Source organism: Ranitomeya imitator, chromosome 2 (genome assembly GCF_032444005.1).
Source record: "Ranitomeya imitator isolate aRanImi1 chromosome 2, aRanImi1.pri, whole genome shotgun sequence".
Taxonomy (NCBI): Eukaryota; Metazoa; Chordata; class Amphibia; order Anura; family Dendrobatidae; genus Ranitomeya; species Ranitomeya imitator.
The window spans coordinates 59,402,279-59,540,700 of record NC_091283.1 but is presented as its reverse complement, the minus strand read 5'-3'; the positions used below and the strand labels follow the sequence as shown (position 1 = coordinate 59,540,700).

At 47.8% G+C, this 138,422-nt stretch overlaps 1 protein-coding gene across 1 annotated transcript; it reads left to right on the top strand.

Moving 5' to 3' along the window:
- The first annotated feature begins 50,776 nt into the window (after positions 1-50,776).
- LOC138667185 (vomeronasal type-2 receptor 26-like) lies at positions 50,777-137,505 on the top strand. Its single transcript, XM_069755480.1, has 3 exons — positions 50,777-50,827; positions 136,219-136,345; positions 136,436-137,505. Exons 2-3 carry the CDS (start codon positions 136,270-136,272, stop codon positions 137,296-137,298), a joined length of 939 nt encoding a protein of 312 aa, XP_069611581.1. The 5' UTR covers positions 50,777-50,827; positions 136,219-136,269; the 3' UTR covers positions 137,299-137,505.
- The last annotated feature ends 917 nt before the right edge of the window (positions 137,506-138,422 follow it).

Sequence of the window (138,422 nt, the reverse complement as noted above, 5' to 3'; positions counted from 1 at the left end):
CTATGATTTTAATTAAAGGTGTGATATTTATTATATTTGAATAAATTCTCTGATTTGGTTGCCATTTACTGTAGCAGGATATTGGTGTATTCTTTTGCGGTCAGTTCCTTGGCTTATCAGATCTACCGTCTCACTGGGCATTTTTTTCCGCGAATCTAATACTATTAGCTATAGGGCCTACTAGGGCTACAATCATGATATTGGTATGGTCAAACCTTGTAGGGGTGCCTAACCTTTTTAGCCCACAGACCCAAAGATTCCCCCCTCCTCCTTTAACCCATAAACGACACCAAAGCCATTGTTGGATAAATTTGGCCACAGCAGCCTTTATTAAACAAACAAATTAACATTACATAAATAACCATGAATAAATAAATAAATCAGGGGTGGGTCCTTGAAGCTTGAAATCTGGCGATTAAAGAAACCGCAACAAACAGTGGACGAACCAACCGTAACTTACTCCCAGCCGTTACCCCCTGGCTCGGGAGCACCAAATCACCCCGAAGGGTGCCATCGTCCACTGAACCCCTGAGGATCAAGCCACCGCTGGGCCAAATCCCCCCAAAATCACCAGACCAAATAACCACCACAATAGCCAACTGAGGAATCCATATACCATGGACCTCCCAGCGCGATTTAGCACCAACTTCAAGGACCCCTCCCAACTGCCACAACGAGGGTCTCTTGACCCCTCAAAGACCCGAGATCCCACCACACCGAATTGCCATGGCCCTCTCAATACCTTGCTGTAAACCGAGTGCCCATAAATCAATACCCACGGCGTTCAGGTGCACACTGTCACCTAACAAAAATTCCTCACCCCCGTCCTCCAGCTCCACATGCCGCACCGCTACTCCCCCATTCCGCTGAACAAAGCCAGACACCGCTTGATTAAGTTTGATCCGAGCCTTATTAATTTTAACAAACGATCTCGCATGGCGCCAACACCTGCGCGGCACGATATCCGACCAAACTACCGTTATACCGCTATAAGCCGGCCACAAACGTAACAGGTCATGTTTAATGTCCCTTACCAACTCCCGGAAAGGACGAACGCTCAGATTGTTGCCACCCGCGTGGAGCACCAGAATGTCTGGAGGCCTGTCAAGCTGGCCACTGTTGTGCACCTCCTGGCTGACCCTGCTCCACTCCATGCCCCGGAAACCTAACCAACGAACGACCGCCACGTCCCGATGGAACCCGAGCTGCCGTCCGTCTCGCCGCATATCGGCCTGTTGAGCGCCCCAATGGACATAAGAATGTCCCAATATCCAGACCAAGAGGGGTTTTGCACCTACAACAAAAGAGAAAACTTAACATTGAACACCGCACAACAACACTCTAAACCCCGTAACGACCCCCCGCCCCTCAGGGGCGAATGTAACTCTTGTAACAGTTAGACTCCCATCTCCCAATTCTCTGCACCACCTCGGGCAATAAACCACCCGAAGCGGCCTCAGTCGCTGCCCCGGTTCGAAAGGAATGCGAGGCAAACCGAGATGTCCAAACCCATCAGCGCTAAGCCCTGTCTAAAAACCGCTACGAACTGAAATTTTGACAGAAATGACCCATCAGCATGGCACAACAAAGGACCAGACCTCTCCGGTTCGAAACTGAGGAACCCCTGCAAGCAACAAATGGGGCACATCAAAGAATTAACCACTGCCCCCAGCACCACCCTTCGACCCCTCCCCTGCTGATCCGTTTTTGACCGCCGAATCCAGAATTCCAAACGGCCATTAGCTAATACCACATCCTTAGCCAGCAAACCACCACGTCTGCACCTGCTCGGAGCCACCAGCTCCCCGATCCGTAACGCCCCGAAAAAAGCTAAGGAAAAAGCCAAGCAGAAAAGAGCAATTTCAAAATCCGAAACACAAACTTCCGGCAGCCGCTCCCCCAATGATTCCAACATCTGAAAAGAAACCAAGCATCTGCGGTCCCCCTCTCCGCTCTGTCGACCAAACCCCTTAAACGCCGGCCGGACCAAAAACACTTTAGTCAAATCCCTAAGCCCTCTAAGTTTAAAGCCAAAAGCCAAACCTGCACAAATACGCCCCGCCTTCGCGGCGGACCAGCCCTCCCTAGCCCTGTTACTCAGCCACAACAATAAGGCGCCCACCTGATCTTCCGCAGAACCTCCACCTTGGCAGGATTCCAACCACCCTACCCATGCTCCCCATACTGACTGATAAGCGGCCCAAGTGCTGGGAGCCAAGGAAACCCGTATCAATTGGTCTGCTGCCCTGAGACCACGCTCCAGAGTTCCGGTGGGCAATCCAGACCCCGTTCCTCCGCCGTCGGAGCCAGCAAACAAAATCGATCCCACTGCAAACGAGACAATGAGTCAGCAATGGAATTCTGAACCCCAGGAACGTGAGTGGCGGTAACGTACGCATTCAAAGACAGGCAGGACAACACTAGCTGCCGCAAAACCCGAATCACCGGAGGTGAAGACACTGATAGGCTGTTGATAGCACACACCACGCCCATATTGTCGCAATTAAATCGGATTCTCCTATTACGAAACTCAGACTTCCACAAGTGCACCGCCACCAAAATGGGAAAGATCTCCAGCAACGTCACATTTTTTACCAAGCCGTTCGTAAACCATTCCGCCGGCCACCTCCTAGCGCACCATTGTCCTCTGAAGTAGGCCCCAAAACCTACCCTGCCCGAAGCGTCCGTAAACAAATCCAACTCTGTGTTAACCACAACATCCTCCATTAGCAAAGACCTACCATTGTAATCGGTCAAAAATCGATCCCAAACCTCCAAATCGGCCCTGTGCTCAGCTGTTAGCCGTACAAAATGAAGCGGCTCACGAACCCCGCTCGTGGCGGCAGCTAGTCTACAGGAGAAAACCCTCCCCATCGGAATGATGCGGCACGCAAAATTCAATTTACCAAGCAGTGACTGAACCTCACATAACTGCAACTTCTTCACACGCCTCGCCCTTGCGACCTCAAGCCGTAAAGCGACCACCTTTTCTTCCGGTAACCGAAATTCCCAGTTCACTGTGTCGATAACAATGCCTAAGAAGGAAAGGCACGTACAAGGCCCTTCAGTCTTGCCCGGAGCCAACGGCACACCAAAGAGCTCTGCCACCCAACAAACTGACCGCAAAATGAATTCACAGCACCTGGAATCCGCAGGACCAATGCACAAAAAGTCATCCAAGTAATGGATAACAGAATCAAAACCCGATGTGTCCCGTACAACCCACTCAATGAAACAACTAAACGTTTCAAAGTACGAACATGACAAGGAACAGCCCATCGGCAAACATCTGTCCACAAAAAACCCGCCATTCCAAAAACACCCCAATAACCTTGAACTCTCAGGGTGAATCGGCAGCAAGCGGAAAGCAGATTCAATGTCTGTCTTCGCCAAAAGCGCTCCCCTACCACAACAACGAACCCAACGGGCTGCCTGATCAAACGACGTGTAAACGACGGAGCAGAGTTCAGGGTCAATCCCGTCACTGACAGATCTACCCCGAGGATACGACAAATGGTGAATCAGCCTGAACTTATTAGGTTCTTTTTTAGGCACAACACCCAACGGGGAGACCACCAAATCCACAAAAGGGGGGTCCTGAAATGGCCCCGACATTCGGCCCAAAGCAACCTCCTTAGCCAATTTCTCGGTGATCACACCAGCATATTCCTCAGCCGACCTGAGGTTTTTACAAGACCGGGAAATAACAAACGAGGGAACCGGTATCTTAAAACCATCCTGAAACCCAGACCGTAACAGTTCAGCCCCCTTCCTGTCAGGGTACCTACTTAGATAAGGGGCCATCGCGGCCAGCTTCACCGGTGTCACCCCCTTTTGAATTCCCGAATTCGGTCTTTGACTTGTTCTTTTTGAAACATCGTACAGCACCAAGGGAGGAACCACTGCAGTGTGAACACACGTGCTTAAACCGGCACATAGCGCCGAATCTGCACTGGCCCTCGTTAAATTGCCAGCACAATCCATGCTTCTGCCCCCCCGACTGACTCCCAGACCCCCCAGCGGTCCCTTGAGATGCGGACTGGCCGATGCCCCCGGCCCCGCCCTGAAAGGGTTGGCCCAACCGTGTGGGTGCCATCACCCGAAGCCACAAGCCAATATCCTTTTGGTCCCAACGTATAGCCGGCCGTATCGCCTTTCTCTGCCTGAACTGCTCGTCATAACGAAGCCACTCCTGACCCCCATATACCCGGTGCGCTTTGCCAATCGTATCCATGTAGCAGAACAGGCTGGAGCAATTCTCAGGCGCTTTCTCACCCACAACACTAGCCAGGATAGCAAAGGCCTGCAACCAATTCACGAAAGTCTGCGGTATAAGCCACCACCTACGCTTCTCTTCCTCTTCCTTCTTGCTCTCATCCTTTTTCCCCTTATCCAAATTAAACTTTTCTGGCAAGAGAAGGGAAAAGATTTCCACATACTCGTCCTTCCAAATCTTTTCCCTCACTTCCTTCTTCAAATGAACCCCCAGCGGGCCCTCGAAGCAAACATACACTTCGCCATGCGCCCTGTCATCCAAATGAATCCTGCATTCCTTTTCTTTCTCAGTCTGCACCGATACTGACACTGGCGCAGAGGCACTATTATGCGCCAAGAAGCTCCAACCCGGAAACGCGTGCCCGGCTTCCCGCGGCCCTACCCGTGCAGCCAGCTGACCAGGCATAGCCCTGCCGCTATCCCAACGCGCAATCAACTCTCTTACATTATCCAGCAATTCGCTAACGCCAGCTTCCCCTAAACCGGCCGACGCCGACGCGCCCAGACTAACTTCGCCCGACGCCCCCACCGGACCAACCCCTACAGACTGAGATACCACCAAAGACGAACTAGACATGGAGCTATACTCACCGGGCTGCGAGAGAGCTGTGATCCCTCCAGCCACCGAGGGTGCGTCTGTCCCGATGATCGATGACCTCGAGACTCCCCCAGGACCCTCCGGGAGAGGAGGTCCGCTGATGACCGACCTCACGGATCCCCCTGATGACGATGCCGAGGGCCCGACTGCCCTGGAAATGGAGAGCCTGTTGCTTGAAGGTGAGCCAGCGGGCCCATGAACTGGGGCGTCCCTGCTGACTCCGGACCCCCTGCCCGCTCCACGCTGCGGAGAGGGATAGGAAGATCCACTGCCAGCACGTGCACACGCCAGGAGCGCCATTTGCGCGCAAGTCCAGCGACTCCGGATCCACAGGGGTGCCACCTGCCGCTACATCGTTCGCAGTACTCCACCGCTAACTCGGTCCCGGCGGCGAAGCAAGACGCCTGCCAGGTGGGCTACCCCGGCGGCCTGCTGTGACGTCTCTGGCCTCCCCTGCAGCCCCAGCGAGCGCCGACTCCGCCCCCGACACAGGGCAGGAAGGCCTGCGCGACGCTGTAGGCATCAGCCCGGCCGGTGGATTCCTCCCAGCCGGGGCCTGCTGGGGTGTTTGGATGCAGGCGCCCGGCCTGGAGGGTCCCCGGAGAGGCTCCGGCGCCGGCGCTGAGGCCTGGGTGAGAGGTCGGGCGATAACCGCTCCGGGGGACGTACTCGATGGGACCGCCGCAGCACTCCAGGATCCGCTGCCACAGAGCCGCTTCCGCCGCCGATGATCACCGCCACCTGGGCTTCCAGCCAACCCGGCGGCTGCCTCTCCGCCGCCTGCTGGAGGGACTCCAGGACCTGCGCAACTGAGGACATGGTGAGTGGAGCAGCGAGGGGACTTCTTGCTGCGCTTCAGAGCGGGAGAGTGCCCCGCTCCTCCCCCATTAACCTTATAAACCCCCCTCCCATTACCATAACCACCCCCCGAGATGACTCACTCCCCCCCCTATTCTTCCCCAACCCCTGTCATGTCGGCCTCCACTTAGCGCCGCATGGGGGATGGGCGCCTGCTCCAGCCTGTACTGGAGAATCGACGTTGAGCGGAGGCGCCATTTGCATCACTAGGGTGCCAACCTCCGCAGCTAGGTAGGGTATTTTTCTTATGAGGCAAGCTACAGGGGACTTCAGATGAGGTTATCAATATATTTAGGCTAACTATTCTCTCAGTTGTAACAACACGGTCCATTACTGCCATAGAGAGGAATAAGATAGACACATACCTTGTTCCCAGATTTCTTCCATGTTTAAGGTTTTGCAGATAAACCTTTTTAATGTATAATTAATAAAAAAGTAAGTTTTTATAAGTAGTATTTTTCTGTGGATAAAAACAGCAGAGGCTTCCATCAGAGATATTAGAGAGGAGTACGGACTCCAATACTTCTCCTCCTCTTGGACCTGTCATTTGCCTTTGACCTGGTGAACTATTCCCTTTTACTACAGATGCTCTTATCTCTTGGCATCACAGACTTGATCCTTATATTGGATCTCTTCATACCTAACAGACCAGACACTCAGCATCTCCCACTCACACACCTCCTCCTCATCATCTTGCCCCCTGTCAGAGTCCCCCAAGGTTCAGTTCTAGGACCCCTGTTCTTCTCCATCTATACCTTTGGCTTGGGAAAGCTCATAGAGTCTCACGACTTACAATATCACCTTTATGCTGATGACACACAGATCTACCCCGATATCACCTCCTTACTAACCAGAATATCCCACAATGTCTGCCCGCTATTTCATCCTTCTTCTCAGCCGATCTCTAAAACTTAACATGGACAAAGCAGAATTCATTGTCTTTCCCCCATCTCACTCACCCCCCCCTCTCCCCCAACTGACCTATCCATCAAAGTTCATGGCTGCTCACTCTCCCCAGCCCCGCTGCCTCGGGATAACCGTTGACTCTGCCCTCTCATTCAAACCACATATCCAACCCTTTTCCACTTCCTGATGACTCGAACTCAAAAATATTTCCCAGATCTGCACATTCCTTAACTAAGAATTTTCAAAAACACGAGTGGATGCCCTCGTCATCTCCTGCTCTGTGTCCTCCTTTCTAACACTCTCACGCCCCTCCAATCTATTCTAAACTCTGCTGCCCGACTAATCCACCTGTCCCCCCGCTATTCCCTGGCCTCTCCCCTCTGTCAATCCCTGCACTGGCTCCCCATTAACCAGAGACCCCAGATTAAAACCCTTGCATACAAAGCCATCCATAACCATTCTCCTCCACACATCTATGACCTCATCTCCCGGTACTGACGTACACGCAATCTCTGATCCTCACAAGATCTCCTCTCCTCCACTCATATGTCCTCTTTCCACAATCGCATACAAGCAGAGGCGTAGCTAGGGTTTTGGCTCAGGGTGGGCAAAGCTTCTGAGTGGGCCCCTAACCAGGTAACCTTGATTACAACTTGATGACGCCCCCTAATAGTGGAGAACCTCAGCAGATGACCGTGCTGTTACTGAAGATAATCTCTATATAACAACCAACATGGATATTACCGCCATATGGTCAGTGGTAGATACTAGCCCTACAGAACATATAAGAGATCACAGCAAAGTTATAGATAATGAATTACCATTGACGTTCTTTATGATGGAATCGTCACTTTTCCCGTCTTTTCCATCTGGCCCAGACCGACATGACAACTTCTTCCAGCTACAACTTGTCTGCAGAGAAAACAACAAAGACACATTTCACTTCTCACATCCCAGCCATCACCATCTATTCCCAACCTGCACAAACCCCTCATCCTGCTGATACCCCAATACTGAGCCTCTGCCGCCGTATGTGTCCCTATTACTGCACCTGATACCCCAATACTGAGCCGCTGCTGCCGTATGTGTCCCTATTACTGCACCTGATACCCCAATACTGAGCCGCTGCTGCCGTATGTGACCCTATTACTGCACCTGATACCCCAATACTGAGCCGCTGCTGCCATATGTGACCCTATTACTCCACCTGATACCCCAATACTGAGCCGCTGCTGCCGTATGTGTCCCTATTACTGCACCTGATACCCCAATACTGAGCCGCTGCTGCCGCATGTGTCCCTATTACTGCACCGGATACCCCAATACTGAACCTCTGCTGCCGTATGTGACCCTATTACTGCACCTACTCTGTGGTTCTCTGTACCCTCTAAATTCTAAAGCACCCTTCTATAATATAGTAATGCCGGGTGCAAGTGCCCTAGAAAACAGAGCCCACATTTTGCCCCCTAGAAAGTAATAATGCCCTCTGTGTGCCCCTTTGATAGTCACAGTAACCTGAGTTCCCCTATTACAATAAGTGCCCACTTTAAATGTAATAATGTCCCGAGTCTCCCCCCCCGTACAGCTCCCCTATACACACACTATAATGCCCCCTAACTGTATAGTACCACCCACACAGTATACTGACCCCTTAGTAGCCTTCAAACTGTTTGATGGCTCCAACACTGTAATCCCCACACTGTATGATGGCCCCATAGATAACTGCTATATAGTATAATGTGCCAGATAGTCCTCAATGTAGCACAAGGCAGCACCCCTATAGGCAGACCCTGTAGTTTAAAGCACCCCCCATAGGCAGACCCTGTAGTATAAGGCAGCACCCCTCCATAGGCAGATCCTGTAGAATAAGGCAGCACTCCCCCCATAGGCAGATCCTGTAGAATAAGGCAGCAGTCCCCCCCTATAGGCAGATCCTGTATATAAGGCAGCACTCCCCCCCCTAAAGGCAGATCCTGTATATAAGGCAGCACTCCACCCCCGTAGGCAGATACTGTATATAAGGCAGCACTCCCCCGTATAGGCAGATACTGTATATAAGGCAGCACTCCCTCCCCCATAGGCAGATACTGTATATAAGGCAGCACTCCCCCCCTATAGGCAGATACTGTATATGAGGCAGCACTCCTCCCCTATAGGTAGATACTGTATATGAGGCAGCACTCCCCCCCTATAGGCAGATACTGTATATAAGGCAGCACTCCCCACAGGCCAGTAAGTCTAACCTCTATTGTTGGTAAAATATTTGAAGGGTTTCTGAGGGATGTTATTCTGGATTATCTCAATGAGAATAACTGTTTAACTCCATATCAGCATGGGTTTATGAGAAATCGCTCCTGTCAAACCAATCTAATCAGTTTTTATGAAGAGGTAAGCTATAGGCTGGACCACGGTGAGTCATTGGACGTGGTATATCTCGATTTTTCCAAAGCGTTTGATACCGTGCCGCACAAGAGGTTGGTGCACAAAATGAGAATGCTTGGTCTGGGGGAAAATGTGTGTAAATGGGTTAGTAACTGGCTTAGTGATAGAAAGCAGAGGGTGGTTATAAATGGTATAGTCTCTAACTGGGTCGCTGTGACCAGTGGGGTACCGCAGGGGTCGGTATTGGGACCTGTTCTCTTCAACATATTCATTAATGATCTGGTAGAAAGTTTACACAGTAAAATATCGATATTTGCAGATGATGCAAAACTATGTAAAGCAGTTAATACAAGAGAAGATAGTATTCTGCTACAGATGGATCTGGATAAGTTGGAAACTTGGGCTGAAAGGTGGCAGATGAGGTTTAACAATGATAAATGTAAGGTTATACACATGGGAAGAAGGAATCAATATCACCATTACACACTGAACGGGAAACCACTGGGTAAATCTGACAGGGAGAAGTACTTGGAGATCCTAGTTAATGATAAACTTACCCTAGTTAATGATAAACTTACCTGGAGCAGCCAGTGCAAGGCAGCAGCTGCCAAGGCAAACAGGATCGTGGGGTGCATTAAAAGAGGTCTGGATACACATGATGAGAGCATTATACTGCCTCTGTACAAATCCCTAGGTAGACCGCACATGGAGTACTGTGTCCAGTTTTGGGCACCGGTGCTCAGGAAGGATATAATGGAACTAGAGAGAGTACAAAGGCGGGCAACAAAATTAATAAAGGGGATGGGAGAACTACAATACCCAGATAGATTAGCGAAATTAGGATTATTTAGTCTAGAAAAAAGACGACTGAGGGGCGATCTAATAACCATGTATAAGTATATAAGGGGACAATACAAATATCTCGCTGAGGATCTGTTTATACCAAGGAAGGTGATGGGCACAAGGGGGTATTCTTTGCGTCTGGAGGAGAGAAGGTTTTTCCACCAACATAGAAGAGGATTCTTTACTGTTAGGGCAGTGAGAATCTGGAATTGCTTGCCTGAGGAGGTGGTGATGGCGAACTCAGTCGAGGGGTTCAAGAGAGGCCTGGATGTCTTCCTGGAGCAGAACAATATTGTATCATACAATTATTAGGTTCTGTAGAAGGATGTAGATCTGGGGATTTATTATGATGGAATATAGGCTGAACTGGATGGACAAATGTCTTTTTTCGGCCTTACTAACTATGTTACTATGTTACTCCCCCGTATAGGCAGATACTGTATATAAGGCAGCACTCCCTCCCCCATAGGCAGATACTGTATATAAGGCAGCACTCCCCCCCTATAGGCAGATACTGTATATGAGGCAGCACTCCCCCCCCTATAGGCAGATACTGTATATGAGGCAGCACTCCCCCCCTATAGGCAGATACTGTATATAAGGCAGCACTCCCCCGTATAGGCAGATACTGTATATAAGGCAGCACTCCCTCCCCCATAGGCAGATACTGTATATAAGGCAGCACTCCCCCCCTATAGGCAGATACTGTATATGAGGCAGCACTCCTCCCCTATAGGCAGATAATGTATATGAGGCAGCACTCCCCCTCTATAGGCAGATACTGTATATGAGGCAGCACTCCCCCCCTATAGGCAGATCCTGTATATAAGGAAGCACTCCCCCCCTATAGGCAGATACTGTATATGAGGCAGCACTCCCCCCCTATAGGCAGATAATGTATATGAGGCAGCACTCCCCCCCTATAGGCAGATACTGTATATGAGGCAGCACTCCCCCCCTATAGGCAGATCCTGTATATAAGGCAGCACTCCCCCCCTATAGGCAGATACTGTATATGAGGCAGCACTCCCCCCCTATAGGCAGATCCTATATATAAGGCAGCACTCCCCCCTATAGGCAGATCCTGTATATAAGGCAGCACTCCCCCCTATAGGCAGATCCTGTATATGAGGCAGCACTCCCCCCCCCTATAGGCAGATCTAATATACAAAGCTGAATGTGTGTATGTGTGTGTGTATGTCCGGGATTGGCATCTGCACCGTCGCCGCTACAGCCACAACATTTTGCACAGTCACACGTCTGGACCCCAAGAGCGTCATAGGCTATGTTGTGAGGTGAAATTTTAACCCCGCGCTTTCCAATTCACCAAACAATTTTTCCCCTACATAATGGGGAAAAAGTGAAAGGAAAAGTGTTGGAGGCGTCGCAGCTACAGCCACAAAATTTTGCACAGTCACACGTCTGGACCCTGAGAGCATCATAGGCTATGTTGTGAGGTGAAATTTTAACCCCGCGCTTTCCAATTCACCAAACAATTTTGCCCCTATCTACATAATGGGGAAAAAGTGAAAGGAAAAGTGTTGGAGGCGTCGCAGCTACAGCCACAACATTTTGCACAGTCACACGTCTGGACCCTGAGAGCGTCATAGGCTATGTTGTGAGGTGAAATTTTAACCCCGCACTTTCCAATTCACCAAACAATTTTGCCCCTATCTACATAATGGGGAAAAAGTGAAAGGAAAAATGTTGGAGGCAAATTGACAGCTGCCAGATGTGAACAAGAGGGACTTAAAGAGTGAGACCGATGGCGCCAAAGAGTATATACCGTACAGTTGCTAAGGTGGGGCCCCGACATGGGATACACACAAAATGCGCCACAAACTACAGTGTGCTTGAACACATATACCACTCTCAGCACACATTTCACCACACATACACAAACCTCGCCATATAAAAGTCGAAACACAAAAATCGCAGCTCAAAACTCGCCACGCGCAAAACTCGCCACATGCAAAATTATGTTCACGCAAAACTCGCCACACGTGCAAAACTCACCTCATGGAAAACTCGCCACACGCAAAACTTGCACACGCGGAGAGGGGGAAAATAAGAGGAGTGAGGGGAAAATAAGAGGTGTAAGGGAGAAAATGAGAGGTGTAAGGGAGAAAATGAGAGGCATGATGGGAAAATAAGAGACGTGAGGTGCTATAACTAACCACAGATATTTACTATGCCCAGGCAACGCCGGGCTCTTCAGCTAGTACTGTATATGAGGCAGCACTCCCCCCCCATAGGCAGATACTTTATATGAGGTAGCACTCCCCCCCCATAGGCAGATACTGTATATGAGGCAGCACTCCCCCCCATAGGCAGATACTGTATATGAGGCAGCACTCACTCCCCTATAAGCAGATACTGTTGAATAAGGCAGCACTCCTCCCCTATAGGCAGATACTATATATGAGGCAGCACTCCCCCCCCCCTATAGGCAGATACTGTTGAATAAAGGCAGTCCACATAAAAACACAGCAAATAAATACTCACCTCTCTTCCTCCTTGTTCCAGCGGTGCTTCCTGCTCCCGCGCATCTGACAGCGGGCGCTGGGCGGTGACATCATCGCGCCCGCTGTCAGACGGTGTGGGGGATGATGGGAGGAGTGCAGCGCAGCATTCCTTCCCTCATCACTGTGGTGAGCTGTATCGGCTAAATGCCGATACAGCTCACCATGCGATGACAGGCGGGGGGCCCACTGCAAGGGTGTTTTTCAGATGCTGTTACTAATTAGAAACCAAAATAAACTCATCAAAATGAGATGTACGTATATTTTTCCCATTTATTCTTATATATTCCAGTTTTAATATCTGGAACAGTCCTTTTATGACCCAGTGTATACTTCTACAATATTAAAATACTATTATATTTTTTTTATATCCCTGTCTCTGTGCTGTTGCTAGGGACAAACATATCTTGTTGGACACAATCTGGCATCATATATATGAACCAGTATTCTCCCCTCCCTTTTGTTATTTACTTTCATCGGTGGATTCACATCCTTTTTTTTTTTATTTCAGTATAATTTATCTTTATGTCTCCTCATTCTCCACCACTAGATCACCAAGCTTAATGTCTTCTGTGCCGCTACAGGCAATCCAATTTTTTGCAAGGGTGTCTATGATGCCCATAGTATATTTTTTAAAAATGTATCCCCCTTGGGGAAATGTTTGTAAGCCCATGCACTTAGTGTATGGGCATTACAAGTGTAGGAGACCCGCTCCTTTAAATTGGGCCAAGTTTTTAATGAAGCCTACCTCCACCTCTCATCATTTTCATCACTAGATCACCAGGTTTCACGTGTTCCGTACTGCTACAGACAGTCAATTTTTTGGAAATGGTATCTTTGATCCCAATTAAATATTTTTTTAAAAATTACCCCCCCCATGGGGAAATGTTTGTCAGCCCATACCAGTGCCGGACTGGGGTGCCAAGGGCCCACCAGTAACATTGACTTTGGGGGGCCCACTTTTCACCTGCATACAAATATTACACTCCCCTCGTTCATAAATGCACCTATATCTCTATGTAATAATAAACTGGCTAGTGTGGTTAATGAATGTTGAGATGCTGTTCTTTTCTGCACAGAGTGAATCAACGGAATTATGCAAGTACTGCCCATTTAGTTACCCTATGAGCCAGTCAGAGCCTGGCCTATACACTTAGTGTATGGACATTACGAGTCTAGGAGACCCGCTCATTTGTAATGGGACAATTTTTTTATGAGGCCCTCCTCCATGTTTCTTCCAGGGGGGATTGGGGTGCGTGCAAATTTGGGTCAAGGCGGCCCTTGCATTCAATGCATAAGAAAACAGTATGGCAGGACCAACTGAAGAATGTGAAGTGGGTTTTCCTGTGGCCATCCAGTACCTGGGTTTATAGGCTTATTGGGGTGCAAATGACTTGATAGCAGGGCAGGCCTTGCAGGTAATACATGAGAAAACAATATGGCAGGACCAACAGAAGAATGTGAAGTGGGTTTTCCTGTGGCCATACAGTACCTGGGTTCAAAGGCTTATTGGGGTGTTTATAACTTGATAAGAGGACAGGCCTTGCATTCAATGCAACATTTTTTCAGGGAGCCCTCCTGTACCTCTCGTGAAAGGGGTATTGGGGTGCGTTGTAATTGTTGGCAGCCCAGCCACTGACTTCATAAGCAATAACAGCATAGGAGACCCACTGTTTCATAATGGCCCTTTAACCCCTTCCCGACCCATGACACCACGTAGGCGTCATGAAAGTCGGTGCCAATCCGACCCATGACGCCTATGTGGCGTCATGGAAAGATCGCGTCCCTGCAGATCGGGTGAAAGGGTTAACTCCCATTTCACCCGATCTGCAGGGACAGGGGGAGTGGTAGTTTAGCCCAGGGGGGGTGGCTTCACCCCCTCGTGGCTACGATCGCTCTGATTGCCTGTTGAAAGTGAAACTGCCAATCAGAGCGATTTGTAATATTTCACCTATTATAACGGGTGAAATATTACAATCCAGCCATGGCCGATGCTGAAATATCATCGGCCATGGCAGGAAATACTAATGTGCCCCCACCCCACCCCACCGATCGCCCCTCCAGCCCCCCGATCTGGCCGGTACACTGTTCCGGCTCCCCTCCGTCCAGTGCTCCGCTCCCCCCGTGCTCTTGTCCGCTCCCCCGTGCTCCAATCACCCCCCCGTGCTCCAATCACCCCCCCTGCACTCCGATCCACCCCCCCCCCCGGTGCTCCGTTCCACCCCCCGTGCTCCATTCCAGCCCCCCCCGTGCTCCGTTCCACGCCCCCCGTGCTCCGTTCCACCCCTCCCGCGCTCCGATTCCCCCCCCCCGTGCTCCGATCCCCCCCGTGGTCCCCCACCCACCCCATCATACTTACCGATCCAGCCGGGGTCCCGTCCGTCTTCTCCCTTGGCGCCGCCATCTTCCAAAATGGCGGGCGCATGCGCAGTGCGCCCGCCGAATCTGCCGGCCGGCAGATTCGTTCCAAAGTGCATTTTGATCACTGAGATAGATTATATCTCAGTGATCAAAATAAAAAAAATAATAAATGACCCCCCCCCCCCCTTTGTCACCCCCATAGGTAGGGACAATAAAAAAATAAAGAAATTTTTTTTTTCCACTAATGTTAGAATAGGGTTAGGGGTAGGGTTAGGGGTAGGGTTAGGGGTAGGGTTAGGGTTAGGGGTAGGGTTAGGGCTAGGGGTAGGGTTAGGGGTAGGGTTTTGGTATGTGCACACGTATTCTGGTCCTCTGCGGATTTTTCCGCTGCGGATTTGATAAATCCGCAGTGCTAAACCGCTGCGGATTTATGGCGGATTTACCGCGTTTTTTTCTGCGCATTTCACTGCGGTTTTACAACTGCGATTTTCTATTGGAGCAGTTGTAAAACCGCTGCGGAATCCGCACAAAGAAGTGACATGCTGCGGAATGTAAACCGCTACGTTTCCGTGCAGTTTTTCCGCAGCATGTGTACAGCGATTTTTGTTTCCCGTAGGTTTACATTGAACTGTAAACTCATGGGAAACTGCTGCGGATCCGCAGCGTTTTCCGCAGCGTGTGCACATACCTTTAGAATTAGGCTATGTGCACACTGTGCGGATTTGGCTGCGGATTGGCCGCTGCGGATTCGCAGCAGTGTTCCATCAGGTTTACAGTACCATGTAAACATATGAAAAACCAAATCCGCTGTGCCCATGGTGCGGAAAATACCGCGCGGAAACGCTGCGTTGTATTTTCCGCAGCATGTCAATTCTTTGTGCGGATTCCGCGGCGTTTTACACCTGTTCCTCAATAGGAATCCGCAGGTGAAATCCGCACAAAAAACACTGGAAATCCGCGGAAAATCCGCAGGTAAAACGCAGTGCCTTTTACCCGCGGATTTTTCAAAAATAGTGCGGAAATATCTCACACGAATCCGCAACGTGGGCACATAGCCTTAGGGTTAGGGTTGGAATTAGGGTTGTGGTTAGGGTTGTGATTAGGGTTATGGCTACAGTTGGGATTAGGGTTAGGGGTGTGTTGGGGTTAGTGTTGGAGGTAGAATTGAGGGGTTACCACTGTTTAGGCACATCAGGGGTCTCCAAACGCAACATGGCGCCACCATTGATTCCAGCCAATCTCGTATTCAAAAAGTCAAATGGTGCTCCCTCACTTCCGAGCCCTGACGTGTGCCCAAACAGTGGTTTACCCCCACATATGGGGTACCAGCATACTCAGGACAAACTGCGCAACAATTACTGGGGTCCAATTTCTCCTGTTACCCTTGTGAATCTAAAAAAATGCTTGCTAAAACATAATTTTTGAGGAAAGAAAAATGATTTTTTATTTTCACGGCTCTGCGTTGTAAACGTCTGTGAAGCACTTGGGGGTTCAAAGTGCTCACCACATATCTAGATAAGTTCCTTGGGGGGTCTAGTTTCTAAAATGGGGTCACTTGTGGGGGTTTCTACTGTTTAGGCACACCAGGGGCTCTGCAAACGCAACGTGACACCCGCAGACCATTCCATCAAAGTCTGCATTTCAAAAGTCACTACTTCCCTTCTGAGCCCCGACGTGTGCCCAAACAGTGGTTTACCCCCACTCATGGGGTATCAGTGTACTCAGGAGAAACTGGACAACAACTTTTGGGGTCCAATTTCTCCTGTAACCCTTGGGAAAATAAAAAATTCTGGGCTAAATAATTATTTTTGAGGAAAGAAAACGTATTTATTATTTTCACGGCTCTGCATTATAAACTTCTATGAAGCACTTGGGGGTTCAAAGTGCTCACCACACATCTAGATAAGTTCCTTTCGGGGTCTAGTTTCCAAAATGGGGTCACTTGTGGGGGGTTTCTACTGTTTAGGCACATCAGGGGCTCTGCAAACGCAACGTGACGCCCGCAGAGCATTCCATCAAAGTCTGCATTTCAAAACGTCACTACTTCAATTCCAAGCCCCGGCATGTGCCCAAACAGTAGTTTACCCCCACATATGGGGTATCACCGTACTCAGGAGAAACTGGACAACAAATATTGGGGTCAAATTTCTCCTGTTACCCTTGGGAAAATTAAAAAATTCTGGGCTAAATAATTATTTTTGAGGAAAGAAAACGTATTTATTATTTTCACGGCTCTGCATTATAAACTTCTATGAAGCACTTGGGGGTTCAAAGTGCTCACCACACATCTAGATAAGTTCCTTTCGGGGTCTAGTTTCCAAAATGGGGTCAGTTGTGGGGGGTTTCTACTGTTAAGCCACATCAGGGGCTCTGCAAACGCAACGTGACGCCCACAGAGCATTCCATCAAAGTCTGCATTTCAAAACGTCACTACTTCACTTCCGAGCCTCAGCATGTGCCCAAACAGTGGTTTACCCCCACATATGGGGTATCAGCGTACTCAGGAGAAACTGGACAACAAATTTTGGGGTCAAATTTCTCCTGTTACCCTTGGGAAAATAAAAAATTGCAGGCTAAAAGATCATTTTTGAGAAAATAATTTTTTTTTTTTATTTTCATGGCTCTGCGTTATAAACTTCTGTGAAGCACTTGGGGGTTCAAAGTCCTCACCACACATCTAGCTTAGTTCCTTTGGGGGTCTAGTTTCCAAAATGGTGTCATTTCTGGGGGATCTCCAATGTTTAGGCACACAGGGGCTCTCCAAACGTGACATGGTGTCCGCTAATGATTGGAGCTAATTTTCCATTTAAAAAGCCAAATGGCGTGCCATCCCTTCCGAGCCCTGCGGTGCGCTCAAACAGTGGTTTACCCCCACATATGGGGTATCAGCGTACTCAGGACAAACTGGACAACAATATTTGGGGTCCAATTTCTCCTATTATCCTTGGCAAAATAGGAAATTCCAGGCTAAAAAATCATTTTTGAGGAAAGAAAAATTATTTTTTATTTTCATGGCTCTGCGTTATAAACTTCTGTGAAGCACCTGGGGGTTTAAAGTGCTCAATATGCATCTAGATAAGTTCCTTGGGGGGTCTAGTTTCCAAAATGGGGTCACTTGTGGGGGAGCTCCAATGTTTAGGCACACAGGGGCTCTCCAAACGCGACATGGTGTCCGCTAACAATGGGAGCTAATTTTCCATTCAAAAAGTCAAATGGCGCGCCTTCCCTTCCGAGCCCTGCCGAGTGCCCAAACAGTGGTTTACCCCCACATATGAGGTATCGGCGTACTCGGGAGAAATTGCCCAACAAATTTTATGATCCATTTTATCCTACTGCCCATGTGAAAATGAAAAAATTGAGGCGAAAAGAATTTGTTTGTGAAAAAAAAGTACTTTTTCATTTTTACAGATCAATTTGTGAAGCACCTGAGGGTTTAAAGTGCTCACTAGGCATCTAAATAAGTTCCTTGGGGGGTCTAGTTTCCAAAATGGGGTCACTTGTGGGGGAGCGCCAATGTTTAGGCACACAGGAGCTATCCAAACGCGACATGGTGTCCGCTAACGATGGAAATAATTTTTCATTCAAAAAGTCAAATGGCGCTCCTTCCCTTCCGAGCCTTACCATGTGCCCAAACAGTGGTTTACCCCCACATGTGAGGTATTGGTGTACTCAGGAGAAATTGCCCAACACATTTTAGGATCCATTTTATCCTGTTGCCCATGTGAAAATGAAAAAATTGAGGCTAAAAGATTTTTTTTGTGAAAAAAAGTACTTTTTCATTTTTACGGATCAATTTGTGAAGCACCTGGGGGTTCAAAGTGCTCACTATGCATCTAGATAAGTTCCTTGGGGTGTCTAGTTTCCAAAATGGGGTCACTTGTGGGGGAGCTCCAATTTTTAGGCACACGGGGGCTCTCCAAACGTGACATGGTGTCCGCTAAAGAGTGGAGCCAATTTTTGATTCAAAAAGTCAAATGGCGCTCCTTCCCTTCCAAGCCCTGCCGTGCGCCCAAACAGTGGTTTACCCCCACATATGAGGTATCAGCGTACTCCGGACAAATTGGACAACAACTTTCTTGGTTCAGTTTCTCCTTTTACCATTGGGAAAATAAAAAAATTGTTGCTAAAAGATAATTTTTGTGACTAAAAAGTTAAATGTTCATTTTTTCCTTCCATGTTGCTTCTGCTGCTGTGAAGCACCTGAAGGGTTAATAAACTTCTTGAATGTGGTTTTGAGTACCTTGAGGGGTGCAGTTTTTAGAATGGTGTCACTTTTGGGTATTTTCAGCCATATAGACCCCTCAAACTGACTTCAAATGTGAGGTGGTCCCTAAAAAAAATGGTTTTGTAAATTTCGTTGTAAAAATGACAAATCGCTGGTCAAATTTTAACCCTTATAACTTCCTAACAAAAAAAAATTTTGTTTCCAAAATTGTGCTGATGTAAAGTAAACATGTGGGAAATGTTATTTATTAACTATTTTGTGTCACATATCTCTCTAGTTTAACAGAATAAAAATTCAAAATGTGAAAATTGCGAAATTTTCAAAATTTTCGCCAAATTTCCGTTTTTATCACAAATAAACGCAGAATTTATTGACCTAAATTTACCACTAACATGAAGCCCAATATGTCACGAAAAAACAATCTCAGAGCCGCTAGGATCCGTTGAAGCGTTCCTGAGTTATTACCTCATAAAGGGACACTGGTCAGAATTGCAAAAAACGGCAAGGTCTTTAAGGTCAAAATAGGCTGGGTCATGAAGGGGTTAAGAATATTAATGCCACCTGATGCCCCTCTAAAAATAGGCTTTGAGACTTTAAGACTGAGTCCCTCTTTCATAAATGAAACAAGATTTGTCTCCTTATGTGTCACACACCACATGGCCAGCTAGGGTTGTTAAATGTTACAATGACATTTCCCGTGAATGCATTTGTATTGGTTGAAAGCAATGGAAAAGTTGAAAATCGCATCAAAAACGCTGCGTGTGACATAGCCCAAGTGGTGGAGGAACATTTTTAGCCAATTTTTACATTTCTGACCACTGTCACTTTATGAGGTTATAACTCTGGAACGCTTTAACGGATCCCGCTGATTCTGAGACTGTTTTTTTGAGACATATTGTACTTCATGATAGTGATAAAAATTCTTCGATATTACATGCATTTATTTATGAAAAAATGGAAATATGGCAAAAAATTTTAACATTTTGCAGTTTTCAAACTTTGCATTTTTATGCCCTTAAATCAGAGAGATATGCCACACAAAATAGTTAAAAATAGCATTTCCCACATGTCTACTTTACATCAGCACAATTTTGGAAACAAATTTTTTTTTTTTTAGGAAGTTATAAGGTTTAAAAGTTGACCAGCGATTTCTCATTTTTACAACAAAATTTGCAAAACCATTTTTTTAGGGACCATCTCACATTTACTTTGAACCCCCAAGAACTTCACAGAAGTTTATAACATAGAGCTGTGAAAATAAAAAAAATCATTTTTGATGAAAAAATTTTTTTTTTAGGGGGGCGTGGCCATCAGCTAAAGGAGCTGGACGTGTTTCCCCTGGGCTCCTCTGCTGGCTATAAAAATCTACCCAAATCGGCGGTTTTGACGACCCATCCACTGACTTGATTGACACTGACTGGCAGCCCTTCACCCGGAGAGCGCCTTTTGACTTGTCCGGAGCGCGGATTTGTGTTCTGGACACAGTGAGACTCTGTGACACGCAGGCGGTTCCAGGGCCTGTCAGAGAGCCGCTTTTCCCGCCGGCTGGTGCCGAGTCTGGTTTTGGAGGCGCTCTGAGGCAGCCTGAGGAGGTGAAACCCCCCATACGTCCTCATTCCTCCTGTACCAGTTATGACTTGTATTGTTTAAGATTATTGTACTTGTTTTCATTATGTATACCCCTCCTCACATGTAAAGCGCCATGGAATAAATGGCGCTATAACAATAAATAATAATAATAATAATAATAATAATACAGTTGGGGCCCCGGGGTCTCTCCGGATCGAGCTGCGGCTCTCGCGGAGCTGTTTCCTCCCGCTCCCTGGCCGGTGAGAGAGGTGAGCGGGGTGTGGAGGCGCCATCTTGGGTCCTGCCGCGCTGTGTAGGGAGCTACTGAGCGGAGGCGCCACCTCTGAGAGCCGTCCCCGCTCCCTCCGTCTGAGAACGAGAAGCGCTGGTCCCTCAAGCTTGCGGTGTGGGCCCCGGAGTCTGATCCCCGCAGGTACGTCCGTTGCTGACCCTCGCGGTCTTCCCGCCGCCCACATCGGCCTTCCTGCACCGGTGGCTCCGGTCGTCGGCACTGTAAGAGGGTGAACTGTAGTCCCACTGAGAGGGCACTAGGACCCTGTGGTTTTTGCCTGCTGCAGCAGAGGACAGACACTGCCAGGCCCCCGGAGACTATGTGTGCTGGGGGGTGGGGTCTGGTGTCTCGTGTGTAAAGTGAAACTAGGAAGTGAGAGCTGAGAGAGAAAAGGCGGGAAGCAAAGGCAGAAGCTGCTGTGAGATCTTGAAAAGAGACTGTGTGTGGATTTACTGCAAGTGTTTTTGGAGGAAAAGAAGCTTTTGAGAGACTTTTTGTTGCTAACGTTCCCCTGGAGAAGAGCTAACCTTTTGTTTAACTCTGTGAGAGACTTGTGTTGCTAACTTTTCCTGGAGAGGAGCTAACCCTTTATCTAAGAAAAGACTGAGACTTTACTAAGAACCCAGTACGAATTTGGAAGTCTGTGGATTCCCTGTGCATTGAGTGGAGAAACAAGTCTGGACAGACTGCTGATACAGAGACGGACGGATTGTCGTGGAAGCATTCCTAGGAGCTACAGAAGCAGAGATAACATCGTGAGACCACTAACTAAGTCCCCGGCGTTTGGGCTCGGCATCGGCCGACAAGACAAGAGGAGCTTGCTGTAACTTATTGGCGCTGAAGATATGGACTGGCTGCAGCCTGTGCGGATTCCTGCCTAAGAGGAAATCCATCTCAGGATACGGTACCATAGTTATAGATACCCGGGTATCTCTGCTCAGAGTGTTAAATTGTTACTTTAGAGGTGTATCTTATATTAGAGTTGTGTAAGTTATACTCAGTGTGCCGTTCCAGGGCCTCCCCTTGATAACACTACATTCAATTTACACTTGTTCCTGTTTTTAGTTGCCTGTTAGGTAAATTTCTTACTAGTCTGTTGTAGTATACAGTTCTCAGGAGACCTTGGAGTGGCACAGTGATTTCAGCTGCTGCTGAGCTAGTGTATCTTTGGGGTGCATCTGCCTTAATATTCTCCATATTACCTTGATTATTTTGCCTTTGAGTAAATACCGTTGGAGATTTCTGCCTTGGTCTTGGTTTGTGACTCACTGGATCTTATTCGGACCTCTGGTCATTACATTTTTGGCGTAGTCGGCAGGATCCAGTGCTTGTCATGGACGAGGGCGAGGGTGGAAATGACCCCGCTGTATCCGCATCCTCCTCGGGGGTTGGGGTTCCCCTGGCAGCCGCGGCGACTCCGGGAGGGTATGTGCCTGTAGGAGCTTTACTTCAGCACATGCCGAAATACGATGGGCGCAATATGGCGTTGCAAGATTGGGCTGAGAGAATCCGGAGTCATTACAGCACACAGACGTCTGAGCTACAGGTCGGTAGCTTACCTGTTCCGGTGCGCACTGCCTCCTCGATCCCGGCGCTGGGTCCAGACTGGGGGCGGCTTGCGGAGACTTGGGAGTCCCTTCATCCTCTCCGGCTCCCCCCTTCCTGCCATACGCCGCCATCTTGGTTCCTCACCGCAGGACCGCGGGTGTCTGTGACCTACAGGGGATAGAGACCTGTTTTTCCTGGACCGAGTGCCTGTCTCCTGCTGTCCCATACCCAAGATAACAACAAAAATATAGTCTATTGCCTGACCTGGATCCCCTGCTGCCCCATACCCAGCAAAATCAGACACTCCGCTCTCCTTTGGTGTGACAAGAGACCGCTTGCTGTGTCTACTCTATACCTTCAATTTTTCAACTGCTCTACAACACTCTACATTCCCAACTTACTGCTGGAGCGCCACATATTCCTTATACTGTAATAAACTGTCTCATATAATATTGAGGACAAAAAATCCCTCTGTGGAACGGATCTAAAACAAAAGAAGCCACTACATGGTACTTCACTGCCACCTAGTGGAAGTACAACAGAAGTTCTCTTCCAGATCTCACTCCTTTTCAGTTTATTTTTATTATTTTTCTTTTCCTTTTGTTTCCATAATTCTATTTAGTTTTTATAGACTTCCGAAACAGCTCAACATTGGGGTGACACCTTTAAACAAGCTCAAGGGAATCGCCCCACACAGATAAATGGATAACTGATCCTTCTCTGAATGTTCAAGTGGTGATCATTGCACATCACGCTATCAGAAGCTTTAACATGGGCAAATCAAATAAGGAGCGTGAAAAAAGTTCGACTAAAGCTCTAACGGAAAGCCAGAAATGCAACACACATGGCGACCTTGATAAATACCTCAAAAAGAGAGCTGAAGCAACTCAGACTCCTTCAAAAAAACCACCTAAGAGGCCTATCTCCCCTGACAACTTGGGTGACACAGACTCTAGCGGAGACGGTTCAGATTGCGAATCTACTGTGGAAGACTCTGTACCAATCTCCAGAGCCTTTATGAAGAAGCTGATGGCTCAAAGCATGCAACCACCAGGGCCGCCATCAGGGCATTACAGCCCTTACTGGTGTATGGGGCCCGGAGATCAGGAGGAAAGAGGAGGGCCCGGAAATGCTGGCTGCTCAGGCCCCGCCCCCTTTGCCTCAGCTCACCCAGAACCAGAGGCAAGGGGGCCCGTCACCGTCACTTAGGCTACGTTCAGACTAGCGTTGTGCTAGTCTGCGTCGGCGCCGCGTCGGGCGACGCAGCGGCGACGCACGCGTCATGCGCCCCTATGTTTAACATGGGGGACGCATGCGTTTTTGCTTGTTGCGTTTTGCGACGCGTGCGTCTTTTTTGCCGCAAGCGTCGGACCAAGAAAACGCAACAAGTTGCATTTTTCTTGCGTCCAATTTTCGGCAAAAAACGACGCACGCGTCGCAAAACGCAGCGTTTTTGCGTGTGTTTTGCCGCGTTTTTCGGTGCGTTGTGCGTCGCGTCGCCGACGCAGCGGCGCACAACGCTAGTCTGAACGTAGCCTTACCAACAGTAAGGCTTCTTTACTTCTTTCACAACTGTGTGCACAGTGCAGCATCTCCCATCTCCTGTCTTCTTCTTCCTGCTCCTCCTCCCAGCTCGTCCTGTCTGGCACCTGCTAGATGCCTTCTTGTCCATTCACTGCACACACACTTCCAGCCTGTGCAGGACAAACAGCGTCTGCACACTGGTGGCTGGAGGGAAGCTGTGCAGGACCTCAATCACCCCCTGAACAGGAGGTAAAGAAGGGCCTGAATGTGTCTGATTGTTTAGCAGAGTAAAGAGGGGAGGCAGGGGCTGCAGTCAGAGACTAGAAGCAGTGATTTACTGACTGTGACCCCGGAGCTTTGTGCTATCTGGTTGGTGTAGGATTCTCATCCACACACAGCACCGACCAGAGAGCTCAGAGCTGGGGAACACTGGCACTACATCACTAGCTGTATTCTCTGACAGGCTGCCTCATGTCATTGATACAGAGCCCTGAGCCCATCCCCCAGTGAAGGCTTTATTCACATAAACTGTACCTGTTGCATTTAACACACAGGTACAATGCATAGACACATAATACATAAATGTATAGTATATCACCAGGGCTGCTATCAGGGCATTACTGACATGAGGGAGCATCGCCGCAGGAGCGCGGCCAGGTAAGAGGAAAGATTTTTTAATTTTTTATTGAAAGCAGCACAGGGGCAGGATGGGAGACACGGGGGGGGGGGGGGGGGGGGGAAGAATGGAGACACAGGGGGAAGAATGGAGACACAGGGGGAAGAATGGAGACACAGGGGGAAGAATGGAGACAGGGGGAACAATGGAGACACAGGGGGAACAATGAAGACACAGGGGGAACAATGAAGACACAGGGGGAACAATGGAGACATGGGGATGTATGGAGACACGGGGGAAGAATGGAGACGGAAGAATGGAAACACGGGGGGAAATATGAAGACACAGGGGGCAGAATGGAGATGCAGGGGGAAGTATGGAGACACGGGGAAGTATGGAGACACGGGGAAGTATGGAGACACGGGGAAGTATGGAGACACGGGGAAGTATGGAGACACGGGGAAGTATGGAGACACAGAGAAGAATGGAAACGGGGAAGTATGGAGACACAGGGAAGAATGGAAACATGGAGAATGGAAACACGGAAGTATGGGCAGAATGGAGATGCAGGGGGAAGTATGGAGACACAAGGAAGTATGGAGACACAAGGAAGTATGGAGATACGGGGCAGAATGGAGATGCAGGGGAAAGTATGGAGACACGGAAGTATGGAGACACAGAGAAGTATGGAGACACAGACGAATGGAAACGGGGAACTATGGAGACACGGGGAAGTATGAAGACACGGGGGAAGTATGGAGACACGGGGGAAGTATGGAGACACGGGGAAGTATAGAGACACGGGGAAGTATGGAGACACAAGGAAGTATGGAGACACAAGGAAGTATGGAGACACAGGGAAGTATGAAGACACAGAGAAGAATGGAAATGGGGAAGTATGGAGACACAGGGGGAAGTATGGAGACACGGGGAAGAATGGAAACAGGGAGAATGGAGACACGGAAGTATGGAGACATGGGGCAGAATGGAGATGCAGGGGGAAGTATTGAGACACAAGGAAGTATGGAGACACAAGGAAGTATGGAGACACGGGGCAGAATGGAAATGCAGGGGGAAGTATGGAGACACGGAAGTATGGAGACAGGGAAGTATGGAGACACAGAAGAATGGAAACGGGGAAGTTTGGAGACACGGGGAAGTATGGAGACACGGGGAAGTATGGAGACACAAGGAAGTATGGAGACACAGGGAAGTATGAAGACACAGAGAAGAATGGAAACGGGGAAGTATGGAGACACAGGGGGAAGTATGGAGACACGCGGAAGAATGGAAACGGAGAATGGAAACACGGAAGTATGGAGACACGGGAAGTATGGAGACACAGGGGCAGAATGGAGATGCAGGGGGAAGTATGGAGACACAAGGAAGTATGGAGACACGGGGCAGAATGGAGATGCAGGGGGAAGTATGGAGACACTGAAGAATGGAGACACGGAAGTATCTAGACACAGAAGAATGGAAGCGGGGAAGTGTGGAGACACGGGGAAGTATGGAGACACCGGGAAGAATGGAAACAGGGAGAATGGAAACACAGAAGTATGGAGACTTAGGGAAGTATGGGGACACGGGGAAGTATGGGGACACAGGGAAGTATGGGGACACAGGGAAGTATGGGGACACGGGGGAAGTATGGAGACACAGGGGAAGTATGGAGACACGGGAACTATGGAGACACAGGGAAGTATGAAGACACAGAGAAGTATGGTGACACGGGGAAGTATGGAAACACGGCGAAGTATGGAAACGCGGGGAAGTATGGAGGCACAGGGGGCAGAATGGAGACACAGAAGTATGGAGACACGGGGGAAGAATGGAGACAGGGAAGTATGCAGACACAGGGAAGTATGGAGACACAGGGGGAAGAATGGAGACACGGGAAGTATGAAGACACAGGAGCAAGTATGGAGACACAGGGGACAGGATGCGAGACATGGTAGGATGGGAGACACGGGGGCAGGATGGGAAACACAGGGGGCAGGATGGGAGACACGGGGGCAGGATGGGAGACATGGGGCAGGTTGGGAGACACGGGGCAGGTTGGGGGGCAGGATGGGAAACACGGGGCAGGATGGAAACAGATGGGGCAGGATGGAAACAGATGGGGCAGGTTGGAGACATGGGGCAGGATGGAGACAGATGTGGCAAGATCATGGGGCAGGATGGAGACAAATGGGGCAGGATCATGGGGCATGATCATGGGGCAGGTCCAAGGGGCAGGATGGAGACAGATGGGGCAGGATGGAGACACATGGTGCAGGATCATGGGGCAGGATGGAGACACATGGTGCAGGATCATGGGCAGGATGGATATAATAAAGACAGATGGGGTAGGATCATGGGACAGATGGGGCAGGATCATGGGACAAAGGGGGCAGGATCATGGGACAGATGGGCAGGATCACGGGACAGATGGGGCAGGATCACGGGGCAGGATCACGGAACAGATGGGGTAGGATCGGACATCACATGGAGGCAGAATGGATACTCATGAGGGCAGGATGGGAGAACATATGGCTGGAGCCAGGAATGAGATACATGGGGGTCATAATGGGGGATATTATTACCATAAGGGCTAATTAAGGGATATTATTACTGCAATGATGTATTTATTTTATTTTCTGAGGATACTGCTTTAAATGCGGGAGGCGGTAATGTTACTGTGCAGAGCGACACTATATCGCCTTTTTTTCTTCATCTGGTGTAGTTTAGAAGTTGGGAAAAAATTAAGTAATGTGTTCTACAAGCGGTGCTCTAGCTAACTGTGTTATTTCCTGCAGAGACAAGCCCTGGCTGGAAGTGATGGCGGTCTGTGCTGGATGAAGATGAAAAGAAAAGATGAAGGACTTCACCTAGTGACGTCACTGGTGAGTCAGTGTTTAACCTGTAGACTGGCACTGTACACTGAATACTATATGCAGCAGTCCTGAGAACAATTTCACCAGTGATCACTGTATTACCTTTACACTAATACTATATATAGAACTCTTGTGTATAATGTCATTGATCACAGTATAACCTCGACAATATATACAGTTCTCGTGTGTATAATGTCACTGTTGATCACTGTATTACCTGTACACTAATACTGTATGCAGACCTCCTGTGTATAATGTAATCTGGATCACTGTATTACCCGTACACTATACATTGTATACAGCGCTGCTGTGTATAATGTCACCGGTGAACACTGTATTACCTGTACGCTGACCCTATATACAGAGCTCCTGTGTATAATGTCACTGATAATCACTGTATTACCTCTACACAGACACTGCATACTAAGTACAGATCTACAGTGTATAATAACACGTATGGTGAGATTAGTATTGTGTTTTTTTTATTAATGATCAGTATTGTAGTGTTCAGTCACTATGTGGTGGTAATATGTTGTACGGCCATGGTGTGGCGGTATTTGTTTCTTGTTTGTGCTATTTGGTCACTATGTGGTGGTAATATGTGATCTGGACATGGCATGTCGGTATTTTTTCCTTGTATGTGGTATTATAGGTCTCTATGTGGTGGTAATATGGTGTCTGATAATGGTGAGGTAGTATTTGCCCCTTGTATGTGGTATTATTGGTCATTTTAAAAATTGAAAAATAAATAAAAATATACCTAGATTGTATTGCTTATTTTAACAAATGATTAATAGGTTGCAGTAGTAGTATGATGCTCCATACTGTATAATGGCCACACATGATGCTCCATGCTCCCCCTGTGCATGGCTCATCACTCCACTCTCCCGTATGCATGACTCATCACTCCACCCCCCTATGCATGGCTCATCACTCCACCCCCCTGTATGCATGGCTCATCTCTCCACCCCCCCGTATGCATGGCTCATCTCTCCACTCCCCCCCCGTATGCATGGCTCATCACTCCACCCCCCTATGCATGGCTCATCTCTCCACCCCCCCCGTATGCATGGCTCATCACTCCACCCCCCCGTATGCATGGCTCATCACTCCACCCCCCCTATGCATGGCTCATCTCTCCACCCCCCCGTATGCATGGCTCATCACTCCACCCCCCCTATGCATGGCTCATCACTCCACACCCCCATATGCATGGCTCATCACTCCACCCCCCTATGCATGGCTCATCACTCCACCACCCCCCTCCGTTCCCCGCTCCTTCTCCCATCTTGCATGGCGCGGGCGGCTTACCGTCCTCCTTCATCCCCCTGTCCTCTGTCCCTCATACTCACCTGTCAGCTGTCTCACACCGAGCGGGTGCGCCGACAACCCTCCGGCCCTGTCCCGACTCCCGGCGCGGGCGCACAGGAGCAGCACCCTCTTCCTGTTTCTGCGTGAGCGGTCACGTGATACCGCTCATTAAGGCTCATGAATATGTGCATATTCATGAGCCTTAATGAGCGGTACCACTTGACCGCTCACTCAGGACGCGCTACAGAAGCTGAGACCAGGCATCGCTGGAGCAGGGTGAGTATCGTCTTCAAGGAGGGCGGGGGGGAAGGTGGGGGGAGGCGGGGGGGCGGCGGTCGGAGGGTGGGTGGGTGTTAGGCTGGGTCGGGGGGGGGCGTGCGGGGTTGGGGCGGTCGGGAGGTGAAAAAAAAAAAAAAAACAACTTTGCTCACTTGCTCAGGTGCCGCCCCCCGCATCGTCCCCGCCCTAGGCACGTGCCCTCGAGTGGCTAGTGGCAAATACGGCCCTGGCTCCAATAGACATTCCTTCCTGGTTGCAAGTCGACACGGGTTGGAGTCTTCCCCAGCTGTCGAAACCACATGAGTGGATTGTAAAGAAGAAGCACGCTTCCCCAAAATCGAAGAAGACCGTCACAAAAAATCACTCCACCTGAACTATTTAAAGCAATGCGTCGGCCTATATTTGATAGACTGCCTTGAATAGGTGAAGTTTTCTGATGTTGATACTATTTCTCCCAGGTTACTTTTTGCTTGCAACGGAGACCGACTTATCTGGAGTTGAGAGGTCTCCTCCTACCGTCTGTCTTGTTTTTTTTTTTCTTTTGTTCTTCTTACTCGCTCTACAGGTTTTTCGGGAATAACTTCCCATTCTCTGTTTGAATTTTTAGATATCTTTTTTCTAAAGATCACCACTTGAACAATTCTCGCTCATGTTTGGGTTCTTACACCCACTCCCCCCTGCGATGGGCGAGTGTTATACTGTACAAAGTTGGTCATTTACCTTGTTATATTGTTTTTTCAGGCTCTATGGTGTGACGGAGGATCTTGAGGACAGGACTAATGGCTGATGGTAGGACTGATGTGGGCTCGGTCACGGTGGCATCCTTTAACGTGAAGGGTCTTAACTCTCCCGCGAAACGCAATCAAACCCTTTCATTGCTAAAGAACCAATCTGCACAAATAGTGTTTCTACAAGAAACACACTTTAAAGTGGGTAGAGCTCCGAATGTGTCATTCTCCTCTTTCCCCACTTGGTATAACAGTTGCTCCTCCTCTGCTTCTAAAGGAGTAAGCATAGTGCTTAGAAAGGGTCTTCCCTTTACATTCGGGGACAGTTTGGCAGATTCGGAGGGCAGATATATTTTTGTAAAAGGCCTATTGGCCAACACGAAAATTACCCTAGCTAACTTATATGCACCCAATTCCAATCAAACTCAATGGCTTATTAAAACTTTAGATACTCTCCACCTTTTCCAGGAAGGGTTGCTGATTGTGGGGGGTGACCTAAACTTAACGCTACAACCCAGTTTAGATGCTTCCAGTGGTTCCTCCCCCATTCCTCAGAAATCAAGACAAAAATTCTTAAACAAACTAAGATCTCTACAGTTAGTTGACCCATGGCGTAATTTTTTCCCCACCACAAAAGACTATACCTTCTTTTTGCCTCCACATAACTCATACCACCGTATAGATTATTTACTTGTGCAATCCCGCACTCTACACTTAATCAAATCATCCCGAATCGGGGAAATTACAATTTCGGACCACGCACCTATCTTCCTGGAGATAATAATCTCCACCTTACCTAGAGCTACCATGACCTGGCGACAAAATGAATCATTGCTTGACAACCCAAAACATGTGAACAGTTTAAAAACCACCATTTCTCGATTCTTTGATGAAAATATTAACTCTGGGCAAATCTCTCCCATCATCTGGGAAGCACATAAGGCCGTCCTCAGAGGGGAACTTATCTCTTTAGGCTCGTATATCAAAAAGCAGAGAGATAAAGAAATTCAGTCTCTTCTCCATCAAATTAACATATCAGAGCGTACCCACAAAACCACTAGATCGAGTGATTCCCTTCAAGAACTTATTTCCCTCCACAACAAACTCAAAGATTTGTTAACCGTGAAATCAGCAAAACTATTCTTGTACTGCAGACATCGCTTCTACATGCATGGTAACAGAAGTAGCAAACTTACAACACAATTGCTTAAACAGCAAAAAGAAAAGAAATTCATTAAATATATTTTCACTAAGACAAACAAGAGTTGTGGATTCTAAGGAAATTGCTGAGACCTTCCGCCAATATTACGAATCCCTTTATAATTTGCCCCCCTCTGACGACATGAAAGACTGTTCAACGGCCATATCCAAAATTCAAAATTTCTTGGCCCCTCTTTCTCTCCCGACAATTTCCCCTAAGGATTGTAATACACTTCTTGCTGAAGTCACACTAAAAGAGGTGGAAGACACTTTAAAAGTTACCCCCAATGGTAAATCTCCCGTTCCTGACGGGTTCCCGGTGGGATACTATAAAGAATTCTCTGACATCCTCCTTCCCCATCTAGTAAATCTCTTTAACTCCTTCTTTGGAGGGATGACCCCACCCCGTCAGGCGCTGGAAGCCTACATTGCCATTATACCCAAAGAGGGGAAAGATGACAGCCTCTGCAGTAATTACCGTCCCATTTCGTTACTCAACACCGATCTCAAACTGTGGGCTAAGATATTGGGCTCAAGAATTAATAAAGTATTAGGTGGGATTATTCGCCCCGATCAAGTGGGTTTTGTGAGAGGCTGTGAGGGCAAAGACAATTCGGTAAAGGTCCTGCACGCTATTTCCTACTCAAAGACAACCAGAACGCCGCTAACCATCCTGTCAACGAACGCCGAAAAAGCGTTTGACAGGATCAGTTGGCAATACATGGTCTGTACACTACAAAAATTTGCCTTCCCGCCCCCTTTCATAGATGCTATCATGTCCCTCTATGTGGACCCATCTGCTAGAGTCGGGATAAATGGGATCTTCTTGGAGCCCTTTAAAATACGGAATGGCACCAGACAGGGCTGTCCTCTTTCCCCTGCCCTCTTTATCGTGGTAATGGAGACCCTGATGGAAAGGATAAGACAAGACACTGACATTAAAGGCCTAAAAGTGGGTGGGACAGAGGTCAAGGTGGCTGCTTTCGCTGATGATCTTCTACTCTTAACCACTAACCCAAGATCATCTTTCCCCAGACTAATGTCACTATTCGCAGAATTTGGTGAGATTTCTAATTTTAAAATAAATATGAACAAGTCGGAAGCTTTGAATGTCTCGGCAAATACCTCAGATATCTCTATATTAAAAAAGGATACCCCCTTCAACTGGCCTGCAGAAAAATTAAAATACCTTGGAATCTATTTAACGGCTGACCCTTCCTCCCTTTATAAGTATAATTACACCCCCCTTTTAGCTAACCTACAACTAGACTTAAAAAAGTACGACCTACCATATCTATCCTGGATGGGTAGGATAAACGTCGTAAAATCCTATATCTTTCCAAAAATTTTCTACATCATGAATATGGTACCTATAACTCTTCCTAACTCTTTCTTCCTTTCGATTAACCAATTGGTCTCTCAGTTTGTGTGGAAATATAAAAAAGCTAGACTTCCTCTAAAAATCCTTTCTCTACCCAGAGGCGAGGGTGGTCTCGGCTTGCCTGACTTTCGCACCTATCACAAAGCAATCCACCTTGCTAGATGGATAAACTTAGTAAAACCCAACCCAGATAACTTAAATACGCAACTCGAATTGTTCCTGTTGGGGACGGGGGCCGATCTTTATCTCTGGACATCTACTATCCCCCCGGAACAAAAATTTGATTACATAATTCTCAACACCTTATCTATTAGACGTACCCTTATCCCAAACCGTCCTCCATTTTGCCTATTTCTTGACAATATCCCGCTCAAAGTTACTCCCTGGCTAACAGACCCCAATTACATAGATGCCTTCGGTCTCTGGGACTCCCTGCCTAATGTCACAATCTCCCAATTCTTATCCAAACAAGTTCCATGCACTGATAATTGGCCATCTACTGCAACAAAACAACCCTCCAACCTCCTTCAGAAAATCCATATTCGCCATATCATGTCGAAACTCAAATCAATCGAGAGACAACCCCCTGACTGGTTATGGCTTGAATTTCTGGTTAGATTGAAATCGCCAATTACCAGATTGGTTTCTAAGTTATATGCAAATCTCTTCAAGACCCCAAACCAATTTAAACCTCTATACCTCTCTTCCTGGGAGGCGGAATTAAAAATTACACTATCCCCCCGGGAAACTCAACAGGTTCTTGCTAACTCCCATGGGTTCTCTAGATGTATTTTATTACAAGAGAACGCGATTAAAATTCTTTCTAGGTGGTACAGAACCCCAGAGCGACTATTTCACTTAGGGCTAACGGACTCTCCGTTGTGTTGGAGATGCTCCCAATCTATAGGGTCTTTACTACATATCTTTTGGCTCTGCCTGGGCCTAACACAATTCTGGATCGATATAAATAAATCTCTACAAAGTATGGGCCTAATGTCGCAAGACCTGACTCCCCAGGATACATTGCTTTCCCTCCATTCCACTACTTTTAAACCAGGGAAACATGAGCTGCTTCCCATTCTAGTTGCAGCTGCTAAACATCTGATTTCTACACATTGGAGGCAACTAGCTCCTCCAACGCTGAAAGAATAGACTTCAAAGGTTCAAGACCTATTTTGCTTACAAGAACTTTCTAGCTGGGAAACTCGCTCCCACGAGAAATTTCAAAACTCTTGGCTTCCCTGGATTAAATTCTCATCCCACTCTGGAGGACTTAGCCGCCCACCTCTCTGAATCTATCTCTACCTCTATAGACATGCTTGTGAATCCCAGCCCCGCACTGTGAATAAAGCATAAGACACTGCGAGGCTGGGATTTACAAGCAGGGCGGCCGCACAGGCGCAGTCTGCGAGACTGCATATGAGGTCAGACGGGCAGCGCTCACTGCGCCTGCCCCAGGCAGGACAACAGAGCGCAGGCGCCGGATGACTTAAACAGCGCTGAGGGGGCGGCGCCCGGTGCCGAAGAAGCCTTGAGTGACGGCTGTGTGGCGTGTGCAGCAGGGGGGGAAAGACCTGCCTCCAGGACTGAAGACAGGTATTTTGGAGAAATTACGAAACCGCAAACCGCTGTGCACATGTTGCGGGAAAAACCGCGCGGGAACGCAGCGGTTTACAACCCGCAGCATGTCACTTCTTTGTGCAGAATCACAGCGATTCTGCACCCATAGAAATGCATTGATCCGCTTACTTCCCGCATGGGGCTGTGCCCACCATGCGGGAAGAAAGCGGATAATGTGCGGGTGGTACCCGGGGTGGAGGAGAGGAGACTCTCCTCCAGGCCCCGGGAACCATATTTGAGTTAAAAAAAAAAAATTAAAATAAAAAATAATGATATACTCACCTCTGAAGTCTCAGCGCTGCACGCGGCCATCTGGTCTCAGGTTTGCTATGCGACTAGGACCTGCGGTGACGTCGCGGTCACATGACCGTGACGTCACGAAGGTCCTTCTCGCACAGCATCTTTGGAACCGGACCGCCGCCTGCAGGCGTCAGAGGGTGAGTATAACATTATTTTATTATTTTTAACATTACTATTGATGCTGCATATTGCTGCATATGCAGCATCAATAGTTGGAGTAAAATCCCGCAGCGGAACCCGCAGGACAAAACGTGATAAATCTGCAGGGATAACCGCAGCGGGTTTGCCCTGCAGATTTATCAAATCCGCTGCGGGAGAACCCGCAGGGACAGGACGCTATGTGTGCACATAGCCTTAGTCCGCAGCGTTTCCGCACGGAATTTTCCGCACCATCTGCACAGTGTTTTTTTTTTCTCATTGATTTACATTGTACTGTAAATCAATTGCAGATCTGCAGATTTCTGCACTGCAAAAAATTGCTGCGGATCTGCAACGTGTGCACATACCCTTAAGGTATCTTCAGTGCGTACACTGTGTGCAGAAGACCAGAGAAGGAGCACGTCTAATAGAAGACAATCTCCAACAGGAGAAATGCTGCATTCTCATGTGAGGTTTCTATTGGAGGAGACTGATGGACGGGTCTGGTCACATACTCCGTTTTGAACTCTCTGACGAAAGCTGCACTAACAAGAGCAGGGGGAGAAGAAAAATAAATTGGCCACAAAGGTGGACAACCCCTTTAATGCCCAGACATGTACCGTGGGATTCATGCCAGGCTAATGACTAGCTTATGGATGCTTCCAGATTCTTATTTTGCCTGTCAATTAGGCTAGTCAGCAAAAACATCCACTATTCTCATAGAAGATGTGGAACTGAATACAAACAGTGAGACAACTAGATTTTTATGACCCTGAAAATTGCGTCATGTGCGCCTAAAGGACCGTGCCTAACTGTTTTGTGCCAGAGATTGTATTGTGAATTGCCGCCAAAATCCTCCTTTGCGACGCCGCGTGGAGCGCAAGGAGGAGGAGACATACCTTCGTGGGCGGAGCCAGCCAGGAAAACGGGTGCCACGCTGCTGAGAAGAACACCGAAAGTGAAGACGTCGTACAGCAGAGCTACAAGAAAAGACACTGCAAAGTGCCGAACGGAGCACCGGCGGAACCATCGCAGATTCCGGAGAGGAGATGTGACTGCTATCAGGTTAGCGAGGGGAAAGAGCCATGTCCAGTCCGGGAGGGGAGTTGGCGGCGGTCACAGCCGCAGCCCTCATAGCACCTCCAGGCCCAGCAGCGGACGCACCTGCTGGCCTAGTGATGCCCCCGGGCCCTGCGGAAAATGCAGCCGCAGTCCCCGTACCGCTAGTCGAGGCCGCAGCCCCCATAAGCCGGCTGGATACCGCCACAGCTACAGCGGCCATGATGCCCCTCTCCATGCCATGCATACCTGGAGCGGCCTGGCTCCCGCAATATTTCTGGAGAATCGCATACGTTAGCTGACTTTAAAGAAAGACTCTGTAGCCTGTTTGAAGTTTATCCCTTGACAGAGCATCAGAAGATCAACATCTTAACCGGCCAACTGTCTGGAGCGGCCCTGAGAGAGGTGAAATCCTGGTCCACTGTGGATAAAGGGATTGTACTTTTGACACCCGCACCGCTGCAGAGATAAAAATAAAGTTCTTCGGATGTAAGCAAAAAGCCCAAGACAGTATACGGAACTATGCTCTTAATTTGCAGGAGGCATTCTTTTTAACATATTTATTAATGATCTTGTAGGGGGCATTCAGAGTAGAATTTCAATATTTGCAGATGACACTAAACTCTGCAGGGTAATCAATACAGAGGAGGACAATTTTATATTACAGGATGATTTATGTAAACTAGAAGCTTGGGCTGATAAATGGCAAATGAGCTTTAATGGGGATAAATGTAAGGTCATGCACTTGGGTAGAAGTAATAAGATGTATAATTATGTGCTTAATTCTAAAACTCTGGGCAAAACCGTCAATGAAAAAGACCTGGGTGTATGGGTGGATGACAAACTCATATTCAGTGGCCAGTGTCAGGCAGCTGCTACAAAGGCAAATAAAATAATGGGATGCATTAAAAGAGGCATAGATGCTCATGAGGAGAACATAATTTTACCTCTATACAAGTCACTAGTTCAACCACACTTAGAATACTGAGCACAGTTCTGGTCTCCGGTGTATAAGAAAGACATAGCTGAACTAGAGCGGGTGCAGAGAAGAGCGACCAAGGTTATTAGAGGACTGGGGGGTCTGCAATACCAAGATAGGTTATTACACTTGGGGCTATTTAGTTTGGAAAAACGAAGACTAAGGGGTGATCTTATTTTAATGTATAAATATATGAGGGGACAGTACAAAGACCTTTCTGATGATCTTTTTAATCATAGACCTGAAACCGGGACAAGGGGGCATCCTCTGCGTTTGGAGGAAAAAAGGTTTAAGCATAATAACAGACGCGGATTCTTTACTGTAAGAGCTACAGTGAGGCTATGGAACTCTCTGTCATATGATGTTGTAATGAGTGATTCATTACTTAAATTTAAGAGGGGACTGGATCCCTTTCTGGAAAAGTATAATGTTACAGGGTATATACACTAGATTCCTTGATAGGGCGTTGATCCAGGGAACTAGTCTGATTGCCGTGTGTGGAGTCGGGAAGGAATTTTTTTCCCCCAATGTGGAGCTTACTCTTTGCCACATGGTTTTTTTTTGCCTTCCTCTGGATCAACATGTTAGGGCATGTTAGGTTAGGCTATGGGTTGAACTAGATGGACGTATAGTCTTCCTTCAACCTTAATAACTATGTAACTATGTAACTATGTAACCCCGGGCTGTTAATCAAGTAGACCCTAACAACGTACACGATGCAGATAAACTTTTGAAAGAGTAGTTCATTGAGGGGCTTCTATCTCATACCCACAAGGCTCAATTACGTATCCTGGCTTTGCAGAACCCTAACCTAGACTTTGCGCAATTTAAGGACAACGCCATCTGGGTGTTGCACGAATCTCCAACCAGCCGTGCAATACCTCCTAGGCATCCAGCCCTCCCGTACCACCAGGAGGTGGCGTCATATCCTCAAGTCCCCGCTGAGGCTGATGCCCAGGTCCTCAATGATTCTCCCGCAGGACTACGTCTCCAGATGCAGGAGCTGACCAAGAACTTTGCTGCATTAGCCCGAACCATACAGTCCCTACAGGAGAAGATCAAGCTGGCTTCCAGACCAGAGGATGTTCCCTGGTGACGACAGAAGAGGATCTCGCCAACCAGAGGGAGAGACGACGATCGCTATCATCAGGGCGGACGACCCATCTGCCGCCGCTGCAACCAGGCAGGCCACATTGCAAGGTACTGTCATTTAAATGGGCGACCCCTGGGGCAGAGGGCCAATCCCCAGGATTAGGACGACCAGGCCCAAACAATTGGCGAGCCAAATAATTTGGAGGACAACCTGTTCTCCCCATTGTGATCGAGGGTATCCCCATGAACGCTTTGTTGGACACTTGTTCTCAGGTGACAACTATGCCGTACATTCTATAAAAACGTTATTGGGCTGAGACAGTAAATATAGGAAAACTGACTGAACAGCAATCTAGTCTGAACTGGTGCATAACCAAAAAAGACTTACATAGCAAATAGATCAATGGCTGCACTCAATTTTACTGTACTAAAGCAAGGAAATGTGCAATACATGAAATGTGAATAGCATAATGGCTTGTGAAATCTATGAAAAAAAAGAAGAAAAAGTGTGGCACTCACCCAGTTTTTTCAGCTAAATTTGTGTCCTTTATTTAGCACTTAGCTGGTTACAGACATTTTTTGGCATAGGCAGATGTGAATGGGGGAGCGGGGAGTGAAAGACAGGCCGACGGCCGTTTCGCGCACTAGCGCTTCCACGAGTCCATGTTAACTGCTATAGTGATGTCACTTCCTTTTGAAGGAATATGACACAAATCAATTTAATGTGAAAAACATTTAAAAACAATCATTATCTAAAAACTGACTGCGTATCCAAAGCGAATTAGATGAAAATTGCCATATCTAACTTATCATTCAAGCCCATCGGGCCTTGGGCATTGGTTCTTATGATCCATTTAGCTTCACGTTGTAAGAGTAGTTTATTATGATTATCGCCTTGCGGTGGGTAATTAACTATTTCTAAATCGGCAAATCGTAACAGGTTAGGATCGCTGCAGTGTTTCTCCTGCATATGTTTTACAAAACGTATGCGTCCTTTGCCTGATGACGCTGAGTTATAGTGTTCACGGAACCTGACCATCAAGGGTCTCATTGTTTTTCCAATGTAAAAACGATTGCACGGGAAAAATATTACATAAACTAAAAACTTGCTCCTACAGGTGATGAAATCTTTGACATAATGCTCTATAGTGCCGATCTTTAGGGGATTATCTGTTTTGTGCAGGTGGCAGAAGCTACAATTGCTGCATTTATAATTGCCTTGTGGAGTTGTTTCTTTGATCCAATTATTATCTGCCGGTGGTAAGCGATTTCTGACCAACAGGTCGCCTATATTTTTAGATCTTTTATAGGCAAACTGAGGAGCCAAAGTTGTTAAATTGCATAAATCAGCATCCCTTTGTAACACATGCCAGTTTTTTCGTATAGCAGCATGGATTTCTCGATCCATCGTGCTATGTTTAAATGCAAAGGTAAATCTTTGATTAATATTTGAATTATTACCCCCAATGTTTGACGTTTTCTTTTTTCATTTTTTACCTTTTTAAGGAGATTAATTTGGGTGAGTTTATCAGCCCGCAATTCCGCCTGTTGCAATAAATATCGAGGGTATCCCCAATTAGTAAAACGCGTTTTTAATTCAATAATTTGTTTTTATAACTATCCTCATTGTTGTTGATTTTTCTTAATCTTACCATTTGGCTATAAGGAATACTTTGTTTGGTATGAGTGGGATGTGCACTTTGATAATGCAAGATGTTGTTAGTGGCTGTGGATTTTCTGTGAACGCTTGTATTTATTATCTCCTCTTTGATTTCTATTTTTACATCTAAAAATTCTAATTGATCTTTGCCAAAGACTGCTGTAAATCACATATTTTCATCATCATTCTCATTAAGAAACGTGACAAAATCATTAAAATCCTATTCTAAACCATCCCAGATTATAAAGATATCATCAGCGAAACGTAAATATAGGTGTATATGCTTAAGGTATGGATTTTGGGACCCGGTGACATGCTTCTACTCGAACGCTGCCAAAAACAGGTTCGCGAAAACGCATGCCACCGGAGTACCCATTGCGGTACCGGTCTTTTGGAGGTATCACTTATCCATAAACTTAAAACCATTATGGGATAGTGCGAAGTCTAAACCGTCTAATACGAATGAAATGAAATTCGGGTCCTTTTCAGTGTGAGACAAAATTCGATGTATTGCCTCCAAGCCTTTATGCTGTGGAATTCTCATATAAAGGTTCACTATGTCAATTGAGGCTAGTGAGAAGGTGGGTTGCCACTGAAAGTTTTTTAGGGCAAGGAGAAAATCTCCTGAATCTTTAATGAAGGATGGAATTTTTGATAACAGCGGTTTCAGCAACCAATCTAAATATTGAGACAGGGGTTCTGTTAGAGAATATTTTCCTGAGATAATTGGACGACCGGGCGGTTTCTCTGCATTCTTGTGGATTTTTGGTATGCTACACCAATGCGGGAAATTTGGATATTCTGGCAGTAATTTCTCCGCTTTGCTCTTAGTTATAGTGCCTTTTTCCACATATTTTCTTAATAGGCTTCTCAATTTTTCTTTAAATTTTATCGTCGAATTCTTATCCAACATTGAGTAAGTACCTGGATCGTTTAATTGCGAGAGAGCTTCATTGATGTAGTATGTTTTATCTAGAATGACTAGATTTCCGCCTTTGTCGGCTTTCCTGATAATCACGTCGTCCCATTTTTGTATTTCCCATAGGGCTTTTTCTTCATGCTTCGGAAGATTCTTAATCGGTTGTTTATACAGAATGGCCTCTATGTCTTTTATAATTAAATCATGGAATAAATCCACGACGTTACCCGGTGATGTCGGGGTAAGAAACTCGACTTAACTCGCCCTTTAAATGGCTCTATAGATTGAATTATATTTGAAGAGGTGTGAGCAGTTGCTGTTTTATCGCTGTTCTCATTTAGGTTTGCCAGTAAAATCGCAAAGCCCTGCTTTTCTCTCCTGCTTCCTGTTCCCCGGTATCAGCATCCACGGCAATAGTCTCCCTCGGGCCTGCCCCTAATGCTCCCTGTATAGGGGTTGGTCCATCTGGTTAGCTCTCCCGTGGGAGGTTTGTTGTCGCGGTACTGTGGGTCCACTCTAGGGGTTCGGAAGTTCTGACAGTAAAATCATGCCATGGACCCTGCTGGTACTCCGTCTCCCACCCAAAAAGAACTTTTATTTTTACGGGAGAATCAGACAAGGATTATGTCTTTTCTAAAGACCATGGAGTCCCATTTGTCGGCCCTTCAGACCTCTGATCCTGGGAGCACTACTCAGTTGTCCAGTCTCCAACAGGAGCTTGCTCAGCAGCGTGATACCCAGGCCCACATTCTGAATTATATGGCATCAGTGGATGGTCACCTGCTTGCCCTTCAGTCCGCCGCCTCTGTCTCACCCCAGGCTACAACTCCTCACCCCTTGCCCCGTTTGGCGTAGCCGCCACGGTACAGCGGAGATCCCAAGTTGTGTAGAGGGTTTCTTAATCAGTGCCAACTACATTTTGAGTTGCTGCCTCAGCAGTATCCCACTGACCGAGCAAAGGTGGCTTTTGTTGTATCCCATTTAGAGGGAGAGGCCTTAGCCTGGGTGAATCCTCTCTGGGAGCGTGATGACCATTTAGTCTCTCAATTTTCCACCTTTCTCGATACGTTCCGCAAGGTATTCGACGAGCCTGGTCGCCTGGCTTCTGCTACGGAATCACTCTTTAATCTTCACCTGGGTACGCTCTCTGTGGGTCCGAGTTAAGTTGGAACAATGAGGCTTTGGTGGGAGTTTTTTGGCAAGGTCTCTCAGCCCGGATCAAGGACGAGTTGGCTGGTCGGGATACTCCGACATCATTAGTGGATCTGATCTCCCTGGCAACCCGTTGTGGTGCAGTGATCAATGTTACAGCCAGGGGGCGCTGCGTGTGCACTTCAAGATGCACTTGGAGGCATAGTTGTGATGAGACAAAGTCTGGCAGAATTGTAGATGGCCGGTACGTGTGTCGCAGAGGAGGACACTCTGCGCTGTCAGTCTAAAGTTATGTTATGGTCTGGGACCTGTAGTCCCACATGTAAATGTGTAAGTTCTAATGGGAGATTGGCAGGGCTAGTCATGAGAGATGGGAGGGTCAGACTAGCCACACACACCCACACTCCCACCCAGGGGAGTGGTTACAGGTATGTAATGTGACCAGGGTGTGGGTCACATGGTTCCTGTGTTTGGATCTGAATGGTGCAAGTGCAAGGCCCTGGAAGCCTGTGTTGGAAAATCCTGGGATTTCCTGAATAGCACATGGTGGGACTTTGCTACTGGTGGCCTGGGTATTGGACGGTCCCAGCTGGGGATGGACGTCCTGAATAGTACCCGGACTGGCCACCTGTGTGATCCTGTGTAACCTGGGTGTTGGGAGGTCCTGGGAGTAGGACTGGATCCCTGAATAGCACGAGGTGAGAACCGGGATCTGCAGAGCCAGTGACAGCTACTGTTTAGGGAAGCTACAGTCCTTCGGTGGCTCTGGACTGACTGATGTGTGCCAGCCAGGCAAGTTGGTGAACCCCGTAAGGCAGCTTTCCCAGAGGACTGACAAGGAGTCAGCAGATGGAGCAGGAGCTCCCGTCAGGTACCTTCATAAACTGTAGGTGCTTGTTGTATCATGGAATGTATTGCAATGGACTGTACGTCATGTGGTTTATGAAGTTTAATAAACCAGATTTATGTGAGATATCGTGCCTGAAGTGTTTATCCTGCTGCCAAGCGAGTGTTCCCCAACACACTCAGGTAGCGTATTCTCACACCGTATAGACTTACGCTTCCAGGAGCGCTCCCGTGAGGCCGCTAGGAAGAGAAGATTTCCTCATGTTCCTCTGGCTACCTCTAGTTCCTCCCGTTCTTGCTCTGTGTCTTCTCCGGCTGTTCCTGCTCTGGAACCCATGCAGGTAGACCGACTTAAGCCTGTAGAGCAGCATCGTAAAGAGAGACTCGCTCAAGGGCTCTGTTTCTACTGCGGCAGTGCTTCTCATTTCCTACGTTCCTGTCCCCTGAGGCTGGGAATCACCTCCGCCTAGGTCAGGTAAGAGAGGTGATTCTAACTCCTCTCCACCTTTGACTCTTTCTGTTCTTTTGCATTTAGGTTCTAAGCGTTTCTCTGAATTAGCTTATATTGATTCTGGTTCTGCCGGAAATTTCATTCAGCTCGAGGCGGTTGAAGACTTTGGATTCCTGTCAGGTCCCTGGAGACTCCTCGGAGGATAGCTTCGGTCGATGGTCAACCCCTGCGGGAGTCTGTTACTCAGGTTACCGAAGAACTGGAATTACAGATTGGAGTCCGACAGAGAGAGAAATGTCTTTTATGTGCTAACCTCCTTGTCTCATGCTATTCTTCTCGGTCTTCCTTGGTTGAGGAAGCATGAGCCTACCCTCGACTGGCGGTTTGGGGACATTTCTGCCAAAATCACTGCTTGCTTCCTGTCCAGTTTAAAACCTCTTCTCAATCAACTTCTCTGTCTCCAGATTTACCATCTGCCTATGTGTCCTTTGCTGACGTCTTCAATAAGAGCGAGGCAGAGATCCTTCCTCCACATCGTCCATATGATTGCCCGATCGACCTTGTTCCTGGTTCCACTCCACCTAGGGGCCGGATCTACCCTCTGTCCACTGCTGAGACCCAAACTATGACCGAATATGTCCAAGAGAACTTAGCCAAAGGCTTTATTCGAAAATCTTCTCCCGCTGGTGCAGGGTTCTTTTTCGTCAAGAAGAAAGATGGTACTCTTCGTCCTTGCATCGGCTACCGAGGTCTCAATAATATCACGATTAAGAACAAGTACCCACTACCTCTCATTCCAGAACTATTTGACCGTCTCCATGGAGCACGTATCTTCACTAAGTTGGATCTCCGTGGGGCCTACAATCTCATCCGTATCTGTCCCGGAGATGAGTGGAAAACCGCATTCAACACCCAGGATGGTCATTATTAGTACCTGGTTATGCCTTTTGGTCTGTGCAACGCTCCCACTGTGTTCTAGGAATTTGTGAACGATGTGTTCTGGGATCTACTTTATTCTTGTGTGGTGGTGTACTTGGATGATATTCTTATATTCTCTCCAGATCTTTCTTCCCACAGAATTGACATCCGTCAAGTCCTCTTACGCCTTAGAGCAAATCGTCTGTATGCCAAGCTTGAGAAGTGCGCCTTTGAACAGTCGTCCCTACCATTCTTAGGGTACATCATATCTGATTCTGGTCTACATATTGATCTGGGAAAAGTGTCCGCCATGCAGAACTGGCCGCGTCGTCAAGGCAAACCAACGGTTGATTGGATTTGCTAATTACTACAGGCAGTTCATCCCACATTTTTCTACCCTGTCCAGCTCCATCTCCGTTTTAATACGCAAGGGAGCTAACTCTTACTCCTGGTCCCCGGAGGCCGAAAACGCCTTCCAGTCTTTGAAACAAGCTTTTGCAACAGCTTCCGTTCTCCATCATCCAGAGAATAGCAAGCCCTTCATTCTGGAGGTGGATGCTTCTGCTATCGGAGCCGGTGCAGTTCTTTCCCAGAGGTCTTCCTTCGTTCGGCTGGTAACCTGCAGCTTCTTCTCTAAGACCTTCTCCGCGGCTGAGAGGAACTATACTATTGGAGAGAGAGTTGCTGGCTATCAAATTGGCGTTAGAGGAGTGGCGGTATTTGTTGGAAGGAGCTGTTCATCCTTTTAAGATCTGCACTGACCACAAGAATCTGCACAGAGGCTTAATCCTCGGCAAGCTAGGTGGTCGCTGTTCTTTGCCCGATTTGATTTTGAGCTACATTTCCATCCTGGCAATAAGAACTTCAAAGCTAATGCCCTATCCAGATCCTTTCTGACTGCCGATGTTGAGGAGAAACCTTCACATATCGTGGATCCTAGCAAGGTCATCTCGGTTTCTCCCGTTACCCTGACTTCATTGCCTCCGGGTAAGACTTTTGTTCAAGAGCGCAACAGGAAGCAAGTTTTACGGTGGAGTCATGCTTCCAAGCTGGCAGGTCATGTCAGTTTCAAGAAAACCCTTTCTTTGGTGTTGTGGTACTACTGGTGGCCATCTCTTTCTCAAGACACCTGAAGTTTTGTCGCTTCCTGCCTGTCCTGTGCTAAGAACAAAGTTCCTAGACATTTACCCTCTGGTCTATTGCATCCACTTCCAGTTCCCTCAGCTCCTTGGCGACACCTTGCAATGGAATTTATCACTGATCTGCCTCGGTCCTCATGTCATACAGTTATCTTTGTAGTCGTGGATCGATTTTCCAAGATGGCTCATTTCGTTCCTCTTCCTGGTTTACCTTCTGCTCCCGAATTGGCAAAGATCTTCATCGCTCATATTTTTCTGATTCACAGCTTTCCTCAGCACATAGTTTCGGACAGAGGAGTTCAATTCACCTCGCGCTTCTGGCATGCATTATGCAAACTTACGGATAAGACTTTGGATTTCTCCTCTGCCTACCACCCTCAAACTAATGTTCAGGCAGAACGCACAAATCAAATCCTGGTCACCTATCTTCGGCATTTCTCTAACGTCCATCAAAATGACTGGTCCAGTCTGCTCCCTTGGGCCGAGTTTGCATACAACAACCACACTAGTGAATCCTCTTCCAAGTTGACTTTCTTTGTCGTCTATGGGTAACATCCTGGTGTACCTCTGCCAGTACTCCCTGCTTCGGGTGTGGCGGCGGCCGATCTTCTGTCCGAGGAGTTTTCTAGGGTCTGGCAAGAGACCAAAACCGCACTCGAACGAGCTGGAGACAGAGTTAAAAGACATGCTGACAAGAGGCATCTGGATTCTCCGTCTTTTCAACCTGGTGATAAAGTATGGTTATCTTCCAAGTTTATACGGCTTAAGATTCCTTCATATAAGTTAGGTCCACGATATATTGGTCCATTCGAGATGTCAGCTCGTATTAATGATGTTGTTTACAAGTTAAGGTTACCCACTTTGCTTCGCATTCCAAATTCGTTTCACATTTCTCTACTCAAGCCAGTCATTCTCAACCAATTTCACCCTACCACTGGCCAGTCGCCTCTACCTATTTCCGCAAAAGATGTCTTTGAAGTTAGGGATATTCTGGCTATGAAAAAATCTCGAGGTAGGACCCTCTTTTTAATTGATTGGAAGGGCTTTGGTCATGAGGAGAGATCTTGGGAGCCTCGAGACAACATCCAGGCTCCTCGAATTCTAGAGAAGTTTCTTTCTAATCTTAGGAAAAGGGGGCGTAAGGAGGGGGGTGCTGTCACGCCTTCCGCATCTCCCTCTGGCTCTTTTCATACTTACCTGTCCTTGCACGCCACTGCTGCCGCTTCTGCTGGGTCTTCTTCCAGCTCCCGGCGTGCGTGTCTGTCTCTGCATGCTTCCGAACTGTCCACGCACCACCTGGACTCTTCTCTTCCTCTTTCTGCGCTGAATCCTGGACCCCGGCGCGTGCACACTTCACCTTCTTGCTCTGGCAGCGCACGCACACTCCCACAGGCTGGTCTTCGCTCTCTCCGCTCCTTCCCTTCCTGATCCTGGAGGTTCCTGACCCGGAAGTGCTCACTACTCCTTCTATATCAGGTAGCCTCTCCCCATACTCCTTGCTTGATTGTCATTTGTCCTCATTTGACCCAGGTCATCCATACCTTGTCCTGTGCTCCGTTACCTTGCTCTGTCCTGTGCATCCGTCATATCCAGTTCGTCCTGTGTCTTCGCCATTCCCTTCCAGTCCTGGGCGTCCGCCATATCCAGTCCGTCCTGTGTCTCCGCCATTCCCTGCCAGTCCTGGGCGTCTGCCATATCCAGTTCGTCCTGTGTCTCCGCCATGCCAGTCCTAGGCGTCCACCTTATCCAGTTCGTCCTGTGTTTCCACCTTACCCTGCCTGTCCTGGTCATCTGCCATATCCAGTCCACTCTGTGTTTCAGTCACTGTCACTCAGTCCTGTGTCTCCGCCTTAGCCACTTCCGCATTTTTCCTCTCCTACTTCCTGTTCCCCGGTATCAGCTTCCGCGGTAATAGTCTCCCTCGGGCCTGCCCCTAACCCTCCCTGTATAGGGGTGGTCCATCTGGTTAGCTCACCCTTGGGAGGTTCATTGTCGCATTACTGTGGGTCCACTCTAGGGGTTCGGAAGTTCTGACACACATAAGAGATGAAACAGTATAATTAGCGTATAAGTATGGCGGATTAATGAACATGTAACCCAGCTTTTGCAGGTAACACTGAAGACCGTTCAAGGCAGTATAGGATTGACAGTAAGTATTTGGATGAAGTTACTATTCCTGTTGGATAACTAATGACTAATATAATCCCTTCAGTTGCTTTTTTTTATGGTTTACATAACTTTTTAAATAGGATAGAAAAAATGAAGTCCCAACATTTCTTATCCAAAGAAAACAGTCTTCGGTCTTCTTCACGCGCCAGTTTTTTATGTCCGTATATAGTCCGTTTTTTAAGGACTGCAAATACGGACACATACACCCCCATTGTATTCAACAGTGGTTCACCCATGTCAGGTCTTTCACATAGACCGTGTGCCAAACCAGCAGACATGTCCTTTTTTTTCCGGCATCATCGAGGAAATGCATGCTGCACATGTGCACACTGATGACACATGGATGACATCCGTACAACATCCATGTGACCTGTACCTGAATCAAATTCTCTGACAGCTGGGGAAACCAGTACAGTTAGCACTTTTCCCAGCCACTGGTTGCTGACTACAACTATAATCATCCTCACCTGGTCTCCCTGTGATCAGCGAGACGAGGCGACACTGATGACAGTTGTAGTCAGCATTGCCATCTGGGAATAGCGCACATTACGTAAATAAACTAATTAAAAAAATGTGGGGTCCCCCTTATTTTTACTAACCAGCTGAAAGAAAGCAGACAGCTGGGGGCTGGTGTTATTATTCTGGGAAGGGGTCAATATCCATAAAGGTTCCCAGGCTATTAATAGACAGCTCACAGTTGTCTGCGTAGCCTTTACTGGTTATTAAAATGGGGGACAAAAATAATGACGTGAGGTACCCCTTTATTTTTAATAGCCAGCGAAGACTAAACAGACAGCTGCAGGCTGATCTTAATAAGCTGGGAAGGAATTATGGATATTGGCCCCCTCCCAGACTAATAACACCAGCCCTCAGCCACCTCAGAAATGGCGCATCCATTTTAGTCAATTCCTTGACCAATGAATCCAACAATTGGAGAATCGGAATCTGAACTTTTTGGAAAATTCATAATGAATTGGATTTGATACCAATCATAGTCTCTCATTTCTATTAGGCAGTGGCTGGGGGCAGGAGAGCTTTGGGCGCTAGTGGAGCCCCCCTGCTCTGGTAGATAGAGGTAACTAACACCTGTCCTGTGTTACAATGTTGTGGAAAATGTGAAAAAAAGTTAAATGCGGTGAAATGGTCATAAAGGAAAACACAATTTTGCATCAATTTTTTTTAGGTTTTTTGTTAATGACATTCATTGAGTAGCAAAAATGACCTGACAGCATGATCCTCCAGGTCAATGCGATTATGGCGATACCAAATATGCTTTTATTTGTAACTATTTTAGGAGCTTAAAAAAATTCTGAACGCTGTAGAAAAAAACTTTTCGTTTGTTTCACCATTTTCCGAGACTCAGAACTTTTTACATTTTCTATTGATGAAGATGTATGATGGCTTGTTTTCTCTGTGCCAATCTGTAGTTTTTATCAGTACCATTTTGGAGTCTACACGATATCTTGATCGTTTTTCATTGCATTTTTTTGTGGAGATGCGGTGACTAAAAAAAAGCCAATTTGAGGGTATGGATTTTTTTTTTTTTTTAGCAATATGATGGCGCAGTAAGAACCAATGAGATACTCTATTCTGGTGGGGCACTGTGGTAGGTACCTGGCCCTTGATTGACCTCTTTAGTCCAATCTTCACATCCACATATAGTGCCAAAATGGACAAACCGCTTGGAGACCTCTAGTTCGGCTTTGTCTATGCTCTGCATATGAGGTTGGTCCATCTATAGAGTACAGATGTTCTCGGTGACAAACACTATAATCATCTTATTATTAATATTCCAAACAGTTCTCAAGTACACGACTGGGAGGGATGTGGGTGTTCACACATAAAAAAAAATCACTGTAACTGAATATAGAAAAATAACATCAACCTGTCATTTTAATAATTGGAGCAAGTTACTGAAAAATAATCTTCCACGTCAACTCCACAGATCTTGGGCTTATAAATCTCTGGTTCCTGCCCTGCACTTATTACCGACATGAAAGAGACCAGTCATCCCATTAATGTACATGTCGCTTATGGAGCACTTCTATAAATCATCAACCAATATCCAAAAGAAAAATAGCAGAAGAATTCTTGTTTTTATTCTGACGCTTGATATCAAGAGCTGGATTTCTAATATATTTTATATCTTGTGCAAATATGTCATTACTTATAATATTATATCTTCTGTTCTTTATTCCGAAAACATCGGGAATTGCAGAAAATAAAGTGTTAGCACACGGGCTATACTATCCTGGAGAAATGATCATCGGTGCAATTATATCAGTTAATGGGTTGACGCGTGATGCTCAAAAGCTGACATTCAGTATAAAGCCAAAAATTAGAAAATCGGTATAGTAAGTAGCGACGATCGATCCATCATGTCTTATTCTATAAGTCTTCTGTAATAAACGAGATAGAATTTCAGTAGATTGTAATGACTTCATTATCAAATTTTTGTCATATTAACCCCTTAAAGATGTAGCCAATTTTTTGTTTCACCCTTGTCACTTTTTCCTCCTCCACATAGTCTGAAAGATTGCTTTATTTGCAAGATGAGTTGTAGTTCTGAATGTCCCCATTCAATTCACAGTACGATGTTCTAGAAAATGTGAAAAAATTCTAAGTGAGGTGACATTTTGATAAAATAAGCACAATTTTGCAACTATTTTTTTAGGTTTCATTTTTATGGAATTCATTGAGCAGCAAATATGACCTGACAGCATAATTCCCCATCGACTGCACGATGTCGGCAATACCAAATATGCTTTTATTTTTGTCTATTTTAGAAGCTTAAAGGGAAGGTGCCATGATTTTAGTTTTTGTATTAATAATTATTGATTATATAATCATTTATTTTTAATACAAAATTATATTAACTACTTTCATAATTTAATAATAATAATAATAATCTTTATTTATATAGCGCCAACATATTCCGCAGCGCTTTACAGTTTAACAGTTTCAAACACAACAGTCATAGGTAACAACGTTAACAATACAATAATTACCCTGTTCGTGAGAGCTTACAATCTACAATGAGGTGGGGGAGATACAAAGCTCAGGTGTGTATTTTTCAATTATGTATTTACAATGATGGTCCAGCCATCTTCAGGGGGTGGGGGATAGATGGAGATAGTGAATGGGCTACACACACACAAACATAAAATGACTTTGATTAGGGAATGTGATAGGCCGCTCTGAACAAATGTGTTTTGAGGGTGCACCTAAAACTGTGCAAATTGTGGCTGGTCCTAACATCTTGGGGTAGAGCATTCCAGAGGATTTGCGTAGCGTGGGAGAAGTCTTGGACGGATTAGTGCAGAGGTTAGTCGAAAGTCGTTTGCAGAGCGCAATGGTGGGTTAGGCCGATAGACAGAAATGAGGGAGGAGATGTAAAGGGGTGCCGCACTGTGGAGAGCTTTGTGGGTGAGAACAAGTACTTTGAATTGTATCCTGTAATGAATGGGCAGCCAGTGTAATGACTGGCAAAGAGCGGACGCGTCCGAGTAATGATTAGCTAGATGGACAACCCTGGCTGCTGCATTAAGGATGGACTTTATTTTTGCCACTGGAGGCTGCCATTTTCGTTAGTGTGGGCGTAAGTGTCTGGGCATGACACTTGCACACCTCACTTACGGCAGCCATGGGCACTGCGGCCGCTCCTCCTGCTTCTTAGCTGTGACCTGGGCACGCCCACTGGGCTGTAGGTCACAGCTGTGGGAGGAGATCGCGGCCATTTTGTTGTAGCCCACACCTGTGGGCTTCATTTTCTTCTGTCATTGCACACACAGCTCAGTGCGTGCGATGGCAGGAGCTGCCAGGGAGAAGCTGCTGCTGTGAAGCGAGGTTCTGGGGTGAGAATCTGCAGCGAGGAGCTGTGATTGCAGCCTGTACTTAGTATTACAGTACAGGCTGCAATCACTGCCGACCTGTTCTGAGCACAGCAGGGAGAACGGCACACTGCTCTGCCCTGAACAGGATGCAGCACTTCCTGGGAGAGGAGAGGAGGGAAGTAGTGATGTGTCTTTCCTGAACAAACCTATACAAAGAGCCGACTCCCTGCTGTGAATGAAAGGAGTCTGCTCTGCAGGGTGAGTGAGCAGAGTCTTTTTTTTTTTTTTTTTCCTTTCTTGGCTGGTGCCTGCAGCTTATCAGACTGTGACTCGTGTGGGAGGAGCAGTGAGGAGAGAAGTAGCTGTGGACTGGAGCAAGCATTAAAGGGAACCTGTCACCCCGTTTTTTGAGATTGAGATATAAATACTGTTAAATAGGGCCTGCGCTGTGCGTTACTATAGTGTATGTAGTGTACCCTGATTCCCCATGTATGCCGAGAAATACATTACCAAAGTCGGCGTTTTCGCCTGTCAATCAGGCTGGTCTGGTCAGGTGGGCGTGTTCACAGCGTTCTTTTCTTCCCCAGGTTTCCGTTGGTGGCGTAGTGGTGTGCGCATGTCCAAGGTCCGGATTCCCTGTGCCCACGTGAAGACACAGCGCGCGATCTGCGCTGTCATTCCTTTCATCGGTGCGGGCGGCCATCTTCCTGGGGCCGCGCGTGCGCAGATGTAGTGCTCTGCTGCACGGGGCTTCAGGAAAATGGCCGCGGGATGCCGCGCGTGCGCAGAAGAGATCGCGGCGGCCATTTTCCCAAAGCCGAGTTTGCATCTCGGCTTTGGGAAAATGGCCGCCGCGATCTCTTCTGCGCACGCGCGGCATCCCGTGGCCATTTTCCTGAAGCCCCGTGCAGCAGAGCACTACATCTGCGCACGCGCGGCCCCAGGAAGATGGCCGCCCGCACCGATGAAAGGAATGACAGCGCAGATCGCGCGCTGTGTCTTCACGTGGGCACAGGGAATCCGGACCTTGGACATGCGCACACCACTACGCCACCAACGGAAACCTGGGGAAGAAAAGAACGCTGTGAACACGCCCACCTGACCAGACCAGCCTGATTGACAGGCGAAAACGCCGACTTTGGTAATGTATTTCTCGGCATACATGGGGAATCAGGGTACACTACATACACCATAGTAACGCACAGCACAGGCCCTATTTAACAGTATTTATATCTCAATCTCAAAAAACGGGGTGACAGGTTCCCTTTAAGGTTCCATCACACATAACGATTTCGTTAACGATATCGTTGCTTTTTGTGACATAGCAACGATATCGTTACCGAAATCGTTATGCGTGACAGCGACCAACGATCAGGCCCCTGCTGGGAGATCGTTGGTCGCTGGGGAATGATCAGGACTTTATTTTGGTCGCTGATCTCCCGCTGACATCGCTGAATCGGTGTGTGTGACACTGATTCAGCGATGTCTTCACTGGTAACCCGCTCACAGTCAGTGCGGGAAGCTGAAGGCGAGGGACGTGACCAGACACCGGAATGTAAGTATGTAGTGTTTTTTTTTTTTTTACTTTTACAATGGTAACCAGGGTAAACATCGGGTTACTAAGCGCGACCCTGCGCTTAGTAACCCAATGTTTACCCGGGGACCTCGGCATCGTTCGCAGGAGAGCTGTCTGTGTGACAGCTCTCCAGCGACCAAACAGCGACGCTGCAGCGATCGGCATCGTTGTCTATATCGCTGCAGCGTCGCTTAATGTGACGGTACCTTTAGGCTATGTGCACACGTATTCTGGTCCACTGCCGATTTTTCCGCAGCAGATTTGATAAATCTGTAAGGCAAAAACTCGTTTTTGCTGCAGATTTATCGCGGATTTACCGTGGTTTTTCTGCGGTTTTCACTGTGGTTTTACAACTGCGGTTTTCCATAGGAGTAGCTGTAAAACCGCTGCGGAATCCGCAGAAAGAAGTGACATGCTGCGGATTGTAAACCGCTGTGTTTCCGCACAGCGTTTTTTTTTTCCCATAGGTTTACATTGTAATGTAAACTCATGGGAAACTGCTGCGGACCCGCAGCAAAATCCGCAGCGTGTGCACGTACCCTTAGTGTTACACCGTCCTTAAGTGCTGGAGTCAGGATCTGAGTTACCTTAGTCCCAAATAAAGATATAGTTTACTGGCCTCATCTATGGCATATACTGTATATAGTGTGTATAGGAGGAGGGACTCGGCATATTGTTTGGTATCATAGTATTAGTCAGGACTGAGGAGGATTCAGGACAGGAACACTACACGGAGGAGGATGGACGGCGTCACTTGTTGCTGCTGAGGGTAGGGTAATAAGTAGGGTTGAGCGACTTTTAGGCTGTGTGCACACGTTGCTGTTTTTTTGTGTTTTTTTCGCGGTTTTTCCCGATAAAAACGCTATAAAACCACAAAAAAACGCATACAATAAGCATCCCATCATTTAGAATGAATTCCGCATGTTTTGTGCACATGATGCGTTTTTTTCCGCGAAAAAAACGCATCGCGGTAAAAACGCAGCATGTTCATTAATTTTGCGGTTTTTTTGCGGATTTCCCACTACAAAATGCATTGGGAAGTGTCCGGGAAAAAACACACGGCAAAAACGCGTCAAAACCGCGGCAAAAACTTGCGGATTTCTTGCAGAAAATGTCCGGTTTTTCACAGGAATTTTCTGCATGAATTCCTGAACGTGTGCACATAGCCTTAATTTTTAAGGGTCGAGTCGGGTTTCGCGAAACCCGACTATCTTAAAAGTCGAGTCGAGTGGAATCGGCCGATTATCGCGAAAAGTCGGGGATCGACCGAAACACGAAACCCAATGCAAGTCAATGGGGGAGCATAGTCGGCAGTGAGTGGAGGCCAGGAAAACACCTACAGTGCCCATTTTAATGGCAAAAACATCCATTCTTGTTACTGAAGCTTGTCAATCTTAATTTACCTTATAATAATAGTAAGGCATTGGAAATTGGGGGTCATTTGGCTAAAGTTGTGGGGGGTAGGGCTGGTTCAAGTATTTAGTGGGCCCAGGAAATCTGGAACACATCACGGCAGTGGAGCAGGGAGAGGTAAGTATTTCAACTTTGCAAGTGCTGTGATCCTGAACAAGCAGGGGGGGCCCACTCGTTGGCATTGGCACTGGCACAGGGCCCCTCAAAGGACGGCGGTGTGTTTGCACGGCGGGGGCGCCTCCCACCGGCAGCGACACTTTTGCGTACTATGAGGGGCCCTGTGCCAGTGACGTTGCCAACGAGTATTCCCCCCCCCCCCACCTGATGAAGGAACCTGCACTTTCATCTGCACTTTCCTCTTTGTCCCCGTGTAAGGTGGTATGGTATGCGGGAAGGGGAACCTGACTTTCAGCAGGGTCACATTCTGGCTGTGTAGCGGGCACAGGGAATGTGGCGTTCTGGGTCAATGTACCAGCAGACTCATCTATCACTGGCTGGGCAATGGGCAGGATGAGGAGGAAACACAGATATAGGCCCAAATAATAAAGTGGGCTAAATGCAGTTCAAAATTGGTAACAGGACTAACCAGGGTGCATTGCTTTGTTCAGTGGAGTACAACTGTAATGAGAGGCTGACACAGTGAGTAGGCCCAAATCAGTAAGTAGGCTAAATGCAGTTCAAAATTGGTAACAGAAGTAAACAGGCGGCACTGGTTTGTTCAGTGTAGGAGAACATCAAGGAGCGGCAGACACCGTTAGTAGGGCCAACAAAACAAGTAGGCCAAATGCAGTGTTATATTAAAAACAATTTAACGAGAGCCTGAAGATAGAAGCTAGGGAAAGGCAACCTGGAGAACACCTTGGAGCGGAAGACACCGTTTGTAGAACCCAGACCCAACTTGTAGGCCTAATGCAGTGTTGTTTCAACAATTACTTAACAAGAGCTTCAAAGATAGAAGCTAGGGAGCGGCAAACTGGAGAACACCTTGGACCGGCAGACACCGTCCCTACAACCCAGACCCAACTTGTAGGCCAAATGCAGTGTTGTTTCAACAACTACTTAACAAGAGCTTGAAGATAGAAGCTAGGGAGAGCCAACCTGGAGAACACCTTGGAGCGGCAGACACCGTCCCTACAACCCAGACCCAACTTGTAGGCCAAATGCAGTGTTGTTTCAACAACTACTTAACAAGAGCTTGAAGATAGAAGCTAGGGAGAGGCACCCTGGAGAACACCTTGGAGCGGCAGACACCGTCTCTAGAACCCAGACCCAACTTGTAGGCCTAATGCAGTGTTGTTTCAACAACTACTTAACGAGAGCCTGAAAATGGAATTTCAAGACAGGAAACATGGAGAACAGCATGGAGCGGCATACACCATTAGTAGGCCCCAACCAAACTAGTAGCCTCACTGCAGTTGTTCGATTAAAAAACTATTTAACAAGAGCCTGAAGATTGAAGCTCAGGAAAGGCAACCAGGAGAACACCTTGGAGCGGCAGACACCGTCTCTACAACCCAGACCCAACTTGTAGGCCTAATGCAGTGTTGTTTCAACAACTACTTAACAAGAGCTTCAAGATAGAAGCGAGGGAGAGGCAACAGAGAGAACACCTTGGAGCGGAAGACTCAGTTTGTAGACCACAACGAAACTTGTGGCCCCAATGCAGTTTTATAATTCTGACAAGCTGAAAATCAGCCTTTTTTTTTTTTTTTTAGAGGACAGCTGTATTAAGTGGCGCAGACAGACACTGCTAGTAGGCCTTACACCACAAAGTAGGCTCACTGCAGGATGAAAAAAAGTTACATGGGTACACGGTTGGCATTGGTGTGCTCAGCGGAGGACAATTGGAAGGAGGGACCGCAGACAGACTTAGTAGGCCTAAAATAAAAAAAATTAGGCTCAATGCAGTTCGAATTATCTTGCAGGGGTACACAGGCAGCATTGGTGTGGTCAGCGGAGGACGATTGGAAGGAGTGTCTGACACAGTTAGTACTCCCAAAAAATAAATAGATGTTAATGTCTCTCAAAACAACTAAACCAAAAAACAAAAGGGTGGCATACTTAGGTACAGGGGTGGGCTCCTCTGCTGAGTTTCAAACATAGTAATTTGGCGCTAAGTATTTACTGGTGTCAATATAGGACACTGACCCTGACTATTTTAACTAGCATCATACATGTCAACAAATTGGTATTGTCAGTGCCAGGCATTGAAGGATGTCAGAGCATAGACTAAACATTGGTGGAGCTGTGAGAGATAATTTTGCAAGTGGTAGAACAATGTTTGAGCTGGGGGGGGGAAACTCTCTTGTGGCCAGCGGTACAGGCCGAGGGCCCCTCATGTTACAACGGTGTGTCTGACGTTGGTTGCGCGCCACCACCGCCAGAGACACTTTATTGTACTATGAGGGACCCAGTGGCAGTGCCGTCAACCAAAAACGGGCACACCCACCTCTTCAAACAAACGGCACTCTCACGGGTGCTTGCGCCAAGTGGCGAGACCACGGCCCCATGGGGGGAGTTAGCCCATTTAGGGAGGTGTAAACATGTCGTATGCTGGACAAACAGCTGCTGCAAATTAAGAGATTGGAACAGTCAGTAAGACCAGTCCACAAGCGAGACCTTTTTATAGGAAAGCTAGGCGTCAGCCGGGAAAGGTGGGGCAAAATAATTCAAAATCCATGAGTGGTTCATTTTAATGAAGGTTAGGTCATCAACATTTTGGGTAGCCAGACGAGTCCTTTTTTCGGTCAATATTGAACCAGCAGCACTGAATACTCTTTCTGATAGCACACTAGCTGCTGGGCAAGCAAGCTCCTGCAATGCATATTCTGCCAATTCAGGCCAGGTATCTATTTTGGATACCCAGTAATCAAATGGGAATGACGGTTGAGGGAGAACATCGATAAGGGATGAAAAATAGTAACCATACTGGACAAATGTTGTCTCCTGTCACTTTGAATTGATGCTGCAGTACCTGTCCTGTCTGCGGTCATTGCGAAATCACTCCACAACCTGGTCAGAAAACCCCTCTGTCCAACGCCACTTCTGATTTGTGCACCTCTAACACCTCTGCCCTGTTGCCCCCTGCAGCTCGTGTGAGAACCATCACCGGCGCTGTGTGCTGGGAATGCCTGAATCAAACGGTCTACAAGAGTTGCTTGTTTGGTTGCTAATATTTGTTCGAGGTTCTCATGTGGCATGATATTTTGCAATTTGCCTTTATAGCGAGGATCAAGGAGGCAGGCCAACCAGTAATCATCATCGGTCATCATTTTAATAATGCGTGGGTCCCTTTTGAGGATACGTAAGGCATAATCCGCCATGTGGGCCAAAGTTCCAGTTGTCAAATCTGCGGTTGTGCTGGGTTGAGGGGCAGTTTCAGGCAAATCTACATCACTTGTCTCCCTCAAAAAACCTGAACCCGGCCTTGCAACGCCACCAGTTTCTATTGGCCCCGGAGAAGCTTCCTCATTCAAAAAATACTCATCCCCATCATCCTCCTCGTCCTCCTCCTCTTCGCCCGCTACCTCGTCCTGTAGACTGCCCTGACCAGACAATGGCTGACTGTCATCAAGGCTATCCTCTTCCTTGGCTGCAGACGTCTGCTCCTTTATGTGCGTCAAACTTTGAATCAGCAGACGCATTAGGGGGTTGCTCATTCTTATTATGGCGTTGTCTGCACTAACCAGCCGTGTGCATTCCTCAAAACACTGAAGGACTTGACACAGGTCTTGTACCTTCGACCACTGCACAACTGACAACTCCATGTCTGCCATCCAACTGCCTGCCCGTGTATGTGTATCCTCCCACAAATACATAACAGCACGCCTCTGTTCGCACAGTCTCTGAAGCATGTGCAGTGTGGAGTTCCACCTTGTTGCAACGTCGATGATTAGGCGATGCTGGGGAAGGTTAAAAGACCGCTGATGGTTCTGCATACGGCTGGAGTGTACGGGCGAACGGCGGATATGCGTGCAAAATCTGCGCACTTTGAGGAGCAAGTCGGGTAACCCCAGATAACCTTTCAGGAAGTACTGCACCTCCAGGTTTAAGGTGTGAGCCAGGCAAGGAATGTGTTTCAGTTGGGAAAGGGCTATGGCAGCCATAAAATTCATTCCGTTATCACTCACTACCTTGCCTGCCTCAAGATATACAGTGCCCAGCCATGACTGAGTTTCTTTCTGCAAGAACTCAGACAGAATTTCCGCGGTGTGTCTGTTGTCACCCAAACACTTCATTGCCAATACAGCCTGCTGGCGCTTGCCACTAGCTGTCCCATAATGGGACACCTCGTGTGCAACAGTGGCAGCTGCGGATGGAGTGGTTGTGCGACTGCGGTCTGTGGACAAGCTCTCGCTTCTGCAGGATGAGGAGGAGGAGGAGGGGGGGGCGAACGCCTACAGCCAACTGTTTCCTAGACCGTGGGCTAGGCAGAACTGTCCCAATATTGTTGTCCCCTGTGGACCCTGCATCCACCACATTAACCCAGTGTGCCGTGATGGACACGTAATGTCCCTGGCCATGCCTACTGGTCCATGCATCTGTTGTCAGGTGCACCTTTGTACTCACAGATTGCCTGAGTGCATGGACGATGCGGTCTTTTACATGCTGGTGGAGGGCTGGGATGGCTTTTCTCGAAAAGAAGTGTTGACTGGGTAGCTCGTAGCGTGGTTCAGCGTAGTCCATCAGGGCTTTGAAAGCTTCGCTTTCAACTAACCGGTAGGGCATCATCTCTAATGAGATTAGTCTAGCAATGTGGGCGTTCAAACCCTGTGTACGCAGATGCGAGGATGAGTACTTCCTTTTCCTAACGAGAGTCTCATGTTGGGTGAGCTGGACTGGAGAGCTGCAGATCGTGGAACTAGTGGGGGTGCCGGTGGACATGGCAGACTGAGAGAGGGTTGGAGATGGTATTCTTGCTGGTGCCCTACATGCAGTGTTTCCTACTACGAAACTGGTGATTCCCTGACTGCTTTGGCCTGGTGACGAAACCTGCACATTTACTGCAGGTGGTGCAGGAAATGGTGGGCTTACAGTGAGGGAAGGGATGTAGCGTTGCTGACTAGCTTCATTGGCCGAGGGTGCTACAACCTTAAGGGATGTTTGGTAGTTAGTCCAGGCTTGCAAATGCATGGTGGTTAAATGTCTACGCATGCAACTTGTATTTAGACTTTTAAGATTCTGACCTCTGCTTAAGGTAGTTGAACATTTTTGAGAGATGACTGCGCTGATCATTTGGATGTTGTTTAAAAAAATGCCAGACTGCACTCTTTCTACTATCGGATACCTTTTCAGGCATTGCAGACTGAGCTTCTGTAACCGGATGTCCACGCTGTCCTACAACTGGTTTTGGTTTTGCCACGCGTTTTTGGCCAGATACGGGCCTGGCAGATGGAACCTGTTGCGATGTTGATGCCTTCTGCGGCTCCTCCTCCTCTGCTTCAGAGCTACTGCCGCCTGCACCCTGTTCCCCCAACGGCTGCCAATCGGGGTCAACAACTGGGTCATCTATGACCTCCTCTTCTATCTCGTGTGCAACTTCGTCTGTGTCACTGGGTAAGCCGGTGGTATAGCGTTCTTGACGGGGCACCATAGTCTCATCAGGGTCTGATTCTGGATCAGTACACTGCGAGGGCAATGTTCTTGTCTGAGTCAAAGGAACAGCATAGTAATCTGGCTGTGGCTGTGCATCTGTGCACTCCATGTCCGATTCAACTTGTAATGGGCATGGCCTGTTAACTGTTTCACTTTCTAACCCAGGAACGGTATGTGTAAAGAGCTCCATGGAGTAACCCGTTGTGTCGCCTGACGCATCCTCTATTGTTCTTGGTGAAGAAGACAAGGAAGCGACTTGTCCCTGACCATTAACATCCACTAACGACGCGCTGCTTTTACATTTAGCAGTTTCAGAAGAGGAGGCGAAAGAGCTAGAGGCTGAGTCAGCAAGGAAAGCCAAAACTTGTTCTTGCTGCTCCGGCTTTAAAAGCGGTTTTCCTACTCCCAGAAAAGGGAGCGTTCGAGGCCTTGTGTAGCCAGACGACGAACCTGGCTCAACAACTCGAGACTTAGGTGCTATATTGCTTTTCCCACGACCACCTGATGCTCCACCACCACTACCATCATTACCAGCTGGCAATGACCACCCACGGCCACGACCTCTTCCACCAGACTTCCTCATTGTTTGAAAAACGTACCCAAACTAACGGTATTTGTTACTGTAAAACCAGTTACAAGGTGAACTCAAACTTCTGTTGGATTTATATATCCCTTTATAGGTGGGTGAGACTGCAGGGGAAATCTGGCCCAATGTATAACAGTACACAGCTTCAGTGGCAGACAGATATGCCACTAACAGGACTGACGCTGATGCAGACACTACCAATAAAAATCTCCCCCTTTTTATTTTTTATGGGAGAATATTGAAGGAATGTGGCCCACTCTTATACAGTATATGTTCTGTGGCACAAAATTAGAGACAGATGCCACACACAGCACTGTCAATGAGGCAGAATTGCCAATCTTAATCTCCCACTACTTTTTTTTCTGGGATAATTAAAAAAAGAAAAAAACTGGCCCAGTATTGCACACTAGGTTTAATGTGGGACAAAATTAGAGACAGGTGGCACACACAGGAGTGGCACTGAAGCAGAAATGCCAATCTTAATCTCCCACTATTTTTTTTCTTTTTCAGGGAGAATTTAAAAGAAATCTGGCCCAGTATTACACCCTAGGTTTAATGTGGCACAAAATTTGAGACAGGTGGCACACACAGGAGTGTGTTGTGAATTCTGCTCTTGGGCTCCCTCCGGTGGTTATGAGTAGTGTTGAGCATTCCGATACCGCAAGTATCGGGTATCGGCCGATATTTGCGGTATCGGAATTCCGATACTGAATTCCGATACTTCCCGCGTATCGGATACCGGAATCGGAAGTTCCCAGAATTCAAATTGAACGCAGCAGCCAATGAGGAATGAATGAAAGTGTGGGCACATCCTGTTTAGCATGGTGGGCATGTAAGTACTGGCAAGGCTTGGATTGGCTGCTGAAATGATGTCACTCTGCACTATAAAAAAGCGCTGCCGCCATTTTGCGCTCACTCTGCTGTGATTTCAGTTAGGGACAGGACGCTGTGTTCTAACTGAGGGCCAGTTGAGCTTGCTAATTGCTTTATTTTCCTTTCCAAAGGCTAATTTAGCAAAACGCTGTGTGTTCTTCACTGTTCACCTTGCTCTTGCCTTGCAGCGCTGTTTTAACAGCGTTCTGCAAGGTCTCTGTGTGTGTGTGTGTGCAGCTCACTCTGTAGTCTGTGTGCAGCCATATACCCGGTTGTATTCAGCTCAGGGGGGGTTCACACTGCCTCACACAGTTGTTCTTTTTTGCTCTTAGTGCAGCCTGCTGCACATTTTTTCTCAAATTTCCTATTAGTGTTTTTCCACCAGTCTCCAGCTCTATTGTGGAAAAACACTACATAGGATAACCTAGAGGGGGGTTTTTGGGCCTTGCAGCGCCGTTTACGGCTGTCTGCACGGTCTCCGTGTGAGCCCAGCTCGCCCTGTAGTCTGTGTGCAGCCATAGCCGGTTGGATTCAGCTCAGGGTTCGTTACTGGCTCATACCTTGAGAAAAATTTTCCTTTTTTTCAAATAGTGCAGCCTGTTTAAAATTTGAAAAAAAAAATTCCTATTAGTGTCTTTCCACTCGTATCCAGCTAAATAGTGGAAAAACACTATATAGGATAACCTAGAGGAGGGTTTTTTGGCCTTGCAGCGCCGTTTACGGCTGTCTGCACGGTCTCCGTGTGAGCCCAGCTCGCCCTGTAGTCTGTGTGCAGCCATAGCCGGTTGGATTCAGCTCAGGGTTCGTTACTGGCTCATACCTTGAGAAAAATTTTCCTTTTTTTCAAATAGTGCAGCCTGTTTAAAATTTGAAAAAAAAAATTCCTATTAGTGTCTTTCCACTCGTATCCAGCTAAATAGTGGAAAAACACTATATAGGATAACCTAGAGGAGGGTTTTTTGGCCTTGCAGCGCCGTTTACGGCTGTCTGCACGGTCTCCGTGTGAGCCCAGCTCGCCCTGTAGTCTGTGTGCAGCCATAGCCGGTTGGATTCAGCTCAGGGTGCGTTACTGCCTCATACCTTGAAAAACAATTTCCTTTTTTTCAAATAGTGCAGCCAGTTTAAAATTTGAAAAAAAAAATTCCTATTAGTGTCTTTCCACTTGTATCCAGCTAAATAGTGGAAAAACACTATATAGGATAACCTAGAGGAGGGTTTCTTGGCCTTGCAGCGCCGTTTACGGCTGTCTGCACGGTCTCCGTGTGATTTAAACTAGCTCTGTAGCCCGATCTGCACCAAAAAAAAGGTTAAGTTCACCAAACACAACTTACACTTGTGTAGGCCACATTTGAAAAATAATAAAGTTTAGTCCACAATTTACAACATTAGTGTTTCTTACACCTGTTAGGAGGAGCATTACAGGAATAAGCACACTAAGGCCTTAGTACTTTTCTGCTTATCTTTATCTGTCAACCAAGATGAAGAGGGCAGGGAGTAAGGCACGTGGGCGTGGGCGCGGAGCAGGGAGAGGAGCAGGGAGAGGACGTGGTGATTCTGTGCCTGCTGCGGGCGCCGGTGACTCGTCGTCACTCAGTTTCAGCAGGGAACAGTCCTTCATGCGCAGCTTTGTCGGAGAGCGCCGTGCACCGCTGCTGCGTGAAGACCAAATTGAAGCCGTTGTCGGGTGGATGGCAGCTAACGCCTCGGCATCGACTTCAGTTAGTGCCACATCCTCTCAGGCACAGAGCACTGGAGAGCAGCCATCTGTCTCTTCACCACCTGCCAAATTGGCCAGGCAGTCAGAGAGCCCAGGACAGGAGCCGTCTCTACTTCTGTTCTCTGAATCTCTTGGCTTGGAAACAGGGGGCCAGCCAAGCAGCATTGGAGAAATGGAAGAAGAGGCAGTGTGCAGTGATGCCCAAAAGCTTTATCTCTCTGACTCTGAAGAGGCAGGTGGGCCAGTGCCTCCGGTGACCACAGCGCAGTACGCATCTGATGATGAAACTCAGGTGCCGCTTTCTCGTGCGTACTGTGCTGCTGAGACTACCCAGGAGGAGCAGTTGGTGGCAGAGGGTAGTGGAGATGATGAGGTCCTTGACCCATCGTGGCGTGAGGAACAGGAAGGTGGTGGGAGCAGCTCAGAGGAAGAGCTTCCTCTTACGGGCCAAAGAGGGAGAGGGAGGGGGAAGACTGCGGAGCCTGTAGCCTCCACTTTGGCACCCGTTAGGAGCCTGTCTCTTTCCAAAGCCAAAAAGGGCGCTCCCAAGACTTGCAGTGCCTGGTCCTTTTTTGACACAGTTGCAGATGACATTTGTTTTGTCAAATGCAAGCTGTGTCATCATAAAGTAAAAAGAGGGAAAAATGTCAGCAACCTCAATACCACAAATATGTGGAAACATGTGCGGACCAGGCACGCGGTGGAGTTACAGAAACACACTGAAGATGTAGGCCAACCAACAGCGGCAGCTACCACCTCTTCAGCTCGTGTTGCCTCTTCCTCCAGCTCACGCACAGCTGGTTTGGCTTCCTCCCAGAGACCTTGTGTAATTCCACCCACAGCACCACCTTCCCAGTCATCCTCACACTCCCAGTCTACTCTACAGCCATCGGTAGTACAGGCATGGGAGAAAAGGCGGGCATTCTCGGCCAACCACCCCCGAGCACAGGCTCTGAATGCAGGCATTGCCAAACTGTTGTCCCTGGAAATGCTCTCGTTCAGGCTGGTGGAGACTGACAGCTTCCGTGACTTGATGGCATTGGCAGTCCCACAGTACAAGGTGCCCAGCCGCTTTTACTTCAGCAGGCAGGCTGTCCCTGCCCTGCACAGGCATGTTGAGGCAAACATAAAACATGCGCTACTGAACGCCGTCAGTAGCAAGGTCCACCTCACCACCGATGCGTGGACCAGTCAGCATGGACAGGGGCGATATGTTTCCCTCACTGCCCATTGGGTTAATGTTGTTGAGCCAGGTACAGATCGTGCGAGTGGCGCAGGACGTGTCCTGCCCACTCCAAGGATTGCAGGAATCCAGTCTGTACGCATCGACTCCTCCTCTTACACCAGTTCCTCTGATTCCTCTCTGCAGGATCCGTCACAGTCCACCCCCACATGGACCCGTGAACGTTTACCTATGACCGACATGAGCACAGCCGTGGCCAAACGTCAGCAGGCCGTCTTGAAACTAGTTTCATTGGGGCATCGAAGCCACACAGCGCAGGAGCTCTGGAATGCCATAAAGCAGGAGAGCGATGTGTGGTTACTGCCAGCGAATCTCCAGCCAGGCATGGTAGTGTGTGACAATGGCCGAAATCTGGTGGCAGCTTTGGCCCTTGGCAACCTCACTCACATCCCATGTCTGGCACATGTGCTCAATTTGGTTGTGCAGAGTTTTCTGAGGGACTATCCGGATCTTGATGCCCTGCTGCACAAGGTCCGCCTAGAGTGTGCTCACTTGCGGCGTTCCAGCTTGGCCAGATCCCGCATTGCTGCTCTGCAGCGCCGATTCCGCCTTCCGGAACACCGCATCATATGTGACCTACCTACCCGGTGGAATTCCACGTTACATATGTTGGAGCGGTTGTGTGAGCAGCAGCAAGCAGTTATGGAGTACCAGCTGCATCAGGCGCAAAGAAGTCGCAGTCAGCGCCGATCAGACTTCACAACCACAGAGTGGGCCACTATGAAGGACGTCTGCCAGGTTTTGCGTCCTTTTGATTATTCCACGCGGATGGCAAGTGCAGATGATGCACTAGTCAGCATGACTGTCCCCCTTATCTGCCTGCTTCAGCAAACTTTGCAAGGGTTAAGGGATGATGTGGTGGAAGAGGTGGAGGATGAGGAGTCACCTTTTCCATCAGCTTCTGGAGAGTCAGCGCCACGTGGTTCCTCACAAAGGGGTACGCAGGGGCCAATTTGTGAGGAGGATGAGGAGGAGTCAATGGAGGAGGAAGAGCTCCGTCCAGAGGAGGGAGCGACACAATTGTCCAGTGGTCAGTGTGTACAGCGAGGGTGGGGTGATGACGAGCGGGCAGAGATCATGTCTCAAGCAGGGGACAGCGTTTCTGGGCCGGTTGGCACTCTGCAGCACATGGTGGATTTCATGCTGCAGTGCCTGAGAAACGACCGCCGCATCGACCACATTCTCAACATGCCTGATTATTGGGTGTTCACCCTCCTCGATCCTCGCTACCGGGACAACGTCCAAAACCTCATCCCTGCGTTGACCCGGGAGCGTAAATTGCGGGAGTACCACGACACACTGGTGAATTCCATCATCTTCTCCTGTCCAACTGAGAGGAGTGCTGCTAGTGCTTTACAAAGCAGCTCAGTGCGTCGAGGCAGTGGGGGAGGCTCTGCCCAAAGAGGGAGCAGAAGCAGTGCCTCTGCCCAAGGCAAGCCCAGTATGGCACAACTCTGGCACACTTTTGTGTGCCCGCCCCAAATGTCTACACCATCACCGGCGGCTCCAGTCAGCAGGAGGCAACGGTTCCGTCAGATGGTGACAGACTACATGGCTTGCCCTCTTACTGTACTCCCAGACGGCTCTTCCCCGTTCAAGTTTTGGGTCTCTAAGCTGGATACATGGCCAGAGCTAAGCCAGTATGCATTGGAGGTGCTGGCTTGCCCTGCGGCTAGTGTCTTATCGGAACGTGTCTTTAGTGCCGCAGGTGGTGTACTAACAGACCGTCGCATGCGACTATCCTCCGATAACGTTGACCGGCTTACTTTCCTGAAAATGAACCAGGCCTGGATCTCGCAGGAATTTGCCACTCCTCTGCCTGATTAAGTAATTGGGTGTCATCCAGGTCTCCTGCTGTGTTCATCTTTCTACCACCTGAACTGCTATTCCTGGGCTCCAACACCGCCAGTTGCGGCTCAGAAGTGCAGGCTGCACAGTAAAAACATACGACCCAGTGTTATTGGGTTTCAGTAACGTCAGCTGATCCCCAGCTGTGTAGCCGGCAATGTGTCCTGCGACCGCCACGCTGGCACAACAACCTAAATGTAAGGGAACCTGTCCCCCCCCCCCCCCCCGTCGTTTGTTACTGAAAGAGCCATCTTGTGCAGCAGTAATGCTGCACAAGGAAAAGGTAGCTCTTTTTTTTTAGCTCTTTGCACACGCAGAACTTAACACTTATAAAATGTGTTCACTGATACCGTTATACCGTCCCGGAGCTGGGACTTTCCTTCGTAATGTGACGCAGCACAGCCGTCATTCCTACCCCCTTGGTGCCATGCGCTGCCTCCTCAGCGTTGTTTTAAGCTGTCACGGAGCCTGCGCTGTTCTGTTATCCCTTGGGCATGCCCTATTTGCGCTGCCTGTCTTCTGACATAATTTGGTGTCAGGCTGGCTGCGCCTGTGCGGCCGCGCTGCCCGAGATCCCGCCTCGCAGTGTCTTCTGATTGAGTCACACTGCGGGCCTGGGATCCATGGGCATGCGCAGTGCATATCTTCCCCTCGGGCTCTCGCTCATTTCCCTCCGCCTTCTTTAGACTGTGCGCCGTCAGCTGATCCCTAGCATGCCACGGCCGTGACACCGCACAGTCTGAAGAAGAGGGAAGGAGGGGAGTGAGAGTCGAGGTTATGCACTGTGCATGCCCATGGTTCCAAGGCCCGCAGTGGGATTACGTTAGATGACACTGCGAGGTGGGATCTGGAGCAGCGTGGACGCACAGGCACTGACAGCCTGACACCAAATTATGTCAGAAGACAGGCAGCGCTAATTGGGCATGGCCAAGGGCTAACAGAACAGCGCAGGCTCCATGGCAGCTTAAAACAACGCTGAGGAGGCAGCGCACGGCATCAAGGGGATAGGAATGACAGCTGTGCTGTGTCCCATTACGAAGGAAATTCGCACCTCCGGAACGGTTTAACGGTATAAAGGGACACATTTTTAGTGTTTACTTCGGTGTTTGCAAGGAGCATAATTAAAAGAGCAACCTTTTCCTTTTGCATCCTTAGTGCTGCACAACATGGCTCTTTCAGCTACAAACGTCTTGGGGGGGGGGGTTAAAGGTTTCCTTTCAACTTGCTCCAATCAGGCTTCGGCCTACACTCTGTTCCTCTGCTCCTCCTGCTGTCCCTGGGCTCTAACACCGCCAGTTGGTGCCTGGAAGTGCTGTGTGCACAGTCAACAGTCGCTCCTCTGTTATTGGGGTTCAGTAACGTCAGCTGATCCCCAGCTGTGTGTGCGGCAATACCTCCAATCTGCTCCTCCTGCTGTCCCTGGGCTCTAACACCGCCAGTTGGTGCCTGGAAGTGCTGTGTGCACAGTCAACAGTCGCTCCTCTGTTATTGGGGTTCAGTAACGTCAGCTGATCCCCAGCTGTGTGTGCGGCAATACCTCCAATCTGCTCCTCCTGCTGTCCCTGGGCTCTAACACCGCCAGTTGGTGCCTGGAAGTGCTGTGTGCACAGTCAACAGTCGCTCCTCTGTTATTGGGGTTCAGTAACGTCAGCTGATCCCCAGCTGTGTATCCGGCAACGTGTCATGCGACCGCCACGCTGGCACAACTAAAATGTAAGGGGACCTGTCCCCCCCCCCCCCCTAGGCGTTTGTTACTGAAAGAGCCACCATGTGCAGCACTAATACTGCACAAGGGAAAGGTCGCTCTTGAAATTATGCTCCTTGCAAACGCTGAACTACACACTCATGTAATGTGTCCCCTCACACCGTCCAACCGTCCCGGAGGTGGGACTTTCCTTTGTAATGTGACACAGCACAGCCGTCATTGCTACCCCCTTGGCACCGTGCGCTGCCTCCTTAGCGTTGTTTGATTCCGTCATGGACCCTGCGCTGTTATGTTATCCCTTGGCCATGCACAGTTTGCGCTGCCCGTCCTCTGACATCATTTGTTGTCGTCCTGGCTGCGCCTGTGCGTCCACGCTGCCCGAAATCACACCTCGCAGTGTCGTCTAATGTGATCCCACAGTGGGCCTGGTATCCATGGCCATGCGCAGTGCATATACTAGCCTCTCACTCCCCTTCTTCACGCTTCTTCAGACTAGGCGGCGTCAGCTGATCCCTAATAGCATGCCACGGCCGTGACGCCGCACAGTCTGAAGAAGCAGGAAGGAGGTGAGTGAGAGGCGATGATATGCACTGCGCATGCCCATGGATCCCTGGCCCGCAGTGGGACTACATTAGATGACACTGCAAGGTTGGATCTCGGGCAGCTTGGACGCACAGGCACTGCCAGCCTGACACCTACATGATGTCAGAAGACGGGCACCGCTAACTGTGCATGGCCAAGGGATAACATTACAGTGCGGGCTCCGTGACAGAACCAAACAACGTTGAGGAGGTGGTGCCCGGCACCAAGGGGGTTGGAATGACGGCTGTGCTGTGTCACATTACAAAGGAAAGTCCCACTTCCGGGATGGTTTGACGGTGTGAGGGGACACATTATATGAGTGTGTACTTCAGCGTTTGCAAGGAGCATAATTTTCGGAGCCACCATTTTCCATGTGCAGTATTACTGCTGTACAAGATGGCTCTTTCAGCAACAAATGCCTGGGGGGGGGGGTTAAAGGTTCCCTTTCAACTTGCTCCACTGCAGGCTTCGGCCTACACTCTGCTCCTCTTTGATTCCCTGGGTTTCAACACTGTCAGTTGCCACCTGGAAGTGTTGTCTACACAGAAAAAAACACTAGGTGATGTGTCAGTGGGGTTCAGCACCGCCAGCTGTTCCCCTGCTGTGTAGTCGGCAACGTGTCCAGCACAAGCCACGCTGGCACAACAGAACAAAAGCTGCCACCAGTGCAGGCTTCGGCCTACACTCTGCTCCTCTCCTCCTCCTGCTGACCCTGGGCTCAAACACCGCTAGTTTTTGCCCGGAAGTGCTAGCTGCACAGAGAAAAACACCAGCCAATGTGTTAGTGGGGTTCAGCAACGCCAGCTGTTCCCCTGCTGTGTAGCCGGCAACGTGACCTGCAAACGCCATGCAGGCACAGGAACTGAAATTAAAAGGGAACCTGGCCCCACCCCCCCAGGTGTTTCTATGTATAACAGCCACCTAGTACAGCAGTACTGCTGCATTTGTACAAGGTGGCTGACTTTTTCTCCTTGCCCACGTGGAACTCAACACGTACAAAATGTGTCTCATTGAGACCATTCCACTGTCCCTGAGGTGTGACTTTCCTTTGTAATGATACGCAGCACCCCCCTTGGTAGCGTTTCCCGTCTTTTGTCATCATGGTTAGCTGGCTGCGCCTGTGCATCCGCCCTGCTAGAAACAACGCCCCTCGTTGTCATATTTATTTTGTCAGCGAGGGTGTGGTTTATGGGCACGAGCAGTGCATATGTTCGCCTGTCTTAACTCATCTCCTTCCGCCTTCTTCAGACTGTGCGGCCTCCTGGCCGTGGTAGGCGATAAGGGATCAGCTGAGGCCGCCCAGTCTGGAGCAGGTGTAAGGACATGTGTAAGCGGCCAACCTATTTACTGCACAAGGCCACGAATCCCAGCCACGCAGTGTGATTTTTTGAAAACACACTGTGGGTCTGGGATTCATGTCCATCGCTAACCGCAACGGCCGACATGAAATGAGGTCAGAAGACAGGAAGCGCTCACAGCGCATGGCCAAGGGATCACAATAGCGCAGACTCCTGTACAGCAAATAACAACGCTCAGGAATCTGCGCCCAGTACCTAGGTGCAAATTTTGACACCTGTGCTGCGTCTCGTTAAAAAGACAAGTCACGCCTCCACAACTGTTTGACAGTATAATGGGCTAAATAGTGTACGTGTTTTAGTCAGCGTGTGCAAGGAGCAAAACAAATAGAGCAACCTTTTACTTGTGCAGCATTAATGCTGCACAAGGTGTGGCTCTTGTACCTTGCAACACCTGAGGGGGGGGTTAAAGGTAACCTTTGAAATTGGTTCAACTAGGCTTCGGCCTACACTCTGCTCCTCTACTCCTCCTGCTGACCCTGGGCTCAAACACCGCTAGTTTTTGCCCGGAAATGCTAGCTGCACAGAGAAAAACACCAGCCAATGTGTTAGTGGGGTTCAGCACCGCCAGCTGTTCCCCTGCTGTGTAGTCGGCAACGTGTCCAGCACAAGCCACGCTGGCACAACCGACCAAAAGCTGCCACCAGTGCAGGCTTCGGCCTACACTTTGCTCCTCTCCTCCTCCTGCTGACCCTGGGCTCAAACAACGCCAGTTTCTGCCCGGACATGCTAGCTGCACAGAGAAAAACACCAGCCAATGTGTTAGTGGGGTTCAGCACCGCCTGCTGTTCCCCCGCTGTGTAGCCGGCATCGTGTCCAGCACAAGCCACGCTGGCACTACCGACCAAAAGCTGCCACCAGTGCAGGCTTCGGCCTACACTTTGCTCCTCTCCTCCTCCTCCTGCTGACCCTGGGCTCAAACAACGCCAGTTTCTGCCCGGACATGCTAGCTGCACAGAGAAAAACACCAGCCAATGTGTTAGTGGGGTTCAGCACCGCCTGCTGTTCCCCCGCTGTGTAGCCGGCATCGTGTCCAGCACAAGCCACGCTGGCACAACCGACCAAAAGCTGCCACCAGTGCAGGCTTCGGCCTACACTTTGCTCCTCTCCTCCTCCTCCTGCTGACCCTGGGCTCTAACACCGCTAGTTTTTGCCCGGACATGCAATCTGCACAGAGAAAAACACCAGTCAATGTGTCAGTGGGGTTCAGCAACGCCAGCTGTTCCCCTGCTGTGTAGCTTGCAACGTGACCTGCAAACGCCACGCAGGCACATGAACTGAAATTGAAGGGAGCCTGCCCCCCACCCACAGGTGTTTCTATGTATAACAGCCACCTTGTACAGCAGTACTGCTGCATTTGTACGAGGTGGCTGACTTTTTCTCCTTGCACACGTGGAACTCAACAAGTACAAAATGTGTCTCATTACAGACCATTACAATGTCCCTGAGGTGTGACTTTCCTTTTTAATGACACGCAGCACCCCCATTGTTAGCGCTGCCCGTCTCCTGACATCATTGGTTGGCTGGCTGTGCCTGTGCGTCCCCCCTGTCCGACACAACGCCCCCCGTTGTCTCATATATTTTGACTGCGAGGGTGTGATTGATGGGCACGAGCAGTGCATATGTTCCCCTGTTTTCACTCCCCTCCTTCCGCCTTCTTCTGACTGTGCGGCCTCATGGCCGCGGCATGCGATAAGGGATCAGCTGAGGCCGCCCAGTCTGAAGCAGGTGTAAGGACATGTGTGAGCGGCGAACATATTTACTGCACAAGGCCACGAATCCCAGCACCGCAGTGTGACTTTAGGAAAAGCCACTGTGGGTCTGGGATTTATGGCCATCGTTAACCGCACCGGCCAACATGAAATGAGGTCATGAGACGGCCTGCACTAACAGGGTATTGCCAAGGGATAACACAAGAGCGCAGACTCCTGTACAGCAAATAACAACGCTCAGGAATCTGCGCCCAGTACCTAGGTGCAAATTTTGACACCTGTGCTGCGTCTCGTTAAAAAGACAAGTCACGCCTCCACAACTGTTTGACAGTATAATGGGCTAAATAGTGTACGTGTTTAATTCAGCGTGTGCAAGGAGCAAAATTAAATAGAGCAACCTTTGACTTGTGCATCATTAATGCTGTTCAAGGTGTGGCTCTTGTACCTTGCAACACCTGAGGGGGGGGTTAAAGGTAACCTTTGAAATTGGTTCAACTAGGCTTCGGCCTACACTCTGCTCCTCTACTCCTCCTGCTGACCCTGGGCTCAAACACCGCTAGTTTTTGCCCGGAAATGCTAGCTGCACAGAGAAAAACACCAGCCAATGTGTTAGTGGGGTTCAGCACCGCCAGCTGTTCCCCCGCTGTGTAGCCGGCATCGTGTCCAGCACAAGCCACGCTGGCACAACCGACCAAAAGCTGCCACCAGTGCAGGCTTCGGCCTACACTTTGCTCCTCTCCTCCTCCTGCTGACCCTGGGCTCAAACAACGCTAGTTTTTGCCCGGACATGCAATCTGCACAGAGAAAAACACCAGTCAATGTGTCAGTGGGGTTCAGCAACGCCAGCTGTTCCCCTGCTGTGTAGCTTGCAACGTGACCTGCAAACGCCACGCAGGCACATGAACTGAAATTGAAGGGAGCCTGCCCCCCACCCACAGGTGTTTCTATGTATAACAGCCACCTTGTACAGCAGTACTGCTGCATTTGTACGAGGTGGCTGACTTTTTCTCCTTGCCCACGTGGAACTCAACACGTACAAAATGTGTCTCATTACAGACCATTACAATGTCCCTGAGGTGTGACTTTCCTTTGTAATGACACGCAGCACCACCCTTGTTAGCGCTGCCCGTCTTTTGACATCATTGGTTAGCTGGCTGCGCCTGTGCATCTCCCCTGCTCGAAACAACGGCCCTCGGTGTCTTATTTTTTTGGACAGCGAGGGTGTGATTGATGGGCATGTGCAGTGCATATGTTTGCCTGTGTTCACTCATCTCCTTCCGCCTTCTTCAGACTGGGTGTCCTCATGGCCTCGGCAGGCGATAAGGGATCAGATGAGGCCGTCCAGTCTGAAGCAGGTGTAAGGACATGTGTGAGCGGCAAACATATTTACTGCACCAGGGCACGAATCCCAGCACCGCAGTGTGATTTTTTAAAAACACACTGTGGGTCTGGGATTCATGTCCATCGCTAACCGCAACGGCCAACATGAAATGAGGTCATAAGACATGAAGCGCTCACAGCGCATGGCCAAAGGATCACAAGAGCGCAGACTCCTGTACAGCAACTAACAACGCTCAGGAAGCTGCGCCCATGCAAAAAGGTGTTGTTTTCGACACCTGTGCTGCTTTTCTTTAAAAAGACAAGTCACGCCTCCACTACTGTTAAACAGTATAATGGGCTAAATACTCTACGTGTTGCATTCAGCTTGTGCAAGTAGACAAATTAATAGAGCAACCTTTTACTTGTGCAGCATTAATGCTGCAGAAGGAGTGGCTCTTGTTCTTTGTAACACCTGAGGGGGGGTTAAAGGTAACCTTTGAAATTGGTTCAACTAGGCTTCGGCCTACACTCTGCTCCTCTCCTCCTCCTGCTGACCCTGGGCTGTAACAACGCTAGTTTTTGCCCGGAAATGCTAGCTGCACAGAGAAAAACACCAGCCAATGTGTTAGTGGGGTTCAGCAACGCCAGCTGTTCCCCCGCTGTGTAGCCGGCATCGTGTCCAGCACAAGCCACGCTGGCACAACCGACCAAAAGCTGCCACCAGTGCAGGCTTCGGCCTACACTTTGCTCCTCTCCTCCTCCTCCTGCTGACCCTGGGCTCAAACACCGCTAGTTTTTGCCCGGAAATGCTAGCTGCACAGAGAAAAACACCAGCCAATGTGTTAGTGGGGTTCAGCAACGCCAGCTGTTCCCCCGCTGTGTAGCCGGCATCGTGTCCAGCACAAGCCACGCTGGCACAACCGACCAAAAGCTGCCACCAGTGCAGGCTTCGGCCTACACTTTGCTCCTCTCCTCCTCCTCCTGCTGACCCTGGGCTCAAACACCGCTAGTTTTTGCCCGGAAATGCTAGCTGCACAGAGAAAAACACCAGCCAATGTGTTAGTGGGGTTCAGCACCGCCAGCTGTTCCCCTGCTGTGCAGCTTGCAACGTGACCTGCAAACGCCACGCAGGCACATGAACTGAAATTGAAGGGAGCCTGGCCCCCACCCCCAGGTGTTTCTATGTATAACAGCCACCTTGTACAGCAGTACTGCTGCATTTGTACAAGGTGGCTGATGTTTTCTCCTTGCCCACGTGGAACTCAACACGTACAAAATGTGTCTCTTTGAGACCATTCCACTGTCCCTGAGGTGTGACTTTCCTTTCTAATGATACGCAGCACCCCCCTTGGTAGCGCTTCCCGTCTTCTGACATCATTGGTTGGCTACTTGCGCCTGTTCGTCCGCCCTGCCTGAATAAAATGCTCCTCGTTGTCTTAATTATTTTGACTGCGAGGGTGTGATTGATGGGCACGAGCAGTGCATATCTTCGCCTGTCTTAACTCATCTCCTTCAGCCTTCTTCAGACTGTGCAGCCTCATGGCCGCGGCATGCGAGAAGGGATCAGCAGAGGCCGCCCAGTCTGAAGCAGGTGTAAGGACGTGTGTGAGCGGCCAAAATATTTACTGCTCAAGGCCACGAATCCCAGCACCGCAGTGTGGCTTTATGAAAAGACACTGTGGGTCTGGGATTTATGGCCATCGTTAACCGCACCGGCCAACATGAAATGATGTCATAAGATGGGCAGCGCTAACAGGGCATTGCCAAGGGATAACACAAGAGCGCAGACTCCTGTACAGCAAATAACAACGCTCAGGAAGCTGCTCCAAGCACCAAGGCGTTATTTTGGACACCTGTGCTGCGTCTCATCAAAAAACCAAGTCACGCATCCACTACAGTTTGACTGTAGAATGGGGTAAATTGTGTATGTCTTTCATTCAGCGTGTGCAAGTAGACAAATTAATAGAGCAACCTTTCACTTGTGCAGCATTAATACTGCACAAGGTGTGTCTCTTGTACTTTGTAACACCTGAGGGGGGGGTTAAAGGTTTCCTTTGAAATTGGTTCAACTAAGCTTCGGCCTACACTCTGCTCCTCTCCTCCTCCTCCTGCTTCAACACGGGCTCTAACATCGCTAGTTTTTGCCCGCAAGTGCTAGCTGCACAGAGAAAAACACACGCCATTGTGTTAGTGGGGTTCAGCAACGCCAGCTGTTCCCCCAGTGTGTAGCCGGCAAAGTGTCCTGCAAACGCAACGCAGACACAAAGCTGCCTCCAGTGCAGGCTTCGGCCTACACTCATCTCCCCCTGCTTACCCTTTGCTCCAACACCGCTAGTTGGGGCTCTAGGAAGACAATCTTTAATAGGCAAGGCAACGCATCCGGGTTCCAGCACCGCCAGCTGGTTCTCGGCAGTGTTTTTGTCACAGGTACTCCCTCGTGCCAAGCCTGGTTTCAGCACCGTCAGCTGTTTCCGGGTTGTGTCAAGCTCACTGAGACGCCTATGCTTGCCCCGTCGTGGTGCGGTCGGGTTAGCCAACTCCAGGGTGCCTCCAGTTTAGGAGCTTCCTATGTGGGCTGCGTGAACTGGTAGTCAAGGCTGGTTCTGTAGTGCCAGTAGGCCCAGCTCCCCCTGTAGGACTGTTGGGGTTCGGTAACTGCGGCTGCCTCGCGGCCTAGCTGTTCTCTCCTCTCCTGTGGGCCTTGGGGTCCACCACCTGGTTCCAGCACCGTCAGCTGGTTCCGGGCCGAGCCTTTGGCTTAGGTGCCTCCTCCTGGGTATCCGAGTTCCGCCAACGCCAGGCGGTCCTTGGTAGTGCTTTTAAGCGCGGGCACCTACAGCTTAGTAACCGGGTTCCAGCACCGTCAGCTGGTCCTCGGTCGTGCCATTGGCTCTTGCACACTGGGGCAACGCATCCGGGTTCCAGCACCGCCAGCTGGTTCTCGGCAGTGTTTTTGTCACAGGTACTCCCTCGTGCCAAGCCTGGTTTCAGCACCGTCAGCTGTTTCCGGGTTGTGTCAAGCTCACTGAGACACCTATGCTTGCCTCGTCGTGGTGCGGTCGGGTTAGCCAACTCCAGGGTGCCTCCAGTTTAGGAGCTTCCTATGTGGGCTGCGTGAACTGGTAGTCAAGGCTGGTTCTGTAGTGCCAGTAGGCCCAGCTCCCCCTGTAGGACTGTTGGGGTTCGGTAACTGCGGCTGCCTCGCGGCCTAGCTGTTCTCTCCTCTCCTGTGGGCCTTGGGGTCCACCACCTGGTTCCAGCACCGTCAGCTGGTTCCGGGCCGAGCCTTTGGCTTAGGTGCCTCCTCCTGGGTATCCGAGTTCCGCCAACGCCAGGCGGTCCTTGGTAGTGCTTTTAAGCGCGGGCACCTACAGCTTAGTAACCGGGTTCCAGCACCGTCAGCTGGTCCTCGGTCGTGCCATTGGCTCTTGCACACTGGGGCAACGCATCCGGGTTCCAGCACCGCCAGCTGGTTCTCGGCAGTGTTTTTGTCACAGGTACTCCCTCGTGCCAAGCCTGGTTTCAGCACCGTCAGCTGTTTCCGGGTTGTGTCAAGCTCACTGAGACGCCTATGCTTGCCTCGTCGTGGTGCGGTCGGGTTAGCCAACTCCAGGGTGCCTCCAGTTTAGGAGCTTCCTATGTGGGCTGCGTGAACTGGTAGTCAAGGCTGGTTCTGTAGTGCCAGTAGGCCCAGCTCCCCCTGTAGGACTGTTGGGGTTCGGTAACTGCGGCTGCCTCGCGGCCTAGCTGTTCTCTCCTCTCCTGTGGGCCTTGGGGTCCACCACCTGGTTCCAGCACCGTCAGCTGGTTCCGGGCCGAGCCTTTGGCTTAGGTGCCTCCTCCTGGGTATCCGAGTTCCGCCAACGCCAGGCGGTCCTTGGTAGTGCTTTTAAGCGCGGGCACCTACAGCTTAGTAACCGGGTTCCAGCACCGTCAGCTGGTCCTCGGTCGTGCCATTGGCTCTTGCACACTGGGGCAACGCATCCGGGTTCCAGCACCGCCAGCTGGTTCTCGGCAGTGTTTTTGTCACAGGTACTCCCTCGTGCCAAGCCTGGTTTCAGCACCGTCAGCTGTTTCCGGGTTGTGTCAAGCTCACTGAGACGCCTATGCTTGCCTCGTCGTGGTGCGGTCGGGTTAGCCAACTCCAGGGTGCCTCCAGTTTAGGAGCTTCCTATGTGGGCTGCGTGAACTGGTAGTCAAGGCTGGTTCTGTAGTGCCAGTAGGCCCAGCTCCCCCTGTAGGACTGTTGGGGTTCGGTAACTGCGGCTGCCTCGCGGCCTAGCTGTTCTCTCCTCTCCTGTGGGCCTTGGGGTCCACCACCTGGTTCCAGCACCGTCAGCTGGTTCCGGGCCGAGCCTTTGGCTTAGGTGCCTCCTCCTGGGTATCCGAGTTCCGCCAACGCCAGGCGGTCCTTGGTAGTGCTTTTAAGCGCGGGCACCTACAGCTTAGTAACCGGGTTCCAGCACCGTCAGCTGGTCCTCGGTCGTGCCATTGGCTCTTGCACACTGGGGCAACGCATCCGGGTTCCAGCACCGCCAGCTGGTTCTCGGCAGTGTTTTTGTCACAGGTACTCCCTCGTGCCAAGCCTGGTTTCAGCACCGTCAGCTGTTTCCGGGTTGTGTCAAGCTCACTGAGACGCCTATGCTTGCCCCGTCGTGGTGCGGTCGGGTTAGCCAACTCCAGGGTGCCTCCAGTTTAGGAGCTTCCTATGTGGGCTGCGTGAACTGGTAGTCAAGGCTGGTTCTGTAGTGCCAGTAGGCCCAGCTCCCCCTGTAGGACTGTTGGGGTTCGGTAACTGCGGCTGCCTCGCGGCCTAGCTGTTCTCTCCTCTCCTGTGGGCCTTGGGGTCCACCACCTGGTTCCAGCACCGTCAGCTGGTTCCGGGCCGAGCCTTTGGCTTAGGTGCCTCCTCCTGGGTATCCGAGTTCCGCCAACGCCAGGCGGTCCTTGGTAGTGCTTTTAAGCGCGGGCACCTACAGCTTAGTAACCGGGTTCCAGCACCGTCAGCTGGTCCTCGGTCGTGCCATTGGCTCTTGCACACTGGGGCAACGCATCCGGGTTCCAGCACCGCCAGCTGGTTCTCGGCAGTGTTTTTGTCACAGGTACTCCCTCGTGCCAAGCCTGGTTTCAGCACCGTCAGCTGTTTCCGGGTTGTGTCAAGCTCACTGAGACGCCTATGCTTGCCTCGTCGTGGTGCGGTCGGGTTAGCCAACTCCAGGGTGCCTCCAGTTTAGGAGCTTCCTATGTGGGCTGCGTGAACTGGTAGTCAAGGCTGGTTCTGTAGTGCCAGTAGGCCCAGCTCCCCCTGTAGGACTGTTGGGGTTCGGTAACTGCGGCTGCCTCGCGGCCTAGCTGTTCTCTCCTCTCCTGTGGGCCTTGGGGTCCACCACCTGGTTCCAGCACCGTCAGCTGGTTCCGGGCCGAGCCTTTGGCTTAGGTGCCTCCTCCTGGGTATCCGAGTTCCGCCAACGCCAGGCGGTCCTTGGTAGTGCTTTTAAGCGCGGGCACCTACAGCTTAGTAACCGGGTTCCAGCACCGTCAGCTGGTCCTCGGTCGTGCCATTGGCTCTTGCACACTGGGGCAACGCATCCGGGTTCCAGCACCGCCAGCTGGTTCTCGGCAGTGTTTTTGTCACAGGTACTCCCTCGTGCCAAGCCTGGTTTCAGCACCGTCAGCTGTTTCCGGGTTGTGTCAAGCTCACTGAGACGCCTATGCTTGCCTCGTCGTGGTGCGGTCGGGTTAGCCAACTCCAGGGTGCCTCCAGTTTAGGAGCTTCCTATGTGGGCTGCGTGAACTGGTAGTCAAGGCTGGTTCTGTAGTGCCAGTAGGCCCAGCTCCCCCTGTAGGACTGTTGGGGTTCGGTAACTGCGGCTGCCTCGCGGCCTAGCTGTTCTCTCCTCTCCTGTGGGCCTTGGGGTCCACCACCTGGTTCCAGCACCGTCAGCTGGTTCCGGGCCGAGCCTTTGGCTTAGGTGCCTCCTCCTGGGTATCCGAGTTCCGCCAACGCCAGGCGGTCCTTGGTAGTGCTTTTAAGCGCGGGCACCTACAGCTTAGTAACCGGGTTCCAGCACCGTCAGCTGGTCCTCGGTCGTGCCATTGGCTCTTGCACACTGGGGCAACGCATCCGGGTTCCAGCACCGCCAGCTGGTTCTCGGCAGTGTTTTTGTCACAGGTACTCCCTCGTGCCAAGCCTGGTTTCAGCACCGTCAGCTGTTTCCGGGTTGTGTCAAGCTCACTGAGACGCCTATGCTTGCCTCGTCGTGGTGCGGTCGGGTTAGCCAACTCCAGGGTGCCTCCAGTTTAGGAGCTTCCTATGTGGGCTGCGTGAACTGGTAGTCAAGGCTGGTTCTGTAGTGCCAGTAGGCCCAGCTCCCCCTGTAGGACTGTTGGGGTTCGGTAACTGCGGCTGCCTCGCGGCCTAGCTGTTCTCTCCTCTCCTGTGGGCCTTGGGGTCCACCACCTGGTTCCAGCACCGTCAGCTGGTTCCGGGCCGAGCCTTTGGCTTAGGTGCCTCCTCCTGGGTATCCGAGTTCCGCCAACGCCAGGCGGTCCTTGGTAGTGCTTTTAAGCGCGGGCACCTACAGCTTAGTAACCGGGTTCCAGCACCGTCAGCTGGTCCTCGGTCGTGCCATTGGCTCTTGCACACTGGGGCAACGCATCCGGGTTCCAGCACCGCCAGCTGGTTCTCGGCAGTGTTTTTGTCACAGGTACTCCCTCGTGCCAAGCCTGGTTTCAGCACCGTCAGCTGTTTCCGGGTTGTGTCAAGCTCACTGAGACGCCTATGCTTGCCTCGTCGTGGTGCGGTCGGGTTAGCCAACTCCAGGGTGCCTCCAGTTTAGGAGCTTCCTATGTGGGCTGCGTGAACTGGTAGTCAAGGCTGGTTCTGTAGTGCCAGTAGGCCCAGCTCCCCCTGTAGGACTGTTGGGGTTCGGTAACTGCGGCTGCCTCGCGGCCTAGCTGTTCTCTCCTCTCCTGTGGGCCTTGGGGTCCACCACCTGGTTCCAGCACCGTCAGCTGGTTCCGGGCCGAGCCTTTGGCTTAGGTGCCTCCTCCTGGGTATCCGAGTTCCGCCAACGCCAGGCGGTCCTTGGTAGTGCTTTTAAGCGCGGGCACCTACAGCTTAGTAACCGGGTTCCAGCACCGTCAGCTGGTCCTCGGTCGTGCCATTGGCTCTTGCACACTGGGGCAACGCATCCGGGTTCCAGCACCGCCAGCTGGTTCTCGGCAGTGTTTTTGTCACAGGTACTCCCTCGTGCCAAGCCTGGTTTCAGCACCGTCAGCTGTTTCCGGGTTGTGTCAAGCTCACTGAGACGCCTATGCTTGCCTCGTCGTGGTGCGGTCGGGTTAGCCAACTCCAGGGTGCCTCCAGTTTAGGAGCTTCCTATGTGGGCTGCGTGAACTGGTAGTCAAGGCTGGTTCTGTAGTGCCAGTAGGCCCAGCTCCCCCTGTAGGACTGTTGGGGTTCGGTAACTGCGGCTGCCTCGCGGCCTAGCTGTTCTCTCCTCTCCTGTGGGCCTTGGGGTCCACCACCTGGTTCCAGCACCGTCAGCTGGTTCCGGGCCGAGCCTTTGGCTTAGGTGCCTCCTCCTGGGTATCCGAGTTCCGCCAACGCCAGGCGGTCCTTGGTAGTGCTTTTAAGCGCGGGCACCTACAGCTTAGTAACCGGGTTCCAGCACCGTCAGCTGGTCCTCGGTCGTGCCATTGGCTCTTGCACACTGGGGCAACGCATCCGGGTTCCAGCACCGCCAGCTGGTTCTCGGCAGTGTTTTTGTCACAGGTACTCCCTCGTGCCAAGCCTGGTTTCAGCACCGTCAGCTGTTTCCGGGTTGTGTCAAGCTCACTGAGACGCCTATGCTTGCCCCGTCGTGGTGCGGTCGGGTTAGCCAACTCCAGGGTGCCTCCAGTTTAGGAGCTTCCTATGTGGGCTGCGTGAACTGGTAGTCAAGGCTGGTTCTGTAGTGCCAGTAGGCCCAGCTCCCCCTGTAGGACTGTTGGGGTTCGGTAACTGCGGCTGCCTCGCGGCCTAGCTGTTCTCTCCTCTCCTGTGGGCCTTGGGGTCCACCACCTGGTTCCAGCACCGTCAGCTGGTTCCGGGCCGAGCCTTTGGCTTAGGTGCCTCCTCCTGGGTATCCGAGTTCCGCCAACGCCAGGCGGTCCTTGGTAGTGCTTTTAAGCGCGGGCACCTACAGCTTAGTAACCGGGTTCCAGCACCGTCAGCTGGTCCTCGGTCGTGCCATTGGCTCTTGCACACTGGGGCAACGCATCCGGGTTCCAGCACCGCCAGCTGGTTCTCGGCAGTGTTTTTGTCACAGGTACTCCCTCGTGCCAAGCCTGGTTTCAGCACCGTCAGCTGTTTCCGGGTTGTGTCAAGCTCACTGAGACGCCTATGCTTGCCTCGTCGTGGTGCGGTCGGGTTAGCCAACTCCAGGGTGCCTCCAGTTTAGGAGCTTCCTATGTGGGCTGCGTGAACTGGTAGTCAAGGCTGGTTCTGTAGTGCCAGTAGGCCCAGCTCCCCCTGTAGGACTGTTGGGGTTCGGTAACTGCGGCTGCCTCGCGGCCTAGCTGTTCTCTCCTCTCCTGTGGGCCTTGGGGTCCACCACCTGGTTCCAGCACCGTCAGCTGGTTCCGGGCCGAGCCTTTGGCTTAGGTGCCTCCTCCTGGGTATCCGAGTTCCGCCAACGCCAGGCGGTCCTTGGTAGTGCTTTTAAGCGCGGGCACCTACAGCTTAGTAACCGGGTTCCAGCACCGTCAGCTGGTCCTCGGTCGTGCCATTGGCTCTTGCACACTGGGGCAACGCATCCGGGTTCCAGCACCGCCAGCTGGTTCTCGGCAGTGTTTTTGTCACAGGTACTCCCTCGTGCCAAGCCTGGTTTCAGCACCGTCAGCTGTTTCCGGGTTGTGTCAAGCTCACTGAGACGCCTATGCTTGCCTCGTCGTGGTGCGGTCGGGTTAGCCAACTCCAGGGTGCCTCCAGTTTAGGAGCTTCCTATGTGGGCTGCGTGAACTGGTAGTCAAGGCTGGTTCTGTAGTGCCAGTAGGCCCAGCTCCCCCTGTAGGACTGTTGGGGTTCGGTAACTGCGGCTGCCTCGCGGCCTAGCTGTTCTCTCCTCTCCTGTGGGCCTTGGGGTCCACCACCTGGTTCCAGCACCGTCAGCTGGTTCCGGGCCGAGCCTTTGGCTTAGGTGCCTCCTCCTGGGTATCCGAGTTCCGCCAACGCCAGGCGGTCCTTGGTAGTGCTTTTAAGCGCGGGCACCTACAGCTTAGTAACCGGGTTCCAGCACCGTCAGCTGGTCCTCGGTCGTGCCATTGGCTCTTGCACACTGGGGCAACGCATCCGGGTTCCAGCACCGCCAGCTGGTTCTCGGCAGTGTTTTTGTCACAGGTACTCCCTCGTGCCAAGCCTGGTTTCAGCACCGTCAGCTGTTTCCGGGTTGTGTCAAGCTCACTGAGACGCCTATGCTTGCCTCGTCGTGGTGCGGTCGGGTTAGCCAACTCCAGGGTGCCTCCAGTTTAGGAGCTTCCTATGTGGGCTGCGTGAACTGGTAGTCAAGGCTGGTTCTGTAGTGCCAGTAGGCCCAGCTCCCCCTGTAGGACTGTTGGGGTTCGGTAACTGCGGCTGCCTCGCGGCCTAGCTGTTCTCTCCTCTCCTGTGGGCCTTGGGGTCCACCACCTGGTTCCAGCACCGTCAGCTGGTTCCGGGCCGAGCCTTTGGCTTAGGTGCCTCCTCCTGGGTATCCGAGTTCCGCCAACGCCAGGCGGTCCTTGGTAGTGCTTTTAAGCGCGGGCACCTACAGCTTAGTAACCGGGTTCCAGCACCGTCAGCTGGTCCTCGGTCGTGCCATTGGCTCTTGCACACTGGGGCAACGCATCCGGGTTCCAGCACCGCCAGCTGGTTCTCGGCAGTGTTTTTGTCACAGGTACTCCCTCGTGCCAAGCCTGGTTTCAGCACCGTCAGCTGTTTCCGGGTTGTGTCAAGCTCACTGAGACGCCTATGCTTGCCTCGTCGTGGTGCGGTCGGGTTAGCCAACTCCAGGGTGCCTCCAGTTTAGGAGCTTCCTATGTGGGCTGCGTGAACTGGTAGTCAAGGCTGGTTCTGTAGTGCCAGTAGGCCCAGCTCCCCCTGTAGGACTGTTGGGGTTCGGTAACTGCGGCTGCCTCGCGGCCTAGCTGTTCTCTCCTCTCCTGTGGGCCTTGGGGTCCACCACCTGGTTCCAGCACCGTCAGCTGGTTCCGGGCCGAGCCTTTGGCTTAGGTGCCTCCTCCTGGGTATCCGAGTTCCGCCAACGCCAGGCGGTCCTTGGTAGTGCTTTTAAGCGCGGGCACCTACAGCTTAGTAACCGGGTTCCAGCACCGTCAGCTGGTCCTCGGTCGTGCCATTGGCTCTTGCACACTGGGGCAACGCATCCGGGTTCCAGCACCGCCAGCTGGTTCTCGGCAGTGTTTTTGTCACAGGTACTCCCTCGTGCCAAGCCTGGTTTCAGCACCGTCAGCTGTTTCCGGGTTGTGTCAAGCTCACTGAGACGCCTATGCTTGCCCCGTCGTGGTGCGGTCGGGTTAGCCAACTCCAGGGTGCCTCCAGTTTAGGAGCTTCCTATGTGGGCTGCGTGAACTGGTAGTCAAGGCTGGTTCTGTAGTGCCAGTAGGCCCAGCTCCCCCTGTAGGACTGTTGGGGTTCGGTAACTGCGGCTGCCTCGCGGCCTAGCTGTTCTCTCCTCTCCTGTGGGCCTTGGGGTCCACCACCTGGTTCCAGCACCGTCAGCTGGTTCCGGGCCGAGCCTTTGGCTTAGGTGCCTCCTCCTGGGTATCCGAGTTCCGCCAACGCCAGGCGGTCCTTGGTAGTGCTTTTAAGCGCGGGCACCTACAGCTTAGTAACCGGGTTCCAGCACCGTCAGCTGGTCCTCGGTCGTGCCATTGACTCTTGCACACTGGGGCAACGCATCCGGGTTCCAGCACCGCCAGCTGGTTCTCGGCAGTGTTTTTGTCACAGGTACTCCCTCGTGCCAAGCCTGGTTTCAGCACCGTCAGCTGTTTCCGGGTTGTGTCAAGCTCACTGAGACGCCTATGCTTGCCTCGTCGTGGTGCGGTCGGGTTAGCCAACTCCAGGGTGCCTCCAGTTTAGGAGCTTCCTATGTGGGCTGCGTGAACTGGTAGTCAAGGCTGGTTCTGTAGTGCCAGTAGGCCCAGCTCCCCCTGTAGGACTGTTGGGGTTCGGTAACTGCGGCTGCCTCGCGGCCTAGCTGTTCTCTCCTCTCCTGTGGGCCTTGGGGTCCACCACCTGGTTCCAGCACCGTCAGCTGGTTCCGGGCCGAGCCTTTGGCTTAGGTGCCTCCTCCTGGGTATCCGAGTTCCGCCAACGCCAGGCGGTCCTTGGTAGTGCTTTTAAGCGCGGGCACCTACAGCTTAGTAACCGGGTTCCAGCACCGTCAGCTGGTCCTCGGTCGTGCCATTGGCTCTTGCACACTGGGGCAACGCATCCGGGTTCCAGCACCGCCAGCTGGTTCTCGGCAGTGTTTTTGTCACAGGTACTCCCTCGTGCCAAGCCTGGTTTCAGCACCGTCAGCTGTTTCCGGGTTGTGTCAAGCTCACTGAGACACCTATGCTTGCCTCGTCGTGGTGCGGTCGGGTTAGCCAACTCCAGGGTGCCTCCAGTTTAGGAGCTTCCTATGTGGGCTGCGTGAACTGGTAGTCAAGGCTGGTTATGTAGTGCCAGTAGGCCCAGCTCCCCCTGTAGGACTGTTGGGGTTCGGTAACTGCGGCTGCCTCGCGGCCTAGCTGTTCTCTCCTCTCCTGTGGGCCTTCGGGTCCACCACCTGGTTCCAGCACCGTCAGCTGGTTCTCGGCAGTGTCTTTTGCTCTTGTACCTTCTGCTCCCCATCCTGGTTCCAGTACCGTCAGCTGGTTCCGGGCAGAGCCTTTGGCTTAGGTGCCTCCTTCTGGGTATCCAAGTTCCACCAACGTCAGGTGGTCCTTGGTAGTGCTTTCAGGCACGGGTACCTCCTGCTTAGTAACCGGGTTCCAGTAACGTCAGCTGGTCCTCGGTAGTTCCATTGGCTCTTGGACCTTCGGCTACCCATCCGGGTTCCAGTACCGTCAGCTGGTTCTCGGCAGTGTCTTTTGCTCTTGTACCTTCTGCTCCCCATCCTGGTTCCAGTAACGTCAGCTGGTTCCGGGCAGAGCCTTTGGCTTAGGTGCCTCCTTCTGGGTATCCGAGTTCCGTCAACGTCAGGCGGTCCTTGGTAGTGCTTTTTAGCACGGGTACCTCCTGCTTAGTAACCGGGTTCCAGTAACGTCAGCTGGTCCTCGGTAGTTCCATAGGCTCTTGAACCTTCGGGTAGCCATCCGAGTTCCAGTTCCATCAGCTGGTTCTTGGCATTTTCTCAGCCTTCTTGTACCTTCTGCTACATTTCCAAGTTGAAGACCCTAACGTCGACGACCCGGAAGACCACCACGATGACGACGACACGGAAGACCACCCCGATGACGACGACGGCGGAGACGACGACGGCGGAGATGACGACACTGGAGACGACGACCCTGGAGACGACAACATGGAAGACCGAGAAGCAGAAGAACAAGAGGCTGCAGAACAAAGAGCAGAAGAACATTAAGCATAAGACTTAATATCAGAGCAAAAGATATTATCTAAATTATATGCAGAAGAAGACTAAGCAGTGTATGGGGGTGAGTCCGTTCCTCCTCGTGGTGCCCCTGGATAAAGCCTGATGCTGCAGGCCAAACTGAACGCGGACAAATGTAACTTTTGTGACTGGCAGAACGGAAGGTGTAATCTTCAAACTTTTATAGATAACAACTACGGGAATGCCTGTCACAAATGAGAATATGATGAAGAAGTAGAATAGGAAGAATAATAACAGTGGAATAAAAAGAATATGTAGAATAAGAAGAATAATAATAGTTGAATAAAATGAATATGAAGAATGTAATAAAAAAAAAAAAATAGGTAGAAGATGAAGAAGAAGATGAATAAGGTGAAGAAGTTGATGTCAAAGATGCTGATGATGATGAAGATGAAAGTGTGGGAAAAGGAAAAAAAAGAAGGGGAAGGTCGTGGAATAGTGAAACATCAATATCTGACAAAATAAAAAAAAAATTTACATAGTCAATATCTTTGTCACTCCGAACGTCTTAAAAAAAAACAAAAAACATGCTATTCTATTTGATTGGGATAAACCTCTATGACTTTAATGTCTCCGCCACCTCCCCAAATACATCCGGCATTATTCTTAGTTGTTTTCCTTCATGTAGAATGAACCTACAAGGAAAGAAAGGGTTTATTTTAATTCCGATATTTTGGTCCCATTGACTTGCATTGGGATCGGGTATCGGTATCGGCGATATCCGATATTTTTTGAATATCGGCCGATCCTATCCGATACCGATACTTTCCGATATCGGAAGGTATCGCTCAACACTAGTTATGAGTGGTAGTGCTGCGGTAGTTGGATCGCAGCATTTATCAGGTGTATCTATTTTTTGCAATTTGGGCTGGGCTATATAGCCTTGCTTGTTCCTTTAGTCAGTGCCAGTTGTCCATTGTTTTTGGAGGATTCACATCCCTTCTGGTCTCTCCTGTTCGCTGTGCTTTTCTTCAAAGATAAGTCCTGGCTTTGTTTTTGCTGTCCACCTGCTGTGGACCTTATAGTTCTGTGCATTTTCATGTTTCGTCTTGTCCAGCTTTGTCTGTGAAGGATTTTTTTGCAGCCTAGCTGTGTCTCTGGAGATGCAGATATACCCTCCATGTCTTTAGTCAGATGTGGTTATTTGTATTTTCTGTGGTGGATATTTTCTAGTGTTTTAATACTGACCGCATAGTACTCTGTTCTATTCTTTCTGTTTAGCAAGTATGGCCTCCTATGCTAAATCCTGATTTCATGTCTGCGTATGTTATTTCCCTCTCCTCTCACAGTCAATATTTGTGGGGGGCTGTCTATCCTTTGTGGATTTTCTCTGAGGCAAGATAGGTTTCCTGTTTGTCTTTAGGGGTAGTTAGTTCTTAGGCTGTGTCGAGGGGTCTAGGGAGCGTTAGGTACCCCCCACGGCTACTTCTAGTTGCTGTTGTGAATTCTGTTATCGAACTCCCTCCTGTGGTCATGAATGGTACTTCGGCGAGTTCTGTCCATGGACTCCCTCTGGTGGCTGTGAGTGGAGCTGCTGGTTCTGAGGTTCCTTCCACAGGTGACTTAGTTTATTCTTAGGCTGGCTGCTCTATTTAACTCCACTCAGATCATTACTCCATGCCAGCTGTCAATGTTCTTGTACTGGTTCAGTTCGTTCTTGGATCTTTCTGGTGACCTGTCTACTCCAGCAGAAGCTAAGTCCCTGCTAGTTAATTATCTGTTCATTGTTTTCTTGTCCAGCTTGCTATCATGATTTTGCCTTGCTAGCTGGAAGCTCTGGGATGCAGAGTGGCACTTCCGCACCGTGAGTCGGTGCGGGGGTCTTTTTGCACACTCTGTGTGGTCTTTTTGTAGTTTTTTGTGCTGACCGCAAAGATACCTTTCCTATCCTCTGTCTGTTTAGTAAGTCTGGCCTCCTTTGCTGAAACCTGTTTCATTTCTGTGTTTGTGACTTTCATCTTAACTCACAGTCAATATTTGTGGGGGCTGCCTTTTCCTTTGGGGAATTTCTCTGAGGCAAGGTAGGCTTTATTTTCTATCTCTAGGGCTAGTTAGCTCTTAGGCTGTGAAGAGGCGTCTAGGCAAAGTTAGGTACGCTCCACGGCTATTTCTAGTGTGTGTGATAGGATTAGGGGTTGCGGTCAGCAGAGCTTCCACTTCCCAGAGCTTGTCCTGTGTTAGTTTTAACCATCAGGTCATTCCGGGTGCTCCTAACCACCAGGTCCATAACAAGTTGCGCTGCTAAGTTCAGGGTTTGCGGTCAGTACAGGTGCCACCTTCTCCAGAGTACGTCTCATGCTGCTCCAAGGCCACCAGATTATAACAGGAGTGGCACTGAAGCAGAAATGCCAATCTTAATCTCCCACTATTTTTTTTTTTCAGGGAGAATTTAAAATAAATCTGGCCCAGTATTACACACTAGGTTTAATGTTGCACAAAATTAGATACAGATGCCACACACAGCACTGGCACTGAGGCAAAATTGCCAATCTTAATCTCCCACTATTTTTTTTTATTTATGGGAGAATTGGCAAGAAATCAGGCCCACTGTTAGACTATGTTTTCTGTGCCAGAAAATGAGACAGATGCCACACACAGGACTGCCACTGATACAGATTTGCCAATTTTAATCTGCACCCTTTTTTTTTCTTCAGGGAGACTAGTGAATAAATCTGGGCCACTGTATTAGAGTATATTTTCTGTGGCAGAAAGTGGCTTGAAGAGATATAACGAAACAAACAAAAAAAAAAGGGACTGTCCTACAATTACTATCTCCCTGCAGTAATCTCAGCAAAGTATGGCAGGCAGCAATAACAAGGAGTGGACTGCTGCACAAAAAAGTCAAAAGTGTGGACAAACAAACAAGATAGCTGTGCAGAGAGGAAGGAGCAACAGGATTTGTGCTTTGAAAAAAGCAGTTGGTTTGCACAGCGGTGTACACACAGCAATGCAGCTATCAGGGAGCCTTCTAGGGCAGCCCAATGAGCTACAGCGCTGAGGAAAAAAAAATCTAGCCTCCGCTGTCCCTGCTAAGAAAAGGTGGTGTTGGACAGTGGAAATCGCTACAGCACAAGCGGTTTGGTGGTTAATGGACCCTGCCTAACGCTATCCCTGCTTCTGACAAAGCGGCAGCAACCTCTCCCTATGCTCAGATCAGCAGCAGTAAGATGGCGGTCGTCGGGAACGCCTCTTTATAGCCCCTGTGACGCCGCAGAAAGCAAGCCAATCACTGCAATGCCCTTCTCTAAGATGGTGGGGACTGAGACCTATGTCATCACGCTGCCCACACTCTGCGTCCACCTTCATTGGCTGAGAAATGGTGCTTTTCGCGTCATTGAAACGCGACTTTGGCGCGAAAGTCGCGTACCGCATGGCCGACCCCACACAGGGATCGGGTCGGGTTTCATGAAACCCGACCTTGCCAAAAGTCGGCGACTTATGAAAATGAACGATCCGTTTCGCTCAACCCTAGTAATAAGTAATATAAAGTGATTTTAGGTGGAACCTGTGGTGAGATCTAGTACAGCTCCAGTCATATAGAGTTACGCTGGTTTCACACTTGCATATTTCTCAGTCTGTGTGATAATGGAGGCACACGGATCTGTTTACGTCTCCATTGCCTTTCAGTGGTGACAGATAGGACCTGCGTGTGCATCCAGTCGTCACTGTTTTCCCACAGATCCGTGTATCTGCATATTTTACCAGACGCACAAAAACGCAACTTGTTGCAGTTTTGTGTCATCTGAAAAACACGCAGGGACATGGACACACACGGACGCCGTGGCAACACGTCTGGAATTACCATGGAGCACGGATCCAGGACACGCACGGATCCATATGATTCCGTGTGCAGGGATCCGTTATGCGGAACTGAGCATGCTGGGAAGCAAGGGATGTGCAGTATGGGAAAGTGATGAAACCGTATGGGAGCAGGATGCAGACATAATGTAGACTCTGCTGTGCCCTGTGTTATAGTGTGCTAATGTTAATAAAATGCATTGGGGGCCTGTATATAACATGGGGGCTCCTGGATAGTGGCCGCACGGGTGGGTCTGCTTTCACACTAGCACTTTGGTATGGTGTGTTGTGATGTGTAGCAATCCTGATGCACCCGATCCTGATGCATCCCTACACTTAACATAGGGACGCATGGACCTGCGTTTGCATCAGGGCGTATCAGGATTAGTATGCGTCAGGATTTTTCATGTGCTCTCAAAACCCAGCTTGTTGTGAATTTTGGGTGTTAAAAAAATCTGCAGACATCCTGATCAGGATGCAGTTCCATACGTTTGCTTCCGTTTGCAGAAAAAATACGGATGCAGATAAATTTTGTCCAAGTAACAGAGGGGCCCTGTTCACAAGAGCGAACAATCTGGGAAACAGCAATGCTGAAAACACCGTCTGTATTGATTGCTTCACTAGATACTTATCCAGGTCTATAATGAGGCTCTCACTGTACAGGCAAAGACCTGGAACAATGACAGTGGAAGACGCATTTCTATTTAAAAAAGAGCTGGTTCGTGAGCCGAAAGAGTCGGCTCTTTATGGTGAGCGGAGCCGAATGAACCGGATCACGAAAAAGAGCCGGACTGCCAATCACTAGAGGGAAGATGGGTACAGGTTTTGTTTTTTTTTCTTATACATCTACCACTGCTACCTGCCACTATATACCACTGCTATTTTCCCCTATATACCACTGCTACCTGCCCCTATATATACCACCTACCACTGCTACCTGCTCCTCTATATACCACCTACCACTGCTACCTGCCCTATATATACCACCTACCACTGCTGCCTGCCTCTATATACCACCTACCACTGCTACCTGCTCCTCTATATACCACCTTTTTGGAAGTGCATTTGAACAGCAAGGGGGATCGCTGTTAAGGGAACTAGAGAAAAAAAAAATATAAATCTTCAGCATAGCGAGTGTGAACGAGCTGAGTGTGAGCTGAGCGTAAGTGTGGACGGCGGTGTGACTTGTGATTCAGTGACTTTGGATTCAGGGAGTCTCCAAGGGAGGAATTACTGAATTGCTGTCTGTTTTTTATTAATACTTTGTATTTATTTATTTTTTTTTTATTTAACTTTTCTGTCTGGTGCAATCCCCATTAGGAAATGTGCTCCACTCTTGTTAATGCCATCCAGTGCACATCTTGCCACATGTATGCAGTCCTTGATCAGCCGGTCGAGGGTGCATACTGCTGTGCGAGATGTGAGCACGTTGTGCATTTGGAAAACCAGATTCTGAATCTAAATGTGTAGCTGGCAACACTGAGAGCCATTGACAATATGGAGAGGAGTCTTCTGCTCACGGAGCAGACGCTCAATGGGATAGATGAGGGGGGGGGATGGTATGATGGAGCTGCAGGATGGTGAAGTAGCAAGCTGGGTGACAGTTAGGAAGCGGGGTAGAGGGAAGAGTGCCAGGGAGGCTAGTCCTGATCTGGAACACCCCAATAAGTTTGCTAAGTTGATGATGGGGGGTGCCAGTACAGGGGTAGCACTGCTGCAGCCAGGCATGTCCTCTGAAAGCCGGAGGAGTGACTGCTCCAGTAAGGAGGGAAATAGGAGCGCAGGGCAGGCCAGACAGGTGCTGGTAGTGGGCGACTCAATTATTAGGGGAACAGATAGGGCAATCTGTCACAAAGACAGGGCTGCCTACCTGGCGCTCGAGTCCGTCACATCGCTGATCGGGTGGACAGATTATTGGGAGGGGCTGGTGAGGACCCAGCGGTCATGGTGCACATTGGCACAAATGACAAAGTTAGAGGTAGGTGGAAGGTCCTTAAAGATGATTTCAGGGAATTAGGCTGCAAGCTGAAAGCAAGGACCTCCAACGTGGTATTTTCCGAAATACTGCCTGTACCAAGTGCCACGCCAGAGAGGCAACGGGAGATTTGGGAGGTTCCTGCAGAACTGGGCCGACTTCTCAGTTGGCTACGCTAGGGACAGGCTGCATCTCAATGGGGAAGGTGCAGCTGTGCTGGGGGAGAAAATGGCTAGAAGGTTGGAGGAGTGTTTAAACTAGGGATTGGGGGGGAGGGTATTCATTTTATAGGAGGGGAAGATAGTGCAGACAGAGACCTGGGCACAAATAAGGAAGTTGGGGGTGGCGGTGGCATGGGGGGTGGAGTTAGAACAGTTAATAATTTAAGAAATAGAGGTACAGAGAGGAACATCAAGTGCATGTATACTAATGCCAGAAGCCTCGCCAACAAAATGGACGAATTAGAATTAATGTTGTTGGAGCATAATTATGACATGGTGGGGATATCTGAAATGTGGCTGGATGAGAGCCATGACTGGGCTGTTAACTTGCAGGGCTATAGCCTGTTCAGAAATGACCATACAGATAAGCGAGGGGGAGGGGTGTGTCTGTATGTAAAATCATCCTTAAAACCCATCCTGCGCGATAATATAGGTGAATTTAATGAAAATGTAGAATCCCTGTGGGTGGAGATAAGGGGAAGGGGAAAAATAATAAATTACTGATAGGGCTTTGTTATAAATCTCCAAAAATAATGGAAGCAATGGAGAATATTCTCGTAAAGCAAATAGATGAAGCAGCGACTCAAGGAGAAGTCATTATTATGGGGGACTTCAACTACCTTGAAATAGATTGGGGAACAGAAACCTGCAGTTCCAGCAAAGGTACCGTATATACTCGAGTATAAGCCGACCCGAGTATAAGCCGACCCCCCTAATTTTGCCACAAAAAACTGGGAAAACTTATTGACTCGAGTATAAGCCTAGGGTGGAAATGTAGCATTTACCGGTGAATTTCAAAAATAAAAATAGATCATTATTTCCCCATAGCTGTGCCATATAGTGCTCTGCACCGTTCATATTGCCCCATAGATGCTGCACAGATGCCCCATATAGTGCTGTGTGCCGTTCATACTGCCCCATAGATGCTGCACAGATGCCCCATATAGTGCTGTGTGCCGTTCATACTGCCCCCATAGATGCTGCACAGATGCCCCATATAGTGCTGTGTGCCGTTCATACTGCCCCCATAGATGCTGCACAGATGCCTCATATAGTGCTGTGTGCCGTTCATACTGCCCCCATATAGTGCTGTGTGCCGTTCATACTGCCCCCATATAGTGCTGTGTGCCGTTCATACTGCCCCCATATAGTGCTGTGTGCCGTTCATACTGCCCCCATATAGTGCTGTGTGCCGTTCATACTGCCCCCATATAGTGCTGTGTGCCGTTCATACTGCCCCCATATAGTGCTGTGTGCCGTTCATACTGCCCCCATAGATGCTGCACATAAATCTGTGCTGCCGCTGCTGCTGCTGCAATAAAAAAAAAAAACCACATACTCACCTCCCTTGATTGCAGCTCCCAGCGTCCGGTCCCGGCGCCTCCATCTTCCCGGCGTCTCTGCTCTGACTGATCAGGCAGAGGGCGCCGCGCACACTATATGCGTCATCGCGCCCTCTGCCTGAACAGTCAGAGCGCAGACGCCGGGAAGATGGAGGCGCCGGGAAGATGGAGCGACGCCCGGCGGCTGGAACGCGGACAGGTGAATATAACATACTTACCTAGTCCCAGCGATCCTCGCGCTGTCCCTGCCTTCCTCCCCGTCTTCTGTGCTGCAGCATCTTCCTGTCAGCGGTCACCGGCACCGCTGATTAGAGAAATGAATAGGCGGCTCCGCCCCTATGGGAGGTGGAGCCGCTTATTCATATCTCTAATGAGCGGTCCCACGTGACCGCTGAAGAGGGGAAGACGCTGCAGCACAGAAGACGGGGAGGAAGGCAGGGACAGCGCGAGGATCGCTGGGACTAGGTAAGTATACCTCAGCGCCCTCTCCCCCTCACCCGCCGACCCCACCACTACCGTGACTCGAGTATAAGCCGAGGGGGGCACTTTCAGCCCAAAAATTTGGGCTGAAAATCTCGGCTTATACTCGAGTATATATGGTAATCGGTTCTTGACAACTATGAGAGACAATTACCTTTCACAACTGGTTCAGGACCCAACAAGAAGGGGGGCACTGCTAGACCTAATATTAACCAACAGGCCAGACCGCATAGCAAATGTAAGGGTTGGGGGTCACTTGGGAAATAGTGATCACAAAATAATGAGTTTTCATGTATCCTTTAAAAAGATGTGTAATAGAGGGGTTACAAGGACACTAAACTTCAGGAGGGCAAATTTCCAACGGATGAGAGAGGATCTTGGTGCAATTAACTGGGACGATATCCTGAGACACAAAAATACACAAAGAAAATGGGAGACATTTATTAGCATCCTGGATAGAACCTGTGCACAGTATATACCGTATAGAGCTGTAAGGGGCGCAATAAGTGACAAAAAGAAAGCATTTAGAGAATTGAAGGAAGTAGGTAGTGAGGAGGCATTAAATAAATACAAAAAATTTAATAAATTCTGTAAAAAGCAAATCAAGGCAGCAAAGATTGAGACAGAGAGACTCATTGCCAGAGAGAGTAAAAATAATCCTAAAATATTCTTTAACTACATAAATAGTAAGAAACTAAAAAATGATAGTGTTGGCCCCCTTAAAAATAGTCTGGGTGAAATGGTGGATGAGGATGAGGAAAAAGCCAATATGCTAAATGACTTTTTTTCATCAGTATTTACACAAGCAAATCCCATGGCAGACAAAATGACTAGTGATAAAAATTCCCAATTAAATGTCACCTGCTTAACCCAGCAGGAAGTGCGGCGGCGTCTAAAAATCACTAAAATTGACAAATCTCCCGGCCCGGGTGGGATACACCCTCGAGTACTGCAGGAATTAAGTACAGTCATTGATAGACCATTATTTTTAATCTTTAAAGACTCCATAATAACAGGGTCTGTACTGTTGTGAATTCTGTGGCAGAGCTCCCTCCTGTGGTCACAAGTGGTACTTCGGCTGGTTCTCTCTGTGAGCTTCCGTTGGTGGAGGAAAGTGGTACTGCGGCTTCTGAGTTTCCTTCTTCAGGTGATGTGGTGAAGTCGTTAGGTGCTGCTCTATTTAACTCCACCTAGTGCTTTGATCCTGGCCTCCAGTCAATGTTCTAGTATTGGACCTGTTTCCTCCTGGATCGTTCCTGTGGCCTGCTGCTCTGCATAGCTAAGTTCTCTTTGCTATTTGCTTGCTGTTTTTTTCTGTCCAGCTTGTCAATTTGTTTTTTACTGCTTGCTGGAAGCTCTGGGACGCAGAGGGTGTACCTCTGTGCCGTTAGTTCGGTACGGAGGGTCTTTTTGCCCCCTTTGCGTGGTTTTTGTAGGGTTTTGTGTTGACCGCAAAGTTACCTTTCCTATCCTCGCTCTGTTCAGAAAGTTGGGCCTCACTTTGCTAAATCTATTTCATCTCTACGTTTGTCTGTTCATCTTAACTCACAGTCATTATATGTGGGGGCTGCCTTTTCCTTTGGGGTATTTCTCTGAGGCAAGGTAGGCTTATTTTCTATCTTCAGGCTAGCTAGTTTCTCAGGCCGTGCCGAGTTGCATAGGGAGCGTTAGGCGCAATCCACGGCTGCCTTTAGTGTGGTTGGAGAGGATTAGTGATTGCGGTCAACAGAGTTCCCACGTCTCAGAGCTCGTTCTTGTTTTTTGGGTTATTGCCAGGTCACTGTATGTGCGCTGACCTCTATGTCCATTGTGGTACTGAATTACCTTTCATAACACTGTACCACAGGACTGGCGTATAGCAAATGTGCCAATATTCAAAAAGGGGACAAAAACTGAACTCGGAAATTATAGGCCAGTAAGCTTAACCTCCACTGTGGGTAAAATCCTGGAGGGCATTCTAAGGGATGCTATACTGGAGTATCTGAAGAGGAATAACCTCATGACCCAGTATCCGCACGGGTTTACTAGGGACCATTCATGTCAGACTAATTTGATCAGTTTCTATGAAGAGGTACCGTATATACTCGAGTATAAGCCGACCCGAGTATAAGCCGACCCCCCTAATTTTGCCACAAAAAACTGGGAAAACTTATTGACTCGAGTATTATTATTATTATTATTATTTATTATTATAGCGCCATTTATTCCATGGCGCTTTACATGTGAGGAGGGGTATACATAATAAAACAAGTACAATAATCTTGAAAAATACAAGTCACAACTGGTACAGGAGGAGAGAGGACCCTGCCCGCGAGGGCTCACAATCTACAAGGGATGGGTGAGGATACAGTAGGTGAGGGTAGAGCTGGCCGTGCAGCGGTTTGGTCAATCGGTGGTTACTGCAGGTTGTAGGCTTGTCGGAAGAGGTGGGTCTTCAGGTTCTTTTTGAAGGTTTCGATGGTAGGCGAGAGTCTGATATGTTGTGGTAGAGCATTCCAGAGTAGGGGGGATGCACGAGAGAAATCTTGTATGCGATTGTGGGAAGAGGAGATAATAGGGGAGTAGAGAAGGAGATCTTGTGAGGATCGGAGGTTGCGTGCAGGAAAGTACCGGGAGACGAGGTCACAGATGTATGGAGGAGACAGGTTGTGGATGGCTTTATATGTCATGGTTAGGCTTTTGTACTGGAGTCTCTGGGTGATGGGGAGCCAGTGCAGGGATTGACAGAGGGGAGAGGCCGGGGAATAGCGGGGGGACAGGTGGATTAGTCGGGCAGCAGAGTTTAGAATAGATTGGAGGGGTGCAAGAGTGTTAGAGGGGAGGCCACAGAGCAGGAGGTTACAGTAGTCAAGGCGGGAGATGATGAGGGCATGGACTAGGGTTTTTGCAGATTCTTGGTTTAGGAATGTGCGGATCCGTGAAATATTTTTGAGTTGGAGGCGGCAGGAAGTGGAAAGGGTTTGGATATGTGGTTTAAAGGAGAGATCAGTGTCAAGGATTACCCCAAGACAGCGGGCTTGTGGGACTGGGGAGAGTGGGCAGCCGTTTGCTGTAATGGATAGGTTCGTTGGGGAGATCGCGTGAGATGGGGGAAAGATGATGAATTCTGTTTTGTCCATGTTAAGTTTTAGAAATCTAGTGGAGAAGAAGGATGAAATAGCAGACAGACATTGAGGGATTCTGGTTAGTAGGGAGGTGATATCTGGTCCAGAGATGTAGATCTGTGTGTCGTCAGCATAGAGATGATACTGAAAGCCGTGAGATTCTATGAGCTGTCCCAGGCCAAAGGTGTAGATGGAGAAGAGCAGGGGTCCTAGAACTGAACCTTGCGGGACTCCGACAGATAGGGGGCGAGGTGAGGAGGTGGTGTGTGAGTGGGAGACGCTGAATGTACGGTCAGTTAGGTATGATGAGATCCAGGATAGGGCCAATTCTGTGATGCCAAGGGATGAGAGGGTCTGCAGCAGCAGGGAATGGTCCACTGTGTCAAAGGCAGAGGACAGGTCCAGGAGGAGGAGGACAGAGTAGTGTCGCTTGCTTGCTTGAGTATAAGCCTAGGGTGGAAATGCAGCAGCTACCGGTGAATTTCAAAAATAAAAATAGATCATTATTTCCCCATAGATGTGCCATATAGTGCTCTGCACCGTTCATTATTTCCCCATAGCTGTGCCATATAGTGCTCTGCACCGTTCATTATTTCCCCATAGATGCCCCATAGAAAGCTCTGCCATTGCTGCTGCTGCTGCAATAAAAAAAATGCCATGCTTGCAGCTCCTCACCGTCCGGTCCCGGCGTTTCTCCGCACTGATTGATCAGGCATGTGGAACGGGGATAGGTGAATATGCGATTCTTACCTGCACCCGGCGTCCCGCACCTTCTCCCGGACAGCTGGTCTTCGGTGCCGCAGCCTCTTCCTCTACCAGCGGTCACCGTTGCCGCTGATTAGAGAAATGAATATGTGGCTCCACACCTATGGGAGTGGAGTCCATATTCATTTCTCTAATGAGCGGTCCCACATGTCCGCTGAACAGGGGAAGAGCTGCGGCACCCGGACAACGTGGGACAGCAGGGGGAGAGCCAGGAGCGCCGAAAGCAGGTAAGTATGCCTCAGCACCCTCTCCCCGTCACCCACCGACCCTGCCACCCACCATGACTCGAGTATAAGCCGAGAGGGGCACTTTCAGCCCAAAAATTTGGGCTGAAAATCTCAGCTTATACTCGAGTATATAAGGTAAGTTCCGGATTGGACCAAGGGAACCCAGTGGATGTAGTGTATATGGACTTTGCAAAAGCTTTTGATACGGTGCCACACAAAAGGTTGATACATAAAATGAGAATAAAGGGGATAGGGGAAAATATGTGCAAGTGGGTTGAGAGCTGGCTCAGGGATGGGAAACAAAGGGTGGTTATTAATGGAGCACACTCGGACTGGGTAGCAGTTAGCAGTGGGGTACCACAGGGGTCAGTATTGGGCCCTCTTCTTTTTAACATATTAATGACCTAGTAGGGGGCATTCTGTTATGATCTGGTGGCCTTGGAGCCGCATGGAACCTTCTCTGGAGTTGGTGGAACCTATACTGACCGCAAATCCTGAACTTAACACCGCAACTAGAAGTAGCCGTGGGGTGTGCCTAACAAACCCTACACACCTTGACACAGCCGGAGGACTAACTACCCCTATAGATGGAAATAGGAATTCTACCTTGCCTCAGAGCAGAACCCCAAAGGATAGGCAGCCCCCCACAAATATTGACTGTGAGTAGTAGAGGAAAAGACACACGCAGGCAGAAAACAGGATTTAGCAAAAGAGGCCACTTCTAGCTAAACAGGAAAGGATAGGACAGAATACTAAGCGGTCAGTAAAAAACCCTTCAAAAAATATCCACAGCAGATGATACAAAAAGTTCCACCATCTAATTAAAGATGTGGAGCGTATATCTGCAACTCCTGAGAATCCAACTAGACTGAGAAAACACTGACACAATCTAAGCTGGACAAGAAACAAATGAATAGCACAAAATTATTAGCACACAACATATGTGCCACAGGAAAAAAAAAACACTTATCTTTGCTGAATTAGCAGCAAGGCAAGAGGAACCAGACAGATAACCTACTCCTACCAGAACCATGGACAACTGGCAAGGACTAATGAATCCTGCACACCTAAATATCCCAGTCAGAACTGCAATCAGCAGAAACACCTGGCCAAGACTGTGACTCAGGGACAACTGCATTCCCACCTACAACCACTGGAGGGAACCCAAAAGCAGAATTCACAACAGCATTCAGAATAGAATTTCAATATTTGAAGATGACACTAAACTCTGCAGGGTAATCAATACAGAGGAGGACAATTTTATATTACAGGATGATTTATGTAAACTAGAAGCTTGGGCTGATAAATGGCAAATGAGCTTTAATAGGGATAAATGTAAGGTTATGCACTTGGGTAGAAGTAATAAGATGTATAATTATGTGCTTAATTCTAATACTCTGGGCAAAACCGTCAATGAAAAAGACCTGGGTGTATGGGTGGATGACAAACTCATATTCAGTGGCCAGTGTCAGGCAGCTGCTACAAAGGCAAATAAAATAATGGGATGCATTAAAAGAGGCATAGATGCTCATGAGGAGAACATAATTTTACCTCTATACAAGTCACTAGTTCAACCACACTTAGAATACTGTGCACAGTTCTGGTCTCCGGTGTATAAGAAAGACATAGCTGAACTAGAGCGGGTGCAGAGAAGAGCGACCAAGGTTATTAGAGGACTGGGGGGGTCTGCAATACCAAGATAGGTTATTACACTTGGGGCTATTTAGTTTGGAAAAACGAAGAATAAGGGATGATCTTATTTTAATGTATAAATATATGAGGGGACAGTACAAAGACCTTTCTGATGATCTTTTTAATCATAGACCTGAAACAGGGACAAGGGGGCATCCTCTGCGTTTGGAGGAAAAAAGGTTTAAGCATAATAACAGACACGGATTCTTTACTGTGAGAGCAGGGAGACTATGGAACTCTGTGCCGTATGATGTTGTAATGAGTTATTCATTACTTTATTTAAGAGGGGACTGGATACCCTTCTGGAAATGTATAATGTTACAGGGTATATAGACTAGATTCCTTGATAGGGCGTTGATCCAGGTAACTAGTCTGATTGCCGTATGTGGAGTCGGGAAGGAATTTTTTTCCCCAATGTGGAGCTTATTCTTTGCCACATGGGTTTTTTTTTGCCTTCCTCTGGATCAACATGTTAGGGCATGTTAGGTTAGGCTGTGGGTTGAACTAGATGGACTTATAGTCTTCCTTCAACCTTAATAACTATGTAACTATGTAACCTACCACTGCTACCTGCCCCTATATATACCACCTACCATTGCTACCTCCTCTATATACCACCTAATACTGCTCCCTGCCCCTATATACACACCACCTACCACTGCTACCTGCCTCTATATACCACTTCTACCTGCCCCTATGTATACCACCTACCACTGCTACCTGTCCTGTGTATCTAATCCTGTCCTGTGTAGCAGACAGTATTACACAGGACAGAATTAGATACACAGCTCAGCAGTCAGTATCACACAGGGCAGGATTAGATACACAGCTCAGCAGTCAGTATCACACAGGACAGGTTTAGATACACAGGACAGGTTTAGATACGCATCTCAGCAGTCAGTATCTAATCCTCTCCTATGCACTCCTCTCTCCCCTGCATGTCTTTCCCCATTGTGGTTTTTTTATTTTTGTTGTAGGAGACGAGGGAGTCAGGGATTATGCGTTCGGTAAGTATGGTTTAATTAAGATTAAGAAAGGTCTTCATTCTGGCTGTGTCTTTATTTACCATACAAGTATAGGATTAGTAACGGATAGTTGTCTTTTTGATGCCTCTCCATTACTAAGCCGTGGGCTTGATGTCACCAGACAATATAAAGGTGACATCAACCCCCCAAATATGAACCCCACTTTCTACCGCTACAAAGCAAGTGGGAATTGCCAGGCAAAGCGCCAGAAATGGCACATCTAATAGGCGGCTGAGAGCTGATGTTAATGTCAGCCCGCAGCTGTCTGCATAGCATTTGCTGGTTATTAATTATAGGGGGACCCCACGTCTTTTTTTGGGGGGGTGTCCCCCATTTTAATAGTCAGTAAAGGCTAAGTATACAGTTGTGAGCGTCTGAGTGTCCGCGTGAGTGTGAGCACACTCTTCCCATAGACCAGTACACTGTTCTCCTGAAATACTCTGTGCTCCTGTCACCCTGCTCCTTCCACCATACATCTCTCTGTGACCTCTCTAGACCAGCACAATGCCATATGGATCACATATAATGCCGCCATATATATTTATCACATAATACTCCCATAAAGACCACACATTATGCCACCATATATATTTATTTCATAATACTGCCATATAGATCACACATGATGCTAACAAATATTGTGTGATCTATATGACAGTCTGTGTGATCTATATGGTGGCAATAAGGACCCACAATCCCTCTCACCTGATCCTTTACTCTGCCCTATAAATTTAGTAGCTTCTTAAGGGGTGCACGCGTGTGGGGTCAGGCACGCGCATTTCTGCAGCAAAGCATTTTGAAGCTAAGCATAAAGACGCCGCAGTTATTTCAACGGCAGTTAGTCACGGCAGGAGTCAGGACCCCACCACTCTATGTCACTGTCTCTTTTTGGTATGTCTGCTGAGTTAGCACTTCTTATTACATGGATCTAGCTTTTCTATTAACCCATCTTACTCCTTCACCATGTTTACCTATGCCCTTACAGTGTTTGCTCCACTAATCCTCTCTCTCCTTCGCTATCACAAACCTCAGCACTCTCTAACCTAATAATCATCTCCCCTTCCCTCTTACCTCCCCACCTGTCCTCCTCGGCTGACCTGCTTCTCAACCTCAAATCTGTCCTAATAAAACATAAAACAAGTCGGCCACTCTCTTTCTCCCACCTGCTCTTCCTTTCTCTGCTTCTCCTCACTGCTGGAGACATATCTACCAACCCGGGACCCCCACAGCTCATAACTCCCACTACTACCCCCTCCTATCACTCCCTATCTAATATGAACTACCGCAATCTTTCCAACATAAAACCCGTACCCCTGACGCCCACCTCCCTGCTCCTTTCTCTGGAGCACTCTGGAATGCCCGCTCAATCTGCAATAAGCTTCACGTGATTCACAACCTTTTTCTCTCTCGCAATATTGCCTTCCTTGACCTCACAGAAACATGGCTAACACCCTCTGACACCGCCTCCCCTGCTGCGCTGTGTTACGGAGGCCTCCACTTCACCCACACCCCTCGACCCGGCAACAAACATGGTGGAGGAGTGGGTCTTCTCCTTTCTCCTAACTGCACCTTTAACCCAATCCCACCTCTACCATCCCTTATCCTCCCCTCTTTTGAAGTCCATTCTGTCCGCATCTACTCTCCCTCCAACCTCCAAGTGGCCATCATATACCGACCTCCAGGCCCGGCCACTGCCTTTATTGACCAATTCTCCACCTGGCTTCTTTACTTTCTCTATGCTGACATTCCCACCATCATCATGGGTGACTTCTACATCCCCATTGATACTCTTCAGTCAACAGCCTCCAAACTTCTGTCCCTTACCTCATCCTTTGAACTTACTCAGTGGTCCTCCGCAGCCACCCACATAGACGGACATACATTAGACCTGGTATTCACCCGTCTCTGCTCTCTATCTAACTTCACCACCTCCCCTCTCCCTCTATCCGACCACCATCTGCTCACCTTCTCATCCCTGTCCTCCCCACCGATCATCCATGTCAAGCAAAATGCGCACCCCCGCAGAAACCTTGCACACCTAGACACCCACACACTCTCTGACTCTATCCTACCACTGGCATGCATATCCTCACTCCACGACACAGACAGTGCCACTGCTTTCTACAATGCCACTCTCGCATCAGCTATTGACACAATTGCCCCTCTCGTCCATGGCAGAGTGCGACGTATCAATAGACAACCTTGGCACAATAACACCACTAAAAAGCTCCGGCAAGTGTCCAGGGTTGCGGAGCGGTGTTGGAAGAAAACACACCTGCAAGACGACTTCACTGCATTCAAACAGGCAACACTCGCTTTTAAATCTGCTCTCACCTCTGCTAAACAGGTCTACTTCAAAACCCTCGCATCTTCCCTATCCTACAACCCCAAACAGTTATTCAAAACCTTTAACTCCCTCCTCCGCCCCCCACTGCCCCCTCCAACCTCCCTCATCTCTACTGAGGACTTTGCCACACTTTAAAAATAAGATCGACCAGACAAGGCAAGTCTTCATTGTTCAACCACCACAACCCCTTTGTATACCAGACCAATGCCCAAACCCCATAACCTCCCTATCCAACATCACTGAAGGGGTGCTTAATTGTCTCCTCTCCAAATCGCACCTCACCACCTGTGCGCTCGACCCCATCCCATCGCACCTCTTCCCCAACCTCACCACCACACTTATCCCATCCCTAACCCACCTCTTCAACCTATCACTATCTTCTGGCACCTTCCCTTCTGCTTTCAAACATGCCACAATCACGCCTATCCTTAAAAAGCCAACCCTCGATAAAACTGCTATGTCCAGCTATCGCACAATATCACTGCTCCCATTCGCTTCCAAACTCCTGGAGCAGCACGTCCACTCTGAACTTTCCTCCTACCTCTCATCTAACTTGCTCTTTGACAATCTACAATCTGGTTTCCGCCCCCATCACTCAAATTAGACAGCCCTGACCAAAATCACTAACGACCTACTTACCGCGAAAGCTAATGGACAATACTCTGTACTCCTCCTTCTAGACCTGTCCTCTGCTTTCGACACGGTTGACCACTGCCTCTTACTACAGATCCTCTCCTCCTTTGGCATTAAAGACCTCGCCCTATCCTGGATCTCCTCGTACCTTTCCAATCGCACATTCAGCATCTCCCACTCCCACACTACCTCCTCATCCCACCTTCTCTCTGTTGGAGTCCCCCAAGGCTCTGTTCTAGGACCCCTACTCTTCTCAATCTATACACTTGGCTTGGGACAACTCATAAAGTCCCATGGATTCCAGTACCACCTCTATGCTGATGACACTCAGATCTACCTCTCTGGCCCAGACGTCACCGCTCTGCTGTCCAGAATCCCAGAGTGCCTATCAGCCATATCCTCCTTCTTCTCCTCTCGCTTCCTCAAACTCAATGTGGACAAATCTGAACTCATCATCTTTCCTCCATCCCATAGATCTTCCTTACCTGACATATCTATCACTATCAATGACATCATGCTTTCCCCCGTACCGGAAGTCCACTGCCTCGGAGTAACTTTCGACCCTGTCCTTCAAACCGCACATCCAAGCTCTTTCCACCTCCTGTCGCCTCCAGCTCAAAAATATCTCCAGAATCCGTCCTTTCCTCAACCGTCAATCTACTAAAATGCTTGTGCACGCCCTCATCATCTCCCGCCTTGACTACTTCAACATCCTTTTCTGCGGCCTCCCTGCTAACACCATTGCACCTCTCCAGTCCATTCTTAACTCTGCTGCCTGACTAATTCATCTCTCTCCTCGCTACTCCTCTGCTTCCCCCCTCTGCAAATCTCTACACTGGCTCCCATTCCCTCAGCGTATCCAGTTCAAATTACTAATACTGACCTACAAAGCCATCCATAACATGTCTCCTCCTTATATCTCTGAACTAATCTCCCGATATCTTTCCTCACGTGATCTCTGGTCCTCCCAAGACCTCCTTCTCTCCTCCACACTTATTCGCTCCTCATCCAACCGCCTCCAAGACTTCTCCCGAATATCCCCCATCCTCTGGAATTCTCTGCCCCAACACGTCCGACTATCAACCACATTCGGATCCTTCAGACGGAACCTTAAAACCCATCCCTTCAGGAAAGCCTACAGCCTGCACTGACCCCGCTGCCGCCTCATCACTACCGAAGCTACCGCCTCACCAACACCGGAGCTTCTGCAATGCTCAACCTACTGTCTCCTTCCCCATAATCCTGTAGAATGTAAGCCCGCAAGGGCAGGGTCCTCGCCCCTCTGTATCAGTCCGTCATTGTTAGTTTGTTTACTGTAAGTGATATCTGTAACTTGTATATAGCCCCTTCTCATGTACAGCACCATGGAATCAATGGTGCTATATAAATAAATAATAATAATAATACGTAAGAAGTATATGGCAGTATTATGTGTGATCTACATAGTGGTATTGTGTGTGATCTATATGACGTATGTGTGATGTATATGGCGGCATTATGTGAGAAGCATATGGTGGTATGTGAGAACACTATGACGGCATTATGTGTGATCTATATGGTGGCATGTGAGAACTATATGACCGTATTATGTGATCTATATGGCGGTATTATGTGTGATCTATATGGTGGTATTATGTGTGATTATATGGCGGTATTATCTTCAGAAAGGGGACTCATTCTAGGGTGGTTCTGGCTGAGCACCTGCACACAGGTCTGGGGTCATAGAGGGGGCAGCATGACCTCCAGTTAGGTGCAGTCCGGGGAAGGCTGGTGAGGCAGCTGAAGAGAAGGGTCTCATTTTTATTGTTACATTATGGCTACATTTCCCCCAGTCTACTTCCCAGCGTCACCCCGTACTGCGCCTGTCACCTTGCTTTCACACATCGCCAGGACAGGATCTGAGGAGGGGAATGGGGTCTTTGCATGCAATATCTGGATCAGAACAGGCCATCAGCAGAAACATTTCCTGGATTTTTGTGGCGCAGACAAGCAGTCGGTCCATACATGTGTATAAAAGATAGCGCTCTATGTAAATCCCTGGCTGCCCTGCGCACTGAACATGGTGCCCCCCATAGACCAGCACACTGCTGTACTGAAATACTCTGTGCTGCTGTCACTCTGCTCCCTCCACCATATATCTCCCAGAATCCTTGCTGCCTGCCATCCTCTGTGACTGTCTACTTGTCAGTATAACTCTGCAGTCACCAACAAAATGGCTGCTCAATGTGTTCCTAAATCTCATCCTCTCTTATCCCTTAGCAAACACCCAGGAGGGGAGGAGAGGAGACATCACACACGTCAGCAGACTCCGCCCATAGTTGTACACTAGGCTTTTGTCAAATTTCAGTAGCTGCTCCCCCTAGTGTTTAAAAGTGGAAATGCCAAACCTTTTAAAATTATTTTTCATATTTTACTAAATTATAAACAAATGATAATATTTTAGTTACCGGCCGCCGGCTGTAAGCAAATGGTGGGCGCATGCGCAGTGCGCCCGCCGTGATCTGCTGGCCGGCAGAGGAAGATTTCTTCCTCTTGTTTTATTTTGGTCATTGTGAGATCCTATCACAGTGATCAAAATAAGAAAATAGTAAAGACACCCCCCCCCCCTTTTATCACCCCCTTAGTTAGGAAAAAAAGAATAAAATAAAAAAATGTATGTATTTCTATTTTGCAATTAGGGTTATTGTTAGGGTTAGGGCTAAAGTTAGGGTTAGAGTTGGGATTAGGGTTAGGGTTTGGATTAGGGTTAGGGTTGGAATTAGGGTTACGTTTGGGATTAGGGTTAGGTTTGGGATTAGGGTTAAGGTTAGGGTTGGGATTAGGGGTGTATTGGGATTAGGGTTAGGTTTCAGGTTAGGGTTGAGATTAGGATTAGGGGTGTTGTTAGCAGGGGGTTAATCAGCGTGATGTCCACAACGAGCAACAGAGAATGTTCATTTATTAAGAATATCCAGCTTAAAACATGAGAACAGGATCAATCTGGTTTCTGAGAGCGACAGATCTGCTATGAGTCCTTCTGCTTCAGCTACACACAAGAAATGTGCTCACAGGGAAGGGGGGGAGGAACATCCTGTCTGTAAATGAGGACTCCTTTTTTTTTTTAACTTTGTTGACATGTGAACAATATGCATGCAGATATATAAATCACATCATATTAACCCCTTCCCGACCTGTGACACAGCGTATGCGTCATGAAAGTCGGTGCCAATCCGACCTGTGACGCATATGCTGTGTCACAGAAAGATCGCGTCCCTGCAGGCCGGGTGAAAGGGTTAACTCCCATTTCACCCGATCTGCAGGGACAGGGGGAGTGGTAGTTTAGCCCGGGGGGGTGGCTTCACCCCCCCCGTGGCTACGATCGCTCTGATTGGCTGTTGAAAGTGAAACTGCCAATCAGAGCGATTTGTAATATTTCACCTATTATTACGGGTGAAATATTACAATCCAGCCATGGCCGATGCTGCAATATCATCGGCCATGGCTGGAAATACTAATGTGCCCCCACCCCACCCCACCAATTGCCCCCCCAGCCCTCCGATCTGTCCGGTACACTGCTCCGGCTCCCCTCTGTCCTGTGCTCCGCTCCCCCCCGTGCTCTTGTCCGCTCCCCCCGTGCTTCAATCACCCCCCCGTGCTCCAATCACCCCCCCTGCACTCCGATCCACCCCCCTCCGTGCTCCGTTCCACCCCCCCGTGCTCCGTTCCACCCCCCCGTGCTCCGTTCTACCCCCCGTGCTCCGTTCCACCCCTCCCGCGCTCCGATCCACCCCCCCATGCTCCGATCCCCCCCCCCCCGTGCTCCCCCCCCACCCCATCATACTTACCGATCCTGCCGAGGTCCGTCCGTCTTCTCCCCGGGCGCCGCCATCTTCCAAAATGGCGGGCGCATGCGCAGTGCGCCCGCCGAATCTGCCGGCCGGCAGATTCGTTCCAAAGTGCATTTTGATCACTGAGATATAATCTATCTCAGTGATCAAAATAAAAAAAATAATAAATGACCCCCCCCCTTTGTCACCCCCATAGGTAGGGACAATAAAAAAATAAAGAATTTTTTTTTTCCACTAATGTTAGAATAGGGTTAGGGGTAGGGTTAGGGGTAGGGGTAGGGTTAGGGTTAGGGGTAAGGTAATAATAGGGTTAGGGTTAGGGGCAGGGTTAGGGGTAGGGTTAGGGGTAGGGTTAGGGTTAGGGGTAGGCGTAGGGTTAGGGGTAGGGTTAGGGGTAGGGTTAGGGCTAGGGTTAGGGCTAGGGTTAGGGGTAGGGTTAGGGTTTCGGTATGTGCACACGTATTCTGGTCCTCTGCGGATTTTTCCGCAGCGGATTTGATAAATCCGCAGTGCTAAACCGCTGCGGATTTATCGCGGATTTTTCTGCGCATTTCACTGCGGTTTTACAACTACGATTTTCTATTTGAGCAGTTGTAAAACCGCTGCGGAATCCGCACAAAGAAGTGACATGCTGCGGAATGTAAACCGCTGCGTTTCCGTGCAGTTCTTCCGCAGCATGTGTACAGCGATTTTTGTTTCCCATATGTTTACATTGAACTGTAAACTCATGGGAAACTGCTGCGGATCCGCAGCGTTTTCCGCAGCGTGTGCACATACCTTTAGAATTAGGCTATGTGCACACGGTGCGGATTTGGCTGCGGATTCGCAGCAGTGTTCCATCACGTTTACAGTACCATGTAAACATATGGAAACCAAATCCGCTGTGCCCATGGTGCGGAAAATACCGCGCAGAAACGCTGCGTTGTATTTTCCGCAGCATGTCAATTCTTTGTGCGGATTCCGCAGCGTTTTACACCTGTTCCTCAATAGGAATCCGCAGGTGAAATCCGCACAAAAAACACTGGAAATCCGTGGAAAATCCGCAGGTAAAACGCAGTGCCTTTTACCCGCGGATTTTTCAAAAATGATGCTGAAAAATCTCACATGAATCCGCAACGTGGGCACATAGCCTTAGGGTTAGGGTTGGAATTAGGGTTGTGGTTAGGGGTGTGTTGTGGTTAGGGTTAGGGGTGTGTTGGGTTTAGGGTTGTGGTTAGGGGTGTGTTGCGGTTAGGGTTAGGGTTAGGGCTGTGATTAGGGTTATGGCTACAGTTGGAATTAGGGTTGTGGTTAGGGTTAGGGGTGTGTTGGGGTTAGGGTTGTGGTTAGGGGTGTGTTGCGGTTAGGGTTGTGATTAGGGTTATGGCTACAGTTGGGATTAGGGTTAGGGGTGTGGGGGGGTTAGTGTTGGAGTTAGAATTGAGGGGTTACCACTGTTTAGGCACATCAGGGGTCTCCAAACGCAACATGGCGCCACCATTGATTCCAGCCAATCTCGTATTCAAAAAGTCAAATGGTGCTCCCTCAATTCCGAGCCCTGACGTGTGCCCAAACAGTGGTTTATCCCAACATATGGGGTACCAGCATACTCAGGATAAACTGCGCAACAATTACTGGGGTCCAATTTCTCCTGTTACCCTTGTGAAAATAAAAAAATGCTTGCTAAAACATCATTTTTGAGGAAAGAAAAATGATTTATTATTTTCACGGCTCTACGTTGTAAACGTCTGTGAAGCACTTGGGGGTTCAAAGTGCTCACCACATATCTAGATAAGTTCCTTGGGGGGTCTAGTTTCTAAAATGGGGTCACTTGTGGGGGGTTTCTACTGTTTAGGCACACCAGGGGCTTTGCAAACGCAACGCGACGCCCGCAGACCATTCCATCAAAGTCTGCATTTCAAAAGTCGCTACTTCCCTTCTGAGCCCCGACGTGTGCCCAAACAGTGGTTTACCCCCACATATGGGGTATCACCATACTCAGGAGAAACTGGACAACAAATATTGGGGTCAAATTTCTCCTGTTACCCTTGGGAAAATTAAAAAATTCTGGGCTAAATAATTATTTTTGAGGAAAGAAAACGTATTTATTATTTTCACGGCTCTGCATTATAAACTTCTATGAAGCACTTGGGGGTTCAAAGTGCTCACCACACATCTAGATAAGTTCCTTTCGGGGTCTAGTTTCCAAAATGGGGTCAGTTGTGGGGGGTTTCTACTGTTAAGCCACATCAGGGGCTCTGCAAACGCAACGTGACGCCCACAGAGCATTCCATCAAAGTCTGCATTTCAAAACGTCACTACTTCACTTCCGAGCCCCGGCATGTGCCCAAACAGTGGTTTACCCCCACATATGGGGTATCAGCGTACTCAGGAGAAACTGAACAACAACTTTTGGGGTCAAATTTCTCCTGATACCCTTGGGAAAATAAAAAATTGCAGGCTAAAAGATCATTTTTGAGAAAATAATTTTTTTTTTTATTTTCATGGCTCTGTGTTATAAACTTCTGTGAAGCACTTGGGGGTTCAAAGTCCTCACCACACATCTAGATTAGTTCCTTTGGTGGACTAGTTTCCAAAATGGGGTCATTTCTGGGGGATCTCCAATGTTTAGGCACACAGGGGCTCTCCAAACGTCACATGGTGTCCGCTAATGATTGGAGCTAATTTTCCATTTAAAAAGCCAAATGGCGTGCCTTCCCTTCCGAGCCCTGCCGTGCACCCAAACAGTGTTTTACCCCCACATATGGGGTATCAGCGTACTCAGGACAAACTGGACAACAACATTTGGGGTCCAATTTCTCCTATTACCCTTGGCAAAATAGGAAATTCCAGGCTAAAAAATCATTTTTGAGGAAAGAAAAATTATTTTTTATTTTCATGGCTCTGCGTTATAAACTTCTGTGAAGCACCTGGGGGTTTAAAGTGCTCAATATGCATCTAGATAAGTTCCTCGGGGGGTCTAGTTTCCAAAATGGGGTCACTTGTGGGGGAGCTCCAATGTTTAGGCACACAGGGGCTCTCCAAACGCGACATGGTGTCCGCTAACAATTGGAGCTAATTTTCCATTCAAAAAGTCAAATGGCGCGCCTTCCCTTCCGAGCCCTGCCGAGTGCCCAAACAGTGGTTTACCCCCACATATGAGGTATCGGCATACTCGGGAGAAATTGCCCAACAAATTTTAGGATCCATTTTATCCTGTTGCCCATGTGAAAATGAAAAAATTGAGGCTAAAATTATTTTTTTGTGAAAAAAAAGTACTTTTTCATTTTTACGGATCAATTTGTGAAGCACCTGGGGGTTCAAAGTGCTCACTATGCATCTAGATAAGTTCCCTGGGGCGTCTAGTTTCCAAAATGGGGTCACTTGTGGGGGAGCTCCAATTTTTAGGCACACGGGGGCTTTCCAAACGTGACATGGTGTCCGCTAAAGAGTGGAGCCAATTTTTGGTTCAAAAAGTCAAATGGCGCTCCTTCCCTTCCAAGCCCTGCCGTGCGCCCAAACAGTGGTTTACCCCCACATATGAGGTATCAGCGTACTCAGGACAAATTGGACAACAACTTACATGGTTCAGTTTCTCCTTTTACCATTGGGAAAATAAAAAAATTGTTGCTAAAAGATAATTTTTGTGACTAAAAAGTTAAATGTTCATTTTTTCCTTCCATGTTGCTTCTGCTGCTGTGAAGCACCTGAAGGGTTAATAAACTTCTGGAATGTGGTTTTGAGTACCTTGAGGGGTGCAGTTTTTAGAATGGTGTCACTTTTGGGTATTTTCAGCCATATAGACCCCTCAAACTGACTTCAAATGTGAGGTGGTCCCTAGAAAAATGGTTTTGTAAATTTCGTTGTAAAAATGAGAAATCGCTGGTCAAATTTTAACCCTTATAACTTCCTAGCAAAAAAAAATTTTGTTTCCAAAATTGTGCTGATGTAAAGTAAACATGTGGGAAATGTTATTTATTAACTATTTTGTGTCACATAACTCTCTGGTTTAACAGAATAAAAATTCAAAATGTGAAAATTGCGAAATTTTCAAAATTTTCGCCAAATTTCCGTTTTTATCACAAATAAACGCATAATGTATTGACCTAAATTTACCACTAACATGAAGCCCAATATGTCACGAAAAAACAATCTCAGAACCGCTAGGATCCGTTGAAGCGTTCCTGAGTTATTACCTCATAAAGGGACACTGGTCAGAATTGCAAAAAACGGCAAGGTCTTTAAGGTCAAAATAGGCTGGGTCATGAAGGGGTTAAACAAACAATAGTTGTTGCAATACATACAGATCAATATGCATTAGGCCAACACCCTGTTAGGACTGGCGGAACGCACCAAGACAGATGATATAGATGCGTTCGCAGTCCGGGGTCCACCGTGCAGGTGAAAACCTGCTGCTAGCAATTTGCAGACTATATGGCGGTACACTAAAGTATACACGCGTGGGTTAACCTCACCCAGCGTGAAAGAAGCAATCCTGTTGAGTCACAGGACCGCGGTACCGCACCTAAAGCGCGAGCAAGTAGTCAGCGAACTCAACCCCAACTAGGATTGAAGTCCGATTAGACCCTTGCTGGCACAACACCACAACTGGGTGTATAAGGAAACTGAACAACAATATTAAGGCACAAGAGTGCATGCGGTGCCGCACTGACGAACGCCACTAACCACCCAGGCTTGGGTAAGGAAAGCACAGAGGAAGTGCACAGCGCCGTACTGGCGGTCACAGCAACTGGACGCTGTAATGTGTGATTAGTGCTGTAGGATAAGTCGGGCGCTAGATAGCAACCATACACCTTCCGCGAACAGACATTCAATAGGGTAGGGGTATCCAAGGACGACTTGCACTCACAACATACACACATTAGCAATTGTAAGACAATACTAGCGCATGGCCGTGCGGTCATGCGCAGTTTATATAGCTGCAGCACAGGAAGTGGCCACAGCACCTTTGCCCTTCCAAGACCTGCCAAGAGGACCAATGGAATGTGCTGCAGAGCCTGAGCACATGACCCTCGATCTCCAACGGGAGATCTTACCCTGGGCATGCTCAGTACGTGCAGACAAGGACTTAGTCCCAGAGAAGTCCGCTCGCTGCTGACCAGCACTGACTTTAATGGCAGAGACTGGAGAAGCAGCAGTAACTCTCAGAACAGAGTGAGAATGAGCAAGACGCTGGGACCGACGTCTTTGCTGAGCAGACTCCACTGCGGCTGGACAAGAATGGGAGACCGCAGCGGAGGTGGCTCGAGATTCCCCCTGTGCAGAAGCGGGAACTTGACCCCTAACACACCCCCACTCAACAACTACTTATTCTGTCAGTCCCATAGTGGTTCTCAATTCTTGGAACCTAGGTCGTGGCAATGGCTTGGTCAAAATATCAGCTAACATTTTATCAGTTTCACAATAAACAAATTGAATTACGCCACGATCTATTAAATCACGTAGATGATGACATCTGACGTCGATGTGCTTAGTTCTAGCACTGATCTTTTCACTGCATGCAAGTTTAATGCATCCTTGGTTGTCCTCATATATCACCATTGGCTGAGTTAACGGTTTACCAAGATCGTCCATCAGTTGTCTTAGCCAAATGATCTCCTGACTTGCATAGGCTGCGGATACATACTCAGCTTCTGTAGATGACAAAGCAACAGACACTTGTTTTCTACTAGACCAGGAGATTGAACTTTCTCCAAGTTTAAATACATATCCGCTTGTGGATTTACGATCTTGCGAATCACCAGCCCAATCTGAGTCAACATAGCCAGTGAGTTTTAGATTTCCTGCTGCAGATATTTTTAAATTTACACCTTGTGTTCCTTTTAAATATTGGAGAACTCTTTTAACGGCATTCTAGTCCTTTTGGCGCGGTTTCTCCACATATCTGCACAATATTCCAACTGCTGTTGTAATATCCGGTCGAGTCGTAGTTGATATATATAGAAGTGCCTCCACTGCCTGTCGATATTTCTCATTGTTAGGCAACAGGTCATCTTCTTCCAGTTTCAGGTAGGATGATTCCATTGGCATTGATACACCTTTGGCTTCCGTCATTCCGAACTGATCCAAAATTGAATTAATCTTTGCACTTTGATTTAACAGAGAACTTCTATCTTCCTCTCTCTGGATGTGGATTCCTAGATAATATGTCACATTTCCTAGGTCTTTCATTTCAAAATGCTTGTTCAAAATGTTAGTAATTTTCCCAATTTCAGCTTCTTCTTGATGAACTACAATTACATCGTCCACATATAAGAGAATATACATCCATTTTCCATCTGTATATCTAGTGTACAGGCATGGATCCGCTTGACCTCTTTTAAATCCTTCTTCTAACAAGACTTTGTTCATTTTTGTGTTCCATGCTCTCGCCGATTGCTTAAGACCATAAAGAGATTTTTGTAGTTTGCAAACAAGATTCTGTTCACCTTCCTTTACATAACCTTCAGGTTGAGTCATGTATAAGTCCTCCTCAATGTCACCATTTAAAAATGCAGTTTTGATATCCAAATGTCTGACAAACATCCTTTGTACTGCAGCTACCACCAACAATGCTATAAATGTTGTCTGCTTAGCGACCGGGGAAAAAGTAGCATCATAGTCTTCGCCATATTTTTGAGAATATCCTTTTGCGACCAACCTCGCTTTAAATCTGTGGACTTTACCTTCAGAATCATATTTGGTTTTAAATACCCATTTACACTTAATTGCCTTTTTATGCTGTGGTAACTCAGTGAGTTTCCAAGTTTGAAGTTGATGAAGCGAGTTCATTTCTTCATTCGCGGCATTGATCCACTTTGTTCTTTCATGGGCGGGTAGTTTCTGCATTTCATCCCATGACTGTGGTTCTGACTCAGGCAGTGTCTTCACAATGTAGGATAAACGTTTAGCTGGTATTCCTTTGTTTGATCTTGACGACCGTCTAATTTCAGGTTCACTTAGGCCTTTTGTTGTTCCTTCAGTGGTTGAAGAGTCCAGCCAGACTTCTGCATTCTTTTTTTCGTTGTCTTGTAATTGTGATTGAGATTGTTGTTGTTGCTTCATCTGGACTACTGGCATAATGTCATAAAACTTGGGTGACACAAAGTTTTCATCAAACACTACATCTTTACTTATTGTGACCTTGCTTGTCTCTGGGTGTAAAATTCTATAACCTTTCTGGGTTTCACTGTAGCCTACCAGGATGCCTTCCTTGGCATGAGATTCCCACTTAGTTCGTTTTTCTTTGGGAACATGTGCAAATGCTTTACTTCCGAAAATCCTTATGTGTTGTAGTTTTGGTTTTGTACCATTCCATTGCTCAAATGGAGTTTTCTCTGTCGCTTTACTTGGTAGTCTGTTCTGAAGATAACAAGCCGTCATAATAGCTTCGCCCCAATATACTGTAGGCAAATTAGCATCAAATAACATACTCCATGCGCTTTCACAGAGTGTCCGGTTCCTTCTTTCTGCTACACCATTTTGCTCAGGGTTGTATGGTACAGTAGTTTGAAATATGATTCCATTTTTCTTTAAAATGCTCTGTGTTTCATTACTTGTATACTCAGTTCCATTATCTGCACGTATAGTTTTTGGCATTCTTCCAAACTTGTTGTGTACTTCAGCTAGATATATTCCAAGTTTCTCTGGAACTTCATTTTTGCTGTGAAGTAAATAGACAACTGTATATCTTGAATTGTCATCAATAAATGTAAGAAAATATCTCTTCTTTCCAGGGGTCTGAGTACGCATTGGACCACAGATATCCGTGTGTACTAAATCTAGTGGTTGTTCTGTTCTTGTAGTACTTTTCTTTGGAAAGGCCTTTCTGGACATTTTCCCTTTGATACAGCTGGAACACCTCATTGTCTGATTACATGAATCAATTGTAATATTATCAGCTAATTGTTCTTGAAATAACTTTCTTATTGCTTCTGGGTCTCTATGCGCAAGCCGCCTGTGCCATACATGAATACAGTTCTTGTGCAGTTCTTGCTTAGCTCTGCATACACACTCTTTACATTTCAACTGATACAGTTCTTCTCGGATTTTTCCTTTTGCTAATGTGTGACCCTCCTTTGAGATGATGCAGCTATCTTCCTTAAATGTAACTTCATTACCTTGTTTTGTGAGCTTTTTCACAGATAATAGATTACTTTCAAGACTAGGCACATATAGTACATCTTTTACATGGATCCTTCTACTTTGTGTTGCAGAGATGTTACAATCAATATAACCGTCTCCTATGCCTTCTGAGTTCATGCACTGACCGTTTGCCATTGTCACTTTCTCTGACTTATTTTGGTTAAGCTTAGTAAAGAAGTCTCTGTCATTGGTCATGTGACTGATTGCACCAGAATCTATACACCACGCATGCTTTGATTTAAATGCATTGACTGATGTGAATGCAGCTTCAGTATTTGCCGAATCATTGTTTCCAGATACAGCACTCTTAACTCTCTGTTGGCTATTTTGCTTTTTCAACAGACTCATTTTAGCTTTCCAGACTCTGCATTCAGCTTTTAAATAACCTGGCTTCTTGCATACAAAACATTCACGTGTCTCTTTAGGGTGGTTTCTGCTGGTGGGCACATCATCTAATATATAAAGCTGAATGTGTGTGTGTATGTGTGTGTGTGTGTATGTGTGTATGTCCAGGATTGGCATCTGCACCGTCGCAGCTACAGCCACAAAATTTTGCACAGTCACACGTCTGGACCCTGAGAGCGTCATAGGCTATGTTGTGAGGTGAAATGTTAACCCCGTGCTTTCCAATTCACCAAACAATTTTGCCCCTATCTACATAATGGGGAAAAAGTGAAAGGAAAAGTGTTGGAGGCGTCGCAGCTACAGCCACAAAATTTTGCACAGTCACACGTCTGGACCCCGAGAGCGTCATAGGCTATGTTGTGAGGTGAAATTTTAACCCCGCGCTTTCCAATTCACCAAACAATTTTGCCCCTATCTACATAATGGGAAAAAATGAAAGGAAAAGTGTAGGAGGCAAATTGACAGCTGCCAGATGTGAACAAGGGGGACTTAAAGAATGAGAGCGATGGCGCCAAAGAGTATATACCGTACAGTTGCTAAGGTGGGGCCCCGACATGGGATACTCACCACACACGGGGATATGAACACACACACAAAATGGGCCACACACTACCACGTGCTTGAACACATATACCACCCTCAGCACACATTTCACCACAAATACACCAACCTCGCCACATAAAAGTCGAAACACAAAAGTTGCCGCTCAAAACTCGCCACACGCAGAACTCGCCACATGCAAAAACTAGGCTCTTGCAAAACTCGCCACAAGTGCAAAACTGACCTCATGGAAAACTCGCCACACGCAAAACTTGCACATACTCAAAACGCACCACACATAAAACTCGCCACTCGCAATGCGCAAAACTTGCTGCACACAACTTGCTACACTAACCTGTCACATGCAACTCGACACACAAAAAGTTGCTACACGCATGTTGCCACACAAAACTTATCTCACAAAAGTCGCTACATGCATGTCGCCACACGCAACTCAACACACACAACTTGACAAACGAAACTCGCCCTAAAACACACACAAGTCTGGTATTATCCTTCAAAAATAAAAATCTGATTAATAAGCAGACAAACTACAACAAATGTACCATATAGGAAATACGGCAGCTGTCAGTCACATGACCTGTCTATTATGTGTATGTGTGAGCTAATATATACTGCCAGGGGGAGGGCTTCCTGTTGGCAGGGGATTTATCAGGCTGCCAATTTAGCTTACAAATACTGAGCTAAAAATACTGAGCAAATAACGTGTGAACAAGGTCTAATACAGGAGCAGATGACACACAGGTATATACTATATATAGGGGAGATGACACACAGGTATATACTATATAGAGGAGGAGATGACATACAGGTACATATATATACAGGAGGAGATGACATACAGGCATATACTATATACAGGAGGAGATGACACACATGTATATACTATATACAGGAGCAGATGACCTACAGGTATATACTATATACAGGAGGAGATGACATACAGGTATATGCTATATATAGAAGATGACATGCAGGTATATACTATATACAGGAGGAGATGGCACACAGATATATAATATATACAGGGGAGATGACACACAGGTATATACTATATACAGGAGGAAATGACATACAGGTATATACTATATATAGAAGGAGATGACATTCAGGTATATACTATATATAGGGGAGATGGCACATAGCAGGTATATACTATATACAGGGGAGATGACATACAGGTATATACTATATACAGGAGATGACATACAGATGTATACTATATATAAGGGAGATGACAAACATGTATATACTGAGGTGATGAGGTGAAAATGAGAGGTGTGAGGTGAAAATGAAAAGGTGTGAGTGCAAAATGAGAGGAGTGAGGAAAAATAGTGGAGTGATCAGAAAATGACAGATGTGAGGTTGAAATGACAAGTGTTAGGGGGGAATGAGAGGAGTGAGGGAGAAAATGAGAGGTGTGAGGGGGAAAATGAAAGATGTGATTGGGAAAATGAGAGGCGTGATGGGAAAATAAGAGAAGTGAGGTGCTATAACTAACCACAGATATTTACTATGCCCAGGCAACGCCGGGCTCTTCAGCTAGTGTGTTTATAAAGCAGTTTCCTTGTTACATATCTTGCTGCTCACATTTTCTTTCTTTCTCTTATATTCATCTACAAGCTTTCCTCTGACGTATTCCAATGTCAGCTCATCATCTGGGCGTGCATCTAGTGCAGTTACCAGAGTGTCATAGCTTTCTGGGAGACCACTAGGTAATAGTGCTGCTACATGGAAGTCCTTCATATCTTCCCCAATGCCCCGCATGCGCTCTACGGTCTCCAGAGTATTTCTAATGTAGTCCTGCATGTCCGGGTCATTGTGTAGCTTAGACTGATACAGCTTTCTCATTAGATAGAGTTTATTACTTAAATTTATTCTCTCATGTACTTTCTGCAACTGCTCCCACATTTCCTTTGCAGATTCACACTTACACACATGCACAATCTGATCATCCTCTATACTGAGTGATATGGTGCTCTGTGCTTTCTGATCCATTTCTAGCCATTCCTGTGGTACTGGGTCAGGCTTAGGGTCCTGAGTGTATTTCCACGTACCTTCTCTTATCAGCAGCATCTTCAACTTGAATTTCCAGGATTGGTAGTTCTGGTTATTCAGGCTTGGCACTGTAAACTTTGTTGAGTTGCTGCTGGTGGCCATTTTACTTCTCAGTTTGCTGTTGTCTTTCTATCTCTGTGCTCTGGAGGTTTGGGATTGCTTTGACCCCTGGGCCCATAACCTGTTAGCAGCGGGTTAATCAGCGTGATGTCCACAACGAGCAACAGAGAATGTTCATTTATTAAGAATTAAGAATATCCAGCTTAAAACATGAGAACAGGATCAATCTGGTTTCTGAGAGAGACAGATCTGCTATGAGTCCTTCTGCTTCAGCTACACACAAGAAATGTGCTCACAGGGAAGGGGGGGAGGAACATCCTGTCTGTAAATTAGTACTCCTTTTTTTTTTAACTTTGTTGACATGTGAACAATATGCATGCAGATATATAAATCACATCATATTAAACAAACAATAGTTGTTGCAATACATACAGATCAATATGCATTAGGCCAACAGGTGTGTTGGGCTTAGGGTTTTGATTAAGGTTATGGTTGTGATTAGGGTTAGGGGTGTTTTGGAGTAAGGGTTGTGATTAGGCTTATGGTTTGGGTTGTGATTAGGATTATGGATCAGGTTGGGATTAGGGTTAGGGGTGTGTTGGGGTTAGGGTTGGGATTAGAATTGGGGGTGTTTCAACTGTTTAGGTACATGAGTGGGGCTCCAAACGAGACAGCCAATTTTGCGCTCAAAAAGTCAAATGGTGCTCCCTCCCTTCTGAGCTCTCCCGTGCGCCCAGTGGTTTACCTCCACATATGGGGCATCAGCATACTAAGTACTAGTTGGACAACTTTTGGGGTCCAGTTTCTCCTGTTACCCTTGCGAAAATAGAAAAAAATTGGGGGTAAAACATTTTTGTGGAAAAAATTTATTTTTATTTTTACGGCTCTGCGTCAAACTTCTGTGAAGCACTTGGGCGTTCAAAATGCTCACAACACATTTAGATAAGTTCCTTGGGGGGGTCTAGTTTCCAAAACTTATGAGGGGTTTCTACTGTTTAGGTACATCAGGGGCTCTGCAAACACACCATAACGCCTGCAGACCACTCTATCAAAGCTCTGCCATGCGCCCAAACAGTGGTCCCCCCCCACATATGAACTATCACCGTACTCAAGATAAATTGCCCAATAAATTTGGGGGTCCAATTTCTCCTGTTATCCTTGTGAAAGTAAAAATTTGGGGGTGAAAAGATAATTTTTGTGGAAAAAATATGATTTTTTATTTTCATGGCTCTACATTACAAACTGTGAAGCAGTTGGGGGTTCATAGTGCTCACCACACATCTAGATAAGCTCTCTGGGGGGTCTAGTTTCCAAAATGGGGTCACTTGTGAGGGGTTTCTACTTTTAGGTACATCAGGAGCTCTGCAAATACAACATGATGCCCGCAGACCATTCCATCAAAGTCTGCATTTTAAAACGTCACTACTTCCCTTCCGAGCCCCGATGTGTGCCCAAACAGTGGTCCCCCCCACACATGGGGTATCACCGTACTCAGTAAAAATTGAACAACAACTTTTGGGGTCCAATTTCTCCTGTTACCCTTGGGAAAATAAAAAAATGGGGGCTAAAAAAATCATTTTTGTGGAAATGTTTTATTTTTTTATTTTCACGACTCTATTATAAACTTCTGTGAAGCACTTGGGCGTTCAAAGTGCTCACCACACATCTAGATAAGTTCCTTGGTGGGTCTAGTTTCCAAAATGGGGTCACTTGTGTGGGGTTTCTACTGTTTAGGTACATCAGAGGCTCTTCAAACGCAACATAACACCCACAGACAATTCTATAAAAGTCTGCATTCCAAAACGGCGCTCCTTCCCTACCGAGCTCTGCCATGTGCCTAAACAGTGGTTCCCCCCCCCCCCCACATATGAGGTATCAGCGTACTCAGGATAAATTTCCCAATAAATTTTGTGGTCCAATTTCTCATGTTACCCTTGAGAAAATAAAAAATTGTGAGCTAAAAAATCATTTTTGAGGAAAAAAAAAGGATTGTTTATTTTCACGGCTCTATGTTATAATTTTCTGTGAAGCACTTCGGGGTTCACTACACATCTAGATAAGTTCCTTAATGGGTCTAATTTCCAAAATGGGGTCACTTGTGGGGGGTTTCCATTGTTTAGGCACATCAGGGGCTCTCCAACCGCAACATGGTGTCTGATCTCAATTCCAGCCAATTCTGCATTGAAAAAAAAGTCAACCGGAACTCCTTCTCTTCCAAGCTCTGCCATGCGCCCAAACAGTGGTTTACCCCCACATATGGGGTATCGGCGTACTCAGGACAAATTGCACCACAACTTTCGTGGTCTAATTTCTCCTGTTACCCTTGCAAAAATAAAAATTTGGGGGCGAAAAGATCATTTTTGTAGAAAAAATTTGATTTTTTATTTTCACGGCTCTACGTTATAAACTTCTGTGAAGCACCTGGGGACTTAAAGTGCTCACCACATATCTAGAAAGGTTATATAAAGGGTCTAGTTTCCAAAATGGTGGCACTTGTGGGGGGTTTCTACTGTTTAGGCACATCAGGGGCTCTCCAAACGCGACATGGCGTCCGATCTCAATTCCAGCTAATTCTGCATTGAAAAAGTCAAACGGTGCTCCTTCTCTTCCAAGCTCTGCCGTGCGCCCAAACAGTGGTTTACCCCCACATATGGGGTATCAGCATACTCAAGACAAATTGCACAACAACTTTCGTGGTCTAATTTCTCCTGTTACCCTTGCAAAAATAAAAGTTTGGGGGTGAAAAGATAATTATTGTAGAAAACATTTGATTTTTTATTTTCACGGCTCTACGTTATAAACTTCTATGAAGCACCTGGGGGTTTAAAGTGCTCACCACACATCTAGAAAGGTTATATAAAGGGTCTAGTTTCCAAAATGGTGTCACTTGTGGGGGGGTTTCTACTGTTTAGGCACATCAGGGGCTCTCCAAACGCGACATGGCGTCCGATCTCAATTCCAGCTAATTCTGCATTGAAAAAGTCAAACGGTGCTCCTTCTCTTCCAAGCTCTGCCGTGCGCCCAAACAGTGGTTTACCCCCACATATGGGGTATCAGCATACTCAAGACAAATTGCACAACTTTCGTGGTCAAATTTGTCCTGTTACCCTTGTGAAAATAAAAATTTGGGGGCTAAAAAATCATTTTTGTAGAAAAAATGTGATTTTTTTTTTTTCCACGGCTCTATGTTATAAACTTCTGTGAAGCACCTGGGGGTTCAAAGTGCTCACCACACATCTAGAATGGTTCCTTAAAGGGTCTAGTTTCCAAAATGTTTTACCCCCACTTATGGGGTATTGGCGTATTCAGGAGAAATTGCACAACAAATTTTATGGTTCATTTTCTCTTTTTACACTTGTGAAAATGAAAAAAAATTGGTTCTGAAGTAAAATGTTTGCAAAAAAAAGTTAAATGTTCATTTTTTCCTCCCACATTGTTTCAGTTCCTGTGAAGCAGGTAAATGGTTAATAAACTTCTCGAATGTGGTTTTGAGCACCTTGAGGGGTGTAGTTTTTAGAATGGTGTCAAGTTTGGGTATTTTTTTGTCATGTACACCCCTCAAAGTGACTTTAAATGTGAGATGGTCCCTAAAAAAATGGTTTTGTAAATTTTGTTGTAAAAATGAGAAATTGCTGGTCAAACTTTAACCCTTATAACTTCCTAACAAAAAAAATGTTGTTTCCAAGATTGTGCTGATGTAAAGTAGACATGTGGGAAATGTTATTTATTAACTATTTTGTGTGACATATCTCTCTGATTTAAGGGCATAAAAATTCAAAGTTTGAAAAATGCAAAATTTTAAAAATTTTCGCCATATTTCCATTTTTCATAAATAATCGCAAGTAATTTCGAAGAAATGTTACCACTAACATGAAGTACAATATGTCACGAAAAACAGACTCAGAATCAGCAGGATCCGTTAAAGCGTTCCAGAGTTATAACCTCATAAAGCCCGGTCATTAAGTACCAAATTGGCTCTGTCACTAAGGGGTTACACTTTTTTAGTTGTTATTAGCATAGTGGGACCCAGGACTGTGGGTATAAGCCCTGGCACTAGAATTTCGACACAATGTTATGTTCAATAAAAATTTATCTGATTAAAAAAAAGAAGGTTCGACACAAGGTCAAAACACCCCCTCAAAACACATTTGTTCAGAGCGGCCTATCACGCTCCCCAATCAAAGTCATTTTATGTTTGTGTGTGTGTGTGTAGCCCATTCACTATCTCCATCTATCCCCCACCCCATGACCATGGCTGGACCATCATTGTACAAATATGATTATAAATACACACCTGTACTTTGTATCTCCCCCACCTCATTGTAGATTGTAAGCTCTCACGAGCAGGGGCGGCTTATTGTGCTTTAACCCCTTCACCCCAAAGCCTGTTTTCACCTAAGTGACCGGGCCAATTTTTACAATTCTGACCACTGTCACTTTATGAGGTCATAACTCTAAAAACGCTTCAACGGATCCTGGTGATTCTGACACTGTTTTCTCGTGACATATTGTACTTCATGATAGTGGTAAAACTTCTTCGATATGACTTGCATTTATTTGTGAAAAAAACAAAAATTTGTCGGAAATTATGAAAATTTTGCAATTTTCAAACTCTTAGTTTTTATGCCCTTAAATTAGAGAGTTATATCACATAATATAGTTAATAAACAACATTTCCCACATGTCTGCTTGACATCAGCACAATTTTGGAAACATAATTTTTTTTTGTTAGGACGTTATAAGGGTTAAAAGTTGACCAGCAATTTCTCATTTTTGCAACAAAATTTGCAAAACCATTTTTTTACGGACCACCTCACACTTGAAGTGACTTTGAGGGGTCTATATGACAGAAAATGCCCAAAAGTGACACCATTCTAAAAACTGCACCCCTCAAGGTACTCAAAACCACATTCAAAAAGTTTATTAACCCTTCAGGTGCTTCACAGGAATTTTTTGAATGTTTAAAAAAATTGAACATTTAACTTTTTTTTCACAAAATTTTTACTTCAGGTCCAATTTGTTTCATTTTACCAAGGGTAACAGGAGAAATTGGACCACAAAAGTCGTTGTACAATTTGTCCTGAGTACGCCGATACCCCATATGTGGGGGTAAACCACTGTTTGGGCACATGGCAGAGCTCGGAAGGGAAGGAGCGCCATTTGACTTTTCAATGCAAGATTTGCTGGAATTGAGATCGGAGCCCATGTCACGATTGGAGAGCCCCTGATGTGCCTAAACAGTGGAAACCCCCACAAGTGACACCATTTTGGAAAGTAGACCCCCTAAGGAACTAATCTAGATGTGTGGTGAGCACTTTGAACCTCCAAGTGCTTCACAGAAGTTTATAATGTAGAGCCGTAAAAAAAATTTATATTAATTTTCACAAAAAATGATCTTTTTGCCCCAAATTTTTTATTTTCCCAAGGGTAACAGGATAAATTGGACCCCAAAAGTTGTTGTGCAATTTGTCCTGAGTACGCCGATACTTCATATATGGGGATAAACCACTGTTTGAGCGCATGGCAGAGCTCGGAAGGGAAGGAGTGCCATTTGACTTTTCAATGCAAAATTGGCTGGAATTGAGATCGGACGCCATGTCGCATTTGGAGAGCCCCTGACGTGCCTTAACAGTGGAAACCCCTCATTTTGGAAAGTAGACCCCCTAAGGAACTTATCTAGATGTGTGGTGAGCACTTTTAACCCCCAATTGTTTCACTAAACTTTAGAATGTAGCATTGTGAAAATTAAAAAATCATTTTTTCTTTCCACAAAATGATGTTTTAGCCCGCAATTTTTTTTTCCCAAGGGTAACAGGAGAAATTGGACCACAAATGTTATTGTCCAATTTGTCCTGAGTACGCTGATACCCCACATGTGGGGGGGAACCACCGTTTGAGTGCATGGCAGAGCTCGGAAGGGAAGGAGCACCGTTTGAAATGCAGACTTAGATGGAATGGACTGCAGGTGTCATGTTGCATTTGCAGAGCCCCTGATGTACCTAAACAGTAGAAACCCACTACAAGTGACCCCATATTGGAAACTAGACCCCCCAAGGAACTTATCTAGATGTGTTGTGAGAGCTTTGAACCAACAAGTGTTTCACTACAGTTTATAACGCAGAGCCGTGAAAATAAAAAATATTTTTTTTCCACGAAAATGATATTTTAGCCCCCACGTTTTTATTTTCCCAAGGGTAACAGGACAAATTAGACCCCAAAAGTTGTTGTCCAACTTGTCCTGAGAACACTGATACCCCATATGTTGGGGGGAACCACTGTTTGGGTGCACGGCAGAGCTCGGAAGGGAAGGAGCGCCATTTGAAATGCAGACTTAGATGGATTGGTCTGCAGGCGTCATGTTGCATTTGCAGAGCCCCTGATGTACCTAAACAGTAGAAACCCCCCACAAGTGACCCCATATTGGAAACTAGACCCCCCAAGGAACTTATCTAGATGTGTTGTGAGAGCTTTGAATCAACAAGTGTTTCACTACAGTTTATAACGCAGAGCCGTGAAAATAAAAAATATTTTTTTTTCCACGAAAATGATATTTTATCCCCTATGTTTTTATTTTCCCAAGGGTAACAGGACAAATTGGACCCCAAAAGTTGTTGTCCAACTTGTCCTGAGAACGCTGATACCCTATATGTTGGGGGGAACCACTGTTTAGGCACACAGGAGAACTCGGAAGGGAAGTAGCACTGTTTTACTTTTTCAAAGCAGAATTGGCTGGAATTGAGATCGGACGCCATGTCCCGTTTGGAGAGCCCCTGATGTGCCTAAACAGTGGAAACCCCCAATTATAACTGAAACCCTAACCCCAACCCTAACCCTAGCCCTAACCCTAACCCTAGCCCTAACCCTAGCCCTAATGGGAAAATGGAAATAAATACATTTTTTTACATTTTATTATTTTTCCCTAAGTAAGGGGGTGATGAAGGGGGGTTTGATTTACTTTTATAGCATTTTTTTGGCGGATTTTTATGATTGGCAGCTGTCACACACTAAAAGACGCTTTTTATTGCAAAAAATAGTTTTTGCATCACCACATTTTGAGAGCTATAATTTATCCATATTTTGGCCCACAGAGTGATATGAGATCTTGTTTTTTGCGGGACGAGTTGACGTTTTTATTGGTAACATTTTCTGGCAGATGACATTTTTTGATCGCTTTTTATTCCGATTTTTGGGAGGCGGAATGAACAAAAACCAGCAATTCCTGAATTTCTTTTAGGGAGGGCGTTTATACCGTTCCACGTGTAGTAAAATGGATAAAGCAGTTTTATTCTTCAGGTCAGTACGATTACAGCGATACCTCATTTATGTAATTTTTTTTATGTTTTGGCGCTTTTACACAATAAAAACTATTTTATATAAAAAAATAATTGTTTTTGCATCGCATTATTCTGAGAGCTATAACTTTTTTTATTTTTCTGCTGATGATGCTGTATGGCAGCTTTTTTTTTGCGGGACAAGATGACGTTTTCAGCGGTACCATGGTTATTTATATCCGTCGTTTTGATCGCGTGTTATTCCACTTTTTGTTCGCCTGTATGATAATAAAGCAATGTCTTTTGCCTTGTTTTTTATTTATTTTTTTTGCGGTGTTCACTGAAGGGGTTAACTAGTGGGATAGTTATATAGAGCGGGTCGTTATGGACGCGGCGATACCAAATATGTGTACATTTATTGTTTTTTTTAATTTACATAAATAAATGGATTTATTGGGAAATGTTTTTTTTTTTTTTAATTTGGGGATTTTTTTTTTTTTTTTTTTTTACACATTCTATTTTTTTTTTTTAACTTTCTAACATTGTCCCAGGGTGGGACATCACTGTATTAGATCAGATCGTTGATCTGACACTGTGCATAGCACACTGTCAGATCAACGATCTGACAGGCAGTTTAGCTGGCTTTCCAGTGCCTGCTCTCAGCAGGCGCCGGCTAGCCAGGTCATTTCATGACCCAGAAGGAGTCCGGTGGCCATCTTGGATCCGGGGACTCCTTCCGGGTCACTGGAGCAACGCGATCTCATCGCGTTTCTCCGGTGGGAGAGCGCAGGGAGCCCCCGTCCCTGCGCGATCCCCCTCTATGCCGCTGTCACTATTGACAGCGGCATCAGAGGGGTTAAATGCCCGCGATCGGCGATAGCGCCGATCGTGGGCATTGCTGCGGGGTGTCAGCTGTCATATACAGCTGACACCCGCACCCGATCACCGCGGCGCTCAGCGCGAGACCGCGGTGATCGGTGCGCCGTACTAGTACTGCTGCTGGCACAAATGCAGTGCCGGCAGCGCAGTACTAGTACGGCGCGTGGCGCGAAGGGGTTAATTATTGTATTATTAACGTTATTACTTATGACTGTTGTGTTTGAAACTCTTAAGCTGTAAAGCGCTGCGGAGTATGTTGGTGCTATATAAATAAAGATTATTATTATTAGGTGAGTAAAAGTGTTGTCTCTCCTATGCCCTCTTCTCAGAGATGAGGCAGCTCACTTTTAGCCTATTTTCCATAGAAGCAGACATGACCAAATCTGCTGCACATTTTTTTTTTCTTTTCATTTTTAGTTTTCCTTTTTTTTTAATGTCCTCCACTTTGTGTTCACTATCTCAGGGAGGTCACATCATGCACTCCACAGTAGTCTACCTCTCTGCAGATGTCGTCATTTCGTCACGTCACCTGTCCTCCAGACTGCTGCCTCAGCAGAGTACCTATGCCCTTACAATACATGCAAGGCCATCAAAGGGGTAACCCTGCGGGTATATGAAGACATTGGACAGGTGGATATAATTGCACCACTCTCCTATAAGTTCTGGTTAGGGTCTTCACTTTATTCCTCCTGGGCCGTCTTCCCACCTCCCCGTGTCATTCTTGGATTTCTGTTTTACAGTCCCTTTAATTGTTCTTTTTTTAACCCTAGCTCTATTATTCCGCTTTTACCGCCTTTCTGCAGCTATATTTTCAGGCTCCAGTGCATTTTTACGCTATAGTAGGGGATCTCAGTGGCCAAGGGTCTCTCTTCTCCCCCTGAACAGCAGGGCATTTTTTCTGACTTCTAGACCGCCTCCTACGACTAACGTTATGCTCGGGGTGTAATGCTGCCTGGTAGCCTAACTGATTGAAGCCGCAGCTTTACTTGGGGCTAGGCCACACACTTTGTTTCACCCTTAGGGTGGCCTGGTACCTTCTTTGAACCCCCGTCTGTCTTAGGGGGTCAGAGAGTGGCCTTATCTCATTAAACACTTTTTTGTGCTATTTTCTTGGGGAGGGGTCTATTTTTCCAGATTTTCTTCTAAGTTTCCAGGCTTTATCTGCATTTGCGCAGGTACCTTTTCTGCCTTTCTTTATCTGTCTCTGCCATCTTTCTTTCAACAAGTGTCAAGAAGCATCCATATGGATGTTCATTTGTAAGGCTTCCCTTTTGTAAGCACAAATTGAAACACACTGCAGCCAATTCTGCTGTTCAGTGCCCATCTTGACTCAGATCCTGGTCTAAAGATCCATCATCCAAAAATGCCTTTACTTGGCTCCCCATCAGAGGAAATGGGCTTTTTGGGCAACACCTAGATGACATAAGCAGGGAAGGTACCCAGTGCCAGACTGATCTGCTTCCCCAGAATCATTAAAGCTCTTAGCCATCTAGGTGCTTCCAGAGGTTTTACTCTATTTGGAACTCATCTTCCCACAAAAGCAACAAGACGTCCTCCAAACCCTCCAACCCCAGACAGCCATTGTTCAAGCCTAAACCTTCCTGGCAAGAAATAGAGGATATCCACTTGCTCTGTGTCGGCACATGGACATTTTAGAGAGCTTGTCTCACCAATCGAGGCCCTTAACAATCTGGCAGAGCAATGGCCGCTGTGGTGGACTTTGGCCCCTTATCTTGACACAAACACAACATACGTGCATGAGCTTTTAAACATTCCCTTTGCTGATTTTTCTCGCGGTGTCTCTTTATTTAGTGCCTATGAGGAAAAATACCAGACAGCTCTCACAGTTCTATTTGCCATTGAAGAAATTAATAGGAACGAGGATCTTCTGCCAAATATCACTTTGGGATTTCACCTATTAGAATCCTTCATGAACGAAGCTGAAACGCTGAAAGGTTATATGGAAATACTAAGTGGAGGGCGCTACCAAATTCCTAATTATAAGTGTGCGAGCCAAGGACATCTGGTAGCTGTGGTGGGGTTTGCATCTTCAGTTCTTTCACTTCTGGTGGCAAATACATTTGGAATTTATGGCTACCCACAGGTAGGTGTCTTTAGGATGCCCCTCTATGATTTAATATGTTTCTAAGTAGAGAACTCCCTCTATGATTGCCATGTACTCTAATAATTGTACTGGTGTGTAAGGTTGCATGCATAGTTCATACATCATCCTAATAAGGCACTGTATCCTTCTCAAGAAGTAATAGCATAGTATTAATTAGTTTGGAGTATTTCCAGATGTATACTTCCAATGGAAGGCGTTAATGTGTGCTACAACAAAGCCATACGGTGGCATATCTCAGTCTTTGGCTCTTAGTTTCATTTAAAAAAAAGTATTTTGTGTATTTTTTTCTGTGCCAAGTCCTTCTGTATAGGAAAGTGCAGCAGACTGTGTTCTTATGTAGAAAATTAGGAAAGTCGAGTATACCAAAAAGTCTCTTGGAATATGTTGGCCTGATGCACTTGCCTCAATTTTTTAGGTTAATGCATGGAATTTACTCATATAAAGAAGCTTTAGCTACTGTTTAGACTGTGACATTTGCATCATAGGCTCGGTTTCTTCACATCAGTTAAGGATAGAGGCGCATATATTACTTTTTTTTGCAAGCAGAATTACAGCTCCCATTATAAATCAATAGGTAGAGTTGAGCAAAAACATTTTCAGGACTCTAGTTCAGTGACCATGTTTGTTAGTCCTTGTTGTCCGAACCAGGGCCCAGTGAACCTACTCTTATTTGCCAGCATCCTTCGCACCTCTTCCGATGATGGACACCGATGCAATGTAATCGCTGATGATCCAAAGAGGCACCCAGATGCCTGAAGGTAGGAGGAAGTTCGTAAGGCCATGGTCCACAAACTACCAATGTGGCTGCTGGTCCTGGCTTCTGCGAATCATTTTGCTTAACTCTATCAACAGGCTCTATCAAGAGCTACAGTTTGTTCACTTCTTTCTGGCTTATGCATATATTATATTAACCGGTGGCCCGATTCTAACGTATCAGGTATTCTAGGATATGTAGGTAGTATATAGTACAGGCTACGTACTATATTGCACAGTGACGTAGTATATAACACAACCGACGTAGTATATAACATAGCTACGTAGTATATAACAGAGCTACGTAGTATGTAACACTGCGTACGTAGTATATAGCAGCGCTACGTAGTACATAACACAGCCACGTAGTGTATTACACAGGTATGTAGTATATTGGTCAGTCATGTAGTATATTGCACAGGCACGCAGTATATTGCACAGGCACGCAGTATATTGCACAGCCACATAGTATATAACACAGCCACGTAGTGTATTGCACAGCTACGTAGTGTATTGCACAGCTATGTAGTATATTGGTCAGCGACGTAGTATATAGCACATCAACGTAGTATATAACATAGCCATGTAGTATATGCCCATGTAGTATATAGCAATGTGGGCACTATATGCGTGGTTAAAAAAGACTTAAAATAAAAAATAAACATATACTCACCTTCCGGAGGCCCGTTGAGTCCTTGCGCCTGTGTACGGTGCACACGGCAGCTTCCGGTCCCAGGGTTGGTATGAGCGCAGGACCTGTGATGATGGTGTGGTCACATGACTGTGACGTCATGGCAGGTCCTCCTCGCATAGCATCCTTGGCACCGGAACCTGCGCTTGCACTGCTGAGGACATCGGGCGATGTCGGAGGGTGAGAATAACCTTTTTTTATTAGTATTATTTGTAACATTAGATCTTTTTACTATTGATGCTGCAACAGATTAGATGAAAGATGGTGAAATCCAATATTTTTGGTGGGACCATCCGATGCTTATGGGGGCTTCTCAAATCTTTCCTGAAATATTATATTAACTGGAAATCAGGTAGTTGAAATTTAAAGGGGTTCTCACAAGAAACATTTCTGACACCAACCCTGGGACTCTCGCCTGTCTCCAGAACGGCGCAGCACATACAAAAGCTCTCTCCTGTCACTGCTATGGGAGTGCTCTATACAGCCGAGCAAATGCACTGTATTCCCTTACTTCAGAAGTGGGACCTGCATCTGTCAGACATTTATGGCAAATCTTACAGATATGCCATAAATGTTTCTCGTGGGACAACCACTTAAAATACCTGATCCTTTTGTTTTCAGGGAGGATAACCCACTGTCAGAGATTTCTGGCAGAGGTTTTATCCCTTCTACTGAAAACGATGGAGTCGGAAAATAACTGTTGCCAGAACGAGGATTTGGCCCACAGCTATCTAGTGTATGGTCAACTCAAGATTTTGTCATGTTGTTACAAAATGGAAGCAGCCGAATTTCAAACTTTATCGTCAGTTCCTATCAGATTCAACCACAGATGCCATTTTTGATGACAAATAAGAAAGTCCTTTTGCATTACAGATCAGCTATGGGGCCACAGACCCTCATCTAAGTAATAAGTTGATGTTTCCATACTTCTACCGCACTGTTCACAGCTCTGTCCATCTGAGCAATGCATTGAGTTCAGTGCTGAAGCATTTTGGTTGGGCCTGGGTTGGAATAGTTTATTCTACTGTTGAAAGCAATGAAAATGCAATCCAAAAGTTAAAATCTTCCATTATAACACAAGGCAGTTGCATTGAGTTCACAGAAAAGTTCCTCGGTTCCACAAACTACTGGATAACTGAGTATAAACGTATTGTTAAAGTCATTTCTGAGTCCTCGGCAACCATTATTGTCTTTTGGGCTGACCTGGAATTTGCAAGTAATTTATATTTATTACTACGTCATTTAACAATGACAGAGAAAGTCTGGATTATTCTTACCGACATGTACCATCTGATTTCAAACAAGGACGTCGTGGACCTCAGCCGTTTCCATGGAACCTTGGCAATTCAGATGAAAACGTTGGAGATTCCTGGACTCATGCCTTTCCTTTGGAACATCACGTTGGACCAATACAACTGCAATTTTATTTTCCTCTGCAAGATCGTCTTATATGAATGTAAAATAGTTGATGGCAAATTGCTAGATCACACGTGCAAACACGACAAAGCAAAGAAGATTCTGATGGGTGTAGAGACCCTGGTGGAGAGTTATCGAGTATATAACGCCATATATGCCTTGGCTCATGCCCTTCATATGTTTATGGCAACCAAGTACTGGAAGGAATCGCAGATAGAGGGTGCATCTCTATCTTATGAACATCCATGGAAGGTGACTCGAGTGACAAGACTTCTTTTTGTATACCATAGCGAATAGCAATAATTTTTTTACGTTGTGGTCCATATTTTAAAAACATTGTTTTTATACCCCAAATTTTCACTTGTCAATATCCTAATATATGTTTTAAAGGGTTTAGAACTACCTTTGTAATACACCGCTCCAACTGTCAGGGACCTGCCACTTGATTTGAGGTCCTTAAGTAACTACCATAGCGTAATACATAATAACACTAGAGGAACAACTTCATAAAGATTCCCTGTAGAAATGGTCTTTTTAGCATTATCTATAAAGCGAACTTATATTGTTGCCCCTAGCTGTAGGTTAATAAGCCTTTTGAAGAGTAATGGAAATGGCGGCACACCTACGCAGTCATACTATCTTCAAACCCTCCCGTTCTGGTCAATTCCTGTCTCCTCCAAGCTTTTCAATGATCCTTTAGTCATGTATAGTGTAGTGATGAAGAGGGCAGACTACATCCCAGCCCTCCTTCACACATCCTGGTAATTGTTCCTTTTCCCCTATTATTAACATCAGCCCCCAGCTGTGAGCTTTCCCTCTGCTGGTTATGAAAATTGAGTGGGAGCCCTCGCTGTTTTTTTTAAATTTAATTCTTTATTTTACACAGGAGGGACACAGTGGGTGCTGAATCCAACTCCCATCATTGTCGTCTGGTAACACTGATCTCAAGGAGACCATGTGACAATGATGTGAGCTGCCTTCAGCAGCAGGCACCTGGTCCGTGTGAAAGACCTGACATGTGTGCACCACCATTGAATACAATGGGTGTGTGTCCGTATTTGCAGCTCTTCAAAAACATACCACATATGGAAACAAAAAATGGACGTGTGAAGTGGTGGGCCTCACTGTGTTGAGCAGGCTCGAGAAGTGCGACACAACCATAGACTTGGAGGGAGCACATAATGAAGATGAGTTGCCAGGGGAGGGGAGGGTGGTGATAATGAAACTTGGAAGGTAGGGTTTAGATAATAGAAAGTATTACTGTCCAGGATAATATTATTGTTGCATGTCTCTTCAGGATAATATCACCACCCCATGTCTGGTCAGGACAGCGGCACCACCCCATGACTCATATCAGCATGTCCCCATGACTCATCAGGATAGCTGTACCACACCATGAATCTTCAGGATAGCAGTACTGCCCCCATTACTCTTTAGGATAGCAGTACTGCCCCCATGACTCTTTAGGATAGCAGTACTGCCCCAATGACTCTTTAGGATAGCAGTACTGTCCCCATGACTCTTTAGGATAACAGTACTGCCCCCATGACTCTTTAGAATAGCAGTACTGCCCCCATGACTCTTCAGGATAGCAGTACTGCCCCCATGACTCTTCAGGATAGCAGCACCATCCAAATGACTCTTTAGGATAGCAGTACTTCCCCATGACTCTTCAGGATAGCAGCAACACCCCATGACTCTTTAGGATAGAAGTACTGCTCCCATGACTCTTCAGGATAGCAGTACTGCCCCCATGACTCTTCAGGATAACAGTACTGCCCCCATGACTCTTTAGAATAGCAGTACTGCCCCCCATGACTCTTCAGGATAGCAGTACTGCCCTCATGACTCTTCAGGATAGCAGCAACACCCCTTGACTCTTTAGGATAGCAGCACCATCCAAATGACTCTTTAGGATAGCAGTACTTCCCCATGACTCTTCAGGATAGCAGCAACACCCCATGACTCTTTAGGATAGAAGTACTGCTCCCATGACTCTTCAGGATAGCAGTACTGCCCCCATGACTCTTCAGGATAACAGTACTGCCCCCATGACTCTTTAGAATAGCAGTACTGCCCCCCATGACTCTTCAGGATAGCAGTACTGCCCTCATGACTCTTCAGGATAGCAGCAACACCCCTTGACTCTTTAGGATAGCAGCACCATCCAAATGACTCTTTAGGATAGCAGTACTGCCCCCATGACTCTTCAGGATAGCAGCACCATCCAAATGACTCTTTAGGATAGCAGTACTGCCGCCATGACTCTTCAGGATAGCAGCAACACCCCATGACTCTTTAGGATAGCAGTACTGCCCCCATGACTCTTTAGGATAGCAGTACTGCCCCCATGACTCTTCAGGATAACAGTACTGCCCCCATGACTCTTTAGAATAGCAGTACTGCCCCCCATGACTCTTCAGGATAGCAGTACTGCCCTCATGACTCTTCAGGATAGGAGCACCATCCAAATGACTCTTTAGGATAGCAGTACTGCCCCCATGACTCTTTAGAATAGCAGCAACACCCCTTGACTCTTTAGGATAGCAGTGCCAGTACTGCCCCTATGACTTCAGGATATTTTACCAAAAAACAAGGCCGTATAATTATAGCTCATCCATAAATATAACAGTATCAACCAAAAAACAAATATGGACCACAGAGCAGTAGATTAAAACTTGATATTTATTGAAAAATATTAATAACATGCATTAAAAAACTAAAAAATAAATGAGGCAAAGTTAAGGGGTTTTGACACCCTAGTCAAAATGCCGTTAATTAAACCTCAACCTCAGGTGAGGACGTGGAAGAGGAACCCAGGGGTGACTGCACCATCTTCATTGGTAATACTTGTGAGTCCCTTTTTGATTATGATTTCACAGCAGCCATGATATGTTAAGTTTTTCATATGAGAGTGATTCTTTGGATTTTCTGAGATAGGCTCCATTCTTATTTACATCTTTGTATTATCGCATTGCACGTGTCACTTTATATATTATAATTAGAGTGTTCATGAGTATCTATACCTTTTTCTGCCATTTCATTGCTATCTTCATTATTTGACGTGCTGTTTTTTCAATTTTCTTTTCCATGATGATAGTATTGTCTCTATGTATTTTTTGTAGCCTGATTATTTTAATCTACTGCTCTGTGGTCCATATTTGTTTTTTTTGGTTGACTCTTCAGGATAGTAGCACTACCCAATGACACTTCAGAAAAGTAGCACCACTCCATGAAGTCAGGAGAGCAGCGCCTCCTCACGACTCTTCAGGAGAGCAGCGCCCCCTCATGACTCTTCAGGAGAGCAGCGCCTCCTCACTACTCTTCAGGAGAGCAGCGCCGCCTCATGACTCTTCAGGAGAGCAGCGCCTCCTCATGACTCTTCAGGAGAGCAGCGCCTCCTCACGACTCTTCAGGAGAGCAGCGCCTCCTCACGACTCTTCAGGAGAGCAGCGCCCCCTCACGACTCTTCAGGAGAGCAGCGCCTCCTCATGACTCTTCAGGAGAGCAGCGCCTCCTCACGACTCTTCAGGAGAGCAGCGCCCCCTCATGACTCTTCAGGAGAGCAGCGCCGCCTCATGACTAGGGTTGAGCGACCTTTACTTTTATAGGATCGGGTCGGGTTTCACAAAACCCGACTTTTTCAAAAGTCGGGTCGAGTGAAATCGTCTGATCCTATAAAAAAGTCGTGGTCGGGGTCGGGCGAAACCTGAAACCCAATGCAGTGCATTGGGTTTCCATGGTTCCCAGGGTCTGAAGGAGCGGAAACTCTCCTTCAGGCCCTGTGATCCATATTTTAGTGTAAAATAAAGAATTAAAATAAAAAATATCGCAATACTTACCCTCTGACGCGCCCTGGTACTAACCGGGAATCTTCCTTCCTTAGAATCAGCCTTCCAGGACCTTGCGGTGACGTCGCGGTGACGTCGCGGCTTGTGATTGGCCGCGCGGCCGCCCATGTGACCGCTCGTGCGACCAATCAGAAGCCGTGACGTCACCGCGACGTCACCGAAGGTCCTGGCTGATTCTTAGGAAGGAAGGCTGCCGGAAAGAAGCAGGGCGCGTCCGAGGGTGAGTATATACCTATTAGGTATATACTCACCCTCGGACGCGCCCTGCTTCTTTCCGGCAGCCTTCCTTCCTAAGAATCAGCCCTTCCAGGACCTTCGGTGACATCGCGGTGATGTCGCGGCTTGTGATTGGTCGCGCGAGCGGTCACATGGGCGGCCGCGCGGCCAATCACAAGCCGCGACATCACCGCGACGTCATCGCAAGGTCCTGGAAGGCTGATTCTAAGGAAGGAAGGTTCCCGGTTAGTACCAGGGCGCGTCAGAGGGTAAGTATTGCGATATTTTTTATTTTAATTCTTTATTTTACACTTAAATCTGAATTCCGATACCAATTCCCGATATAAACATATCGGGAATCGGTATCGGAATTCCGATTCTAGATTCAAAAGATTGCCGACTTCATGGCCGACCCCACACAGGGGTCGGGTCGGGTTTCATGAAACCCGACCTTGCCAAAAGTCGGCGACCTTTGAATATTTTCGACCCGTTTCGCTCAACCCTACTCATGACTCTTCAGGAGAGCAGCGCCCCTCATGACTCTTCAGGAGAGCAGCGCCCCCTTATGAGTCTTCAGGAGAGCAGCGCCTCCTCATGACTCTTCAGGAGAGCAGCGCCGCCTCATGACTCTTCAAAAGTAATTACCACATCATGCAAATTTAGAAGTTCATCCACTTCCAGATGAAGCATACTTTGCAGAACAGTCACCAGATGTGGTGCAGATCCTGGTATAAGGCATATTTAATCTGTGGTTGATTATCAATGTACACTTTACTGAACCTAGATCCCAAGAATGTTTACTGGTAATTAATAGCAATTGTGACATTTATGCTCTGTATATCCTGTATATGTTTCTTCATGCAGCTTCACCAATTTCTGAGAAGAGTGCACTTTACCAATAGCGCTGGAGAGGACGTATACTTTGATGAACATGGAGATTCTGCTCCTATGTATGATCTGATTAATTGGGTGACCGGACGCAAGGAGACACTTAGAAGTGTCAGAGTTGGAAACATCACATCTAGCAGTGGGGAAAACGTGTCAGTTAATGTATCAGCCATTGTATGGGCCGATCGTCTTGCCCAGGTAGACATCTTGTTCATTTGTGCTTGAAGACAGTAGACAGTGCAGGATAAGCTTTCTCTTAGAAGGAGAATGAATGAGAAAAGGATTATGGTATTTTGTAATACTGAAGCAAAAGGATGGTGTTAGGAGACCAATTCTGTCCCACTTGGCAGCTATAAAAAAAGCTGTATTGCTGTAGCTACAAACGCAAAGTAACATCTCTATTGTGGTCAGGGACATACCGTACATAATAATCATGAGGTTCCTTCAACCCAATCCAACCCACATCCTCAAAAAAAATATGTGGTGGAATATGTGGGCTCATACCTCCCAGCTTTAAAAAACAAATTTGAGAGGGATATGTATTGCTGCATGTATACTGTATTTATATCTCTACTGAAGCACCTTAGTGGCACCCATGGCGTATGATGTCCCCAAATCACTCCACCCACACAATATGGTACCCCGTAGTGAATGTTCTCACAGCCCCCAACAAGTACTGACATAAAAAAAAATAAAACTACTCCTTTAGCACCTTTTTCCAGATGGTGATACATTTCTATTCCTCTCCTAGGAACCACCACGTTCTGTCTGCAGTGACAGCTGCCGACCTGGGTCCAGGAAAATGATACTGAAAGGAAAGCCAACCTGCTGCTATGATTGCGTTCCTTGCCCCAGAGGAGAGGTTACCAATGACACTGGTAAAGGCTGGCACCTTCATAGCTCTCAGTATATGGCACGTGCCGTGCAGCAATATGAGACTATCAACCGTGTTTAATTCTTTCCTACAGACATGAGCAGCTGTTGGAAATGCCCAGATGACCAATGGCCGAATGGAAAGAAAAATGAATGTATTGAAAAACAAATTATCTATCTGTCCTATGAAGACTTCTTGGGTACAGCTCTTGTTTGCAGCGCCATTGTGCTTTCTCTAGCTTCACTCTTCATCCTTGCCATCTTTACCCATTATCAGAACGCTTCGGTCATTAAAGCCACCAATAGAAATCTAAGTTTCCTTCTTCTCTTGTCGCTTACTTTCACATTCTGCAGTTGTCTGGTCTTTGTTGGATATCCAGGACACATAACTTGTTTACTACGGCAAACAGTTTTTGGAATGTCGTTTACGGTCTCAGTGTCTTCCTTATTGGCAAAAACCATACTTGTGGTTATGGCCTTTCGAGCTATCAAACCTGGAAGCCGAATGAGAAGATTCATGGGGAGGAAGCTCCCATGGACCATTGTTGGTTTGTCCTCTTCTTTCCAGGCTGTTATCTGTGCCTTGTGGTTGGGAACACATCCCCCTACCCAATTTTTGGATCTCCACTCACAGGCCGGTGAGATAATTGTTGAATGTGAAGAGCACCTTGGCTTCTACCTCATGTTGTCCTTTATCGGCTGCCTTGCCATGGGATGTTTCATCATAGCTTTTCCAGCTAGGAATCTACCAGACAGATACAATGAAGCAAAGTTCATTACTTTCAGCATGTTGGTCTTCTTCAGTGTCTGGATTTCCTTCATACCGGCATACCTGAGCACCAAAGGGAAGTATACAGTGGCTGTAGAGGTTTTCGCAATCCTTGTATCTGCAGCCGGTGTTTTGGGGTGTATTTTCTTTCCCAAATGCTTCATAATCTTTTATGCACCAGAAAAATAAAAGAGTAAAGCAAGAAACGTTCTGAGGCTTTTGACAAAATGTGCAAGTTAAAGACCATTCCAGCCGTGGATCAAAGGGCAAATAAAGAAAGAAAAAATATATAAAATTCTCCTAAATTATTAAAAGTTGGGGTTATAGATAATTTAGCGACAAAAAAAAAGTATAATTGGTGGAGAAAGATTGTACTTGGTGGACCTAGGTCTTTTTTCAACCTATGTAACTGTATGTTATTTCCAATAAAGAGTTGTCTCCGTGTAATTTCTGTTAATGTGGCCTAGTGGTGGTCCGTAGCCCAGACTCCCCTTTATCAGTGGGGGCGTGGAGATGCTTTCATTTCAATAGTCGCCCTATGGTGCCACATTGGTCTTCGGAGTGGTTGATCACAGTCTGCAGCCATTCTTGGTGATAATAGCCAATAGCCAAGGGTGCTTGAGGCGGTACAAATCTTTACAATATTATCCTTAAGACTTTAAAAAGTATCTGCTACTAGTTTTTTTGCTACTTCATCTGAGAGCAGCATCTATATATATAATTGTCTAAGGGTCACTTCCGTCTGTCTGTCTGTCACGGTTATTCGTTCGCTGATTGGTCTCGGCAGCTGCCTGTCATGGCTGCCGCGACCAATCAGCGACGGGCACAGTCCGATTAGTCCCTCCCCTACTCCCCTGCACTCACTGCCCGGCACCCGTTCCGTAATCCCCCCCACTCACCGCTCACACAGGGTTAATGGCAGCGGTAATGGCCCGTGGTGTAACGCACTCCGTTACCGCTGCTATTAACCCTGTGTGTCCCCAACTATTCACTATTGATGCTGACTATGCAGCATCAATAGTAAAAATATGTCATGTTAAAAATAATTAAAAAAAAAACCTGCTATACTCACCCTCCGCCGCCTTTCCCGCTCCTCACCACGCTCCCGGGACCGCTCCATTGCAAGCGGCAGCTTCAGGTCCCAGGGCTGGTGTGCGACAAGGACCTGCCGTGACGTCACGGTCATGTTACCGCGACGTCATCATAGGTCCTGCTCACACCAGCCCTGGGACCGGAAGCTGCTGCTTGCAATGGAGCGGTCCAGGGAGGGTGGCGAGGAGCGGCAAAGGCGGCGGATGGTGAGTGTAGCAGGA

What these genes read in the sequence shown, in the direction of transcription:
- LOC138667185 (XM_069755480.1), top strand. Translation starts at nt 136,270, where the DNA reads ATGATACTGAAAGGAAAGCCAACCTGCTGCTATGATTGCGTTCCTTGC. An exon ending in AGAGGTTACCAATGACACTG is followed by an intron (nt 136,346 to 136,435) that starts GTAAAGGCTGGC and finishes TCTTTCCTACAG; the next exon opens with ACATGAGCAGCTGTTGGAAA.